Source organism: Fundulus heteroclitus, chromosome 1, assembly GCF_011125445.2.
Source record: "Fundulus heteroclitus isolate FHET01 chromosome 1, MU-UCD_Fhet_4.1, whole genome shotgun sequence".
Classification (NCBI taxonomy): domain Eukaryota; kingdom Metazoa; phylum Chordata; class Actinopteri; order Cyprinodontiformes; family Fundulidae; genus Fundulus; species Fundulus heteroclitus.
Window position 1 is genome coordinate 2,300,725 of NC_046361.1, and position 142,663 is coordinate 2,443,387.

A 142,663-nucleotide genomic window follows, 5' to 3' on the forward strand; every position below is an offset into this window, starting at 1 on the left:
GGCAGCCAAGTTCAGTTTATTATGTCTAGTGGTAAAATAAAGGATTTATTCAAAGGAACCTAACCAAATGCATCAAGTAAGTGATTTTACAGCAATCCTTCCTGCTGGATGATCAAGTGGCGACGGTCAAGATTTGCACCTAGTCATCAATATGTAGCAGTCCTTCACACTGAGCATGCATGTGGTGACAATGGAAAGAAACAGTCCTGTTTAACTGGAAGAAATGTTTAGTCTCAGTGATATTTTTGTTTTATTGAGATGTACCAGCAGAAATAATTACTTCTAGTAGCTCTTGCTTATGCTCTATTCCCCTTTTAATTCAAAAGGGGAGATTTTCTATATGCTTACAAATAGAAAAGTAATAAAATAAAGCAAGTCTCAGTCCTACCTTGTAAAATCGGAGGTTTTATGCACACTTCAAGAAGAAAGCCCAACATAACAACCTTGTTGTTGTCGGACTTGATCTATACCCCCTCCTCCATCCTTCTTTATTTTGGGCTAAAGCTCAGACTAGCTAGGGTTCTAAAGACCTCTGAATCTAACGAATATTACTCTGCTTAGAGTTCCTGTAAGACCTTTTTAGCTAGGTAAGTAGGACATGACCGATCTACTAACCACCTCCCTCCTAGGGCCCACCCATTTTCTCTGGACAAGTTGTCCAACCTAATAGCCTGAGGCCACCTATTTCCTGACCACCGCCCTAGTTAATGGAGGCTCCTACTTTTACACAACAGCACTTGTTCTTGGATCGGTTAGTTTTTAGTGACTCAAAAGTCCCCAAGGGTGTTGTTTATTACTTTCTGGCACAGGTAACCTTTAAAGACCTAAATAATTTTAGAACCATACACCCTGTCTGTTTTACAACCATTAAAGAACTTAATCAATAAACCGAATGTCCACAACATCCAATAGAATTTTATATGCTTCTTTAATTAGTACGCTTTTAGCAGGGAATTAGTAACAGCATTATCAATCAACTACAGAAATCACAAATTATAATTTAACCAACTTCCTAACTCTATCTAAGGTTGCTTACTAAAATGCTCAGCAGAGGCATTTTCAATTTAGAGGAGCAGACTGACCCATGCATCAAAAGCGATGGCTGATGCAGTAAATCATTTCTGTTGTGTGCATAATGTCTTGTTTTATAACCTGATGGATCCTTTAATTAACTTGTCAGAATCCACCGGTTATTCATCTGTATTTAATCTTCCTATTTCTTCACCTTTTCTACTTATAAAATTAATACAAGTTTGTTTATTTTTTTAGGATTATTTTGCAGCTAATTTTCTAACACTGAATTGTTCGTATATCTGAGATATTGTTTAGGAATAAAAATCTGTAAATCTGTAAAAGGTCTTTGATAAATTCCATACCATACCACACAATTGTTTTACCATCACTGCATCACATTACTATAGATGGATAGAGTTGCCTTCTCGTCAGCCTGATTTGTCAGATAAGTCTGTTCATTTTTGCTGCCTCATCAGCAAGCAACACCGTCGTCGCCATTAGCTGGTTTATCGTTCACAAATCCAACCAAGTTAACGCTCTATATCAGTCCCAGGGTTCTTCTTCATTCCTCTTGTATTGTCGAGTAGTGTGAAACAGAAGCTGCCTATAAAAACATAGAAAAACATCCTGCTTTTTAAAACCAACATGCAGTTTTGAGAAAATGTCTCTCCTAAAAGTGATGTTCTGTTTCCGCTTTGTCCCACCTACGTATTTCAGATCAGCAACCAGATTATCAGTTCAAATTGAAGCTGATTAAATAGAAAGCTACTGTATTTTAAATTATGATTTTTGAGCCTTGGTGTGAAAAAGGAATTGCCCCCCCCCCCCTAACCTAAGAACTGTGGTGACGCCCTACATGACAGCAACAGCAGCCACTAAGCGTGTCAGGTATCTGGCAATGAGCCTTTTGTGTTGCTGCAGGAATTCTGGCCCACTCTTGTTTATGAGTGGGCCAGCCGCCTGTTTAAGGTAATAACACAGCAGTTGGATCTACAGTGTCTTCAGACTTTGACAAGAACGCTCCAAAGCCATTCAGAGATGGATTTGCTGGTGCTCTTCTGCATCACCCATTGTCCATAGTGATCTGACTTGGGTTTGGCTAGTGAAATTTCAGTCAGCTTTCCCAAATAGAGTTAATCACAGTCAAGTCATGATTTAACAAGAAGGGGCGACTATATTTTCACATTGGGTCAGTTTGGTTTGGATGACTTTTCTACACTTCATTAATGACATCCTCATTTGAAAACAGCTATTTGACTGTCCTCAAAAAGATGTCTTCAACACGCTGGCAGACAACAGTTTGTTCATGTTTAGTTGCTGCGGTCATAACGGAGCCACCAGGACTGACAAAGGATCCTGGTTAGGTGTCGAAATGTTTTCAGAAAAACCGAGTGAAGATCCGGTTGCTTCTGATTTAAGCCCATTTGTGGTTCTGTCATGAAACAACAGACTGTTCAAAGCGCAACACCACCCAGTCAGTGTCTGTCGGGTAACAGCGCTACAATCTGTGACTCCAGATTCCAGCCACAACTGAAAACTCTTCTTTGTTGGTCCCTCATTATCAGGCCAGACATAAACTAAATGATACGCTTCTTTATTCTGCTTTATCTTAGGGTGCTTTGAGGATATAAAAAAAAAAAAGAGCGAACACAGGAGACTCATGATTCTCGGCTGATTTTTAATATAGTTTTTAATATGTGAACAGCTTTTGTGCTGCGTGTTCTTCCGTCAAAGTCAAGGCATCTATTTCCAAGGCACCGAATTACATTTGTCTTCACAATGTGCGTTTAATCACAATCAAAGAGACAGAAAGTCAAATAGTTTAGGTTAAAAGAATCTAAGCCATCTCAGAGGAAAGCGTGTGAATTACTGTGGTCAGGACGGACAGAAACGCCCTCAGGGTGCTAACGTCTCGCGGCTGCTGCAGCAGAGTCACTTTTATTTCCTTTTCTCCATCGGCCGTTGCGTCCATCTGTTCCTTTACCTCTACCTCCACCTCTCTGTCAGCTGAGCATTGTTGATGCGCCTCTCCGGTGTACAGCAGCTCCCCCAGTATCAGTGTGCTGCTAGAGGTGTCTGCTCGCAACGTATGCGTGTAAAGGAAGACTTTCCATGGGAGGGAGTGTGACGGCGAGAAGGCGATTGTCTGGATGTTGACGAGCTGCATGGCGGCGTGAAGATTCTGTGGGGAGCAGTGGGGTACGGCCGTGCACCTGATGGTTTCTTCTGTCCACAGGCAGTTGTCATCCTCATCAGCTGGCTCTGTTACAACAAAATGAAAAGTCTCTTAAACGGTAGCACCTTCATAGAGAAGTCATCTGAGCAGAATAGCTACAAATCATAATCAAGTTAGAGTAAAAGGCATGGTGCTCAAGAACTGATCTCTAAACTGTTACAGAGTAGTGGTGTGACAAGATCTCTGCCAAGAAACCTCTCGATATATATAAAAAAAATGTTTCTCATCAAATTGAAGTCGGTGTTGTGGAGCGCTATCTAGTTGTTGCGTCAGCTAATTTTCTTATTTATTTTTATTTATGAACTTTATTTTACCAGGAAGTCCCTTGAGATGAAATCTCTTTTTTGAGGCGGGACCTGGCCAAGAGGCACGAGAAACATTTCATATAAAAACATCTACACACAAATAAAGCGCAGTGGAGGGCTCAAAAGGCTGGGTTCAGATACAGAATATCTCCGTAGTCCAGGACCGGGAGGAAGGTGGACTCCACAAGTCTTTTCCTCACTTTGGGGATCAAGCTTGATTTATTTCTGTAGTAAATGCCTATTAAAGCTTTCGGCTTCTTCTGCAGATGTTGTGTGGAAATGTGTGCTCTAAGTAACCCACGTCATATAGAGCCCCACTTCCTGTTGTGCTCTTATTGTGGCGAGCCCTGTCCCTTTAAAATGGCAGCCCCTTGACACCACTTCCTGCTCCATGGCTGCTACAGCCCACGCTGCTCCTCTCTGCTCCTCTCTGCGGCGTCTGATTGTTTGTTTTGAACAAACCGCCTGAATATTAAACCACTGCACATTTAACTCTATCTTTGCCTTTATTATTATCCTAGCCTTTTGCAACTCAATTACAACCCATAACCTGGTGAACATTCTCCAATCATACCTTCTAATCATCTACTCATAGGTCAGGTTTTCTTTTGAGTACTCTTCCATCATGTGCTCATGTCATTATTTGTCCATTGGATGGTGAGCTGCTAGAAACCCACCACCGCTCCATTGTGGTAGGACAATGTCTGTTGTTCCAACCTGGATCACATGGATTGGTTTTCCACTGGACAACATGAACTGAAAACCTGAATAAACTGAACTGTAATTCAAAAAGAAAAAAAAAAAGAACTTTAACAGAACTATGAGAGAAAAACTGCAGTTTTATTCTTTGTTTTGTTTTTTTTGAAGTTTCCTGTTAGGATAAATATTTTTAGTTGTTTCCTGAAACTATATCTGTTATTTCTAGTGTGTATATATATATATATATATATATATATATATATATATATATATATATATATATATATATATATATATATATATATATATATATATGTCATATATGTCTAATTTAAATATATATACTTATATCCATATAAATTATTATTATATTGATTATTATATAGCTCATAAACATATGTGCAAATTATATGTATACCTTGAAAACAATCAATATACGACTCTTAACCATAATTCCTTTGTGTTTGTCTTTTGTTCACACCCCTTGACTCTGTGGCCAAACCTACTTCTGATTTCTTGTTATCCTTTCGCAGTCAGTCCCGTACTAGCTAATTAGTATAGCTCTCAACTCTCACGCATAGGCCATGTGACACACACATTTCACTGACTTCACACGCAACACATGGCATTTCTCATGCATAAAAATAACAAAGCCCATCTGGGCTGCGGATGATCCGTTCACAGCTCTGTCCATCCAGAGCTCAGTCTAGAACCCGCCTTCTACGGAGCTGTTTCAGGTTCTTTAACAGCTTGTGGTCATCAGCAATTCCTGTTGCAGTTCCTGTTAACAGAGCAGCAGGAAGAGCGATCAGAGTAATAAATAATTTTGGTCTTAACTAGTGGAGAAAGTAAGCCGGTACCGTCCACTATTGCATACACAGGAGGGAAGTGGGGAGGGCGGCTGCCAGATAAAGCCTTCATTCAGAACCAGTCTAAAAGCCACTTATTCTGTTTATAAGTTTCATTCTAATTACTTCTGTTTTTTTTCTAACTATATGCGCTGTGTTTAGCCAAATGAAAAAACTAAAAAATAACTAAAAAAACAAATATGACAATGTCTGAAGAAATACCAACCACACCTTTTTAAACAGCAAACAGACTTTGAGCATTATTCTCAGAGTGTATGAATTTATTTACTTACAAAAGGTTTATGACTGAAAAATGCCTTAATATCAGAAGGATATTCAAACAGGCCACCTAACATTTTGTGAGAAAATAAAATCTTCACTAAGAAAATTTGTGGTTGGCTGATTTTTGTTCTTTATTTCTAGCAATGCTTGATGGTGATAATCTTATGTCGTTGGAAAGCATGTTTACTTCCCCTAAATGGTGCCACATTTGTAAGAAAATGCATTTGTGGGTTGAGCAGCAGAATAGATTATGTACGTTCTGCCAAAGAAAGACGTGTCTTCAAAGCCAACAAGCATTTGGTAGAGTTAGTGTGATTGTTTGGGGCAGCATCTCCCTCACTAGAAAAAAACAAGGCTTGTCATAATAATCTCAATGCAGAGAGACGTCCAGATGAGACCCTGCAGCCAGTGGCACTCCCATAATCTTGTCCCATAATTATTTACCCCTCACCCCCTCCCCTCCACACGCACGCAGCGGGCCGAATCCGAGACTACCTGTAGGATCAGGGAGTGGAGTGGATGTAACGGCCTACCGCCTGTCCTGACTACGGTGGATTTGACAAGTAGTTTTTCATGCAAACAACCCACATACTCAACAAATGCAATTTCATTACAAGTGAGGCATCAATAAATCGGCCTCCCTATCGTATAAGATGTATTGCCAAGAAGCATTATGGCAATACAGATCTAAATCAAACAAAGGTTTTCTTGCAGAGTAAAGAAATTTTATATTGCTGCACTGTTGAAAAACACTAATTCACACAACACTACATTACATCCAGCATTATAGCCTGCAGTGCATCATGACAACAGTGATCAGCCTGTTCCGTGTAATTGGCTGTAATTTTATTAAGCCTTGCTCACAATGCTAATGGCATAAGTAGCAGTGTTCCTTTGTGGTTACTGCATGGGCTTGGCTTAACACACAAAAAAGAATATCTTTTTCCTTATCTGTGTTCACATATTTCTCACTATAAATGACTGTTAAACATTTATCAGCACTATGTGCATGGCACTGGACCCATTTTCCCATAGCACCTATGATGTTTGTCAAAGAGAAACATCACGTGTGTAATGATGGTTGACATGTTGTCAAACATGTCTGACAACATGAAATAGGCTAAATGGCATCCATCAGCGTCAGGGTTTCTGTAGGAGTCACCAACTCAAATTGAAAAATTTGACTTTTTAAGAGCATTATGAATGAAATATAAGATCTATATCCCAACAGACAGAAACACACACACGCACGCACGTTTGAATGTACATCACTGTGTGGACCCTCTATTGACTTCCATTTGTTTTCTACAACTTTCTATGCCCTCACTCTGAACCTAACCTTAAACCTAAGGTCACAAGTAAGGCAAGGCAAGGCAAGGCAAGGCAAGGCAAGGCAAGGCAAGGCAAGGCAAATTTATTTATATAGCACATTTCAGTACAAAGACAATGCAAAGTGCTTTACATGATTAAACTATAGGAAAATAAAACAGAATAAAAGCAAGTAGGAATAAAATGTAGAAAAAAACATGGGAGAATAGAAACTAAAAGCAAACATTAAAAACAGTTGGACTACAAAGTTGAACTAATTATGTTTCAGTAAAACAGTTTAACTAGAACAGCCAAAGGCAATTCTAAACAAATGTGTTTTTAATCTTGATTTAAAGGATCTCAGGCTTTCTGCAGTTTTACAGTTTTCTGGATGTTTGTTCCAGATCAGTGGAGCATAGGAACTAAATGCTGCTTCTCCGTGTTTGGTTCTGGTTCTGCAGAGCAGGCTGGAGCCAGACGACCTTAATGGTCTGGAGGGATGATAAACTGATAAAAAGTCTGTGATGTATTTGGGCGCTAAGCTATTCAGGGATTTATAGACTAACAGAAGTATTTTAAAGTCTATTCTCTGAGATACAGGGAGCCAGTGGAAGGACTTTAGAACTGGGGTGATGTTCTCTACTTTCTTAGTCTTAGTGAGGACGCGGGCAGCAGCGTTCTGGATCAGCTGCAGCTGTCTGATCCACTTTTTAGGCAGACCTGTGAAAACACCGTTGCAGTAATCAATTCTACTAAATATAAATGTATGGATTCGTTTTTTCAGATCCTGCTGAGACATCAGTCCTTTAATCCTGGAAATGTTCTTCAGATGATAAAAAGTTGACCTTGTAATTGTCTGCCTTCTCCCATGTATTTGAACAGGCATTGCATAAATTCAGCTTTTTTGATCATAAAAATGTTGAAATCATACTGAAAATAGATTAAAAAAATTTAATAGTTAGTAGGCAAACTGATTTTATTTGATCAGTGTTGGCATGTGACCACACGTCACTGCCGCTTTTGGAGGTTCAGGTCTGAGTCCATCACTACACCCAGATTTCGGGCCTGATCAGTGGTTTGTGGCCTGTAAACATTCAGAAACATAGTTCACACCGGGCTCTTTACCTGGAGAGCCAAATGTTCTAAACAGTCGTATTTTCCCAAAAACACCTTTTTACACTTTAGTGAATCAGAGTTGTCACTCCTCCACCTTTCCTTTGCTGTCTGCTCTTACAAAGAAAATTGTAGTTTGGAGGAGTCGACTCCAACAGAATATGTGCTTCATTAAATTCATGTAACCATGTTTCTGTTAAAAACATAACATCAAGATTATTGTCAGTAATGAATTCATTAATTAAAAGGGATTTTCCTTCCTGACAGAGATCTGATGTTTAATATTCACTACTACTAACCAGTAATACGAAAGCTGACTGGCTGGCTGTGTTTTTAGCTGTAAATACATTTAATAAAGAACAATTCAGTGTTATGGGAGCATTTTATTGACGAGGCAGTGTTATATGTGCGTAAGAAACCTAAGACCTATAAAAATTTTTAAAAGGGATTTATTATGGAAAATTCTCTTTTTGCTGGTTTTTCTACTTCCGTTTGGGTCTCTACTGCTTCTAGAATCAATCCAAGTGCTAAAAATACATCCAGCAGTTTTTATGGCAATAAGTGAATGTTTTGTTGATGTCGGGAAAATGAGTCATTTCAAAGACCTCCTTCCTGCTCATTACGTCACTATTGATCGGCACTGACCTTCACCTAGCAACCCAAGCTGAGCTCCGCCCACTTCATAGAGAACAGGAGCTGTTTCTCCCAATCAGGAAGAACAGAGCTGGAGGTTTCATTTTATTTTGGATGACAATGTCTAGGCTAACATCAGCATGTTTGCTGTATGTTTTGAACTGAATCGTTGATACTTCAGCACTTCATAAATTACATATGGGGAAAATTTGCCAAAATTGTTATTCTACTGCTTCATGAACCTAGCGTTTTTTTTTTTTTAAACATCCTAAAAGTTAATGACTAGTGTTTTAGGAGCACTGTTTACAGCTCACGCCGACAGCTGCTGGAGCACAGTTCGCTGAGCAGGTTATATGACAAACAGGAAGCTGCACCCACTAAGACTTTGTTAATGATGCCATGAGCTTGGATAGCAAGGGAAAATCCAGATTTGATGAACTGAAAATAAATTTACATTATACAATATTACATGTCGGGTAGTCGAATCTCGGATTCAGGAATAGCAGTGTGGTTTTTGTCCTGGCCGTGGAACACTGGATCAGCTCTACACCCTCAGCAGGATTCTGGAGGGGGCATGGGAGTTTGCCCAACCAGTCTACATGTGTTTTGTGGACCTGGAAAAGGCATTCGACCGTGTCCCCCGGGGGGTCCTGTGGGGGGTACTCCGTGAGTAAGGAGTACCAGGCCCTTTAATAAGGGCTGTCAGGTCTCTGTACAACTGGTGTCAGAGTCTGGTCCGCATTGCCAGCAGTAAATTGGACTTGTTTCCAGTGAGAGTTGGACTCCGCCAAGGTTGCCCTTTGTCACTAATTCTGCTCATAACTTTTATGGACAGAATTTCTAGGTGCAGCCATGGTGTTGAGGGGATCCATTTTGGTGGCCTTAGGATATCGTCTCTGCTATTCACGGATGACGTGGTCCTATTGGCTTCATCAGGGCGTGATCTACAGCTCTCACTGGAGCGGTTCGCAGCCGAGTGCGAAGCGGCCGGGATGAAAATCAGTGCCTCCAAATCTGAGGCCATGGTCTTGAGGGTAGAGTGCCTTCTCCGGGTTGGGGAGGATGTACTGCCCCTAGTGGAGGAGTTCAAGTATCTTGGGGTTCAAGAATGAGGAGAAGATGGAGCGGGAGATTGACAGGCAGATTGGTGCAGCGTCTGCTGTGAAGCGGGCGCTGTACCGATCCGTTGTGGTGAAGAGAGAGCTGAGCCAAAAGGCGAAGCTTTCGATTTACCGGTCGATCTACGTTCCTACCCTCATCTATGGTCACGAGCTTTGGGTCGTGACCGAAAGAACGAGATCCCGGATACAAGCGGCCGAAATTAGTTTTCTCCGTAGTGTGTCTGGGCTCTCCCTTAGAGATAGGGTGAGGAGCTCAGTCATCCGGGGAGGACTCAGAGTAGAGCCGCTGCTCCTCCACGTCGAGAGGAGCCAGTTGAGGTGGCTCGGGCATCTGGTTAGGATGCCTCCTGGATGCCTCCCTGGTGTGGTGTTCCAGGCACGACCCACTGGGAGGAGGCCCAGGGGAAGACCCAGGACACGCTGGAGGGACTATGTCTCCCGGCTGGCCTGGGAACGCCGTGGGGTTTACCCGGAGGAGCTGGCCCAAGTGGCTGGGGAGAGGGACGTCTGGGCCTCCCTACTGAAGCTGCTACCCCCGCGACCCGACCCCGGATAAGCGGAAGAGAATGGATGGATGGATGGATGGATGGATGAATGGATGGATGGATGGATGGATGGATGGATGGATGGATGGATGGATGGATGGATGGATGGATGGATGGATGGATGGATGGATGGATCACACCATCCATCCATCCATGGTGTGATGGATGGATGGATGGTGTGTTCCAGATCAGTGGAACACACCATCCAGTGTTATGGGAGCATAACACTGGATGGTGTTATGCTCCCATAACACCATCCAGTGTCGGGTGGTGAGGCACCCGACACTGGATCCTGTGTCGTACTACACTACACTTTCATACTACAAGTTATGAAAGCTTTATACTTTCATAACGTGTAGTATTGTCCATCCATCCATTCATTCATCCATGATGGATGGATGGATGGATGGATGGATGGATGGATGGATGGATGGATGGACAATATTACACTTTATCAAAGTATAAAGCTTTGTAAGCCATTGATAAAGCAATGGGTTTTTTTCTGCTGACAGAGCAAAATGCAGCAGCACAGGTTACTAAGGAAGCAACCATTTAACCACAGACTGCAGACGAGCAACAACCGCCACTGCTTTAGCTTTCAACAGATCTTTCCCCAGACATTAAACTACTTAATGATAGATCTTAAAACTAAGAAGTAGAGCACATCACCCCAGTTCTAAAGTCTTTACACTGACTCCGTGTATCAGAAAGTAGACTTTAAAATACTTCTGTTAGTCTATGAATCACTGAATGGCATAGCACCTAAATACATCACAGACTTGTTATCAGCATATCAACCATCCAGACCACTAAGGTCTTCTGGCTCCAGCCTACTCTGCATACTCAGAACCAAACATAGAGAAGCAGCATTTAGTTCTTATGCTCCACTTATCTGGAACAAACTCCCAGAACACTATAAAAGAGCTGAAACCCTAAGTACCTTTAAATCAAGGTTAAAAACCTATTTGTTTAGAGTTGCCCTTGACTGTTCTATTTAACTATGAACTGAAAGATCATTAGTTCAAGATTGTAGTCCAACTTTTACCTACCTGCTTTTAATATGCCCCTGTAATGTACTTGTGTTTATGTTCTATTCATGTAAAGCACTTTGAATTGTCCTGTTACTGAAATGTGCTATTTTAATCGAGTTGCCTTGCCTTAAAGTGGCATTATCTGCAATGCAGCAGATAATGCAGGACGTTCTACTTACGCTGCCGCCTTCACATTTCCACTGTAGGAACCTTTTCAGGAATTTAGAGGCCTAAAGTACAAACTCTGAGTTTGTAAAGTCCATTGTTTCAGCTCTGATAAAGTTCTAGACATATTAAAAGCCTATTTGCCTAACCAAAACATTGTTTGTTTGTGACTCTTAGTCAGTCTAAAATTACATATAATCTAAAGAGCAACTGGAATCTTCAAGAATCAATAATCTGTATTGTCGCTATGCAGCCATAATTAAATTAAATTTGGGACTGAATGCACACATCACAGAGAAACATATCAAAATACTCATGGATAAATGAAGAATGAGCATTCCTAACAAAACAAAACAAAAAAAAAACTCAGAAATGCAAAAACACAATATGAGAAAGCTAAATTTAAGGATAAGCTGTAAAACAGAAAGACATCAGATGCAAAAACATACTGTGCAGTTATTAAAGATAATGCGGGATATTCAGATAATAATGAGATGTTGTAGTTAAAAAGAAAAGAGATTCACAGATTGATTTAAAAAACTGTGCAATTTGCCTGAAGGTACTGGACAGACACTCCCTGAGGAGCTAAAACTATGCAAATAGTCATCAGCATCTTGTAAAAGTGACATACTCAGTGCAAAAAGAAAAAGAACAGCAGTATATCTACGAAATAATGTAAGAAAATGTGCAATTTGTCCAATGTCCAAAAAAAAAGCAATGCCTGAGAAACTATAGATGTCAGCTGCTGAATAAAATATTCAGATGTATAGCAGAAAAATAACACGACTGTAACAGCATAAATGTTAAAGTGGTAACGGTAGAAAATGTTGCTGTATTTAAATAGAGAAGCTAAAGACTTTAACTCATAAACTGTGCTGATAAAATGTTCCCATCCTATTCTAAAGGTTGCCGTAGAAGGCCCAAATTATCCTGAATAATGTAATCGTGTAGACGCTGCTCACTGTAACGCTTTGTTTTCATTACCTTGTCCTGAATGTAAAGCATGTCGTTGCATCCACAGGCGCTCAAACTCCTCTGGGCTGACCGCCGGAGAAAGAGACAAAGTGACGCAAGGCTCAGCGCCGGGAGACATGAGGCCAGCCGAGCAGTTCAAACGGTCACCGGCACTGTCTGAGCCTGCAGAGGATAGATGGAGGAAAACAGTCAGGCTGCTCAGCACAAGCAGAACAAGAAGCAAGGCTGGAGAGGGCATTAACTCAAGCACAATCCTCTTCTGATGGTAAACTTTATGAAATCTGATCTCAGAGGTCTTGTGTTTGTGCAGCCTGACATCCCGTCACATTAGATTAGCAGAAAGTAAACAGTAAGCACCTGAGCCCAGACCAAGAAATGTAGTCTTGTGATACTGTATGATACATGCTAGCAGCTACACACCGATGGAGAAAAATAACATTCTACAAGTACTAAGCTATAGTTTTGTTCATTCCATTATAGATCATTCAGCTTATTAGACTGGACTCATCCTTAAGCACATTTGGGCAAACTGCAGAGAACAATGTACCTCAGGAGAAATGGCAATTTAATATGAAATAACCTTGATCGTCACCTGCAGATATACTAGTGCTGTTGTGCCTTTTGAGACATAAAACCAGACTGTAGGGTACCACAATAAGCACTAAAAGGTAGAATTCCTTCATGATGAAGATCACATGCAGGCTGTGTTTTTTTCGGTTTTAACAGGATTAGTCCTACGCTTTACAAACAGGACAGAATGTCTGGAACATGTTTAATCCAGTTCCCTACATGGGAACTGTAGGAAAAGCAATCTACTCACTGAAATCAATCCTTTACTTTTGATAAAATGGCTTGTGCATTTATAGCACTTTAACTATTTCGACAACCCCAAAGCGCTTTACACTACAATCAGTCATTCACACATTCACACCCTGACGGTGGTGAGCTAGGCTAGTGGCCACAGCTGCCCTGGGGCAGGCTCACGCAGGCGAGGCTGCTATACATCGCCACCGGGCCCTCTGACCACCGCCAGGAGGCAATGTGGGTGAAGTGTCACAACGACTGAGACGGTTGGAGCGGGGGATCAAACCGGCAACCCACCAATTGCATGACAAACTGCATAGCTCCTGAGCCACTGTGGCCCCCCCCAATGCATTTGTTCCAGTATCAATGAGGCACTAAAGAAAATACCCTGAGCATGAATATTTACTGTGCCATAATCAAAGATTTTAATACGCAAACCAGGATTTTCACAGACCAACTCTCTGTAGATACATAGGCATTTAATCCAAAAATAATGCAGAGAAAACATAATTTTTAAGCTAAAATTGTTTGATTGTTTTAGGTTTAAAATCTGGGAATGCTTCAGAAACATGTGAGGGGTTGTGTTGGCTAAGACACATCCTGTTAACAAAGAAAACTGTTCTGAAACAGGGGATTCAAAACTTTATGGTTTGTTGGACAAGAATTCCCACAAAATCAACAGAAATTAAACCAAAATCCAACTCCAAAATAACAGGTCCAATAATAGGTAACAGTTTTCTTAGATTTACTCAATATTTTAGTACAAAGCAGAGGAATCTGGCCACTAACACCTGATTTTAAAGAAACAACAAATTAGAGAAGCAGCAATCATTTTCACTGTGAGTGAGGTGTTAACAATGAAGTCAGAGGAAGCACAGAAACACAAGAAGCTATATCAAAACATACATGGAGATATGTATTACTAACCAGTAACACGAAAGCTGATTGGTTGGCTGTGTTTTTAGCTGTAAATACATTCAATAAAGAACAATTCAGTGTTATGAGAGCATTTTATTAATGAGGCAGTGTTATATGTGTGTAAGAAACCTAAGACCTATTAAAAAACTTTAAAGGGGATCTATTATGGAAAATTCTCTTTTTGCTGGTTTTTCTACTTCCGTTTGGGTCTCTACTGCTTCTAGAAACAATCCAAGTGCTAAAAATACATCCAGCAGTTTTTATGGCAATAAGTGAATGTTTTGTTGATGTCGGGAAAATGAGTCATTTCAAAGACCTCCTTCCTGCTCATTACGTCACTATTGGTCGGCACTGACCTTCACCTAGCAACCCAAGCTGAGCTCCGCCCACTTCATAGAGAGCAGAAGCTGTCTCTCCCAATCAGGAAGAACAGAGCTAGGGGGTTTCATTTTATTTTTGATGACAATGTCTAAGCTAACATCAGCATGTTTGCTGTATGTTTTGAACTGAATCGTTGATACTTCAGCACTTCATAAATTACATATGGGGAAAATTTGCCAAAATTGTTATTCTACTGCTTCATGAACCTAGCGCTTTCTTTTGAACATCCTAAAAGTTAATGACAAGTATTTTAGGAGCCGTTAATTCAGGCTGATACTTTTAAACAACTAGGTACAAACAGGAAGTCTGAGTACATTACAGCAAAGTTGCTCCACTTCATTCATACGAGTCAGATTCTATCAGTCAGGACGCCGGCTGAATTTGGACATTTTAGCATAGAGTTATGCTGAGGACAACAGGACTGCTGTTTACAGCAAATAATCCTTACTGCACCAAGATAGCTGCCAGAAAAGTAGTAGTGAAAGCCCCACCCCACACACATATTCAGTTTGACATTCCCTGTGGGACAAAGCTAAATAATTAATAACCACTCATAAATATGTCAGAAATATCCTTAATTCTTAAAGCTTTTGGGCCTTTGTGACAGTCCTGTTAGTTCTTGTAATTGTCATTTGCTGACCTCTGTATTGGCAGGTCAACTCTTTACAAAAACCAGCCATTCAATGCGGCAAAACTGTGATTGAAAACACAATATGATTTATAAATACTGAACAAAGTATTACTGTACCGTATAACTACATTAATTCCTATAATAACCACATTTTTCCTCTTGCAGTTATTGATCTGTAAAGTTTTGTCTGAACAAGCCACATGAACTCTGAAACGAAGCCCTTTGGTTAGAAGGGAGATATTTGGCCAAAGCAGACATCTGCAAAAAACCCTGCACCAATGCAGAAGCGTGGCGGTGGGTTTGGCCGTGTTTTAGGGCTACAGGACCAGCCCGACGTATCGTTACTGAGTCAACCATGAACTCCTTTGCATACCAAAGTCGTTGTTTTATTTGGTCAAAGGCGAGGCCATTTGCTTGACAGTTAAAGTTTAGCTTTAACTCCATGGTGCAGCTGACAATGATTCATAAAGGAGAGGAATCTACAACAGAACGGCTGAGAATGAAAAAAATAAACACAAGGTGTAGCGATGGGCCACTCAAAACTCAGCCTTAATTCACTGCAAACCTCAATGAACTAAAGCAATATTTTAGCAGAGTGGGTAAAAAACTTTCCCATTTTACGTTTTTGAACTTTTAGCTTCTGTCTGTTATGAGACAATCGATACATAAAGGGCTTCCAGGTTGTGCTGACAACAACGTTCTTTGACGGCGTTACTGTTTGAAGAAGACTCAAAGCTAGCGATTCATACCATCAGTGCAGTGTTTAAAAATCAAGCCAGATGAAACATGAGATGCGACAAGCTACTAGAAAGGAAGCTACTGTATGTCCTCTGAAATGTTGAGACCTGCCTGTGGTTCTTTCAGGCTGCGACAGAAAAACTGTGCGAGAGTCCATCTATAACAGGAAAGCTGAACTGAGGACAACAGAGGTACTCTGTTTTATGCCATGTTGACTTTGAAAATGTTTGCCGGCCTGCATATAATTTGTCAAAGTCAAAGTGAGGATCTACATTCTCTTTGGAATACAAACAAAGTCGGCCAGCCTGGCTAAGCCAGCTGATCACTATCATAAAAACACCTAGTGCTCTGTCCCACAGCAACATGAGCTGGCCTCTGCCTGAGAGTAAATGTCCAGTCACAGCAGGAAAGCTAAGTAATATTTCCAATGCTGTTCTTATATCAAAGTGCGGCTCAGAGGCCATTTGCGGCAGTGACGTGTGGTCACATGCCAACACTGATCAAATAAAATCAGTTTGCCTACTAACTATTAAATTTTTAATCTATTTTCAGTATGATTTCAACATTTTTATGATCAAAAAAGCTGAATTTATGCAATGCCTGTTCAAATACATGGGAGAAGGCCGAGGAGAGGCAGGGAGGAGCTGTGCCTCCTCTCTGATGGTGGCGTGCTGCACACACCGACTGTAACAGGCAGTCGGTGCATGCTCATTGCTGTTTCTATTTATACCGCCAATATGCATGTTAGAATACACAAATACTACACAGGATGTTCCATGGCCTCTCTGAAATATATATTGCATGTCTGTGACATATTTAACCTTTGTAATTGTCCATAAACGCGCAATTAAAGTTTGCTGAGTAAGGCAGGAAGTACCGTGCTGCACTGATGGGGGCAGCGCTAAGCCCCAGTGACGGAGCCAGGCTTCTTATCCTACATAGAAAGATTTATTACAGACTCAAAGTCCAAATTACATAACAGGGAAAACAAAAAAACGAAAAAAGAATAAAAAGTACAATAAACCCGACTCCTAGCCATTCAGAAGGCAATCATACCAATATCTCCAGAGTACAGATGAGTATTTTACTGCACTATATTTATATTATTAGACTCATGCTGACGCGAGCAGATACAAACAGTTCACTGGAACTGGTCCATCTGGGTTTGTTTAACAAAAGTCTTAATTAGGTCACCTTCAATCTTCAAATAGTTTCCACTTCATCAGAACAGAATCCAAACTTACGGACAAGGATATTTGCCTGAGCATATAACATTCGAACCTCCCGGTAAATGTCCTCATCATCAGACAGACGGTCTGTCAGCACATGGCCAAGATATTTTACTTCAATTGAGACATTCAATAAAGTCCCAGACAGTTTGAAATTTGGAAATACTCTATTTTTGTCCTCCTTAGTGCGACAAATCAAGATGATACTTTTTGATGGGTTGAATTTGACATCAAGTAGTTCACCATATGCTGAACAGACATTAAGCAGCTTCTGAAGACTAGCTGAACTTGGACTAAAAACTACTGGGTCATTAGAATACATTAAATGATTAATAATAGTATCACCAACCATGCAGCCAGTTCTACACAGGTTTAGCTGCTTAGACAGGTCATTCATATAAAAATTAAACAAAATAGGAGATAAAATACTTCCTTGTCTGACTCCATTGCCGACATGAAAGGATGCAGACACACAGTTGTCCCATTTGACCTGCAAAGTTTGATTAGCATACCAATAGGACAGACATATACACATATCAGTGCCATGTTTGGACTTGAACCTAAATTGATTGTCTGTATACATAACTATCCTTGCAAATTTTGGCAAAAGAATTAGTTCAAAGACTTTAGTCAGTGTATTGGTTAGGGCTATAGGTCTGTAGTTATCAGAGCTGCCAATTTTACCAGCTTTGTTTTTAATCACAGGAAGTAGAAGAACATTCATCAAGGTTTTAGGAATAAAACCATGCATAATAAAACCAGTGAAACACAAGGCAAGAAGAGGGACTACCCTTGGACTCGCAAATTTGAGATGTTCAGCTGCAATAAGATCCATTGCTATAGATTTATTTACAGACAGTTCTTTTATTGCTTGTTAGACCTTGTGTGTTTTGATAGTTTCTACAGTACTAACCTTGTCAGCCTGGAAGGGTTCACTCTGTACACAGGTAAATAACTTGCTGTAGTGGTGTTGCCAAAGTCTACAATCATATGCGCCCCAGAAACACCATTGACAGTGCAAGGGAGAGAGGATTTACTATTATTGATAGTTTTAACCTCTTTTCTAAAGGTTTTTGTATCCTTATCTATAAGCTTTTTTGCCAAAGAATCAGCCCTCATGGTTTGCTCATTCTGTCTAATGAAGCGTAGTGCATATTCGTATTTTGCATTAGACAACTTTTTATGTTCAAATATAGGGCCCTGCCTAGGTTTACCTGCTAGAGCCCAAGAAGTAGTAGCTTCGTGGGCTACTCTGTGGAATTTAGACACATATGTGTTCCAGCCTGATCTATTTTTATTCTTTACATTACTTTTATTAAAAGGCAGGCTAGCTCCCATTAGTGCTTTAATTACGTCAGGATATAATCCAGTTATATTGGTTCTATGTCCAATATCAGAGCAGTTACAGTCTGTACAAGTAACTGCCTCTCATGATAAGTTAATGGTAGATAACAATTGATCAGTTTGGGCATAGTAACGGGCTATTTATTCAGTAGATAAATGCCTTATAATATCTTTCCAACAGCTTGTTAGCTTCGCGCATTGCCAAAACACATGAGCATGGTCCACATCTTGAATTCCACACATTCCACAGCATGGATACTGGATAGTGAATATTAGTTTTGGTGTAATAAAAAATCTGAGTATATTTTTCCAACAAAAGGTTTTCCATATTTTAGAGCTAGTTGTGTTATGTTGTGTTTCACATATGTCATACCAAATGCTGTCAGTTATTACCACCCTTAATTCTTTTTCCCATCTTTATTTTATGTATAGCGTTGAAATGTTCCTGTTGGCCATTAGTCCCTGATAGAGGACTCATTGTATTCATTTCCTCTGTTATCTTTGGTCTAATTTCTTTATGATAATAATGTCGAATTTGTAAATATAGAAGATGCAATTTTCTAAATCAAACTCTTTTTGTAGATTCTGAAAATATTTGAGTCCCCCCGCCATATAAATCTGTCTGTTTTCAATGCTTTCATTGACCAGTCTTTAAATTTTGGGTTCATATTTCCTGGTTTAAAGTTTGTGTCATACATCGGCCAACTAATTTATATTTCTTAACTAATTTGAACCAGGTCTTAGTCAATTGATCCAACTGTCTTCTATTTTCACTGTACATCCTTCTGTTGGGAATCATTGCTAGTACATGGCTCCTGCTAGTGTTTAATTTCCTTCCATTTCGTAATAGTCTGTGGTACACCAGTTTAGTAAATGTTTCAGTTGAGCAGCATAGTAATAATATTGAAGATTTGGTAATGCCAAGCCTTCTTTGTTGTTGGGTATTTGAAGTGTTGAGTACCTAATTCTTGGTTTGCTTCCATTGTAAATAAATCTTGAACTTCTTTTGTCTCACTCCTTGTTTGATAGGTAAATATTTAATTGTTTTAGGCCCACCCTCGTAATATGTTTGTTTTAAAAATCTGATTTACTTTTCCATCTCCTCTGATGTTATATCATCAATTTTCTTCTTAACCTCTTTGATCTTTCCCAGTATGTCTGCCTCTCTTTTTCTTTTATGTTGTTTTATGTCAAGTTCTGTCATCTTTTCTTGATATCCCTTAAATTTTAGTTTTTTTCTAAATGAGGCTAATGATATTAACTTCCCCCTTATTACTGCTTTAATAGCGTCCCAGAGTATTGTGGAATCTACTCCAAAACCTGTCTGCCTGGAAGTATGTTCCAAAATGTGTATTGACTTTATGCATTTTTTCATAGATAAGGTTCTTGCTGTAAGAGCCCTCATTTCTGCGCCTTGTTGTGACCCTTACACTTAACAAATTCGGAACATTATGAACTATAACAATATAAGAACGTGTACAAACATTTACCCAGTCAGTCCAGGGATCTTCCCTCGATCCCAGTGTCCTGTTGGTAGGAAAGGGGTAAAGCCTCCTAACGAAGAAGGGCCCCTTAGTAGAGGTACATAACGAATCCAAAATAAGTCTCTCTTCCCTTCTACCAAAGTCCAACATTAATTTACATTTATCTCGCCTCGTCGGTTGTTTTAGGAAGACAAAGTTTAGAGAGAAGTTAAGCTGCAGCTTTATGTATATGTCTATTCAAGTTAAAGAAAGTTAAAACATGTACCCCAATTTAGCCAATTAAACCCTGGCATGTGGGCAGTAATAGAGGTATCCAACCCAGTGCTAACACCTCTGAGGTTGAATATTATTAATCACTCTCCAACAAATATGAACGTTGTGTCCTACCACCCTGTCAATACTGAATGTGCACGGCTTTTTCCCGCTGTTTATCTTGCCTCTTCTCTCCGAAACTCTTGAAGTTTATCTTTTGCCTTCTGGGCTGCTCCACCCTGTGTTGATGTCCCCTGCTTCCGTTCCCATCAAAACGTCAGTTTTTCCTTGCTTTTCTGTTGTTCTTTAAGAACCATCAGACGAGCTTGTTTTGTTTATATGATCCTGTCCACAAGCTCATCTATTTTTGATTGCACTTCGTCTATTGTCTTTCCTTGTTCTTGTAGCTCCTTCGTATTTTCTTCAAACTTGAGTTCAATTTTCTCTCTGAAATCATTGAATTCCTGCTTGAAGTCATTCTTGACCTCATCTTTGAATGTAGCAAGTTACATCTTCACCTCTTGCTTCATTTCTCTTATTTCTTTAGCTATGCAAGCTAGCTCGTCATGCAGTGATATGGTATTAGCTGTTAGCTTTTCTCCTATAGCGTCAGCTGTTAGCTTATCTTCACAAGTGGAATTGTCTTCCATTTCAGTCAGAGTCGTCTCCTGTTTTATTTCAGATTCCTCGTGTTTGTCGTCTTACTTTATTGTCTTCCCCACTTATCCCCTTTTGTATATTAGATTAAATTTCGGTTATTATTATTTGTGGGGTGTAATTTGATGTCATCTGGCGAGAACTCTGGTTTAGGCTGCCATCTCACGTTATGGCAACCTGGAAGTCCTTAGCCATTTTCAAAGTATACTGTGAGTGCAGCAGAGCTACAATGAATGGCTTAAACCGAAGCTAACTGGATATATAGACACTAGAAGTGTGCATGCGCAGCAGTAGGAAACTAGCAAGGCACAAGCACGCACATTGGCGTTACGTGAACATGTTACAATGATTGGCATGTGGGACAATCAATCGATAAGATGATCGCCCAGGAACTCGAAGCGAAAGGAAGATCGTCCACTATACCTTTAAGGGAACCGAAACGTACCCTGTCATGACACAGCAGAAAACCATGAATTCACAACATTGAGCCGTAGCATACAAGCTTCTCTGATTGGGAGCACATCAAAAGCATCACATACACACTTAAAAAATGTTTCAGGACTTTCCAGGGCGTTCCACAAAATCTCCATTTCATCTTATTTACATGAATTTAACGTGTTTTTCGAAATACCAGAATACATTGCAAAATGAGTAACAAAAATGTAAGTGTTATTGCTCACCTGAATGAACCATCTGAAGTTGTCCACAATCCAGATTATCGGGAAGGTCCGTGTTTGGTTTAAGAACAGAGGCTAGGTGTTCTGGGCTCCCCCTGCTGGCTGGCTCTGTCTCCACTGAACAATACTTCAGTGGCTCCAAAGTGTTAAAGCTGCTCACCCACTGGCTAATGGGCTCTGCCGGGCGGCCAATCAAAACACCCATAGAGGGGTCCGATCTCTGGCCCTGGAGAACGTTTCGTGTCTCTTCGATCCCACAATGCAACAGGCGGTAATAGAGAAGAGCCTGTCCTCGCACACACATGTCTCCCTCCTCCTCTGGAAAACAGAACTGTGTTTGTTACCAATCATCTTTGCATCACTCCCTCACTCGTCTACTCAAAGACACGCACCTATACAGTAGTGCAGCAGTCTCCCCAGCATGTCCTGAGTCTCGGCGGGACGACACAGAAACAGTCTCATGGTGGATGTCAGCAGCTCCATTTTCATTTCCAGGGAGGTTTCACTTCTCACTCCATCAATATATACTTCTAATGTGTAGGGGGCGCTGGAAACCCGCTCCCCATACATCCCCAACAGCCACAGCAATGCCTGCTTTCCCTGATGGATGATAAGACAGAAAATGAATGGCTCATGTATTTCCAGAAAGACTGAATTATCTGGACAATAGTGATTTGGTCTGGAACCCCTCCTCCATAGTTTCACGTACTGCCTCCGATTTCTGCTGTTTATGTATCAATACATATAATAAAATAAAATATTGTGCAACCATGTGGTACATTTTACCCAGTGTGCATCCTTAGGTCTTTTTTAAAGCAGTAAAACCCTGTTTTACAGACGTCCGAAATTATTCATACCCTTTTCAGTAAAGATTGGCAAAGTCTTTATTAGTTGTTGCACCAACCAAATGTTGGTGCAATAACCAATAAATGTTATTTATTGGTCATTGCCAACAAATGTTTTTCAAAATTGCGTAGGTAATTTTTGCATGTCTCCACTGGTATTATAATAGAAAAAAACCTTTATTGTTTCTCAGCGGGGTAAAATTCAGGTGAGTAGCAAAATCAGACAAATGGAAGCATGCAGATACACACAAATGTGAGAATATCAAAACTAACATGGCGTCTTCCTTGGAGGCCAAAACGTTCAATTGTAATCACATCTGACCGGAACACCTTCCTTCATACATTTGGGGAGTCGTCTAGGTGCCTTTTGGCAAACTTAGAATGTGCCTTCTTATTTTTAACACTTCGTCCATCCTCCTGGCCCGGTCTGTGAGTACTGGTGGGGGTCCACTCTAGGCAGGTTTGTTGTGGTACCACGTGCTTGCTCTTGATGGTGAGGATTTGATGGCGCTCTGTGGAACATCAAAGATGTGGGTTTTTTTTATAACCCCACCCTGACTTGTCTGGAGCGCTCCTTGGTCTTCATGGTGTGATGCCCCTTGCTTAGTGCTGCTGCAGCCTCTGGGGCCTTTCAGAGAAGCTGTGTTTATGCTGACAGGTCATGTGACACAGGTGGAGTTCATTTCACTAATTATGGGGCTTTTGAAGGTGATTGGCTGCACCTGAATTGTTTAGGGGCTTTATAGTAAAGGGGTAAATACACATAAACACGCAAATTTTCTGAATTTTCTTTCTTATTTCACTTTAACAGCTTAGACTATTTTGTGCAGATCCATCACATAAAGGCTGCAAAAAATATTTTATGTGGTTGTATGTGCTTTTTATTTGTGTTTTTTTTTTACCATGTTTGTTAATTATGCAGGACTGCTGTTGACAGAGCCCTTGTAAAATAAGAACTTCTGTCACCAGATAAGACGGACAATAAAGTGTTTTTTTTTTTCTTTTCTATTCTATTTACAAGCGATGAAAAAATTTGCAACTCATAGCAGGGATTTCATCAGTGCAAGTAAAAGCAGGGACATATTGAGTTTGAGTCTGTTGGGAGGAGTGATAGTTATAAACAACAACTACCAGCAGCAGGGAGGAAGGCTTTGTGATAACCTCCTTTGCGCACCTAGGATGCAGCAGTCTGTCACTGAAGGAGCTCTGCAACAACTTCATGCATGGGTGAGAAACACTGTCCGTTATTCCGGATCAAGACAACCATGTATACACACATACATTCCTAGTAGAAAGAGACCAATTAACTTAATCTCCATGTTTTTGAACTCTAGGAGGAAGTCGGAGTACCCTGAGAAAACCCATGCATCCACAGGGAGAACATGCAAAGTCCATGGAGGAAGATCTGAGGCTGGGACTTGAACCAAGGACCTTCTTGCAGCAAGGCAAGAGGGTTAACAACTGATCCAATGTGCATTCCTGACCCAGCTGTGAATGAGATGATTTTCCTGAAAATGTTGCACTTTGCTTTACTGCTTTAGAAGGCCTTGTGCACTGTTTTAGTCAGTATGCATATGTATGTAATTTCTGAGATTTCATCATGTTACAGAGGTTATCTTTGTCTAATTTTAAAATGTGTTTCATGATCTGAGATATTTAAGTGAGACAAAGCCAAACGAGAAGGACTTGGGGAAGTTGCAGACAGTGTTTTGCAGAACTGAAAGTAATTCTGAAATATACTTTTCCGGTGCAACTGGAGTTTAAACCACTGCTCTCAAGCTGTAATCCTTGAGATTAGGATCCCTAATCCAGTGTCCTGAAACTTGAAAATCAACCGGGTATATTGAGCTCATACTGGATTCAGGTGTGTTGAAACAGAGATGAATCTAAAAGTTGCAGGAACCGCAATGACTAGAGTTTGGGACCCCTGGTTTAGAGGCTGGTCTTTACATCTCACAGATATATCAAGTGAGATATATCTAACTCGCTAACTCCCGTTACAAAACCGATTTTCTAAAAACATTGATGGCATTTAATGGAGCAACAAACTATGATGGCCTATGATTGTTACAAACGGAAATCTGTTTTTTAAACAAGATGATTGGGCCATACTTATATAGTATTCACAAATCAAAACACCCATACATTAGACAGAATTGTTTTCAACATGGCCTTAAGTGGCTTCGAACGGGGAGACTACATGTGGTGGGGAAAGTTGGAATTGGGCTCAGAACCCTACAACTGACTGAAGACTACGGTTCCCACTGAAACACAGCCACTCCTGAAAACCACCCTATCTAACAGGAATTAGTGGAATAAAGGCTTGACTGTTTATTGGCAACAGAGTAATAGATGGAGCGAACACTCTTCCTTTCCAGCCGTAGCAGTCGACAGTGCAATATGAGCGTGGACATAATCACAATTGTTCCGGACTGCTTGGATGCAACATATTGTGGGTTATTATTTGTGTCAAGGAACATGCAATATGCATGCAAGTATCTATTTGGACAGTTGGATGGACTTTCTCTGCCTTTGATGCACAAACTTGATATATAATTTAGAACATAATTCTTTTTTGGTTTGTTTGCTCTGTCTTCTGAAAGCCCCAGTCGATCATGGCAGATAACGGTTCCCACTGGGTCTGGTTCTGGTTCTGCTGGAGGTTTCTTCCAGTTAAAGCTGAGTTTTCCTCTCCACTGTCACTACATGCTCAACCAGAATGATTGACTGCATCAAGACAATTACTTCATGCATTATGCTGGATTTCCTTAAATAAAAAACTTTAGAAATTTGAAAACTGAACTTGACTACAATGTTGGACAGCTACGATCAATTTGAAATCTATATAATTGACTTTAAATCTGTCTGTATGATTGGATTGAATACTTTTTTATCTTTTGTTTGTAAAGTCCCTTGAGATAACATTTGTTGTGAAGTGGCACTTTATTAAAAAAATATTACGCTCAAATAAAAAGTTAATCAAGTAGCTGATAATAAAGCATTTAAACATGAGAATGCAACCTTTTGAATTGTGAATCTCATCTACATAGACTGGGAGATATAATGCAGTCTGGTTTCTGCATTACTCGTCAAACTGGATTAGCCCACACATGCAAAAAAGGATAAACATCTAGCTTGTTTATAACAACTATATGAAAAGTAGGGCAGTTAATACAAGAAAAGCTTGTGATATGCAAAATAGTTGGTCAATGTTGGCCTAACGATATCAGAATCAGACATACCTTAATAATTCCAGAGGGAAATCACTTTTGTTACACGCTCCAGATATTCAGATATACAAGCACACATATGCACACATACATATATATATATATGTACATATATACATACATACATATATATACATATACACATATATATATATACATATATATATATATATACATATATATATATATATATATATATATATATATATATATATATATATATATATATATATATATATATATATACATACACACCAGTGTTGTAGTACTCGAGTCCGAGACTTGAACTCGAGTCCGAGTCATTAGCTAAATTTAGAGACTCGTGACTTGACTTGGACTTGAGCACTGACGACTCGAACTTGGACTCGGACTCCTACATTCAGATAATTTTGACTCGGAAATTGAGAAAAAGACTCGACTTTTTTTATATCATTAGGCTATAATTTTAATATGTCATTAGAATATTATTTGGTGTATGATTTTAATATCTAAATGTCGTACCGCGCACGTGACGTCACCATCTCATGAGCAACGCCCCTTGCCGCTAAGGTTGGGCAAACAGTGTGAGAGCGCACGTAGCAACCAGCCATTACACATGCAACAGATACAACGACATGACCGACTTTACAGCTGTTAAAAAGGATTTCACAAGAGGATGTCCAGGCGCCCATTTTACTGGTAGAACTGTGGAACAACATACCAACGTTCAGCTCAAATGATGGCTTAAGTGACGAGGTCTTAGAAACACTGGAAAACGGGCCGAGTTGATAGGAAGGTAAGTCGTTGTTTTTCTCCTGCTCGGCGTTCATAGCGTCATTTGCAGTTTTTTTCTGTTTGTAGTCACCGTCCAGGAATCGGTATAAATTTTCCGGCCCGCCGAACAATTTAGTCCGGTCCGGTGGCCAAATGCATTATCATTATCCAACGGCTGTATCTCCTCACTGCATCGACCGATCCACACCAGATTTGTTGTGAGTAATGGGGGAGCGCTGCCAAACGCGTTTGTGGGAATCGCCCGGTGGACGGGCGAGGAAAATGCGTAACAGCATCTGCGGCAGTGCGCCGGCCGGAGTGCGCTTGGCTTCGAGGGCCGATCGACACCGCTTGCGGCTTTAACATCCTTCATATGCGGCCTATCAGCGTACCTCGAGTCGCTGTTGCGCGTTCCATAACAACAATGTTTAAAAACCATGGTTAGGAGACGTCTTAGACTTGGAAAAAGCAGTCGTTTTACCGAGTAAAACCAGGGTAACTACAGCGAAAGAGTTATTAGTGCAATGGAATGTTACTGCTTCATGTCATACATCACACGTCAATAGTGACTCGACTCGGACTCGACTCGGATTTTTTTTTAATGACTTGGACTTGACTCGGACTTGAACACTGGTGACTCGAACCTGGACTCGGACTCGAGGCATAGTGACTTGACTACAACACTGATACACACACAACATTCCACACAAAATAATATAAATAATTATAAATTATAAATAATACAAATATTTGGCTTTCCAAAATAATATAAATATATATTATTAACTCATTAAGTCATAAAAATACTGACACGCACACATACACACACATGAACATGGTGAATACACCTCCCTGTGACTCACCGCATTCACTGTGCCGGATTGTCCCCCCCCGGGACAGGAACCTAGGTTAGATGTGTGTGTAAGCGCTGCACACTTGGGGTACTTGACTTGGATGCTTTCTTGCATTGCTCGCATTGGCAGTAAGACATTGAGTAAGAGTAATGCATTCTCTTTCCCCCCTAAACCGTCCTAATTTATTCCTTTCTCCACTCTGCAAGAAAGCGGCGCATGGCAAGTTTCCCGTCTACCCATGTATGTCTTTCTCTTGATGGGCTGTAATGAAACAAAATTTTCCCCACAGGGGACAAAGAGATTCAGTATCATCGTGGGTCTAACCTGACAGTCTTGCAACACTTCTTCACAGCCTTCCAGGGCTGAAGACACTGTATCGCTGCACTGAGGACACACCCAGACCAGGTCGCGTATTGTTTGCACCACCGCTGACGAGAACAGGGTATGGAAGAAACAGATAGGGAAATAAAATAACCTGTTACTATAAGGCACATGGCCATGGGCAGTCTCAAAGAGATAATGGCAAATTCTTTTTACAAATTTTCTTCGGCTCATTTATACCAGAAGTTATTTGATCCTGTTTCAGCCCAAGCAGCCCAGTGAGTATCTCCAGAGATTTGTCACTGTAGCTCCGTCCAATGCGGCCTGACAAAAAAGAGCAAAAAGGAGATGAGGATACACAAGTTTAAATTTAAAACCAAGTAACAAGAGCTACAAAGGCCTTAATACCATCAATCTTTCTCTTAAATGTCTCACACTTGTGCTTGTTAACAAACACAACTAGTCCTAACAAAACATTTTTTTCTAGTATCCATGCTTGTGTAAATTCTCAGTCATCAGGTCAATTGCAACAGCAAACAGACTTAAATCAGATACTCCACTTGCCTCCTATTTAAGCCCGTTTGCAGTTTTCAAGTTTTATTTTTGTGAACTTGTTGGAGCAGTATTTCTAGATCTAAATAAGGAATTATACAAAGTAAACAATCATACTCTTTTTGGAGTCATCAAAAGCACATTTTCAGATGGGTTCACTTAAAAGAAGTACAGGTGTACCTCAAGGGTAAGTTCTTGTCAACGTCTTTAATAAAATTTACATAATGTAGCTAAGAGCAATACTATGTTGGTCTAAACACAGCAGTTGTGTTACTAAAAAAAACATTGCTGCGTCATTTACCATTCAGTTTAGCATTGAATGTCCAAATTCAAAGGCAATATATTAAATAACGGCAACGATTTAAATATACAGATGAATGGTAAAATAAGTAGCGTAATAGTTTCTGTAACGAAAAAGCACACAACAATGAAAGCATCTATTTTTATTTGATTCAGAGACTGTATGCCTCAAATGGTTTTATGCACTGTGATTTTCTCCCTCTGTAAAAACCATCAGATCATGGTGATGTTCATGGTAAATTAGAATTTTATGTATGTTACCTTTTAAAGGGATAGTTAAACTGCGGTTCTGGGCAAAGTAGGCTTACTGTCAACGATTATAAAAAACTTTCCAGATCCAAAGTTTTATCCAGATCTTGATCTTTTGGTCCCTTTTTTAAAAGAGCAATAAGTGAAATTTCATTATTTTAGAAAGAAGGAACAAAAAAATAGTGATGCGAAGAACTAAAGGTATCTTTTTAGATGGGTTATAGTTTGATGTCACACATAGGAATGGGAATCAAAAACCAGTTCCTGTTCAGAACCGGTTCCGTGTTTTCCAATTCCATGAAACCGTTTGGCAGCGCGCTTAACGATTCTCTTTTCGATTCCGTGTGCTCCGGCTCTGAGCAGCACGACGGTAGCAAGTTGCGCAAGTTCAGTCACGTTTTTTACGCAGGTTACGCACACGGCATAGTAAGCAAATACGGCGTGGGGAGGCTTAAAGCAAAACAAAACAGTTTGGCTTCATTTTAAGGAAGAGAAAGATGGCAACAAGGCGCTTTGCAATCCTTGCAAAATTGTATTTACATCCGCGGGAGTAAATAGATCCAACAGGCAGAAACACCTGCGCACACAACATGGCATACAATTTAACAAATGCCGTGTTTTTGATTCTTACCGGACAGAAGCTAAAGTTACGACCAGCATGGAAGGCAACTCTGGTAGTAAGTAGCTAGTTTTACATCACTGGCTGTGCTTAATGTGTTGCCCAGTAAATCATATGCCATCTCTGGAAATAAACCAATTTTCTACCTCTCTTTGGGGTTATTAAGGGAGTGTGCCTTTCTCGTTAATCCAGCCCTTCATGTTTAATTAGAACTACTGGTAGCTGGAATTCTTACATGATTCTAGCTATTGCGATGGATGTAACGAAACATGCTACAAAGTTGCTCCGCAGTTCAGGGACCAAGAGAAAGGTGACGCTCGTTTATTTAAATCAGGGGGAGACGAGTTTATTTCCCAAAATTGTACAGTAATGCTTTTTCATTAAGCGGATGCCTTCTCCGAGATTAATAAGCAACTGTCACAACAAACTTCATTTTCTTGTATTCTAAACAACTTATCTACCATATTTAAGTTTGTTCTTATATTCCTTTTTTTATTTACAGACAGAGCTCAACAGCCCACCAAGTGGAGAAATTTCACTTATAGTGTGGAGGAGTGAAAATGACGACACAAAGGATGTAGGTTTGAACAGCTCTTTACTCGACTCCAACTGAGAGCAACTGTACAGAAAACCATATATATACACCAACGAACAAACATATTTCTCCTCACTACAACTTCTCCACTGAGTGAGAGTGGAGCCCCCTAGTGGTCCGCCACATATGCCCCCCCCGAACACTCAGTAGGGTAAAATAACAACTAATCCAGATTCGTGCGTTTCAATAAACGTCCAAAACGGCTGAACTTGGGCCCTGTAGGATGATCCTGGGACATCCGTGCCTGAGGACGAAGGCGACATGGAGGGGCTGCAGGGGTGTTGAGCTCCGATAAATGAGGATCTCTGGAGGGAAAACAGCGGTCCATTAAAACAGTGGAGGGGGGTCTTCCCCTGCGAGGAGCTTGGGCCGTTACCACCTGATCGTCCGCCAAGACATGAGCGGGTGTGAGCCTGTCAACACAGATAGTTTCCTTACGCCCTCCCAAATCCAAAAGAAAATGTTTAGGCCCTGGTTCAAGGACTCTGAAAGGGCCATCATACAAAGGTCGTAGGGGTGTTCTGTGTGCATCGTGTCGAACGAAAACAAATTTAGAGTTCTCTAAGTTCTCAGGAACAAAGGACTGGGGCAAACAATGGTGAACAGGGGTGGGAACATGAAAGGAGTCTCCCTGAGGGAAAAAACGTTGCCCAAGTGGACTGAACTGTGGCGCAGGGGAATCAGGTAAAAACGCCCCAGGGACACGCAGGGGCTGACCGAAAACCAGTTCAGCTGTGGAAGCACCAAGGTCCTCTTTAACGGCTGAACGCAAACCAAGCATGACCCATGGAAGGCGGTCAACCCAGTTTCCATCAGTTAAAGAAGCACGGAGCGCAGTTTTCAAAGACCTGTGGAACCGCTCACACAACCCATTAGCCTGCGGATTGTACGCAGTGGTGCGGTGGATCTTGACCCCCAGACCCTCTGCCATGACGGACCAAAGCTCTGAAACGAACTGTGGGCCTCTGTCAGAGGTAATGTCAGAGGGGGGGCCAAAACGTGCAACCCAGTTGGACAGGAAAGCCCGGGCCACCGCTGCTGACGTTGTAGATGACAGCGGAACCACTTCCGGCCACCGGGTTGTACGATCGATCATGGTCAGGAGATGTGTGAAACCCTGTGATGGAGGAAGGGGACCCACAAGGTCTACATGCACATGATCAAACCGCTTGTCAGGGATGGGAAACGGTTCCAAAGGTGCTTTAGTGTGCCTCTGGACCTTAGCACGCTGGCACTGAACACAGGCTGCAGCCCATTCTCTAACCGTTTTGCGCAGTCCAGTCCAAACGAATTTAGAACCAACCAGTTTGACGGAGGCCCTAATGCCGGGATGCGAGAGGGAGTGTAACGTGTCAAAAACCCGGCGGCGCCACGAAACAGGAACCAGAGGGCGGGGACAGCCAGTAGAAACATCACAGATCAGAGGAGGACCACCTTCCTGCATCTGTCTTTCCTCCAGCTGGAGGCCCGTGGACCCAGTCTGTAGCGCAAGGATGTCTGCATCACTGCGCTGGTCTGCAGCCATAGCAGAAAAATCGATACCGACATAAACTGGGCAGATCAGCGCACGAGACAGACAGTCAGCCACTAAGTTGGACTTGCCAGCAACATGCTGAATGTCAGTCGTAAATTCGGAAATGGCGGCAAGGTGGCGTTGCTGTCGTGCGGACCAGGGGTCGGATGTTTTGGACATGGCAAAGATGAGGGGCTTGTGGTCCACAAAGGCAGTAAATGAGCGGCCCTCCAGGAAATATCTAAAATGGCGTGTAGCCAGGTAGAGAGCAAGCAACTCTCTATCAAAAACGCTGTATTTCCGTTCATTGTCCCGCAAAGTATGGCTGAAAAAGGCAAGTGGCTGCCAAACACCAGAGACACGCTGCTCCAAAACCGCCCCCACAGCCACGTCAGATGCATCAGTTGTCAGAGCGATCTGAGCTGACTGGGAAGGGTGGGCCAGAAGAGCAGCGTCGGCCAAAGCAGACTTAGCGCCACCAAACGCCTGGAGGCGTTCAGGGACCCAGTCGATGCTGTCGGTGGCTTTTTTCTGTTTGAGCGCACCGTAAAGCGGCTGCAGAAGTTGTGCTGCTTTGGGGATAAAGCGGTTGTAAAAATTAACCATCCCCAAGAACTCCTGCAGGGCTTTAACCGTCTGGGGGCGGGGGAAATCGGCCACCGCCTGAACTTTCTGTGGCAATGGGACCGCACCACTGGCAGAAATGCGGTGGCCCAAAAAATCCATGACCGGCAACCCAAATTGGCATTTTGCAGGGTTGACAATCAGGCCATGTGCTGCCAAACGTTGAAAAACCTGATGTAGGTGGGACATGTGCTGTTCGGCCGAGCTGCTGGCCACAAGGATGTCGTCCAAATATACAAAAACGAAGGACAACCCACGCAGAACGGAATCCATCAACCGCTGAAATGTTTGAGCTGCACCTTTAAGGCCGAATGGCATGCGTAAAAACTCAAACAGGCCAAACGGAGTGATCACCGCGGTTTTAGGGATGTCCTCAGCTCTCACAGGGACCTGGTGATAACCCCGCACCAAATCCACTTTAGAAAAAATGGATGTCCCGGAGAGATGGGCAGAGAAATCCTGGATGTGGGGGATAGGATAACGGTCGTTCTCTGTGACGTTATTTAGACGACGGAAATCCCCACAAGGTCGCCACTGGCCGTCCGACTTGGGCACCATGTGCAACGGTGACGCCCAGGGGCTGTTGGAGCGCCTCACGATCCCTAAACGCTCCATGTTGGCAAACTCCTCCCGCGCAACAGCAAGCTTTGCCGCGTCAAGGCGGCGCGCGCGCGCAAACACTGGAGCGCCAGTTGTGGGGATATAATGCTCTATCCCGTGTTTTGTGTCTGTGTTTGAAAAATTGGGGAGAGTCAGAGAGGGAAAATCTGACAATAAACGCTGGAACGCGTCCCCTGAAGCTAAAAAATTAGTGTGTACTAACGGCCCAGCTCCTCGCGTTATACAAGGCAGTGAAGAAAAAGACACAGCATCAATTAAACGCCGGTTTGCAACGTCCACAAGCAGGCCGTGAGCACAGAGGAAATCAGCCCCTATGATGGGGACAGAGCTCGCTGCTACTACAAAGTTCCACTGGAAGTCACGTCCATTGAAACAGACAGTCACCAACCTTTCTCCGAATGTTCTGATGGGAGAACCGTTAGCGGCGGTCAGCTGGGGACCGCAGCCCTCAGCAAGCCTGTCGGAGCCCGCCGGGGGAACGAGGCTCTTCTGCGAACCTGAATCCACCAGAAAATGTCTCCCCGATCGCGAATCCTCAATAAAGAGCAACCTCTCCTTATCGCCGACGGCCGCGGCTGCTAGCAGGCGTCGGCTTGGTCGTTTCCCGGCGGCTTGAAGCTGCAGGGCGGGAGGCAGCGCCGCGCCCTGACGCCGAAGCGCTGATGGTAGAAACAAAAAGCCGGCTTCTGGCGTTTCCTGGTGGCGATCGCTGCCATCACCGATGGCTGATCGACCGCTGAAGACGGCAAAGGCTCAGAAAAAGCTGCCGTAGTTTCCTTGGCCAGCGACTGGACCGTGAAGGTCCTGGAAGCCAGGAGGATGCGATCAGCTTCCTCAGCCAGCGAGCGGTAATCCTTCTCCCGCAGCAGGGATGAGTTAGCCAGAGCGATCCGCACCGGAGCCGGGAGTTGTCGCAGGAACAGGTGGATGAAAAGAAATCCGCCTTCGTCGTCACCCAGCAAGGACAGCATACTTTCCATGAGCTCCAAAGCTGAGCCATCTCCTAACCCGGAGAGAGAAAGCAGCTTCTCGGCGCGTTCTGCGTCGGACAGGGAGTAACGGCGGAGAAGCAGGTGTTTGAGCGCGCTGTACTTTCCGTCCGCGGGAGGGTTGCGAAGCAGGGTCATCGCGCGCCTGGTGGATGGTGGATCCAGCGCTGAAACCACATAGTGGTACTTTGTGTCGTCCGATGTGATTCCACGAAGAGCAAACTGTGCTTCGACGTGGAAGAACCATGATTGCGGATCATGTAGCCAGAAATCCGGAATCTTAACGGCCACAGCAAAAGAAGCCGGAGGAGCCGGTGGAGGTCCACCAGAGACAGCGATCGGCTGTGAGGAGCTGGGCAGGCCATCAGATGTGGACATGTTGGCTCACAGGGGTCACCAATGTGGAGGAGTGAAAATGACGACACAAAGGATGTAGGTTTGAACAGCTCTTTACTCGACTCCAACTGAGAGCAACTGTACAGAAAACCATATATATACACCAACGAACAAACATATTTCTCCTCACTACAACTTCTCCACTGAGTGAGAGTGGAGCCCCCTAGTGGTCCGCCACAATAGCTCCTTTAAAGCTCAAATATGAAGTTTTATTTTTTATCTGTATTTCATAAGTTGAATATAATTCATGTAAATGAAAATGTCTTTTAACCATCTAAGGATAGTTGAATTAGCTTGGACTATATCCTGTTGCAAACACACTTGTACTGAAGCACACAAAAAGGTACAGATTTTGATAAATATATTTGTAATTTTTACTTAAATCTACAGCTTCATGGGAGAGTTGTATAAACCCTTTACCATAGACAATGATACGAGTATGGTGTGTGTTCTTGCAGCTGAGTGAGAACACGTTCTGCTCATTTTACTGGTAAAGTGAGGACCTTTTTTTGGTCCTAGGGGTTAGGTTTAGTACTAAGGTGTTAATTAGGTTTAGGTTATGGTCAGGGTTAGGTCATAGAAAGCCTTGAAAATGAATTAAAGTCAATGAAAGTCAAGGCACGGTCCTCACATTGTATTGTAAAGGATGTGTGCGTGTGTGTGTGCGTGTGTGTGTGCGTGTGTTTGTTTACCAATGGCTGAGATTGCGGCCTGAGCTGTGTCATCGTTGACATCGGTGCAGTAGCCCTTCAGCTCATCCAGTATCATTACAACATTCTCATCATTCACCAGCTCTACCAGCACCTGCAACACATCAGCTCTCTGTTTAATACGCTGCTCTGCCAAAAATACTCAGTTGCTTAGTGTGAGACATACAGCAGATCAGCCTTGTTCTTTTCCCCAACAAGGGTTTACTGAAAGGAACAAGTTGAACTTATATGGGAAGGAGGCTGCTAAGCTTCAGAAAAAACACGTTAACACCAGCAAATTGTAAAATTTAGATTATAAGAGGATTTTGACTTTACTTCTCTTGATATTCAACTGGTGTCTCATTGAATGACTTCTACTTTACAGGATGTGACTAACTTCATCCAACTAGTCATTTTTGCCAGTCTTTGGGAAAGAGGTAAATGTGTTTTTCAAGCTTGTTATGTGTGAGTTTCTATTTCAATCCCTACTGACCGCCAGAGGCGGTGCTTCAAGCACTGAAAGATCATTCTTGTGCATGCGCAGGTCGAGTACTAATGACAACAAAGTCATCTGTGACCTGCCGGGGACCCACGTGATTCTATATAGTCACATGGCACCTGGCGTTTAATCCCTTTTGTTCTTCTCGCTCGCAGGTGTGGTCGTGTGAAGCTGGTTGCTTCTGTGTGTACCACTGTTATCCTAGCTGCTTGTTGCTAGTAGCCCTGTGACAGGGTTTGGTTGGAGCTGCGGGTAAGTTTTGCCCTCCAGGGGCTGCACAAGCTGTTTTCACCTTTACCAAATTTGCGGTTGCCACTGCGACCACAGGTAAGTTTTGTTCTTTTCTCAGCAGTAGTTTACTGCTCGCGTTGATTTACCACGATAATCTTTTGTGGCCATTTTGACCCACCAGTGGCGTTTCTGCTCTTGTTGAGTTCTTCAATAGTTTTGTTTATCTGACTCACCAGTGGCGCCTCTGCTCGTGCTGAGTTAATCTTTGGTTAATAATTGGACTCACTGGTGGCGTTTCTGCTCGTGCTGAGTTCGAAACCTCTACGGGGGTTTTCCTACAATGGAGTCGCCAGTGGCGTTTCTTGCTCTTGGTGATTTCTTGTTGGTGGCAGACTAATCATGCCTTCAGCAATATGATGCTGGATAATTTGGCCTGCTCGACCTGTCTGGCTCCGCCTCAGCCCTTGGCCCCTGCACTTTCTTAAGATACACTGGGTCAATAGAGCGTACAATGGCTAATGCATGGGCGCCGTCCACGCGAGCTGTCTATGCTAACAAGTGGGCGGTCTTTGCGACCTGGTGCTGTAATAAAGGACAGGACCCGGTGCAGTGTTCAGTCTCTGACATACTGACCTTCCTGCAGGGATTACTGGATCAGGGACGGTCTCCGTCTACCTTAAAAGTGTATGTGGCTGCCATTTCCTGTTGGCATGTCAAGCTGAATGGTTGTTCAGTGGGCCGAGACAAGGACGTTTTACTGTTTTTGAGGGGTGCTTGCCGTTTGCATCCACCCCACCGCCCTGTGGTACCGGCATGGGACCTTTCTCTGGTGCTTGAGGCTCTTCGACCCCTCCCATTTGAGCCCCTGACATCAGCAGATCTCAAATGGCTCTCACTGAAGAAGGCATTCCTTTTGGCTATGGTTTCCGCAAAGCATGTGGGTGAATTGCAGATTCTCTCGATGGCCGAGCCCAGCTGCCGGTAGAATCCTGATGGCTCAGGTGTTACACTGTGGCCTGATGTAGCATTTATTCCTAAGGTGTCACTGGCGTCAGGAAGTACCCAGCCGCTCCATCTTGCTCGGTTGGACACTGGATATCCCTCTGAACCACTGTGCCCTGTTCGTGCCCTTGAGGCATATGTCAATGCCACGGCATCCTTCCGAAAGACAAATTGCCTTTTTGTTTGCTACGCCGGCTCACGGAAAGCACAGCCACTTTCTAAGCAGCGAGTTGCACACTGGGTTTTGGATTTGATCTCCAAAGCTTATGCCTTGCAGGACTGGCCACTGCCGGCAGGAGTGAAGTGTCACTCTACAAGGGGCATGTCGACATTGTTTGCTGCCATGAATGGGGTGCCGTTGGATGTTATATGCCGTGCGGCCTCCTGGAAATCACCTAGTGCCTTTACTCGGTTATACAGGGTGAATGTGGCAGCACCCCATCCCCTTCAAGGAATCCTGGAGCAGCATCTACATCACATTAGGTGGGTGGTGTAGAGGTTGTCCCTTGAATGTTGCCGATTCCTTGTGACCTTGTTGATATAAGTCATCCAGTGCTTGGAGCACCGCCTCTGGAGGTCAGTAGGGATGAAATAGAACGAAAGTTACTGCTGTAACTACGGTTCTATGAATCTCGGATGACCGCCAGAGTGCTTGGTCCCTCGGAATCTCTGCTTCTCGCGAGAAGATTGAGGGATTGAACGCCGGGTGTGTCATGATTTTGTCTTGGATGAACCCGGACACAGCACACACACACACACACACACACACACACACAGAGCTGGTTTCCAGAGTTTATTGAAGCAGCAGGAAGTGGATGATGAAAGCCAGACTAATTTTACCAGACGGAGGTTGCAGGGGTACAGGAACTGGCAGACGAGAACAGACCGGAGCAGACAGGAACAGGACCAGGAGACGAGCAGGAACAGGACAGGCATGATGTACAGAAGACTGAAGACGAACCGGTCATCACGGAGAGACTCAGGTGAGTCTATATAGTGGTGAGAGCAGGTGGAGTGAGTCCAAAATGATTGCAGCCTGCCAGGTGTTCCCAACCAGGGCTGCACTGGGGAAGGAGCCAGAAAATGTTTCAGAATGCAGCTTTCAGGCTGCATCATGACAGGGTGCCATGTGACTATATAGTCATGTGGGTCCCCGGCAGGTCACAGGTGACTTTGTTGTCATTAGTACTCGACCTGCGCATGCGCAAGAATGATCATTCAGTGCTTGAAGCACCACCTCTGGCGGTCATCCGGGATTCATAGAACCGTAGTTACAGCAGTAACTTTCGTTATGCCTGTCATTGAGATGTGAAATTGTACAGAGCTCAGCTGCTCTCGCAGCAGCATTATGTCTTTCTGCTAAACAGTAAGCAATGAGGCAAACTACAGTCAAGGTACTGCGAGGACACATTTAGGAGATAGAACAGGATTGATTTGGAGGATGTTGATGCTGTTGTCTGGACACAAGAGGTTGTCTAACAGACACAAAACCAGGAAGATTGAGCCGACTCCTGGAGGACCAGATTCGTATGTTTTCCTCAGTGGTAATTTTGGTTGTTATCGGAGATGAGGAGAGAAATTCATTTTCTGTGATGTATCTATGTTTAGAGATTTCATTAATATTTCAATGGATCATTTTACCAATAAATACCAATGCAAACAACATAGTTAAATGACGGGCTGCAGCCATTAAGCCAGCGCCATCTTACTCACCTCTTCGCCCTTTTATACTAAATCTCTGTTTTGAGAATAAGATGATGGATTGTTTACGTCAGTAAATATTTTCATAACACGTTTGTCTGCTTAACACAAATTTGTGGGGCATCTCTGAGGTAAAACTGGAGTCCCTGACATCAGTAGACGTGACAGATGCTAATCGGTTTGTGGATATTTACACAATTCTTTAAAGTTTCCACCAAAATTATGACATTTTAGCGTATTTCTTACAAAACAAAGACTCAAGGAAACTCTAATGTTTTTTGGGTTTTTTTGCAGAAAGTATGTAGAAACTACCAGCCCCTACATACATCTCACTGTGCTAGCAGCATAGTTTTGGTCCTCCTGCAGTGTAATTTCCAAATATGGCAAAGGTGAGTGTTCTAACCATTTGGTTCAAAATACGATCAAAAACGTATTTTAATTGTTGACATAGGTTACATATGTGTTAATTTAAATTAATTCTTCATTGGTTGCTCTTCCTAGCTAAAATGTTCGATATCAGAGATAAGTGGGTAAACAAAATAATACTCTTCTCTCAATGGAAGACAGATGAAGCCAAAATCCAGAGAAAAACTCTAAAAGACCTTCAGAAAGTCTGGAGAACTGCCGATCAAAACTACTTCAGGCTGGTTCTTTGGAGGCAAGTATGACGAAATGAGGGGGATGACCAAATCTTCGGCTTTAAAGCCTTACCTGCATCTTCCTTCGCTTGATGAAGGCGGGCTCAGCGTAGCTACAGAAGAAACGTTTGTAGTGCTCTCCCAGCAGGCCGGGGATAGAACGCAGCAGTAGCTACAACACGATAAAACACAACACTTATTTTTAAAATATTCAGGCCAATGCAAACACGAGATTTGTCCGCTGACAATGACACTGGTAAAACAAGCAGTGATGTAGAGTTTAGTTGAGTTTTTAATCAGCAAGTATAAACAGAGCTGGATGATGGGTTAAATCATCAGATTATAGCCTCCATATAAGGTTTTACTGGTTGGATTTGGGATGCAATTTAAATGACAACATTTTATTGAAAGAAGGATAAAAAATATTTGTTCCGGCAGTGTAGAAAACAGGTTTGAAGTAAAATATGGCTAAATGAGATCAACATTTTCCCAGCAGGACTGGAATTCTCTGGACATACCTGGATGTGACAGAGGGCCGCAAACCTCATCTCTCTGGAGCCACTCCCGCACGCAGCCAGCAGAGGTCCTCGCACTCGCTCCAAGGCTGCCTGACTGACAGCGGGGAGGCTGGAGCAGAGGCTCAGGAAGAGACTGAGGGTGGCCGCCATGATGGGGGGGTGGGGGCTGACCAGGGAGGAATCCAGCAGGGAGAGGATGTCAAAGAGCTCATCTTCTGACTGGGGCCGGTATCTCTGAAGGACCCTCAGCACCTCTGACTGGCCCCAAATATCACACTCCTTCAGCCTGAAAACATTTTATATATATGACGTTCATTAACTGCAGCTCCACTCACTAGTAAAGTTCCTTAATCATGGCTGTGTATATACACTGCTCAAAAGAATTACAGGAACATATCAAAAACACGCAAAGCTTTTTAATAACTCCACCATGTGTGGGCTGTTCATCTGTCTTGTTCCATTATATTTAACTCTACCTGTGTAGTGCTGGTTTAAGTGATGGTTTATTTTCCCTCTAATGTTTTATTGTTTTATCTTATTGTCTAATTGTGTACTTTTGTAAAGCACTTTGCGACCCTCAATGTCTGTGAAAGGTGCTATGTAAATAAACCTTTACTTACTTACTTTACACCAGATCACAACTGCTAGATACCATTACTGATATGGAATGGGTAATGTGTCAGGGACACAAGGATGCCGCATCATTTGATGAAAAGGAAAACGGTCATCCCACAGAGGGGTTACTCTGAAGTCACACAGAGAGTGACATTGAAGATCTTAAGCGGCAGGTTGGACCAATTTTCTGAGATGTCATGGCAGCAACTCCAAACGGTCCTTAGTAGTTTGTACGCATGGCTGACAGCGTCGGAGCATGCTCCTTATGAGATGATGAATGGTGTCCTGGGGCATCTCCTCCCACATCACCACCAGGGCATCACTGAGCTCCTGGACAGCCTGAGGTGTGGTTGCCAGTTCTGGTGTTCTCTGGCCAGAGCCGGCCCAGACTACAGGCAGTATGGGCAAATAAGGGCACAGTGAATTCATAGGGGCTCACTGAGGGCGAGTTCGTTTTTTAGCTGTATTTTTACATACTAATAGCCTACAACAAATGCTACCTTGTTTACTATTATTTTGTGATATCACCAAAACCCACTACAAATAAAGCATATCGGTCCAAATGTCCTCCTTCAGCCATGCACAGTCTTCTGCTGGCCAGAAAGAAGAATGCACAGCTCAGTTTGACAAGTTTTAGTTACCTGTCAGCTAGAGCTAGTTTACCCTGGAGGATAGCAGAGTAAACATAGCTAATTAAATAAATAACAGCATCAAGTTACTATCAGCAACTTCCACCTCTGGGGACGTTGGAAACTAATCAGGTGTAGAAATAGCCTGAACTGCACAGTCAACACACCATCCATTGTGTGCCTGAGGAACCAGATATAATGTTACGTTTCTATTGACAAGTAGATGCCCATAACTGGGTGAGCTATCCAAAATCATGTCTTATTTAAGACTAAATGGCAGCGTCAGGGAAGTGGCCTGTCATCATCATCATCATCATCATCATCATCATCATCATCATCATCATCATCATCTTACGAGCACTTTTATTTAAACAAGAACATTACCAATAGAGAATAAAACCAGGGTTTTGTTCCCAGGGTTATAGTGATTTTGCAACATTTTTAGTCTACATTTCTGATAACTATCAGTAATGCGGACATAATACCGGCTAAGGTAAATAATAAAACTGCCAGAACAGCCTGTCAAAACCCGTTTGCCGTGGTAGCATGAAACAACTGGACTCTTTGATTTTAGAGGAAGTGATTACCCAATGCTGACAGACAAGGACAAACACAGCTTACGCTTCATTTATGACAGACAGCTCTAGCAGGGAGTCAGCAGCCAGACCATTAAGGCAGCCATAGGTTTGTTTAGTGAACATAGTTAGTCATGGAAGAATGTGGGTTCTTTTACTATTTGTGTGTTCTTTGTGTACAAAACATCTGCTGATATCTATAGGTCTCATCAATAAATAAATCAGTCAACTCTCTCCAACCATTCCTCCGCCTAAGTGTACATCTGTATTTTAGTTTCCCATTCACCCACAACATAGGTAGTATTAGCTTGTAAAATAGTCAATATTTAGAAGTAACTGATAGTAAATGTGCAGGAATTTATGCAGGAAAATATCGCTCAGCAGACAGCTCCATGGGCTTATAAATATTGAAGCTACGGAATGAGCAGTGCGCCCTGTCCATCACTTCCCTGGTTAGTTTTAAATGAACTGCTTACTAACGTTAAAATATAATGTGAGTAAAAAAATTAAGAAACGCTGGACCCAGGCTGAAGCTGACAACCATGGGGCCAGGGTAGGTCCCATGGTTTCAGATCCAACTTCTGACTCTGAGAAATATATTTTAATGCATAAATATGTTCTGACTCTGAGAAATATATTTTAATGCATAAATATGTTATAACACATCCTACACAATGATGGAGAAGACTGCTGAGTTGACTGTTGCCTTGAAGTCACTGACAACCTCCGCAAGAAGGGTACGCTACAGAAGGTGACTGGTAAAAACGCTGCCTGTTCACAGAGTGCCGCAGCCAAGAATCTTAATGGAAACCAGAGTGGATGACGAATGTGTGGTAGAGAAAAATAAGCAAGCTACAGTGATAACTGAAGCCTTAACATGGATTGTGAAGCAAAGCTTACTCAACACCACGACGTGTGGACTGGAACTGGACTCAGAGCTTCATGAGTCAAAACACAGAGTCGTATCAACGACATGGACCGCAGTCACAATACTCACTGAGTTAAACAACTCCTGAACAGAGACACCATCAGAAGGCCGTTACCTGGGCTAAGGAGATGCTCAGTGGTCATGCAGTGTCCATGCTACGATGTTTTCATGCATTAATGCCAGCAAACGTAGCCGTGGCCAAGTACTGAGTGCATATACTGTACAGAATATTGGCATATTTTCAGCAAGTCCACGAACTAATCCTCATCTTATTGGACTCATAGCATATTCTAATTTATTTTCTTAAACAAAAATTAATTAAGATAGTGGGTCAGGACAGCGCTTTTATTTAACCTTAAAGGAGCATTACGCAAGTTCCAGGATTTCTGCAGACGTCTGCCCCCTGTGGCGACAAGCTGAAATAGCACCAGGGAGAAGAGGAATAGCATCTGACGCTGTGACTGCACAGGAGTTTTGTTTCGAGGCGTAATATCTTCTGAGGTAAGAACGCTATAAATATTGAAGTTAGCCCGTGTTCTCCGGCTAACGTGTCAATGGCGGCGGAGACTCAACAAAGTAGCCGGGACAACGAGAGCGCACAGGACGTTAGACCCACGGCCAGAGGATTCAGCCCAAATCACTCTCTCATGAACTGGAGCCTATAGAGGCAACTGTGGTAAATAGAGGATAACTAATTTATACAATGGTAAAGGCATGTATGGTAATGAAAATTAATAATATTTAACTTCAAAACTTGCACCATGTACCTTTATAAACTTGTAGGCAATTAGCAACCATGGAGGCGGAACTGGATGTTTCACTGCTTTCACAGGGAGGAAGCTGTTTTGCAGTCTGCCAAATCCAGTTTTAATGAATCTATATCTTCCTCCAGTCAGCAGGAGGGAGAATAAATGAGGTTCAGGGTGGGTGGAATGGTTTCAAATCCAGCCGGCTGTCTTTTGAAGCCTGCCACTGTAACATTTCTCTAAGGGGAGGTGGTGTGGAGCTGTTGCTTTCCTCATCCATCCTGTTCTCCCTTCAGCTGCTAATGGAGGGACATGATGAAGATCCAATTTTGCTAATCTGATTTCCTGCTGTTCTCATACAGACAGTACTAGAATGACTTCCCTTTCTGTCCATCATCTGCTTTTCCCTTTATTTGTTTTCTGTTCCTGTTTTGCTTTAAGTTCTCTGTGCTGATACTTTGTTCTACGTGAAGTTTCCCTTTAGCTGAAACGGATCGCTGGCAATAAATTTTTTTTTTTACTTTTTCTAGGGGTGGGGGACTGGTTTTCAAATGAGCAGCTGCAGCAGGCTATTTAAATCTAATGAGGTCTCTTAGAAATACAGACTCAGATTTTTAGAAGTGGCCATGTGGGTATATCATCATTTTAGAAAAACAAAGTCAAAAGTTTCCATTTAATTTATCCAAAATAATGTGTTACACTGAGAAGCCAAAACAACCTCCTTTAGTGGTAGATAATCCATACAGAGCGCCCTGCCGGCCATGTCCTATCTAGGAAAGTGTGCAGGTGCTCCATCCTCTCTCCATGTTCAGGTGATGGGGAGAAAAAAGCTGTGTGAGATGTTCAACGTGTGGGCAACTGCTTTTCTAACCAAACTCTGCTTCAAACTTTTCCAGAACCTTCTCCCTGGGTTCTCTGGTCCAAGCAAGTGGGACTTTTAGTGCAAACTCAGCCGGAATCAGAGATTTTCACTCTTTCCCATCAAAACTGCTCAGCTTTGAATTATGACTGTCTGTCTTATGAAGTCCCAGTAGAATCCAGTGCGGTTTATTTGGACTAACCTGTTGAGGAGGTGATGAGTGATGGGCTTGTTAATCACCACCCCTCCTTCCTCCTTCAGGATTTCCTCCAGAGCTCTGAGACAGTTCACCATCACCACAGGGTCGGGGTCGCGCAGCAGGCTGTACAGCTCATTTACGACCGAGGCATCTGGAAAATATCACAAGCATGAGCTGTTTGGTTTACAGAGGTGGGTAGTAACTAGTTACATTTACTGGTTACATTTAGGTGGGCAACTTTTTGAACAAAATGTTGTTTTAAGTGAAATATACGCTTTATTTTTACTTGAGTGATATTATCAAGAAGTATCTACTAGTTGAGTAAAGTTTCTGGCTGCTTTCTGTCCACCACAAGTAACTTCATTGGATAAAGAACAGACTTGTTTTGAGCAAAAATGCACCAGCGAGACACACTTACAGTCTGTGTTAAAGTCAGACTTCATGTTTGTTGTTTTAACGTTATTTTCTATCTGCTGAGCTTATTGAGCCATTTGGAGGTCAAATAGACACATAGCAAACAGTAGATTTTGTCAATGGAAGTGTTTTTGCTTTGTTCTAACATAAACTATATTTCCAGAAGTATTGGAGGACACCAGCTGATCAATGGATGCAGGTGTTCCAGTCGCTTCCCTTGCTGCAGGCATATACAGTTTGGTGTAGAGAAACATGACTGACCCCCACAGATCCCTGACCTGAACCTTTTAGAACACCTTTGGGATGAACTAGAGCCAAGGCTGCAATTCTGGGTTTCACATCTAGCTATGAACCCTCTGAAAACGTGAGGAAGATGTTTACACAATAGTAAAAGTAGCTTTTGCTGGCAGCAAATATCCATCAACAAATTTGAGCCTATAGATTAAGAATAAGATGTCATCAAAGTTAATGCACATGTAAAAGCAGATGACCAAATACTTTTGGGAATATAGTGTATACACAATAACTACTATAAATATTGGTTTCACAAATTTAAAATTGAACAAAATGATTTTGAAAAGCGTTTTCTGCCTAACTTTATTCTGTATTTATTTTTATTTTAGTCTTTAAAATACCAGAATCTGTATATGATTTTATATATTTATTTTTCATTAAATTTTTTAGAAAGCATTGAGTTCAAACAGAACATATTACCAATCTTCCACAATAAACATTTTAACATTTTCTACACCTCCCCCACCCCCACTAGGGCCTAATCTGACAGCTGACCCTTAAGTTTGGATATTAAGTCTTTCCCCGTTGCAATGGTGACTGAAGACGCATTGTTGATCCTTGATGACAGTTCCAAATATAAAATGTATAGTCAGAGCCAGTGAGTAAATGATGAATTGTTGGGAGGCTTCCACCTCGAGGCTATCATTTTCTTGGCTGCAGTCAGTCTGACCAGCCACATTTTGTGAGTTTTATCCGTAAGAGCTATTTGTGGATCATCACACAGCGAAGTGCATAGATGGCTCCATAGAGAGAAGAACTTCAAGTATTTCAGAGAGACAACATATTACTTTGATCCAGAGATCCTGAACTCCAGGGTATTCTAAAACTACATGAATAAAAGAACCTGGAGTCCCTGGGTAGCAGAATGTACAGACAGGGTCTGGTGCTGCGCCAGTTCTTTGCCTTATAATTGGTGTCAAATACGTTCTGTGACAAAACTTCCTATGTGTACAGTATATTGGTGATTAGGATTTTTAGAGGCCTTTTCAATATTATACCAAACTCTTTCCCAGTCCAATTTTGGATTACCAGCGTTCTTACTTGTCAATTTGCAATAAACATGAGACCATCTTTCTAGGAGCACACTGTAAGCAATTTGAAATTGGATGATCAATCAGCTCTGAACCCCAGGGAACTCCGTATGCATAGAATGCTTATCAATGCCATGCTGGTGAAGATTCTCAGTCATTCTGGTCATGGTCATTCCAAAAAAAGTAAAAAAACAAAACAACTGGACTTTTTGCCAAAGTTTGAAGACGTTTCACTTTCTGGATGGGAAGCGAAACGTCTTCAAACTTCGGGAAAAATGTCCAGTTGTTTTGTTTTTTTACTTTTTTTGGAATTATCAATGCCATATTTTTGGAGTGATTCCTGAAAGTTTAAAATGGTGTCCTTACCACTACTGTCTTGTAAGGTTTTTATATCTTTATTATCCCAAACCCTGTTTTGAAAAGCACCCCCACCCCACCCCACACACACACACACACACACACCTCTGCTGAAATCTTAACCCCATCATGATCAACATGTTAGGGCACATTATTGTGTTGTAATTTAAACTAGTAGTGCATAAATTATTTGATCTTCAATTTTAAAGTAAATGATTAAAAAGAACAGAGATTAATAATCACATGAGATTATATACTAGATGAACACGGGTGCCAAGGCTGCACAGTGGTGCAGGGGGTAGCCCTGTTGCCATGCAGCAAGAAGGTCCTGATTTCAAGTCCTACCCTTACCCTGGGTCTTTCTGCATGGAGTTTGCATGTTCTCCCTGTGCATGCGTGGGTTCTCTCCGGGTACTCCGGCTTCCTCCCACAGTCCAAAAACATGAATGTTAGGTTAATTGGCCTCTCTAAATTCTCCTTAGGTGTGAGCATGTGTGAGAGAATGGTTGTTAGTCCTGTCTGTCTCTGTGTTTCCCCGCAATAAACTGGCGACCTGTCCAGGGTGAACCCCGCCTCTCGCCCATTGACAGCTGGAGATAGGCACCAGCACCCCTCACGAGCCCAGCAGGGATAAGCATGATGGAAAATGGATGGATGAAGACTGGCGCCACCAACAGGCTGATTTACTGAAACCCGTCAATTCTAATAAGTAACCATTTTCCTATTAATAATAGTTCACAAAAGATCTGGTCTAAATCCACCCTTGTTGCTTCTTAAGGACATACAAAAGAAAGTAGCTGCCAGGTGTGGCTGAGCAAATGCATTGATTATCTGATCATCATCAGGGTCATCTCATGCATTAAGCTGAAGTGTTCGAGTTTGCTGAGAGTCTATAGGCAATGAATTTAGAGAAGCAATAGTGTTTTGTTTTTTTTGTTTTTTTAAGAGACAAAGAGAAGAAATGTAAAGTCCACCTATTTCAGAGCCAGGTTGGAGACTGTGTAGTTTGGCCCAGCCAAGAACAGCCACCCGTCGGACACACGCCGCTCTGTCTCTCAGTCCTGCTGTCAGAGGTTGCTCCACGTACTCCACCAAGCTGGGCAACCTGCCACACACACACACACACACACACACACACACACACACACACACACACACACACACACACACACACACACACACACACACACACACACACACACACACACACACACACACAGCGGTCAGAAATCTGCCAGGGAATGCTGCAAGCCTCGCACTCAGCTCCGTTCATCTCTCTCAGCTTGCCTGAGGTTGGTCATGCTTCTCAGCGCCAGGCTGCGGACCATGGGGTTCGGATCCAGGCAGTCTTTCCTCAGAGTGTTGACGACCAGCAGGGACAGCTCCGGGTTTAGGTGGGCGTAGCAACACAGGAAGACGTACACCAGTTTCTTCTGGACCACATCTACTGTGGCGCAGGCCTTCACCATCTCACTGAACAGCTCGGAGACATCCACACCCTGAGACATAGCCCTGAGGTGGAGGAGGGGGTGAAGAGATGAATTAAAAATCAGACGATCATCATCACATATTGGCAAGTTACTGTAAAGTGGAAGGAAAATGATAGATCGTCTTCAATTATGTCTACAAATAAAAATCTGAAGTGTCGTTTGCCTGAAGACAATGTGAAGACACTGTGAAATATGATTGTGGCAGCGTCAGGCTGTGGGGAACCTTTTCCTCAGCCAGGAAAGGAAAACGGTCAGAGCTGATGAGAAGATGGGCAGAGCTACATATAGGGCAATCTCTGGAAAGATGGAGCCATAGCAGTCCAGAAAAGATCCAGAGCTGAATCCAACTAAGACATTGTGACAGGGTTTGAAAATCCACGGACTGAGCTTGAGCAAAAAGACAAAAATGTTGGTCTCCAGATAGGTTCAAGGCTAAGGACGACTCTTCAGTGTAGAGGCAGTTAGTGAGGAAAGACAACCAAAGTTAGCTGTTTGCCACATCTGTGGGGTGTTTAAAACGAAAGTCAGGGGAAGTCCAGACATGTATGACGCTAATCAAAAGGAAACTAGTCTATGAAATATTAATTCAGGCTGCCAGAGAGAGAGAGACCAGGATCGTCAACAGATAACCAGAAAGGTGGGTGGAGTACATGCAAGTCTCTGTTTTACTGCTCTGAACTTTCCCCCTTTATGATAGAGAACATGCTGGATTTTGTAATGCAACCAACTTTAGAAAATCTGAGAGTTAAGGTAAAGATCTGTATTGTCTGTGTATTATTGCACAGGGAGACTGCTGGCTTTAAGATACTCTAGAACGTGACACTCATTCTATAGTACATGTCATGGTTCTTAATGTTATCCTGCACTGGAAGTGCTTGACTTGAGCCAATGACTGGTGCAGGCAGCCTCAAACACAAATACTTTCAGATCATCAGTCAGCAACTCTGTTATTCTTGCTTTGTATCACAAGTTTAGGCAAATATATAATTCCACTTTATCATCTTTCAGAAAGACATTAATAATATAGAACAGTTGCTCGTGTTTCATTATTAATAGGAAGATGTTTTGGAAGTCTAAAATGGTCTAAACCGGTTTAGATTCTGCTTCCATGTTTCTCTGGTCCTGTGCTGCATGGAGCCCATTCTGATCTGAGGGGGCCCTGAGGCCGGGTCAGCGGACCCGTCTATGACCTGGAGAGGTTCGGCCCTGCAGGCACAGCGGGTGAGTGGGACTCAGAGATCCACCTGATGACTTTGAGCACGACGTTCCGGTACCGCAGGGGGTCGGACTGGATGTTGGGGTTGGACAGAGCCCTCCTGAGCTCCCTCACCGCCTCCTTACCGCCGAGATACGGCATGATGAGAACTACAGAAACAGCAGATATGAACTATTTACCATCCTAACATTAGAGCTTACACAGGGAAAACAAACACATTATGGGTTAAATACAACATCAGTACCAAATAGATCTTCAAGATGCTAATTTTCTCCGGAAGGAGCTGCAGGGATGACAGCTTTGTTTACATCGCCACGCTTCCGTGTTTCCTTTTCTTCTGCAGCTCCCTGGCGTCTTTCCACTCTGCTCTCTGCTGTCCTGGAGTAGAATTACAACACCGCCGTGTTGGAAACAGAGGAAAGACGGTAATAATGAATGTGTACAGCATATTGTTAGTCATAGTTAGCCGATTTTGCTTCAGAGTAAGATTTATTCATGTTAGTTTAATAAAAACTGACCCTTGATTTTCACACATCAAATGAAAACGGCTTGCTTTGGGCTAATTTATTCAATGAGCACCACTTTTGCATTATATTTCGGGTAAATGAACACATGGATTTGTATTTAAATACTCAATAGATTTGTTCGTTGATCATCATTCCATGGTGCTGCTGCCAGAAATTTCCCTGAGGCCTTTTTAATTCATGCTTCTGAAATTGTGGCTCCACCTGGCGGTTTATCCATAAATAACACCAAAGGCTAGACACTTTTGTACCCAGTGCCCGATTTTTTTTTACAGATTAACAAAAATATTATCTTTTTAAATATTCAACTTGATAAATCTGAGGTTTTACGTACTGAGACACATAACTGAACCTCATTCTTCAACCAAAAGGCTCAAAATGTAATTGCCTTGTGTCCCCACCTAACATATAGCTACTCCCTACAACACCGATGGGCATGGCTACTGGAAAAAATGGGCCTTTTTGTTTCAGCTAATCTATTCAATTTATATATCTGGCTTCCAGTAAATGTATAGCTAAATTACAAGGCTGTAATTTAGCAAGATCCATCACTTTTCCAGAACCAGCAGTTTTCAGCCCATTTCTGGCCCATTTTCAAACTGTAAATGTAAAAATGCATTTCCTTTTTTTTTTTCCAAGGCCAGGGTTAAAACAACACACTTTAATGCACAAAAAAAGGCCAAATGGATCAAAAACATTGATGGATAAAACAATATGTAGACATGTGGCAAAAAAAATTCTAAAAATACAAACATGTTTTATAAAATACGCATACTTTATTTCATTTTTTTCATGTTTATCCAGACCTGGAATTTCCTTAATGCCTTCCATAATGAAATTGGGTCTTTGAATTTTGCCAGCGTTTACACGTGTCTGTTTTTTTCTATTCCACACAAAGACAAACGGAGTTTTGATGGTTTTATTGAATGTAAAATGCAGAAAAATCTACACACAAACAGCTTCAAAGCTCCAGCAGTTTCAGTCCCACCTCTAATCCTACTGCAAACATCCGCCCTGCTTGGCCCTGAGATTCGGGTTTAATAAGCAGCGCTTCATAAAACAGGAAAAGAGGGAGGGACTCGGTGTTGGATGGCCGGAGAGCCGTCAGATGCAGACATCCTGGACTCTGCCCCGCTGTTCTAAGGAAGCTGCTCAAGCCTTCCAGTGAGCCCAGTGGGCAGAACCAGGTGCCAGGATTGATGATCCATTTCTTTTCCACATCGCTTGTTCAACATCTCAATTTAATACATCCCGACAATTAAATAAAACAGGTTAAGAAATGATGGAAAGATGAGGTGTTAAGCTCTAAAGGAATGGGGTTAGAAAGTACCCTTACATTGAAAGTAAAAGTTGCCTTATTTCAACAGCTGACACTCATTTTGGTTCAGGACCCTTCACCAGATTCACTCACACACACACACACACACACACACACACACACACGCTCCAGAGTATCAGAGGCAGCAGCTTTGTCTAGGACAAATTGCTGCTGGGGTCCGGGTTGGCGACACTGTTATCCTGATTGGCTCCCTGGCTTCCTCGTGGTGGCACCTCGATGATGCGAGGTTTATCGATTATGCGCGCCTGGCGGTCGCCCTTTTCTACGATCCCAATGATCCAGGCTCCGTTTGAGGCCCCCTGCGCCGCGTTCAGGCTCTTCATCTCGGAGCAGAACTTGGCGGCCTGCTCTCTGGGTAAGCACACCAGCAGCCCACCTGTTGGGGAGGACAGCAGGGAGGATTAGTCTGGACGCACTCTTTGCTGATCAACATGGTTTTACCCAGGCATCCAGGCTGTCCTAATCCTAAAGTTATCTCACTCAAGATTTCTAAAGGGTTTCCCAAGTTTCTCTTTTCTATTAACTTTAGTTTGGTCCATTTAGCAACACATGCAGTTTATTTACAATGTTTAGGACGTTTTGAATGACTATCTCAGCAACAGAAAGCATGTTTGACAAAAAAATATTCTTATCTGTGATAATATCCAATAAAAGCAGTAGCATCCTGTTTATGGTGCGCAGGAGGCCTGCACAGGCTGCCCCTTGTTCCTACCGGAGGTCTCTGCCGATCGGCCCTGCAGCAGGTTGAACAGGTTTCCACAAGCTTTACTGATGGCGCTCATCTTGGCTATGATTGGTAGGTTGTGGATAACGAAGGCCACCTCGTTTTTCTGCTGCGCTGCCAGGTTGTTGGCGTGCCCCAGCAAGCCGAAGCCCGTCACGTCCGTGGCGGCGTGGGCCTGGTACTTGTGCATCAGGCTGGCCGCTGCGGCACAAACGGAAGCGACGCTTAATCACGGCAGACATTACGACAATCAAAGCTTCCAGAAGACGTCAATTTAAGGGTCAACGTGGCTCTGAAAGCCACTAAGTGAGTGTTTATGCAGAGCCAGGAGGAAAGGGGACCATCGATGACTGCAGAGCATCAGGGAGTGGTGAAGGAGTCGTACCTGTTCGGTTGAGCGTTGCCATGGAGAACATGGCTTCATAGTACGCCTCTTTGACTTCCTCCTTGGTGATAACAAGCTTGATCCTGTTCCACTTTTCAGGCTGATGAGGAGGAGAAAAACAGGCAACATCAGGACAATAGACCGTCTAATCTACAGAGCCTTTTTAAAGCACCATCTAATCCCTAGGTGGGTTCTGATGTTAGGAACCATTTCTTAGAACTAGGGAACCTTTCATCAGCATCAGCATCATCTGGCTGCAGAAACCAGGGACAGAGCAGAGCTCCATGGCAGAAACTGCAGCTGCTAGGAAGGCAGTGGTGTGAAAGCCCAGGAACGGGTAACATTAACAGCCTGGAGCCGGGTGAGTCCGCTCGTCTGAAGTGACTTTCTTCCTGGGTTTAGATTAACTGCTGTGAATACGTTTAAGGTGTTTTATATCTGGAGACCATTGCTGTGTAATCCCCACCGCGGCCTCCCTTTGCCCTCTCTGCTCCAGCAGACGCAGGTTCCTGCACAGCTTCTCGTCAGGGAAAATCTGTTGAAATGGTACCGTTTCACATTTCCGCTGACATGTTCAGGACGCATCAACTAGACTGAATCAACCGTGGCAGAGAACTCAGTTATTCCTCTGTAAGTGGAAACCCTCCTTTATGTTCCCACTCTGGTTCCATTTCACTCTGCTATCCAACCGCTAAGCCAGTTCTAGAGATTGCAATTCATTTATTCATTTGTTTTTGTTTTTTAGCCTGCGTCCCAAAGAAGAGCAGCAGTTAGGAAAACACGCATTGATGGGCTTAATTATCTTTATGCCTCCTAAACCTGAGACTTCAGGGTAAACCAACCGACCAAAGCTTAAGGGCCAGAGGCTACACCGCTTTTAATCCCAATATCCCTTTAAAATATAAAGAAAACAATCATCAGTTAATGGAAATCATATTTTTCATCAACTGATTAATATAGTGAACATGAATTATGCTGGTTTGACAGAACAAACATGCATTACGCTGTGGTCAGAGCTGCTTTTATCAATGCTTGTTCCGTGTCTAAATAAGTTCTAACACTCCAGATCCTGTCTGATCCTGACCACATTTCAATGCATTTTTATACATATGGTATAAAGAGAATTTTACTTTTAAATTCCCTACATTTTATTGTTTAAAAAAATAAATTAAATAATTGGGTCTGTATAACAACATCAGCCAGCTGCTCCAGGTGCTCAACAATCCAGGCCTAGAAAAGGCATTTTGCAACTGAAGCAAATAAGAATGACAATATGAACATCAGCATAATAACGTTGAACATTGAGTGGCGGACCTGATCGAGCCATTGGTGGGCGTTTACGGCCACTCGGGTCCCCAGAGGTTTGGTGAGAACCAGCACGTCGCCTGGTACGGCGCCATCGGGCCTGGGACAAAAACAGAAACATCAACGGTGAGCAGATCTCCTGCGTGCGTTACGCCTCATCCTCAGTTCATTTCACTTTGGACCAAAAGGAAACGGTTGATCTATCATCAGCGTTTCAGACTCAAAGGGACTCAGAACAGCACTGGATAACAGTAAGTGAAACAAAAACAGGGTATTTGCTCCTCCAACAACACTGGTGCTGAGTTTTAGGAGCTCTAACAAGCAGCAGCAGCTTGGAGCCCGATAACTGGAGAAAGAGCTGCTGATGGAGATAATAAGAGCAGAAGGTCTAATAAGATATCAGGCATCTCCTCTATCATCGTCATCATCATCATCATCATCATCTCAGGATGTCATTTCTACTACACTAGCAGACAGGCATCAAAGGGCTGCTGATGCTACAGTTTCCAGAGATAACAGCTGGATGTGTGCAGTAAGGACGCCGCGGGCTGAACCAGAGATCTGCAGCGCTTCATTTGGTCACGTGAGACAATCATTTGGGATTTCTTTATGCTTCACATGTAAGGAACGGACATGAGTGCAGAGATGAAGTTTGTTGAAAACGTCAGTAGCTAAAAGCGCAGCGTGTGTGTGAGTTTAAAGCGAGCTGATTGGTCGATCCTTTAGAGCAGGAGGTTGCCCTGCATCCAGTCGTGCAGGTTTAGGTTTTTAAATCCATAAAGTGAACCGGTCGCCATCTGAGCCACCACTTTAACCCAATGGGGTCAAACTTTTTTTAGATTTAAGATACTTCCCTTTTTTAAACTGTAAATCCAATCGTTTTGAACAGTTTTATTTGTGTTGTGTTTTATTCAAATGTTGCAGTTAAGTAGCCTTTTTCATTCACATCTTAATCACTTTATTCCAACAATCCACCTTCCAAACCAGGGATGAATAAAGATCTCTAGTAAAGTCAGAGGTCTTCAAAAAGATGTCGTCTTTGCCAAGTTTTAAACTGATTTAAGCCTGAGCTCAAGATATACAGGAAGGTAAGAAAAAAAGCAAAAGCCCAGAATTTAAAGGGGTAGTTCTGTAAAAACTTACTGTGTTAAAGGTTATGAGACTACAGATGCTGGAGCTGCAGGAAGCAGTTACCGGGGAAACGACAGATAACGGACGGACACTGAGGACTCAGAGGCTGACGTGTTTAGATTGGACAAGATGGACTGATTAATGAAAATGGGTCAGCCTGGTCACGTCCAGAACATGGCGAGACGTTCTCCACCAATGTCATACTCTGGAGTCTATATAATGCTGATGGAATGATCTTTTGAAGCTCTCGCTTCCTGATCTCACCCGTTCCTCCATCGTGATGGAGAAGAGACTGCAGCCCTGAAGCTGTCCCATTCCTCTGGCTTGTTTAGATTAAATGTGTTAAAGTAAAGTTTCAGCATCAAGAGTCTTTTCTTACTTAAGAAGTCATCAACAAAAAAAGACCGCTTCTCCACCGACAAGACCTCATTTATATAGAAGCCCAAAATGAACGGTGATTAGATTTAAGCTTTTAAACCCTGGCTAATCGTTCCCTTTATCCTTTCTGACTTTAGCCGACTCATCCACACCAACGAACAACCAGCTGTAGACAACAGCGCCACCATCTGATGAGAATGGGAACAACCATTCCTCTAGCGCAGGAATGAGTGGAAAATGTCACTTTTTAATTTCACTCTAACCAAGACACTACTGGATTAACTTCAGTCTCATCCTGTGCATTGTCCAGCCTTGTCCATTATGTGACAAAGTTACCAGAGAATCAGTCGAGTCAATGCTAAAACATAAATAAAAATTAAAAATGACATTTTTCATGTTAGAATTCCAGACTTCTCCAGATCCGTGGAAAGTTTTCAGAGTGAAACTAAAACGTCTACGTGAACCTGCTGCTCCACATGCTTGGCTGCTGCGTCTAGATCATTTCTGACTCACATGATGAACTCATTAGGCTGGCAGACGACAGACGCTACGCCTCCCACAATGATCCAGGGGTTGATCACCGTCTGACCACCCGTCACCGACGTCCCCCCCTCCTCTGCAGCGTCCCTAAAACCCTTCATCATCAGCGGCGTCACCTTCTCACGGTCCTGCAGGCAGAAAAACAAAAACCTTAAAACAAAAACAAAACAAACATCCTACATCCTACATCCAGGCACTAAATGTCTTTATTCAAAAAGGTTTGCATTTAACCACAAAGGGAATAAAAAAAAAAAAGAACCAAAGCAGCAACAGTGATCTATGCAAATATAGCCAAAGCTAAACTCCACAATGTAAAGCAGAATAACGTTCATTATTTAAAAAGAAAAAAAGGAAACTACAGTACCAATGACAACCAAGGTCCTTATTGATCATCTATACTTTTAATAATAGCTTTATTGGTAATATTGCTCATTAATTCCTGAGCAAAAATCAATAAAATAGTCTTTAAAAACAAATGGGGTAGTGTGCTATAGTTTTAAAATGACATACAAGCCAAATCTAATGTAATCTAATCTAATTTAATCTAATCAATGCCAATGAGGAGAAACTAAAGGATGCTTGGCCTGTTAGAACAGTGGCGTTACTGCGGCTCACGGCTGAGCTCAGGTTACGCTACCTTATCGTTCATCTTCTGGCTGAGGCTCAGCAGCATCAGCATGTTGTCACACTCCGTGATGCCCATGGCGTAGAGATCGCTCAGAACGTTCGCACAAGCTATCCTTCCCTGGGACACAGGAGGGAAGGAGATCAAGCATCTGCATCGCTATCACTGGCTGTGGTTCTCTCTCCAACCAGGACAGCGGGGCTTACTGCTGTTTAGGCTTCAACTTCAAAAACATTCAGTAATATTTCATATGCACGTCATGTCCGATAGATTAGAACAGTATTGACCAGTCCTGTTCTTTAGAAGTTCCTTTCGTCCCACGTTTTAGTAATGCTAGCCACGAGAATCCCAATTAATAGGATGATAAACCCAGTTTATCACGTCCTCCCCGTAATGACGTGAGCCTGGCTTTTAAAAGGGGAAGCCATGTTGACCAGCTACCTCTCTGCAGGAATGACGTGACGCTGCCTCTGGTCCAGCACCTCCACTTGGAAACGATACTTTAAGTGCTGCTCCTGTATCTCACTATATATTCATTCTGACAGGGAAATCAGAGAATGGCAGCTCAAAGTTTTAAACCAAAAAAAAGGAGACTGGACCCCTGCTGATTGGTGCATTTGCACTTCCCAAGCTAAGCAGTAAACAATGAATATACATTTTGTTTAAACCTTGATCTGTTAGTGTAAAGGCCGACCGTGCCCAACGATGGCAGAGTGTCTAATTTAACGCAAACTGCCTCCAAGCCCTACTTTCAACGCTCTTAGATCCCTCTGTTCATTTCCATCACCCTGGGGGTGGGGAGCAACATGTGACAGTCCTTACGGAGCTGCTGCAGCCCTGTGTGCGTTCTCTCCGTCTATCTGAAACTGAAAACACACACAGCGTTGGAGCGAAAGTGAGCTGGCCGAGCGGTAACACTGCAGTGTGGCCAGACGCCTGATCCTCCTCTGTACTACAGGACTGTTCCATGGGAATAACCGCATATTACACGGTTATTAACGGAGCAGAAAGACAAACTCTAGAGCAAATGCTCCTCAGATGAAGCTAAGAAATTGCCGCTCGTACATATTAACCGTGATGGCAGTCCTTCCAGAGGAGAGGCGGTCCAGGTTAGACTTCCAGCGGTACATTAACCCCTTACTGATAGCCAAGCTCGCTCAGTTAGTCATGAACACTTTGTCGCATTAATCATTGAAAAGGTGGAATCACTGAGGGCAGCAGTCAGATGGCGTCAGATGAGCGACGGTACAGAACAGGCCAACGCTTCTGGGAGCGTTTAGAAAATTGTATTCTCTAAATTGAGAAGAAAACTCCAGCAGAACTATCAGGACTGGGGGAGTGCAGCTACTCCAGCAAGGCCGCCAGGCAAAGGGGGGATCAACCTTGTGACTTCATGTTTCTTCAGTCTGTGGTCGTTTATCGGTGGAAACACAAAAACTTACCATCATATATGGATCTTCTACCAGAGGGTAGAAGAAATCCGTGGTCTGGACCAGTGATAGACCTCCATGCCTCAATGGAATCACACAGCTGTCCATCCCTATACCTGGAGAGAACACAAAGACAGGTTTTCTCCATTTGAGCGAAAGATCCGCCCTAAAAACCACATTAGTTTAACCAGGCAAGGCAAGGCAAGTTTATTTATATAGCACAATCCAGTACAGAGACAATGCAAACTGCTTTACATGATTAAAATATAGGAATAAAAGCAAGTAGGGCCACTACTCTGTCTGTCTGGAGCAGCACCACTCACTGGTAACTAGGGCTGGGCAATTTATCAAGACTTTAAAAGTACCGGCATTTAAAAAAAGAGATTTACACTTTTCTGTATTCCAGTAGGTTATTTTTTTTAGCCGTTTCTCATCTTTATCTACAGCTGTTTAAAAAAAGCGTGCCTGTGAGACATTTGGGATAAAGCCTTGATGCCTTTTAATAAATACTTTATGGAGGTATTATTTTCGGTCCGTATCGCCCAGTCCTTCCGGACTTTCAGGCTTGCCGCTGTGACTCCTGCCAGTGATGGACTTCGGACTCGAAGCTATTTCAGCTGAATCATACACCCTAAGGCACAGGTGTCAAACTCAAGGCCCGCGGGCCGAATCCGGCCCGTCACGGTAAATTATCCGGCCCTCAAGAGCCAAAAAAAAAGACATGATCATGTCATAAAATATATCCTTTTAAAGTGGATAAAGTGGCTAAAACTGTGCCTCCTGTAAGTGTAACTCACCCCAATATCAACTTTTCTTGCAGATATACTGTATAAACTGGGCCTAAGGGTGCTATATTTATGTTACTGTGCATTTTTATACTTCTATGTGAACTGGAATGAAATTATGAAATGAAAAGTATCGTCTGTACACGTGCAACCGGTTCTTTTCATGACTTCATGACGCCAAAGTGGCCCCATATAGAAATGAGTTTGACATCCCTGCCCTAAGGAGTCATTTAGCAGCTCCGGAAACTAACTAGCGTTCTCATGCATTCCCCCTGATGTGCAGAAAGGTCTTTTCTCTGCCTGCCACCGGCCCTAGCCTCTGTCATAGGAGCGCCTGTTAAAGCTAACAGGCTTAGCAGCAGTTCTAGCTAACTTGGGTTAGCCGCCGGGTTTCTGCAGCTCGGAGCGCAGCGCGGAGCTCTTACCGAGCCGGGGACCGGACACCTGTTGGCCGAACTCGGAACCCTGGTCTCCAGCCTTCCCTGGCCCGTCTTCTCGGTCCGTTTCCAGTCCCGCGAGGAGTTTGAGCAGAACCTCCTGCGGGACCTTGCATCCTCATCCCTTCAGCTCCGAGAAAGCTGTGAGACGGAACCCGCGCTCCAAGCCGTGCTCCTCGGGTTTGAAAGGCTTGTATCCAGGGGGAAAACTCCCCCCGGAGCCCGCAGCCTCCGCCGAGGGGGGTGGGGTAGGTGAGCCCGACATGCCTGCGCGCAGACCGCTCTGAAAGCACGTTGCGAGTCGCAAAGCTCGGCCCGACAGGCAGAGACGCAACATGGGGCGAGCGTCTGGTGGCCGCTGCGTGAATGGGAGACACGAGTTACCAAAATAAAGTCCCTTTGACTTCCTGACAAACCTTATGAAAACTTGAATGTGTTCAACTTAATTCATCAGTCAAGACTAATTAATGGCACACACGTGTATTCAAAACGTCTAAATATCGTAACCTGCACGTGTTGCGCGCATTATCTCAGAATGGAGTTGGGAATAAACAAGGCGTAGGAAGTTTATTTTGAAAGTCCAGAAATGACTTTCCGGCTCCAGGTTGAGTTCACGTTCAGGAAGCGCGTTGCAGAACAGGGCGGTTGAGCTGGACCACCAGTGAACGAAGTCCAAAGGAACCAGACAACTTTTCTTTGGACCTTTTCCCGTTCACCTTAACAGTTGGCTGTGATTACCAGACGTAGTTTTTTTAACTGCCCAAATATCCTGCGGGAAATGCTTCAAATAGAAGAGCTCGACACCCCTTTCTAGCCACCCTTAATGGTCTCTTCCCAGTAGCTCGTTAAACCGTCACTACAAAATAAAAAGACAATTGAATAAATGATTTATTTTGGGAATCCTTGCAACAAATCACATTTGATTACAAAGAATATTCTCACAATACGATAAATGAACTTTAATTTGCTTACATTCATATTGATAAAGAGCAGGCGTGAAAGGTAAAGATAAGACAGGATAAGAGCAGGAGGCATGATGGGTTAAGGGTCAGGTTTAGCATCAGAGATAAAGCAGCAGAACAATCAAAACACAGGCACAGAACATAGAGAATGGCTACTTTTCTTTCCAACAAGAGCAAATCCATCTCTACCACCTAATACATGTTTTGGGTCAATGCAGAAAGCTACTTTTACATCCAAAACACTGGAATTCTCTTTATCCTTTAAAGCTCGCCGTGTAAATTTTACACGCGTCTTCTCCTTTTAAAAGAAAATAAATCGTCACATTTTCTAGTATTAGGTCCAATGAATACTGATATGTCGGATGATGATGTCAAAGTATACACATGTACTTCACAGCATGTAGTTTCCCATTTGTTTGCACAAGAGACAGAAGGTGAAAAGGGGAAGTTGAATCATGTAAACCGTTGTGGAGTCTTGGAGGGAATGCACGGGGAGGGGTGGTGAGAAACAAAAGACCAGGAGTTGGCAGAAAATATGTGGATGGACAGCAGAATGTGAAGTCAGGAAGCAGGAGAGAAAATACTACAGACATCTTCTCATTTGCATTGACATACCTTCTCCTTATTTTAATATATTAGGATCCAAACCAGGTTTAGGTTTGAGTATTTTCTTTGTATGATAGAAAGTAAATAAGGTGCAACAACCAAACATGTTTTTTTTTTTTTCCAGGCTGTGCCCCGAGCTGGACGCAGACACACTGAAAGTACAGTGGATCCAGAAAGTATTCACACCCATTCATTTTCCCCCGCACATTTTCTTACATTGCCAGAATGTATTCTGTGATTATACTTAAATGTAAACTTTAAAATAATAGTGACAAATATTTGCAGACATGGCTTAATATTTTGTGGAAGCGCCTTTGGCAGCGACCCTAGCCTCAGGTCTTCTGGGGTAGGTCTATATGATCTTTGCATACTGGCTTTGGGGTCATTTTAACATTCTTCTCTGCAGGTCCACGCTCAGTCAGGTAGGGTCAGGAAAGGTCACCGAATCAAAGATGTTCAGTTGGATTTAAGCACAGGCTCTGGCTGGGCCACTCTGGGATATCCCCAATTTCTCTTATAGTAAACCCCTTTATTATTTTGTCTGTCTGCTTCAGGTCATTTTTGTTGTGAAATATGAATCATGAAATATGAATGGCTGTCATCTTACTCTCCATGCTGACTGGTCAGTCGGTTCCTGCTGCAGAAAAACATTCCCCAAGCATGATGCCAAGATATTTCATGGTGTCAGCAATGAGTAATGCCTGTTCTTCTCCTGATAAGATACTGTAAGTTCAGGCTTTTTTTGGTGTCATCTAACCAGAGAACTTTATTTCTCCTGGTCTGATAATCTTAGCCGTGATTCTGCAAAATTCAAGTCAGCTACTATGTTTCTGCGGTCACTCCACCATAAAGACCTGATCGGTGGAAACCATTAGCAATGGTTGACTTTATGGATCGTTCCCATACCTTTTCAAGTTAATACTTGAGATCTATCTTCATAACCAATGGGACCAAGGGCCCTCTGTTTGGTTGGGCAGCCAGATCTAAAGAGGATCACAATTTCTTCAATTTCCAAATAATGGACACCACCATCTTCATAGCTCATCTCTTTCTATCCTTCCTCATATTTTTGTTTTGACACAATCCAGTCTCAATGGTCTACAGATGATTCCTTTTACCTCACTGCTTGGGTGAGATCTTCTACAGACCATGTCATGTTCAGTCAACTGAATTTACTGCTAGTGGACTTCAATCAGATGAAGAAGAAACCTAAGGATGATCAGAAGAAATCAGGTGCTCAACTTTGACTGTCATTAAAAAGGGTGTGAATATTTATGCCATTAGAATGTTTTTTTATACATTTTTTTTTTCATTTTTTGTAACTTTACAAAAATGTTGGAAAACATCTTCCGTTTTTGATTTTGGGCTATTTTGCCTAAACTTAAAACCAAAACGGTACTCAGGTGGGTTTTGGAAAAAGTGAATGTACCAAATTTTGAAAAAGTGATGGGGAGTGAATACTTTCTGGATGACCAGTAAATATACTACATGTGTGTGTGTGTGTATGTTGACTTGACGGTGTGTTAAACTATGCTTGCACAAAGCATCACTGTATACAGTCCATGACATGTATCTGCAATGTGTCCATATCTGGAGCCAAGTAGTTGCACTTAGGACAACATAAATCAGGAAGTTCTGCAGCTCCTGCTGCACCTGGGTCGTTGACAGGCGCCAAAACATGGTTCCGGTTTGGTGGCACGGTATTGAAAGCGGCTCCAGGAAACACTCCGACTGCAGGAGAGAGGGAGAACAACGTAACTCAACAAAAATGGGACAAGTATTCTCTGACATTTGGATTAACTTAAAAGCTCCCATACAAGCAATGTCAAAACAGAAATATTTTTCCAAGCTTATATTATCCAGACCTGGAAAATATTAAAATTCAATTCTAGGCATTCCAAACTGCTCAGTATCCCTACTAAATTACAACCTACTAGGATTTACAAAGACAAGACAGTGGGCGGAACACCTGAATACAGGCAGGCACTATAGAACATAAAATACTGAAAACATTAGGCTCTTATATATTGACAAAGTACTTGTCAATTTTAGTTTGCCTCTAACCAAACTGTATAGCTCAATTTTTACTCTCAGTACAAGCTAATATGCAATGTTACTCAATAATTTAGTAATAAGCGGGGTCTGAGCTGCAATCAATACTGAATCAGAGACTAATAGAAATACAACTAACAACTACTCTGACATGCAAAGAAGACTTTCTTTAATGCAGAGAGACAATGTCCTCCGTTGGGAGGTTTTCTTTCTAAGGTAAAATACTGGCTGACAGATCTGGTCTCTGATATCAAGAAAAAAGTCAGGAAAGCCAATCCCTGATGTCTTTAGAAAGGGTTGCTTTGCTATTTCTTATGATGCAACAAATAACATTAGTTTAATTTGTTACATTAATGATTATCATTGCTACCATTTCAACCCAAAAAGTTGTGGTGGGGGGGGGGGGGGGGGGGGTGGCACTCTACAAAGTTCTAACAGAAAAGCATCACATTGTAATTACCCATTAAAATAAATCTCAGTGTTTCAAAGCGCTGGATTCTCACTGATTGTACGTTTTTATTCTGTGTTTTTTTTAAAGACGTAGGACTGGGAGTTTGTGTTGGATGTACTGTACCTTGCTGAGGGGGAATGAGAGTGGACCGTGAGGGAAAGTCGTCCATGTATTTCAGCTTCATTTGCTCCAAACGGGCACTGAAACAGGAGAATGATGAAGACTTTGAATTTCAGCCCTTTGTAATGAATAAACATCAGCAAATATCTGGATTATATGGAGTAAAACAACTTGATTTTTATATACAGTCCCCTCCACAACAAATTAAACAACAGTTAGTTGTAGTTTAGTTTTACTGCACACTCAAAACAGAGGGTTTTGACAGTAATAATGAATTCAATTTATTTCTTTACTTTGGAGTAGAACTTTGGCACAAATTAGCAGATAAATACAGATATGGACCCATTTGCTGCCCCCCCCCCCCCCAAATATGTGTAAAACGTTTCAATGCATTCACCTTTTATTGTAGTAGCATCATCTCACATAGGAAAAAAAAAAACAATTACTATACATTTATCTATTGGGGGGTGGTTGAGGAAGAAAACACCTGTGGCACAGTTGTAGGTAGCACCAACAACCCATTTTAAATTAACTGAAGCATTCTTAACTTAGACTTTATTTTTTAAGCCTATCTAAGTTTCTTGGAAGTATCCATGACAGTCATTTCCTTTAGACACTGGACCCTAGGCTGAATGAGGACCCATATTAATATTGTCACCACACAGAGATAAGAATCACAAGAAAGGTAAAAACTAAAAGTCTCCAAAGTTAACGGTGACAAAAAATGTATTTTGGGCTGTGGCGGTAGTGCAGGGGTAGAGAAACCAACCCACGTTGTGGACCTTTGTTTTCCCTCTCTAATTCAACCCCATTTGTGATAAAAAAAAAGGCCACTAATTATAAAAATAAAATACAAAAATCTATAAAAAGGAAAACTTTCAGGCATCATCAAGTCTTCATTTTAATCATTTCATGGTTTATACCTGGGAGGACAGAAAAAAGCTTTTTCTGTCTGGAAACCTGGTAAGTGGCCATGGCGGCAGATGTCCAACTGGTGCCAGTTGATGATTAATAATTGCAGCATAATTTGTGTGAGTGATATTCATGCCTCTAAGGACCAATGAGCGCTCAGTAGTTTATCTCTGCACCACCCTACAGCCTTTATGACTGAAGGAAACAGACAGGTTTAAAGATGACCTAATGTCCAAATTTCACTTTTTGCACCTCCCAATTACGTCACAATCAGCACAGCCACCATTGCCTCACGTAGAAACCAAGCGGAGCTCCTCCCACTTCATTTTTAGACCATTAGCACACCAGCTGGTTTTCCCAGTGTACGCCCTGCACAGCGGCTGCTGGAAAGGACAAATGACAACAGCATGCGTCACAGTGCACAGGCTCCCACTACCAATCGGGAGGTTTTTGAAACGGCTCGTTTTCCAGACAAAAATGTATTTGTTGCCAAAAAAACAGCTGGATGGCTTTTATTTTAGCTCTCAGACTGTTTCTAGAAGCAGTAGAGACCCCAAATGGAAGTACAAAAATATGCTTTGTCATATTACATCTCCTTTAGGATAGATATTCTGTGGAGGTAATGGCATCCCGTTAGACTGTCCTATGAGCAATGATGCAAATATGTAGAGCTTTTGTGGCACCAATGGCCTTTCTTCACAATAATCAGACAGCAAACAGGCAGAAAGAAGAGAGGAAGACATCCAGAAAAGGGCCCATGGTCAGGAATGGAACCCTGTCTGGCTACGTCGAGGAGTAATAGCCTCCATATGTGGGCAAAGCTCTTCAGATGCTGCATATGTTTAATAAGTCTGTTGTGGAGAGTATAACCTCCTCTGCCATCGTGTTGCGATAGCAGCAGAGCTTAAATACACATAACGAAAGTTGGCTCTGTTCTGGAGGAATGCTCTGGAGTCTCTGTAAAAGAGGGCTATCCATCATGTTCTTCGATTTTCTCCAGAGTGTCTTCAGTCAGCATCTTGTGCAACCCACAGCAGGAGATTGTTCCTACCAACATCCATCCCCATCTACAACCTTTTGTTCTTTTTGTGGTACTAGCTCCCTTTGAGCTCCGTCGAGGACAGATGCCCACAAACAGGGGCCACACGCAGCAACCCTGCACCCCTACAGCAACACTAAGTAAACTAATGCACTATTTGTGAACTGAACTTGAATTAAATGGAACGTCATGTTTAATTCCTAAACAGACAGATATCCAAGTTTCACCGAGTAAAACCTTAATAATTACTCTTTTCATTTAAACTGAGATTTTAAGCCAGCAAGGCAGAAATGATTTGATCTTGGATTGCCTTTATTGTCAAAACTAGGTTGTCTGCATTTCCTTAATCTCCTAATACTGTGCAGATCCAGATTGAGATGATTTTCCTTGTGAAGTTTTAGTCTCAGGAGGTACCAAGAGCCGTGCTGTTGGGCAACACCCGCAGTTAAGATAAAGCAGCTGAATTAGCGTTTGATAAGCAGCTAAGCTCAACGACGGGACTCCAACTGTGATTTTTGCTCCCTTGAATCAGACTATTTGAGAAGTCCAGACGGTGGTGACCAGATCCACACCACAGATCAGGATGGTGATGGAGTAATCATTCTTACCGTGATGTGGCATCCTGCTTCAGCCTGTCATTCTCAGCCAGAGCCTGAGTGAGCTGTTCCTGCAGCTCCTCCTTCTTCTGGTTCAGCTTCTCTCTTGCTTCTCGCTCTGCAAGGAAATCTGCCTTGTAGATCTCCGCCTAAGCCGACACAAAAGGCAAAGGAGGAATGAAAAATGATTCGTTTACACTTTGCAAGAAATCTGTCCACGTTTGTAAGGCAGTTCTGTTCAGAGGCAGACTATAGTTTAAATAGTTTACAGCATTTTCATTAATGTAACAAAAATAGACCTTATCCCCCTAACTGCTGCATTGTGAACTAACCCTTTAATTCTGACCTGTATATGCAGAGACTCTGCTTTTGTACCATTTCACATGATAAATGGACTGATATTATATAACGGTTATCTAGTCATACTGAGCACTCTACACTATAGCCACCTTCACCCAATCACACACATTCATACACTGATATGCAGATTGGTAGGAGACTGAGTGCCTTGCCCAGGGGCACATCAACATGTGATAGGCAGAAGCTAGAATAGAAACAACCAAGACGACCACTCTGCAGCTGCAGCTGATCCAGAACGCTGCTGCCCGCGTCCTCACTAAGACTAACAGCAGAGCACATCATCCCGGCTCTGAAGTCCTGACACTGGCTCCTTGTGTCTCAGAGAATAGACTTTAAAATCCTCCTGTTGCTCAAGATAGTTCTTCCTTCACACTTTTGCCAAAACTGGTTCACAGTCCACTCACCTTTCCACTTCACAGTTTCAGCTCCTTCCCTCCCTCCATAAACTGCCACTAGCACAAAGACAGCAGCTTCATCATCACATCATCTACGTCCCACCTGTACATTAACTCCACTGTCTCCCTGCTACCTTCAGTATAAATCAATCCTATGATCATACAAGGCCAACCACAACCTTGTCCTTTCAGAAATTTCTGACTTTCACATCTATCCAAGTGAATGCAAGTTCAAGGTATTTACTATGTTATTTGTCTTTTTATTATTTTATTTTGGATCTTAAGGTACTCGTGAATAAGATGTTATATTACAATAAAAGGTGAACACAGACAAGCCACACTACTGAAATACTGAAGACAACAGGGAAGTCATTTAAAACTAATTTTGCCTTCGACTTGTTCAAATTTATTTTTTTTCCAGCTACTTACTAGTTTGACAGTTTTTTATTTGTATGATAAAATTATAAACTCTATCAAACCTTTCTGTCGAGGTTTATATTCATTTTCATTCAACGTGTGACAGTTACTGCATCTGCAATATTGACCTTTCTGGAGGTCAGATGCTGAGTCAACACTCAGGTCAATGAGAAGCTGAGACATGGGGCGGGACAGGTCATGCTCGGCTATAGACGCATTTATGTGAACTTTCTGCTTACACACACGGTTTGCCATGGATACAGGTGCCTGGGTTGTTTTAGCTGCTGCACCAGGTAAAGAGGAGGTCAGCTACAGGAAACAGGCAGCATTTGGTGGCATCTTATGCACAAAAAGGTTTTTTGCATCACGACCGACAATCTTCCCATTCTTATCCATTTCTCTCAGCCAAGCCTATCTTTATTTATTATTAATCAGTCAATGGTTGATATATCCGACCCTTCTTCAAGAAAAACCGCCTTCATGCTACATTAGCCTGAGCTGGTTCGTTACTCTTCTTCAGGTTTTAAATTAAAACGTAACAGTGAATCACAAGCAGATCCCTGATTGGTCGCCTGCGTTTATCAGCCAAGTTACTGGAAGCGAGGGAATAAACGCTGACAGGTGACATGGCCACAGGTGGAAATGAGTCATTAATTAACTACAAGAGCAGCGATTGAAACGCTTACCGAGGAAGTTGTTCTCAGATGTTTGAGCTGCTGAACTTTCTGACTAACTGGTTTGCATATTTCCAAAGAAAACCTTTGACCACCACTACTTTTATTCCACCACAGGATCTGTGGCCAGTTTGGGAGATTCTTCCAAAAGCTGAAATAATGGAACATCGACAGACCTCAGACTGGCAGATGTCAGCTTTGCAAAGACCCGCCCTAGTCTCTTTCTGATTGGCTAATGCCCCGGCTCTGCCATGTTTAATACCTTGAATAAAAAATCTAAACGGAACCATAACTAAATCAAGTGGATCTATTTTTTCCTCTCATTTCCAGTTGACAGAAAACTTTAATCCATGTTCCATACAGACACATTGATTGTCCTCATTCTGTAATGACTGACGACGGCATGTAGCCGAAACACATCTTCTTGCCTTTATTAAACTTTTGAAAAAACTATGGAGTGCTGATTATCTCGTTTCAATCTGAACCATTACTTTAAAGTCAGTGGAGTGGCAGTGGTTGGAAATATGATCCCTGCGATGCCCTTTCTCATGACATCATGACGTTTCCTTTACCTGTGCAGTGAGGACAGGGACGGTCTCCAGCGAGCCTTTCTGCTGCTCTACCTCCTCCTTCAGTTTATCAATCAGGTCCTGCTTTATGGCCAGCGCCCGCTCTGCCTCCTCCAGTTTACTGCAGAGATCTCCTCCCTGCAGCGACGCACGGAGCCCAACGTTAGCATCACAGCAGAACAGACGAAGGCACACGTGTGTCGTGGTGCATTTTTACCTCATTCTTCAGTTTGGAATCATAGTCTCTAAACAGACATGTGTATGCATGTTGTAGCTGGGACAGTTTTTTCCTGAGAAATACAAAAACAGTTTTTTTTTTTTAAATACATCTCATCTTTTTAGATCCTAATTTCTAAATATTTGGACAAACGACATCAAGTGAACTTGGTGTGCTGGACCCACTTCTCCTCCGTGACCACGTGCCTCTCCGTCTTCAGGGCGTTCTCCAGGCTCTGGACCTGCAGCAGCAGTTTGTCCATGGCCACGTGATGCTGCTTCCTCTGCTGCTCCAGCTCTCGCTCGGCCACCTGCAGGGCCTTCACCTTACTGACCAGCCTGCACGCACACACAACATGCTCCTCGTCAGGACGGGGCAGACTTCACAGACGTGGCTATGCTGATCGGAGGTGAAGGCTCACTTCTCCTCCAGCATTTTGCGCTCGTCGTCGCTTTTCTGCAACAGGGTCTGTCTCTCGTTCAGCTCGCCCAGCAGTGATGTTGCCTGAGCTTTCAGAGCCTCAGAGTCCTTGGCCAGCTGATGGAACACAAAGGGTTAACATTAAATATCAGACAAAAGCCGTTCAGCAACCATGTATATGGATCTAATCTGGTACGCTTACCAGCGATAGTCAGGAAAAGAACAGGTTAGTCAAGAAGGGGCACCAGAAGGAGTGAGTGGAGGAGTCATAAGGGAAGCAGTAGTGTTCATAAGCAGTTACTGCTGCCTGACAGTGGGGTTAACACTGAGTGGCAGTCAGCAGACACAGAAGATGCTTCCTGGACAACCCCCCGCAGCATTTGGCAGAGTTTCAATGTGGTCATGTTGTGGGTTTACATGAAACTACGTTTCATTGTGCCAAGCAAGTGAGGGTCACATGGTGCAGAACGACCGTGTGACCCTTCCACCCCCCCACCCACCTTTGGTTCCCGTAAATGCACAAGAAAATAGGCCCACAACGTAACAATGCTAAACGTGTCACTGTTTAGTTTTTCAGAAATAACGTCATTCTGACATGAGCAAAAGATAACCTGAACCTGAGGTTCTAAAACCACATGTGACTCTGGGCCTTTCAGAGTGGCTCTTAGTAACTTTGACCAAAATGCACTAAACCTGAGCACGAGTCTTTGAATATAAAAGGTAATTATAACACGGCTAGCTCTTTAATCCCAGATCAAAGGTTTCTTGCAGCATCTGCAAAGACCTGCCACAGACGATGGAACGTCAAATTTTTGGCAACCGGGTCTCAAACTATGTCCCCTCTTACTTTTACATAAATGTGGAGTGTTTCATTAAAGAAAAAAAAATCTATTTATAAAGCATTTGATGTTTTGTTTAGATCTTAAACCTTATAATAGAAGTAGAATTTGGTTCAATTCTATTTATAAATGCTGCTGAAAGATCATTACGTTTTGATGCCTGTTACATTTGTTTTATTAGGACCAAAAACAAAGTGGCTCTGTACACGGTTAGAGTTATTTATCTCTAGTGTATGGACAGCTGCCAAGTCATTCAGCAGGAGAACAACTTATTACTCTGTTATTTTGCCTTTGTGCCAGCAGTGTGCATTTGCTGTAAGTTTTGTCTGCCTGGAACAGCAACGAAATCTGTTGTGCTCTGCATGAAAGAATAGTCAGTAGAGGCAAGGCAGGAGTTTACCACCGTAGCTGTATGTGTTAAACCAGACGCAGGTTTGAAAACAAAAAGCAGGACAGGAAAAACTCCTGTCTATAGCTGTCAAGAAAAAGAAACACTACAAATACAGCAGCATCCACGTCATTGTTGCGTAAGTATTGAGTGGTCTCAATACTAACGTGGACCTTAACTAATCCTTCTGAAATGTAGTGTGTAGTTTTATCACACTTAACAGCTACAGAGTATTATAAAGCACACCGACTTTAAGTATCACACTGGGACTCATCGTTGGCAAATGCCTATTGGTAAATAGTCCAATCTGCCTCAGGCATCAGGACATCATACCAGTGGATATTTTTAGACTGCTACCTGCTGTAGATGGAGTGTTTAGGTTATAAAACCCTAAAGCAGACCTGGGCACATTCCTTGTCCTTTTGTTTGAGCAGAGCCTCTGTTCTGTCACGCTGAGCTGAGCTCTTCTGCAGGTAATCCAGCTTCTCCTCCAGCTCCCGATACCTACAGCACAAACAAATCAGTCACTCTCAAACATGTGATCAAAGGCTAGATTTATGAGAAATTACAATATACAGTATAAACAACGACTGCAGCACTTTTAATTCTAGAGCAGGGGTCACCAACGGACCCGCGGACACCAAGTAGCCTCCGAGGACCAAAAGTGGCGCCTACGAGCCTTTGCAAGTGAGGTGCGTCTAAAACTTCATTTCATTCTGTTCCTCTTCCTGTTTATTCACACTTGCTTTTCTATAAATTTAAAAACAATATTTATAGCAACGCATGAAAAATATGTTTATTTTACATAAAGTTAAGGTGAACTCTGACTCTTCTAGTCCAGAGGTCAGAGCCCTGCGTATGACACGCCAATGAGGAAGCTCTCAGTTTCTAAAAGGTTGGTGATTCCTGTTCTAGAGCAATGAAACCACATGGTTCATTTGTTGTTAAATGACTAAGACCGCCTTTGGGTAAAGTTGACAATTAGTTATGCAATTATCACCTCTTTTTCTGAAATCAAGCCAATGCACTTTGCTAACACACTGCAAAAACAGAACTAAAAATAAGTCAAATTTTCTTGAAATGAGTGTTTGTCCTTGAAATGAGAAGGTAAATAAGATGACCTGCCAATGGAATGAGTATTTTGACCCCTAAAATTAGATAATTAGATATTCTACCCTCTTAATAAGATGGAGATGAGTTGTTCCTATTTTAAGTGCAGAAATCTCATTCCATTGGCAAATCATTTTATTTACCTGCTCAATTCAAGGACAAACACTCATTTCAAGAAGATCTGACTTATTTTTAGTTCCGTTTTTGAAGTGCTGCCACATTTGCTTTTATAAGATAATAATCACAAATAAAATCTTTAGTTGAAAAATAATTGAGAAGGAAATGATCATGTCTTTTGACAATGGTAAAAATCCTTTCTGTTGTGTTGGAATGGCATAAAAAAAATGAAGTGGATGAAACAAAAATGTGTAACATGTGTGATTTACTTGCAAACCCCACAGGAAACAGAATGAGTTCAGATTCTGGCTACAGGCAGGCAGTGAGGGACACGAGCACAGAGGGAAATAAAGATAGCCACACAGAGCTGTAGGCTCACCTGCCCTGTGTGGCCTGAAGCTGCTCTGTGAGTTTAGCCAGACTAGAGCTGGGAAAAGAATCAAAAGAGGCCAAGGAGGATAAGGAAGAGGAAGAGGTAGAGGAAGAGGCTTTGTTAAGCAGCGGAAAGGACAGAATTTTAATCAGGCATGCCACAGTCCTGAAGCCTTGGGGTATGATTAACCGCAGTTATTACAGGGCACTGCTCTGATTCATTTAACAGAACTAAGTTGAGGTCTAAGGTAAAGTTAGTTTAGTCAGGTTAGTTTCGCAGAATTCCCCGCAGCATGTATTTGTGGGGAACTGAGTCATACCAGTCTGAGGTGTGCTGTGCCTCGGAGCGAAGTTGAACTGCTTCCTCGTTGCCGCTTACCTGCTAAACATCAGGACATTCTATCAGGCCACAAACAAGGAGAAAATGACTGCTGGGACTGTGCAGGACAAACAAGCTCTGGTTAAAAAAAATAAAATAAATGAAAATAAAACTTTTTTTATAGCAGGGAATGCGAAACCAGCTGTACCAGCTTCTTCATCTCTGTTAAAAGGAAAGTGTTTCACCATAGGGACTGTGCCGTGCTGGTTTTTCCCCACGTGTTCCACTTTAAAAATTCACAGGTTTGTGGTGACCCACCTGAAAATGATGCTACTTTGTGTTGTTCTATATGAAAAAAAATCATATAATCCGTTTTAAAAAGATCTCTTCATAGGCAAGTTAATACTAAATTCCACTCCAATAAAAGGTGAAGCAGCACACGGTGAATGACACCATGTTTGTTCTGAGCCTCAGCTGTACAGTAAAAACACTGGTGTGTGGAAATAGCCACAACGGTGCATTTTCACCTCTGGTATGAATCTGAACCTTTTATCTGAAATGTAGAAGTGCGACCTTGTGTCTGCATGGCTAGTCTGTGCAGGGTGGGAAGTCTGCATGGCATGCTACCTGTGTTTGGAACAGTTTACTCCGCAGGTGGTCGATGCAACGATGCTGTCGATCTATAACTTCTTTTCCCTCGTCCCTTTCTTTCTTCAGCTCTTCGTTTTTCTTTCTCAGCTCTCTCATGTCTTCCTCTGTTTTTTCTTTGTGTTTCTTCAGCAGATGTAGGAACTCGTTTGCCCCCTCTGCAGGCTGTGGAGACAAAGCGATGGAACAGTGAGAGAAGCAGGGGTCAAGCGGGTGACACATGCGAAGGTGATGAGCAGCTCTAGCTTTTTAAACTTTCTGGTTATTTGGTTTGATAACCAGAAAGTTTCATCTTTAAAGGACACTGAATAAACCACCTATAGGTGCAGTTCCATTGGCCCGCCCATTTTCGCATGCCATACTCGTTTTTTCTCTGCACGGATTATTTTCGCCCGCCTTAGCGATTCGACCAGCCTAGAAAGGCCTGGAACAGGGACACGCCTCCTGGGCGTCGCTTAAGCCCCCGTCCCCATCCTCCTCCCCCAGTTGACACTTTAAACAAATCAGCCAGAAATGGTAAATGATCAAAAAAGCCTGCATTATTGTGAATGAAACATAAATAAAAGAAAAAACATAAATAAAAGAAAAAATATAAATAATGTCTGTATATGCAAGGTTGTCTTGGATATTTTTAAAGGTGCATAGCCTTGTTATTTGACTTTTTTTTTATGTATACATCAGTAGCGCACTCAGGTTGCATACAAAGTTTTTATGAAAGATTATCACTTCCTGTTGCCGTATTAGTTCTTTTTATGCTTTATTTTTTTTTCAATTTGCTAATAATTAAAGCCTTTCATGTTTATTTACAAATTTAACAGAAGTATGTACTGCGCATGCACAGCAGGGGTTAAAACAAGGAAGCAGCTAGCATCTCCCAGCAAAACAATTTAGAAAGGTCCAAGATCCAGTGAAAAAAAACCCACCAAATATATGATTCCAAGAGGGAAAACACTGGAATGTCGCTGGGAATACAGTATGACTGTTGGTGTTCACTGAAGCGGATGGTGAACCTGCCGAGGCTCAGGTGTGACACACAGTTGACTGACGTGACTACATTTTCTGAAATGAGGCTCTTAAAGTTGTTGTTAGAGCGTTTTATTTAATTAAAGGTTGGTCCTCGATGACGGCGAGCTGCCGCTTTACTGCAAGGCATTGCAGAAGGTCAGGCTCAGTCCGGCATTATTTAATTTTGATTTCTTAAAATAAGCAAACCGGCATAGCCATACTAGGACTAGATGGCGCCACGTCTGTTTATATCTGCTAATTGTACCCGTTGCTGGGGCTGTGTTTATCCAAAAAAAAAAAAACCCATCAAAACATTATCAGGATGAAGGCTTGGTGTATATAACCTTATTTTAACATGATTTAACTGTTTTTGGTCTTTTTTTAAGCATATAATGTAACTATATACCTTTAAGGAATAATCCACCGGGTTCCTCGCTGCGACTAGCGGTGAAGGCGTGAGAGCACTGACCGAGCTCGAGGTGACTGGAGCGGCCAGAGCTGCCAAAGGTAGCCGCTGCCTCGCCAGGAGGGTTTCAGACAGACACAGCTAATATTTAAAGATCGTTTGCCTCAGCCATGACGGGAGGGAGGAGAACACAAGATTTTTTAAACGCAGTCATACATTTTTTTATGGCTTTGATTGCGTGCTTTCTACCAGGCATCGGGCTGCTCTGTCAGCGGAGGGAGGGTGAGGCTTGACCATGTTTGTGCTCTTTTCAGCGGCCACCTCTGCTTGGCCTTACTCCTCAGCAGGGCCCTGAAAAAACTGCTCCAAAAACATTCAACAGTGGGCGGAGCCGTGTGGTGCGGGGCCGTTACGAGCCAGTGGAACTGGGGCTTATATGAAATGTGGGAGAACAAGTATGGCAACGCTAAAAATCTATTTAAAAGAAAATACTTCTTAGGTCCTCTTAGATATATCTAAGAAAGCCAAATAAATACCGTACATGCCAGGATTAACACACAGCCTCTAATTCACGAAAGGGTTTGAAGTTTTTTTCCTGGAACATTAATGGAGTCCAGACTGTTCTAATCAACATGTCTAATAAGAAATAGGAGGAAAGAGGACCTAGCACCTACTTTAACTTCCTTCCCCCGGCTTCCTAGGGGGCTTTACGACCACTTCCACTTAATGCAAAACAAAGACTCTTTAATGAGGGCATTTCATAGAAAGGTGCAACAGTCAGAAACACAAAGTAAACCGTGCAGCACATGTTAGCAAACATGTTTCTAACTACGGTCAAACCAGTCCGCAGTGCTTTATAATCACCTCTAACAGCTTTCTTAGGTGTTAAAACACATTTATGTTTTTATACGCTTCTCTGCAGCCATCATCCTCTTCAGCTTCCAAAAAAAAAAAAAAGGGCCAGTGGTGATTAAAAGGAGCCAGCCAAAGTGATTCGGGCATCTTATCAGGATGCCTACTGGGGGCCTTACGTTGGACGTTTCCAGGGCCCTGGTTTCTTTCCAATAGGAAGAGACTGGGGGATAGACCCAAAACTGGTGCTATACGTCTTGGGTCTCCCTCCCAGCCCTGCTAGCGCGAGGAGGGAGGGAATGTTGGATGGATGGATTATTTAAGACCAAGAAGTAGAGGCAACACTGGAAAGAGAGACTGAGCTTTAGGTTGTATTCAAAGGCTTCTATTGCTCTTCATGGCCCCTCTGCTTCTTTTGTGTCTGACCCAACAGTTTCATGTAATCAAGCAGAGCGCTTCATGTTTTTAATATTATGACTTCCATGGTGACAAACTTAGGAACAAACTGCCTTGTTTGCAGACCGAATAGCCTATGTTTGTTCTCCCATTATGATGCTGTAAAACCTTGATCTCTTGTTGACCTCTGGTTCTGATTTTGCTACGATCTGTATCCGCTGCTTTGTGAAATCTGCTTAAATGAATGTTATTCCAACTGATGTCTAGGCTATCATCCAATGGTTTTTCCTAAAAAGGATATACGATTTTTAAGAAGTATGGATTATAATTAAATGAGGTGAGGCGTGACAACCTACATGATAAATAATGTAGAAGAAACATAATTGACAAGCCATCAAATACTTTACCAAGCTGCGAAGTGGCGTGGTTTGCGTTTGCTGCTCTGTTTCTTCAACTCTTTTTCCCTCCCACTGGTCTAAAGTCTGCAGGGAAAAAAAACATAAACCAACACATTATATTCACAACACTGTATTTAGTTAAAATACCGTATTTACTTCCTTTAGACCTGGGATTTTACATTATCTTTGTCTGAAATTCAAGATGGACTTCTGATTGTGGCATGGCATATTAAAGGAGAACTCAGATCATTTAACATGCAATGATAGAAAATGAAATGAAAATAGGCAAATATGCCTATTTTGTTTCTCAGCGGAGTGGCTAGAGCTAACCAAAAGGTTAGCTTTGCAAAACTCATATTCTGCAAACGAAAAGATTAGCTTTGCTACCGTTAAACCAACAATAAATAAGGAAGTTTGAGGAAGCTAATGCTGGTTGCTAGTTTAAATTACTTTTAAACTAACTTCTACATGGCAGTGGAAGCTTATGAGAAGAATAGTCTATCCCTCCATGCCCAGACAAAACGGTGAGTTGGAAAGCCGCTCCAGTGTTGCGAGTTATTGCGAGAGACCCGAGCCCTGGACCTGCGGCTGAAGAAGCTCTGTCTCCCCTGGCCGTGAGCCGAGTCCTGGGAACCACTAAGCGCTTCTGATCTGGAGATTTTTGAGATCTAATGGGGATGTGTGGCTGTAAAAGCTCTTCCAGATAAAGAGGTCAGACCATTTAGAAATTTAAAAACTAAAAGCAAAATCAAAAAAATATATATTTTAAAAGAAACAGGCGGCCAGTGGAGGGAATGTTAAATTGGGGTGATGTTCTCATGCCGTCTTGTTCCCGTTAGCATGAGGGCAGCTGAGTTTTGAGTCAGCTGACGACGGCTTAGAAGAGACTGGTCAATCCCACAATAGAGGGAGTTGCAGTAGTTCAGACCAGAAGTGATAAAAGCATGAATAACTCTTTCAGCGTAACTGAAATGCACCGGCCGTCTGGTCAGTACAAAACGTCCTGAGGCTGACGGCCCGAGCATGTACCCAACAAAATCCGGTATGAAACATCTGACCTGGTGAGTGGAAGAAATGACCAGCAGCCGTTCTGCTGACGGTGCTGTGCAGAGTACAGTGTTAGTGATGGCAGTGAGCAGGACTGACTGAGAATTAGTACAGCATGACCTAACAGCTCACAACTTCTTAATAAATGTTTAGAGACCGGGCTGAAGCACTGAGAATTCAGATTACAAATGCGATAGCTGGTTCATGTGATTACTAAACTGCATGCTGGGTCCTCGGTAGGGCTGGGTGATATGGCTTAAAAATTAAATGTCTGATGTTCATATACCAAATCCGATTGATCGATTTGCTTCTCTCCTTCTCATTTGACAAAAAGACATTAAAGAAATCAATTTAAAACCTCCCTTTTATGTCAAGCATTACATCTAAATTCAAAGTGCAACTAAATACAAGCTGGGAAACATGTTGGTAAAACAAGATGGCCGCCCTGTCATAAACAATGAAAATATAACTAAATGTGTGCTGCTAGTGTATTACACAAAGAGCTAAGAACAGGATTCACTTGAGTAACTTCAAACTAACTGAAAAAAAAAAGGAAATCAATAAATTGTCTCGTAAAAAAAAAGTTTCCTCCTTATAATATTTTGTACAAGATATTTTCTTAAACATGTATTCAGCATTGCTGCTATTCTCTTCAAGGAAGCCCAATGAGTGCACTGGCAAAATAAAATACCAATTTTCCAAACATTAAATTTAATAAATTGTGACTTTGAATTCATCGATCAAATAGATTTATCAGCCAGTCCTTCTCGGACTTTAAGGTCATCTCCTTGGCTGGATTGTTAGCGAGGCTCAACGCGGGACTTGTCCTTTAGACCCTCTGCCAGCCTGGGCTATAAAGGTCAGTATTAGGACCCTATATTCTGTTATTAGTGAACACTTCACTGACTACTGCGGTCTTCCATGCTTGTTTTAAATCAGCAGTGGTAGCTCCGCTCTTGAAGAAGCCTGGATTGGATGTTGAATCAGCTGCAAACCACAAGCCTATCTCATAACTATGGTTTTTGTCTAAGGTCTTTGAAAAAGTAGTTTCTAAGTAGCTTACTGACCACCAGTCAACAAACAAACTGTTCCAGCCATTTAAGTGAGCTTTTAGATCAAAGCACTCCACAGAAACAGCTCCTGTTAAAGTGGTAAATGATCTGTTGGTAGGAGCACAGACTGTACTTTGCCTTTATCACTGCTAAGTGCTGCGTTTGACACTGTGGACCACTGCATTATGTTGGATAGACTTGAACACTTAATTGGAGTTAAGGGAAATGTCCTCTCATGGCTGAGGTCCTATCTGTCTGTTTTCCAAATGATCTCTATGAGATCTGTGCCATGAGGCTTTGAAGGGCTCTGTGATTGGTCCTTTGCTATTTTCTCCTCATCTGCTGCTTCTTCATCTTCCTTTACATTCCCTAAAGTAAACTTTCATTGTTGTACTGACGATTTGCAGCTTTATGTGCTGTTACCGTTGGAAACTGCTGATTCGTCAAAAATCAAAACATACCTATCTGCAATTAGAGGCTGGTTATCTGATTATTTCCTGTTTCGTAATGCTGATAAGACAGATATGATGGTTATTGCACCACAAAAATTTCACTAATTGGCCCAAAATTTCACCTTGAAAACTGACGACCCTGTCATAAAATGTACTTGGGTAAAGAACCTGGGTGTGTGGTTTGACCCGGTGCTCTCCTTTGAGTCTCACAGCCAATGTTCCCCCTAATTGTTCATGTTACTGAGCATTCACTGGACCTCTGTGAGCAACATCACACGTGCACACTGAGGCCACACCAGTATCACGTCTGTCCAAAACCTGAGACCATAACAAGTTACATGGCTTACTATAAGCAAACAGCAGGCGTAGCGCTCAAAGGCCAACCGAGTTGGTAGAAAAACGGCAATTACCATCTCAGATAGGCAGATCCCAAAAACAGCCACACCAACAGCTGACATGCAGCAGTAACAAAGACACACACCTCAACCTGCCCAACTATAAAGACGTCTGCCCCACCCGTCAATCAGTGGTGGGCTCCGATCAACACCTGGCTCCCACAGAGTGGACAGTGGAACACCATCTCAGCAGAATTTCAAAATAGTTCAAAATAACTTGGTTTATTATTATTATTATTTTTACAGTTCAGCTTGGATTGTATTTTGTGCGTTGCATAGATCTGCTCAGCTCGCTGAATCCTGGTGCTGTGCACGACTGCGCTGTGCAGCTTCGAGGGAACAGTGCTCACAAGGACTGCCTTTTATCAACTTAGGAACGTTCCTAAAATCAAAATCAATCAAGTTTTATCTAATGAAAATACTGAGGTTCTTACTCAAACTTGTGTCTTTGTGCATTGATTACTGCAACGCTCCTCTGCCTGGGTTGCCAAGGAGAAGTTTTAGAGGCCTGCAGGTGGTTAAAAAATGTAACCAAAACTGGAAAATATGAGCATTTTACTTCACTAATGACATCTCTTCACTGGTTGCCTTTTTAGGTTAGAGCTGATCTTAAGGTCTCGCTGCTCACTTACAAAGGCCCTAAGTGACCTGGTGCCTTCCTGTCTCTGACCTTCTGCGCCTGTTATGTTCCACCCAGTGATCTCTGATCTCAGGGCACTGGCCTTCTAAAACTTCCTAAAGCTAGAAGAAAAACTTTTGGGGAGCGTGCTTTTACCTTTGCTGCACCATGATTGCAGAACGATCTCCCTGCAGACATTCTGCACACATGTTCTGTAGAAGTTTTTAAAGCTAAGCTAAAGACCCACATGTTCATGCTTGTGCATCTGTGTCCCTCTTAGTAATAGCCACAGCCAGATAAAAAGGCAAAACAAGGCAAGGATGATTATTTCTCTGGAATTTTGCAAATTGTGGCGCAGCAGACCGTCTCTGCGATGGTTTAGTCTGGCTGAAGAACACAGGCAGAGGGCTGTAAAGGGCCTCGTACCTCATCCTAAAACATCAAACGACAGATAATAAGCTGACAACATGCAGCCACTCAGGGAAAAAAATTAAAATAAATAAAGGGCCAACACAACCAATACAGCAACAACTTAGAAAGGTGCGGCTGAGGAAGGTGACAATTAGCCCGCGTGCCTAAATCCTGCATATTTAAAGAATGTATCCACTGATGTGCATCTTCTCTTTTCAACAAGAACACAATAAACAGACGAGTTGAGAGGAAACCTCCTCCTAATTTTAGGGTGTTATTGATTGACTGCCACAGCAACAACCCCAGCCTCTATGAATTATGGGTAAATAGAAGCAGAGAAATGACCTTGGGTTCGTCCAGGGGTCCGTTCCTGGCAGCAAGTCCGGCCGACACTTCCGCCTGGCTGGAGCCGTAGCTGTGGCTAGAAGACGAGCCCGGTCCGTTCACCATGCTCTGTAAAGAGTGGTTCTCCTGTGCCAGCCTCTCCACCAGCGCCCGGGCCTCCTGGAAACGACAGCTGAGGAATTCCCGTTCCTCCCTGGTCCTCCGCTGCCATCCCTCCATCTCTTCACAGCGCTGGCGCAGGGCTTGGTTGCTCCTCTGCAGAGCCTCTGGAGGACGCAGGAATACCAGCATTCAATCAGCAGCACTCCTACAAAGCCATCTTTAGCTCTCTGGTAATATTAATAATCAGCATGTTTGTGGATGCTGTAATAAGATCAGGACAGTTGTGGTTCACTTCACAGGAAATTACCGCTTTAGCTACATCCTCCATTCAACAACTACTCCTACACCCTATTTATGACAAACTTTTCCTGTCTGCAATGTTCCTGCTGTTCTAGACCAGGGCTCTGCAACCTGTGGCTCTTTGGACCTTCCACAGTGGCCCCTAATAACTTTGGCTACAAATTATATTTTTATTATGGTATTTAAATGTAATAAAGATAATAAATTCAGGTTTTAGCAGTTTTTTTTCATCGAATAATTGCTTTTAATTTTCACAACAGAATGATGCTAAAAGTGCCATTAATATTTTACTTTAGATCAATATTTTTTCATTATGTTAGAAACTATGATATTTTTTACATCATTATCCACAGATATCAACATCCTGTCCATTCACTTTTTTTAAACCTCAAAATAGACGTTAAAGGGCGTTTCTTTAACGATGGCAACATATTTCCTACCGTAGATCTTTATCACAAACTATAACTGGTCTTTTTTCAAAAGGCCAGGCAACATTTGTGGCTCTGAACGAGTTTAATTCAAGTGGACTTTTGGCAAAATGTCAAAAGATTGCAGGCCCCTGCTCTAGGCAGATATTTTATGGGAGTCCAGTTTAATATGGAACCTGCAAAAACCTCAGATTAATTTTTCCAAACAAAAAAATACTAAAAGGTCAACAGATTCCATCCTCTAAATACTTTTAGCCATATACAGCAAATCCAAGCGTATTTAAATTGCTGTTAGATTTTACTAATTTAAAACAATGAACACTAGGTGAAACCAGCGTGGAAATACACTTTCTGTAATACTGGATGCTATATTGGCATTAACTGTTTTTTAGATCTAGACATTTGATGACTAAGAACATGAACGTTATCTGAACGGGTGAAATAGCACGCCTAAATGCTAAACTGTCACCATGATCCCACAGTTGGCCCTCTGACACTAATGTGGCTTTTTTTTTTGTTACTAAAGTCTCCACACGTTCTCTAGGCAGACCAGGTGACACCAGGTATGTTTAGTGCAATCCTCTTCCTCGGCTGTCCCTCTGTAACACATCCTGTTGAAAACTGCAGCAGAGAAACAGCCGAACAAAACGCATTTTGAAGCGTTGCAGCAGAAAATAGAGAAACACATGGGGGCGAGAGAAGAACGAAGCCGAGACGACAAAACCTAGACACAAACTGCCTTCATATCATTTTGTGTTTCTGTAAATAAATACCTCGGAGCTGCTGGTTGTCGCCTACCAATCTGGTCACCACTGCATGGTTAGCCAGCTCTGGTGGGACCCTCAGGGTCCCTCCGCTGTCCTCTCCAGACATGTCCCACTGCATGGGGCCATCAGGCTGCGGCTGCACCATCTCTATAGAAGCAGAGTGGAGAGAAACGCTGAGAAACAGACACAGCTAACAGGCAACTATGTGTGCGGTGAAATAATAGATAAAAGTGTAAATGTCTCGAGTCACTCGTCCTTCTTTAGATGCTGCTTAAAAGTGGTGCTGTTCAATAGTTTATTCGGGGTTTTTTTTAAGGTATTTTAGAGATTTTCTTTAGGCTTCGGTTGCTTTTCCACTCACTTTCAGTCCAGTCTCCGTATATGAACCATTTATAGCAAAGCGTACGTAATACAGCAACTATTAATAGTGCGCTCCTTGAACTTCTTCACAGCTGGACAACTACAGACCACAGGACTAAACGTGACAGACCAGCACAACATGGAATCAGAATCATCTTTATTTGGCCACACAATCAAGGAACCTAACCTAGATTACATCGCTCACCGAGTACAGACATTACATACACTGTCTATAAACAGTTTTCCTTCTTTTTATTGTAAGGAAAAGTAGAGCTCAATTGTAATGGGGGAAAAAAAGGAGTTTTCAAATGTTTTAACAAAAATCTGAAACGTGTTGGATAGATATTCAGCCCCCTTTACTCTGATACCCACGAAAAGAACATGGAAGAGCTGCAGACCTGCCGAGACACGACCGTCCACCTGGACTGACAGCCAAGGCAGGGAGGGCGTCCATCAGAAATGCCCACAGGAAGGCTAACGAAACTCTGGAGGCACTGCAGAGACGCACAGCACCAGCTGCTGGATCGGACATTACAACAACGTACGCCCCAAATTTGGAAGAGTGGCAAAAAGAAAGTCACCGTTGGAAGAAAAGTGTGGGACACTGCAGCACGCGGAGGGTCCTCTGATCAGATGAGACGTTTATGGCCAGCATGGAAAACGTGAAGTGAGGCTTTTTGCACATCACCCTGAACACCAGGAAAACATCCTGAAAGCTCTCCGTCTAGTCTGACCTAATTTGAGCTCTTTTCCACTAAATGAGCACTAAAAAAAAGGACAAAGCTAGCAGAGACATACCAAGAACCACATGCAGCTATTGCATGCCACACCTTTCAGATTTCGATCAGTGAGAAATCTGAAAGCCGTTTGGTTTCCAGCTGACAGGGTGTGCTACTTTGTTTTGCTCCATCACATAAACCCCTCAGCAGACACATGGGCGCCTGCCTTTCTAACGTGGTTTTAATGAATGAACTGTCCGCTCTGAACAGTCTTACATGACTGGATTCATACAGTGAATTCAGCATTTCAGCAGGAATAAAATACAAAGCATCCCGTACAGTCTATTAGAAAACCATCTGCTTTCTCACACTCTGACAAATAAACATTCATTATTCAGAGCCTTGTGAGGCTGAGCACGTTTTCTGCATCTGTAGAGGGCCGAGTCCGACTTTCGCTTTCAGTTTAAATCCTGCCAGAAACTCTCTTTTTTTAACGAGAGGAGGCCATCCTGCCGGCTTTCCGTCAGCTTTTTGCTTTTTTTTGGCAAAACGCCAGACCTCCTTCGGAGCAGTTCGACCTGCTTCCAGGTGATCAGGAGCAGAAAAACAACAAAAAAACAACAACAACATGACCTCCTCATTCCCAGCGCCGCTGCTGGGCTGACAGGAGCTCTAAGGCAACTAAATGACATGTTAACAACTATCAACATAAGAGGAAAAAAAAAATATCCAGACTGAAACACAAGCCAGCCTCCTTCGTATTTCCTGGTGACACAAACAAAACGCTCGACAGTTATATTAAAGCTAAACGTCAACGTCAAACGCAAAAGGCTTTTATAGCGTAACAAGGCGCGTTTACAGCCACCAAACACATCTTACCTGTCCTTCTTTATTTAGTTTGGATGTCCAGAATAAAAGTAGCCGAGCTGTCACCAACAAACTCCCTCCTTCAAACTGCTTATTTAGACAGCTGGCTAACACCAGGCAGCTAAACCCTAGCTAATTAGCTTGGTAAGCTACTGTAGCTTTACAGGACTAAATTAAAGAGCTTTTTTAACTACTATACACTGTCGGTCGGTCTAAATCAACGACCTTAGTGTCTCCGGGGAGGCATTTTGTCCTGTTTTGTAACTTATCTCGCGTGCGTTGAAGGCTGCCTGGATAAATCTGCCGATTCGGAGTGTTGTTAGCTGTAGGACGTAGTTGGTTTTACGCCCTGAGCTTTGCCTGTCAGGTTGAAATGTCTCTGAGAGTTCTAACCGCGTGGGGGGAGGCGGGGCACATATTTCCTCACCCTGAACAGGTCGCCAGTCCATCACAGCGACGCACATGTCAAGCAAGCCTAACAACAATTTCATCGATTGACTAGTCATGTTTTTAGACTGTGAAGCCAGGATTCGAACCCAGGACCTTCATGCTGCAAGTCACCGAGCAGCATAAACTCAGATAAATTATGAAGGATAATTTGGATCCAGACACTGAGGTCACACACTATCACGATGCATCCTGAGACCTTCCAGCAGAGGCGCAAGGAACGGCAATGGCCGTGTCCAAAATGTTATAGAAAGTGGTTTGCAGGACCTGAAAGCCTGGATATTCTGTCCACTGACATTAGGTTGGAAAAAATGATAGATTAAAACAACCTAAAACTTCCAACTTTGAGTGATCATAACAAGGAGGTTAAAAAAAAATCATATGCCACTGAATGAACTGTATGTTTGTGGTGTGACAGAAAAATCTGTATTGATATGGATTCGTCTCACCACTTGATTTGTTCCACTTTAGCAGTTTGGATTTAGTTCTTGTGCTGCAGAACTTGGATCTGGAAATTATATTAAATCTTCTAGTGAACATTAATAATAATAATAATAAATAAATAATAATACTGCAGAGTTTGAAGACAGACGTTGCACTGATGGTGCAAATAACAGAGGAGTGGATACGAGCCGTGTGACCTACGGCTCCCACATAGCCTTCAGTCACAGACTCAAAGCAGACTCCACACGGACAGGTCAGGTAGGTGCCCGGCTCAGCAACCGCGTACTGATGTCACTCTATAAACTGCTTGGCAGGAAGAAGTCTTCTGCTGGAGATAATTGTGATATGTTACACCTATCAGAAATTGGGAGATCAAGAGCAAATAAAAATGCTCTCAATGCAGCCATGACTATCTTCTCGATGTGAAGCAGCCATACTGGATTTTGAGGTCAGGGTTGAACCTCTAACTTTCCATGTTGGATTTTCTATTTCCATTTGTCCTGTCGAGGCATTCCAGGCATTCCGGCAAGAAAAACACAGAAAACGTCTTCCTACGTGTTCTGTAGCAGCTTTGCTGTGAGAAAAAGTACTGATGGAGATGGTATTCAAAGTGTTTGATTGCATTATTAAAACAGGGACCTGTGTTTGTGTGACGCTTGTATAGCGGATCACACCAAGTGGGAATTTGGACCTCAGAGGGCATTTTGATTAAACTTAGAACTGAACATCAAACGTAATCTTGAATAAATGTACCTCATCATATTTTTTTAGCAATACAGCTGTTTACCCCCCATATGGAAACTGTTTAAATCGCTGGGAGTTTCCTACCTTTGACATATTTAAACCTCTTCTGTTAAAACTTAGAAGCATTCAACTCAGATTGCTTTGTTTTCTGCAAAATGTTTGAATTTATTTTTTAACATTTATGACACTTTAAGTCTCGATCATGGTTGGAGTGTCTTGATTTAAATTGCGCTTGTACTCATTTCTTTGCAGCTACCTGTCTTGGGCAGGGCACATTTGCTCATTTATCTTATTAGATAATCACAAAATCTGTATATTTTTCAGTGGGAAAACAGCCTGAATTTGGTACTGTATAAATTCAGGTGGTTTTAATTTATTTAGATAATTTAGCGGGGGCCAATCATCTTTGTTAGGGTAAACATTGTGCCTGTCAGTCTGAACCCAGGGCTTCAGTGCAGGCCGGGACTGCAGGAAATCCCCTTCCTGGTTCCGCTGCTGATGTACGCTGAAGTGAAGGAGGTGACATGGTGCTCTCCGTCCCAGCCGCTGCTGTTACTCTCCTGGTAGTCTGGATTTACCCCAGCTACGCGCTGTATTTCCATATCGGAGAGACAGAGAAAAAGTGCTTCATTGAGGAAATTCCCGACGAGACCATGGTCATCGGTAAGCTAGCAGCTGGTTAGCTCGAGGCTAACTAGCAGGCGGCGCTAACAGCTGGATTATGGACTAAAGATGCAGCAAATGTCCGGGCCTGCCTGGGCTCATTACGGTGCCTCTAATGAAACAATCGGCCCAATTCTCACTGATATAGTTCAGCAGTTAAATGCACCAGATCCATTCAATGCACATTCCAGTTAAGTAGATGTTCGGCATCTGAATTAAAAAAGGTCCTCAAAGAGGAGAAGAAGATGCACTTGTAGAGATGTTGCAGAGGTGGTGCTGGGTGAAGGGGGACCTGAGGGAGCCTGGTGGTATCAGGATAAATCTGATCCTCCAGAGCTGCTGCTGCAGCTGCTGTCACTTCAATGAGCCGCAGAATCACTGGAGATCCTTTAGATTGTGTTGCAGCGGGGCGATATGGAGACGTTATGAGCAGTCAGTGTTCTCACTCTGACAAAAAAAGACACTAGCTGACCACAGTCTCCAGCCTTTTGGTAGTAAAAAAATGAGTAAGTACAACCTCTAAAAGGCCGGTGTAACCTGAAAGGGAAAAACTTTCTAACGATGCCTGTGTCATCTCGGTAGCATGAGTAATAAATAGGGTTTAAATCAATATTTCAAACTACAGTTCCCATAGAAATGTAAAAAGTCCCATTGACATCATACTTCCAGAATAAGTGTGCAGCCATGAACGCCCACACTGGGCTTGTGATTACCTCCAGTTGTGTGCAACATTGCACAAGGCTGCTTTATACAGTATGTAGTTGGTTATTATTCATCTCCCACGCAGATTTAGATTTAAGGTAGTCTCTTAATTTCACCAACACGTCAGTCAGAGCCCCTACTTGAAGATCATAATGTGTTGAAGGCGTTTAAGATGAGGGTGATGGCAAGGAGGCCTTCCAACCTGAAAGACCTGGAGCTCATCAGCAACAGAAATTAACCAGGGTATCAATGGAAACTAGGGCTGAACGATTTTGGAAAATAATCCAATTGCAATTTTTTTTTCTTAATATTGCGATTTAATGCAATTTTTTCCCAGTTTAATTTATCATGTCTTTTTAAACATATACAAACAACAAATCAATTTGTTTCCTCGCCGTGCAGATTTGTTGCTAAAAGACCCGCAGCATCTAAACTTGGTGCAGAAATGATTGCGTTCTGCCTACAATATATTTCAACCAAAATTGCAATTTTGACTTTTCTCTGCATTAACCACAAGCAACAAAAATGGCGTCTAAATAAAGATGTTTGTAAACAAGGACTATTTAAAAACAAGAACTTTTAATATTTCTATTGATCAGAATATTATTCAAGAGAACAGCTTCTAATTGATCAATCCTTGTTGAACATAAAGTGCAACCAACAAACAAGTCTATGTATTAAACTGATTGACCTGTACTTAATGCTATGTATGATTATATAAACTCTAAAACAAGTAATAAAATTAGAATATCTCACTGCTGAAACTGTCTTCCCTTCCATGTTGAGGCAAACCCACTTTAAACATTTTACAGACACCTAAAGGACGCGTCTGAGTCACTAGACTACATAGCCAAAAATTGCTGACCTCTGCCATTTGGAAATTGCATTTTTTTTTAAAAATCGCGATTATTTTGAAAATGCGATTAATTGTTCAGCCCTAGTGGAAACAACTCTAAAAAAGGGTTTGACTTCTGTAATGCCGTGGAGATTTTCCAAAAAATTTATAATATAAATGTAAATCTTTTTTGACATGATTATTTTTTTTAATAAAATGTAAATTAAACCAGGTTTAAAAAAAAAAGAAAGGCAACGCTTCTTTTAAGACATTGCATCAACTTTTGAGAGGTATCGGTCTCTGGGTGGAAAGAAAATAACGTCAGGTCTAAATCTGCCAAGGGTAGAAATCCTTCTGGGCTTAGCTGTGTTTTAAGATGATCCAAGGATGGAAGGCAACTTTAATCCTCACTGAGGAAACTAAGCTCCTTATCACAGTGAAGAAGCTAAGCGTTACCTGCTGCTGGTAAGATACTGACAACTCACACCTTGTGAAAACCAACCTGTACCATTTAGTTTCTTTAGGATGGTCAATAAGCACCAGAGCATTTTCTTGTTGAAAAGCCAGTTGAAGGCTTGAAAATAAATTGGGAATCCGTAATTTCTCTAAGTTTATTATTTTAAAGGGAAAAGACGGGAGATGCATAGACTGGAAAGAATCCAGTAAGAATCCAATAAGTCAGCACGTTAAGTTAAAGATCATAATAAATGTAGATAAAAACCTTCCCCCAATCACTGTACAATACAATGTGAAGGTTTGGTCACACTTGCCTAAAGCTAAAGTTGTCTCAGTTATTATCACACAGAAAATAAAAAAACACTGGAGATAATAAAATCCTGCTGCTGTCCTTTGAGTGACCTTAGCACTAGCATGTTTTGCGTGTGTGGCAGGAAAGTACCGGACTCAGCTGTGGGACAAACAGACCGGCTCCTTCCTCCCATCCACTCCGGGCCTTGGGATGCATGTGGAGATCAAGGATCCAGACACAAAGGTAAACCCAGAGAGCAGGTGCTCTTCAGAAAAACAACCTGGTACCCAACATGGGCGGTGCGGTCTAAAGGTCTGTCTCTTGGTCGCTTCCAGATCATCCTCTCTCGTCAGTACGGCTCCGACGGACGCTTCACGTTCACCTCTCACACTCCTGGAGAGCATCAAATCTGTTTGCACTCAAACTCAACAAAGATGGCTCTGTTTGCCGGAGGAAAGCTGGTAGGAACACTAAGTCAGACGAGCCGCTCATCTCACCTGTGGTTTCACACACAGGCTTTCTCTTGATTGTTTAATCAAAGAAACGGCTTGCTGTAGGGGTGGACAATTCAATATCAATATTTATCGCAATTAACTTTTTTCAATAACTGATGTGACATTTCCGATATTTCAGTATACATTAGTCTTATGATTACAGAATTTGTCACCGATTGACGTTTTGGATTTTATGTTGTTTTATTTTATTAAAGCAAATATTTCTAATGTTATATTGGAAGAGTTTTATAAACAAGGCAAAATAATTGTCACACATTTGTACAGGTATCTGTTGCGGGCATTCTTGGCAGACTTTCTGAGGTTTTTATTTTGATCGATATAATTATATTGTTTAGACTGAAATGAAATAATGGATGTAATTTTTGGCCATGTTGTCCAGCCCTAGCTTGCAGATGGATCTGTGTGCAAATAGACATTAGAATGAGAGAGACAGTGTAAATAATTCTCAATCGGATCAAGAACCGGTGGAACCAGCAGCATGTTCGTAAACATGTAACAGACCATGAACTGGGCTGGTGGTTTACCTGAGTTTCAGCAGGGGGCGCTAGCCTTCACAGCTTTGGAAAGAAGCTGTTCTTTTTTTTAAGTCTTAGTTTTTTGATTGAATGTTCTTGATTCATTTACCTGATGGTAGTGGGACAAACAGTGCATTGCCCAGGAGGCTGGGCTCTATGGCAATAGATCTGGCCCCTTTCTGGACTCCTGTAGACCAAACTGTGTCTGGATCTTGCAGACGGCATCCCACAATCCCTTGTGCTGATCTCACCACACCTTCTAAATCCTTCCTTTCCCAGTGGCATGCAGCTCACAGGATGCTTTTGATTGTAGCTCTATAAAGTTCATGTGTAGCTGAGTAGAAAGTCCAGTCCGTTTCAGGTTTTGGAGGAAGAAGAGCTTTCTTCACCAGGTGGGGGGTGTTCTCAGACCAGGAGAGGTCAGATGAGATGTGAAGGCCCAGGTCCACACGCTCCACCACCTCCCCCTGCATGTAGAGGAGCGTGTTCAGTCCTCCTGGACCTCCTGTAGTCCACTAAGACCTCCTTGGTCCTGCTGGTGTTCAGGATGAAGTTGTTCGTGGAGCAGGCGGACCTCACTGCAGTGGGTCGCTTCGTTGTAATTGGAAGCACAAAGAGGCGGTTTGATCACAGCCTCTAATGCCTGCTGCAGTTCATGCGGAATCAAGTCCGGTTTTGGCGGTCGGCAGGATCCGTAAAACCTCCTGTACTGGATTAATGCTCGGAGTGGTGATAATAGGAACAAAAACACAAGGACGAATATAATAAGCCGAGACCCTCGGGTGTCTGCAGGGTCCCACAATGCCATCTGGACTTTGACTTGGCCATTCGTACATGCAAACATGCTTTGATAAACCATTCCATCACAGCTCTGGGTTTACGTTTTTGGGCAGGTGACCACCTGGATGGTCAGCTTCCACCTCAGTTTAATTCTCCTGCAGCCTCCAACAGGTTTTCCTTTAAGATTGTCCTGGATTTAGTGCCATCCATCTTCTCATCAACTCTGACCGGCTTCCCTGTCTTTGCTGTAGAGGACATCCCCACAGCATAATACTGGCACCACCAGTGTTACATTTCTAGCATGATGTTTTATATGTACGCCAAAAAGTTCCAATTTGCTCCCGTCTGACCTGAGCAGCTCCCTCCGCATATTTGGAAAAGCATTTTGGAAACTAGTCATGATGTTTCTTCCACTTTTAAAGTTATGCTCTACTGTATTCATCACATAAAGTTCAAATAAAAATAGGGCTGGACAATATAGAGAAAAAAAAGCATATTAATAATTATCAACAAATTCAAAACATATATTTTAAGTGCAGCCCTGGCCATTTTATGCTGTTGCTTAGTAACCTATTTTTAGATACAGAACACACAAACACTGAATTCAAACCTTTTAATTCAAAAAACTTTTACCTAAACTGCAGGTTTTAAAAAAAAGAAGAGGTGAATTGTGAACTCTTTGAAGGGGCGGAGCTTGGTGATGGAGTATTCCTGGATCTGCGTTGTGATTGGTTGGGAGGATGTAATGACTGTAGTATTAACCTACATGGCTACAATGCAAAAGGAAGGAGACTGTTATTCTGTTGAACTTTTTATTGACTCTTTTTTTCTATCATCTATATACGTCTATCGATCGATATATATTGTTATTGAATTATCGTCCAGCCCTAAATAAAATCCTTTTTAAGTTTGTGGAAGTCCAACAATTATGAAAATGTTTTCAATGTACCATATTTAGGTTACCTTCCACCTTATTTTGCTCATTTAAAAGACTACAGAATCCTTTACCATGAATTGCTTTTTCTCAGCCTTCTCACATAAATCAGTCACCCCTCCACAATGTTGCAGAGAGTCCATCTGGAGATCCAGGTCGGAGAACACACCAACAACTACCCTGAAATCGCAGCAAAGGACAAACTGACGGAGCTGCAGCTGCGAGTGCGCCAGCTGCTGGACCAGGTGGAGCAGATCCAGAAGGAGCAGAACTACCAGCGGGTCAGTAAGGAAGCCATCAGAGGCGTTGTTTGCAGCGGCTGCTCAGGCCTTCGGCTCACTGCGCTGCTTTTTGTTTGGCAGTACCGGGAGGAGAGGTTCCGCATGACGAGCGAGAGCACCAACCAGCGCGTCCTCTGGTGGTCCATTGCTCAGACGTTCATCCTCATCGTCACTGGAATCTGGCAGATGAGGCACCTGAAAAGTTTCTTTGAGGCCAAGAAACTGGTTTAACATCTTCTGGGAGACGAGATAAACACGGTGGACTAAACAGACGACTGATGCATCTAGGAGCTGATCCGGTTATCAGCCAGGAGTGGTACCGCTTAACCCACACAGCAGCCCTGGGAAACCTTTAGTTTTTACTTGTAAATGTTTAGAAACACCATTTCAGCTACATTTCCACTTGTTAGATTTTTGGGCCACACTAGATGTTTATTATGTGGTTTTTACACTAAAGAATTTCTGTCAAAGAAAGGAAAAAGTTCAAACTGTTACAAGAAATAACTTAATATTCAACTTTATTTTTCCCCCCTTTTTTAAACCTGTATTCAGCTGCATTCCTCCCGATTTCAAATGTATCCAAATATAATCTCGGTACACAGGCTGCTGTTGTCATGGTTGGTTTGACATGACTACCAGTGGTCCTCAGTTCCTGTCCTCCAGGGCCCCTTTCCTGCAGCTTTGATTGGTTACTCTGCTTCAGCACATCTGAGTCACATAATCTGCTCATCAGCAGGACTCTGGAGAACCTGACTGCAGACTGAGGAGGTAAGGGATTCAGGTGAGATGGACCAGGTACATGTGTTAAAGCTGCGGGACACTGGACCTCCAGGACCGCCGGAATTGAGGACCACTGGACTAGACGTCTTTTCCCTGTTAATGTATGAAGCAGCAAATATTCCTTTGAATTAAGACATTAAAGCTTCCCTTGTTTGATTTGTAAAGAATTGTATCTCAACATGAAACCTTTGTAAAGCCTCCTTAAGATAACCGGTCCACTATAAACACAGACCCAGTCAGTGCGCTGCTCTCTGATCATTTGGTGGCTGAGCTGCGGAGCCGTGTGAGCTTTGGGAGCACGGGGCACGGATTGTGGAGCCAAAGGAGCACCGTCTGCAGCCGACAGTATTCACCTGAGCCGCGTGTGAGTCCTTCCCCTTAGATCTGGCCCAGCTTTGTGTTGTCGTCCTCATGCAGGCTATCCAAATGCATTCGCTGACTTGTACACCGTCCTCAGCATGTTCTCTGCTCCACCATCTGTTCATCATCCTGTCACAGACTCAATGGTCCCGGAGGATCGTCCGTCCCTGATATGTGTGCATACCCAGACTGTTCTGGAGCTGTGTGTGCATGTCAAATCGCTATTACACACTTTCTTTGCAATCCTGTCTTATATGTATGGTTGCTAGTGGTTAGCGGTGTGTATTTTAAAAAAAAATCATAATAAATGAACACCAAGCAATAGCCCCTAACGACCCTGGAGAGTGACGGGTGGGACATTGATTTACATCTGACTTGTCCTTTAGAACAGCACCGCTCCAGGACTGACGGAGTCCTGGATTTGTGCCGAATGTTTTTGAAAAAACTAATTAGTGAAGGTCCGCTTGCCTCCGATTTAATCCTGTTTGCTGTTACTTAGATTTACGACGATTAGAGCCTCTAAATCTAGCGGGGTAAGTGTGAATCTGTAATGCAGGGGACCTGGGTTTGAGTCTCAGTTGCATCAAGAAGGACATCTGGCATAAAAACTCTGCCGAGTCTGTGTGCAGGTGACTTACTGTGAGCGAGGGAGCAGCTAGATGGACTCACTCGTTCAGAGCAGGCCCTCTCCTTTTAGCTTTAAAAAAAGTCAACATTAAAACAGGTTAGTTGTAAAAAGCGTCTGTTTCTACGGCTGGCAGGTTGACCCACTGCAGCTATCAACACCCGTCATATGTATGGTGACGTTCTGGAAGCTCCTCAGTTCTCACAACCCTTGGACGTGTCCAGAAGTCTTCTCTGTGGCTCTAGGTTTTTCCTGCTTTCTTGGAGCTGCTGCGCTGCTTTATAGCAGCTGTTACTGTTTAAAGGTTGGAGAAAGTTTCAAAGTAACACGTGAAAACCGGGATGCAGGTTTTCCCAGCAGGTCTTTGGGTTGAAACGAGATGAGCAGAACCACGTCGCTCTACCTGTTAGGGTGTCATAATGAAATGGCTGATCGTGTACTGAACTGGGAAGAGCTACAAAGACCTCAGTCTTTTTCCCCTCTTTTTGTATCTAATATTTTCTAACTACTTTATCCTGGCAGGCAAGCCTTAAGATAGTGTTTTAGGTTAGGTTTTTATAACACTTTCTACTTAAAGTAAATCCTTTAGCCAACGTATTTCCCCACTTAACACTTGAGTTGATGTTAGTTTAGGTGTTTATTGTATCGCAGCTGTCCTGCAGTCTGGGTCTAGCAGCACTACTCTCTAATAAAATGTAAACCTGGGCAACCAGTCAGTGTTATTTTTTCTGTTCAAAGAAATGTGCAACAAGCTGACAAGTACCAGAGTATTTTGAGCTTGAACTTTACCTCGTTTACTCAATATTTTTTTTATTTTCCACAGACTGAACTTTCGGCCCACCCGTCCACGGTTCTTTGATGTATTTGCGTTATTCCAGTGGTCTATAAAGTAGGGTCCACATTTTCTTTTCAGGGAATTTACAAGTTTCTACCAAGTCTTTAGTCAAACCTGCAGCTAATGGAAGTATAGTAGGGAAAAAATCCAAACCCTTATTTATTTTTGTTGGTACTTTATGGTTACAGCTGCATTAAAGTCTCTTAAATCCTTTTGTGGTTCATATATGTGAAATTAGGAGTCGTCCTCCGTCTTTGTGCAGGTTGTTTAGGATTTAGTCTAAGATAGGTCTTTGTACCGTTAGGAATCCTGAATAAGAGGATAATAAACACAAGCTTACAGACTGGGTGGCATCAGATTTGTTAACGTTGGGCAGTGTTTCAAATATTGTGTTGTAAGTCTTAAGAAGGAAGACGCAATCAGTTTTAGAGGTAGCATGTTCAGAGTAAGTTGTTTTTCAAGATGTTTATTTTGAATTTAAATTTGACACTGATCTGGATTTCGTCCTGAAATGCTTAATAAAGAAATTTTGTCCAGAAAAAACGCCTGTCTCTTTAAGTGTCATACGCCACTATTCCCCAAAAAGGAATAAATACACAGCAATTTACCCACATTTTCAACAGTAAAATTTATTGCTTGGCTTTGGCCTCTCCTCAAAAACCAAACCAAACAATGCTAAAATGCCTTATGACAGTAAAGACACGTCTAACCACCAGTTAATCTGATTTTGTTTTTTTCCACTGACACTTTATAACGAAACAGAAAAACACTGCGTTTCTCAGAGGAAACCACTGCGACGTCACAGCTGGCAGTTTTAAAAACCTCCTCACATTTGCATAGATTCCCTTTCATCTCCAACGACACACCACTGCACAGACACAAACACACACACACACACACCGAACGGAAACAAAACCTTCCCTTGGAATGATCAATATCAAGAATATAATCTGACACGTTTGGCACATCATACGAAACCATATCAAATGCACAATAATTGTTATAAAGGGATAAACTATTTATTAAATCAAATCCTCGTTTTAACAACAATGGCTCATTGTACTGCGTGGAATTTTTGACCTCATATTGTTCAGTTGGAAAGATAGAAAACGGTGAACCAGCTAAACAATTTCTTGTTGAAACCCATGAGAAGTTGTTTTCATGGACGTTGCCACGGTTACAATAAATTGTACCAGAGTAATGAAAACTAAAAGGCTCCATGTGTGAAACTTTTACCACCACCACTTAGATCATTTTCCTGACAAAAAAACAAACAAAAGAACTAGTCTGACGAGGAGTGAGGCTATGTGGACTAACTGTGAGCAGTCAATATCCTACCAGTAGTAGCCAGAACTTGATTTCTGTTCAGAGAATCTTGGAGAAATTCACACTAGGGTGTCAAGTTAACAGCCATGAAGAGCCAAAACAATTCAACGTTTATTTTCTTAAAAAAAAAAATAGATTTTGAATAGTAGAACACCTCCATTTTATGACTCACAAGCATATCTTGGCAGTGAATTGCCTTTTAAGGGTCTAATCTGTAAAATAGCAACTATTGGACAATGGAAATGTGATCTTAATCAAGAAAATACCACTTACCCCATTCTGCTATCAATCTCTAGAGAATATCCATATGAACCAGATTATACAGTGGATGGTCTGTTTTTTAGAAAGTCAGACCAGCTCCTGGTGGATATGTAATAGATCCATATGGATGCTAGTGCTACATACCTGTATCAATAGCAACAGATTAAGCAAAAGAGATGAGGAAATCTGGGAATTTGAGCATGTTGTTCTTGATTTTACTAAACGGATATATTTGTCTGCCGTCTTCTGCAGGTAAGATATTGACTGCTAACACCTACATCGGAAAGGCCCAGTTTCTAAAACAAAATAAATTCAAAAAATCCTTACTCCAAAGTTACTATTTTTCATCGGTTTCAATCAAGTGGTGGTCACAAAAAGTCTTCCATACATTGGAGGTCAGAGCACTCCAGGTTAAAAACACCTGTCGGACACCATTGGTAGACATGGAAAAGACATCCTAACTGCTGTAGTTCTAAACTGAATGTCGATTTAATGATTAGAAAAAGCTAAAAGGGCAACCAAAGTTTATTAATTTGTGAATATTCTTTAAAATTATGTAAGAACTCTCCAGTGCTATGTTAGTTTTTCATATGTAGAGTTTCCCCCCCCCTTAAGTCCTGGAGGCGTTTCAATAATCTCCTTTTAGTGTTCAGATACGGTGAGATGGTGCATCTTCTTGGCGGCATCTTCCGACACCGTCTTGGATGTTTTCTCAGGACTGGGAGCTGGGCTGGGGAGGGGACTGGGATTAGGAGTGTTTAACGCACTGTTGGGGTACTCCCTGTTGCCGAAAATGATGCTGCCCACTCGCACGTTGGTGGCGCCCACTTCAATCTGTAATCCGCAGGACAGCGTGCATATCAGACCAAAGAAAAAGAAATCATCCTTAATTCACTTGCTACTGACACATTTTCTATTAAGAAAGTCACACTGTAAATCCCAAACACTGGGGAAAAAAAGGGTAAAATGCATAAAAATGGGATCGGCTGGAAGGTAAGGAATTTACTGCAACTCTTGAACTAGATACATCTAAAAAATAAAAAAAAAGATATATGGCTACAGGTAACGAAAACCCAAAATTTAGTGTCTCAGAAAATGAGAATACTGTGAAAAGGTTCATTATTGTAAATTCATGGTGTCACACTCTGATCAGCTAATCAACTCAAAGCACCTCTGAAGGTTTCCTGAGCCTTTAAACAGCCTCTGACTCTGGGTCAGTAGGCGATAAAATCATGGAGAGGACTGCTGACTGGACAGATGTCCAGAAGAAGGTCATCAACATCCTTCACAAGGAGGAGAGACATAAAGGTCATTGCTGAAGAAGATGGTTGTTCACAGAGTTCTGGATCCAAGATTATTAACAGAAAATCGAGTGGAAGGAAGAAGTGTGGTAAGAAAAGTTGCACTAGCAAGAGGGAGAACCGCAGCCTTGAGAGGATTGTCAAGAAGAATCCATTCAAGAATGTGGAGCAGCTTCTCAAGGAGTGGACTGAGGCTGGAGTCTGCATCAAGAGCCGCCAGGCAAGTTTATTTATAAAGCCGAAGTCTTGTTTTCAGATTAAAGTAAATTCTGCATGTCACCTAGAAATCAAGATTCCAGAGTCTGAAGGAAGAGAGAAGCACAGAATCCACGCTGCGTAAAGTCCAGAGGGAAGTTTCCACAGCCGGTGATGGTTTGGTGGGGCTGTGTCATCAGCTGGTTCTGGTCCACTGGGTTATCTGAAGTCCACAGTCAGTGCAGACATCTAGCAGGACATTCTAGAGCGCTTCATGCTTCTCTCTGCAGACCAGCTTTATGCAGTATTTCTGAGATACTGAAATTTGGGTTTTCTCTAACCATAATTAATAATCGTCAAAAGTACAAGAAAGAAAAGCTTTAAGTATTTTAATTTATGTGTAATGAATCTCTATAAAATAACTTTCTCAAATAATTTTTATACAATATTCTAATTTTTTTAGGACATACCTGTAATGGTTAGGGTTGTCACTGTACTAATATTTCAAACTCGATAGTAAGAAAAATACCTGATACTTGATACCATTTTTGAAAATTCTATATAAAAAGGCACTAGGTTTGTTCCGTTTAAGTGCAAAAACGAATTATTTACAAATGGCAAACTTTACTTTAGTTTTCTTGATTAGTGCAAAATCAGTAAGTAGGGGAACATATCTATATAGGATTGAAACTGACAGGAAAATTCAAGCATAAATTTTTATATGCCCCAATAAATGTATCACTACAAGGTTGTTCTTTGTGATTTAAAAATGCTTAAATAAATATGTTGGAAATAGAGAATACTTACATTTTAAGTGTATTGGTTTATTTATTGCACAATTTACATATTTAAGTCTGTTGGTTTTGGTCCACCATACATGCAGCCCGCTAGTAGAAAATAAATCATTTGGATGCCATTTCTCTGTTTGGTAAAAATAGTACAGCAGATAAGACTAAGTATAAGTGTCGATATCTTTTATGGAAGTTACCCGCCTTTGATTTAGTCATACAATTATCTTATAATTGCTTATCTTTAATGTGCCATGATGTGCTTTAATTTTCTTGTGAATATGCTGATACGAACACATTTTACTACTGAGGGACAGAAAGAATCATTCTATCCAAAATACAAACATGGATCTGGCGCCTACCAAATCTATACTTTCACAGTGAAACTAAGCATCTGGTTCTTCAGCAGCACCACCTGTACAATTTCTGTTTTCTGCTCATTTTGCATAATATTTTCTTTAGTTACTACCGTAACCATAGCAGCAGGTTGATTGTTACGGGTTCCTCCTTCTTTCTGCTCTAATTGTCAGTTTCAGTCTGGCTCCACCATAACCTGTGTAATCGGCCACATTGGCCTCTAACGCCTTTACAGCTAAACGGAGGGAGGTGCACTGGTTTGCTTCGTTACCTGACTGTTTATCAGCTGATTGATATTTTCCTGCGTTGATTTGTACTGCAGCAGAGCTTTGCGTGGTGCAGCAGCTCAGCTCAAAGTACTCACTCAGACCAACAGAACCCGGTCACCGGGCTGTCCCACAAGCTAACAGCTAGCGTTAGCGTATGTTGTCCAGGTTTACTACTTCACTGTTGCACAGACAGGAGCTTTACTGACCTTTTTACGTTGCTCTCAAACATCCATTTTGTACTGTTAGCTTAGCATGTAGCACTGTTAAGCATGGTTTCTTTCCTGATTACCTGCTTTATAAGAAAGTTCCTCCGTACAACACTTTTGTGTTGTCTTGTTACTAAAGGTCTCGTGTTTTCCTGGCTGTACTCGACATGTTAGGCTGAGACATACCAAACCGTCCGCTCTGACAGATCCGTACAGATTCAACTCAACCATCACTGTTTCACTTTATCTGTTTTCTGTTCTTCTGAGCTCCTATCGTGGGTAAGTAGACTGATTATTAAAATGTTTTATTGATGATATATTGAACTGCGTATTTACAGATTAACCTATATGGGGACCAACCTGGCCAGAAATTGGATAGTCTACCTTGCAGTTCAGAGATTTTATTTTGCATTTTCTCCAAAGCAGACGGTTAGTCGCTGTGTCCTTGGGCAAGGCACTTCACCCCCATTGCTGTGTAACTGTTACTTAGACAGACCAGAGGTTTGCTTTGGTCAGAGCTACGCAGACAGTAGCGTAGAACGCAAGCGGTCTGCCTGGCCCCATTTATTTTAACCAGAGGTAATTGCCGCGACTTCATACGATCCCGATTTTCCGTCGGAGTGGACGCCAATTCAGATTTGGTGCGTCTCGGCCTTAGGAGAGTTTAAAACTTCCAGCAGCAGATCGTTGCCGAAACGAGCGGCTGCAGGGAGCCTGTGTTGTTGCAGCGCTGCGGTTGGAAGAAGTGCGACAGACGGGGGAAATGTGAATGGGTTGGTCAGTTTATATCCATTCTGATGCAAATCCGTAACTTTAAATAACTCATTTTTTTAGTATTGATTACATTGAGGTATCAATTATTCTGACAACCCTAGTGCCCGTTCTCCTGACCTTTTTATTGTAACTTTTTCTAGAACCCGGTACTCATGATTATAATGGTAAGAAGGACTGAGAACTTACCGCATGCTCAAAATCAGTGGACATGCCCATGCTGAGCTCCACATCCTCCATGGGCAGCTTCAGAGAGTCACAGACCTCCTGCCGCCGACTCAACAGCATCTACCACACAATTCACAGCCCAGTCTTTAAAGGCAAGGCAAGTCTATTTACATAGCACTGTTCAGTAACAAGACACATTCAAATGGTTTATTGCACATTAACATGTAGTCACAACTAGTTTTTGGTTGTTTCACATCAATAACAACACAGCATGAAATGTTTCAGGGCAACAGTACTTTCAATACAAGCAATTGAAAGTAGATTTCACTGTGGCAATTGAAAAATATTTGATTAATCTCAATGTAACTAATACTATAGGGATTTATTAAAATACCTGTAAGTACATTTTACAGTGCCATGAAAAGTAATACAGATTTTCCTTTTTCTTTTTCACAATTAAATCTTTCAGATCATCCAATAAATAAATAAAACAACCTGAGTAAATAAAAAATGCAGTTTTTAAATGATATTTATTTATTAGGGGGAAAAGGTTATCCAAACCAAACTGGATCTTTGTGATATTATGATTGTTCCCCTTGATATGTCATCATATACTTGGGATTAGCCACATTTTCATTGTTTCATCAGTTACACCCAAGCCTGAGTATTGCCTGGCCTGCAGAAACAACAAATCACTGGAACAGAACCCATCTGACTACATGAAGCAGGCCTAAAGACATGAAAACACAACACATGATGGCACGTCATGCCCTAAGCATTGACATCTCTGCCTTTCCTAGACATTAGGCCTGCAGTAAACCCCAGATGGAGACAACAGGGAACAGTGGAGAACCTTTTCAGGAGTTGCAGGCCTTCCAAACCTACTCCAGGAGGTGATCAACAACTCATCCAGGAGGTCCAAAACAAACTAAGAGCATCTGAGGCCCTGCAGGCGTCTTGCCTCATCTAAGGTCAGTGTGCATGATTCAACAATAAGTCAGAGACTGGGTAAAATGGCCTCCATGGGAGAGCTTTAAGGCTTTTAGCTACAACGCACCCGGACATCGATCCAAACCTCACCAGCAAGTCCTCCTCTGAATGGCTTCAAGAACAACAACTGTGTCTCCACATGGAGATGTCAAAAAGCTGCAACACGTGAACTAAAACACGTGTAGTTTCATTAGTTAAAGAACTGCCTCTGGCCTCTGCTGGTGACCTCTGCATTGGAAGCATTTTACTGAAGAGGCAGTCTGATGGCAGCCAGCTGAGTGGGAGGCGTCACACAGCCCGGCTGGAAGCTGCACCCACCCATACGTTCTACGTTCTGTCCTGCCACAGTGAACATCAGCGTTTAATGCTTTCTAAACAGCTGTGGATGAAATTGTTAGGGAAGTCCCAGACAACTAACTTCATGATATACGGAGCTTTTAAGGGAATTCCTGCATCAACATTTCCCTGCAAGGGCCTCACAGAGGAAATGGTACATGGCAAATCTATTTTGTGTCATTGGTTCATTTTAAAAAAAAAATTCTGGCCACAAACTGAAAGGCGTTGGTCTGTGAATCAGGCCGGTTCCTCAGTACTTCCAGTGGTGCTGGAGTCTGAGTATTTTTTGTCAATTGCTTTGCTTTTGTAATCATTTAGACCAGGAATTGGTCTGCTGACCATCAGGGTGAGTACTGGAGGTACTTGAAGGTTGAAAGTAATCTGTGTGAAGGGAAGAACCTGGGAGGACACACCCAACACACGCAGAGGGGACTTTAATTTCTCTCTGGCCTGGGAACACTTTGGGATCCCCCAGAATGCTCTGGGGAGTGTTGCTGGAGAGGGGGGTGTCCCGTTTCCCTCCTCAACTTGTTACCCCCACCGCCAGATTTCAGATGATTGACAGATTAGCTGATGGACAGACTCTAAAAACACCAGCTGAGGAGCTGAAGAAATGTAGTAAAATGTCTCAGAGGATTTCTAAAATCAGCTGCTAAGAAAACAGTCAGTATAAACCAGATTAGTGTAATCCTGACGCCTGCTGACCTCCGTAACTTGTGTTAATGAGTACCAAAGCTTATTGTTTCTTAGAAGTGAACGGATCTTCTTTGGGGGTCTGTACCTGAAAGTCAGGGTTGGGGCCCAGTGTGAGGTCGTAGCCATACCGACCGATGGTCATGAGTCCTGAGAAATGCAGGCCGGAGCACTGAGACACGATGTGCTGCACCGTGTTGACCGTCTCCTCCGGCGGCAGGCCGTGTTTGTCTGAAAGCAACATGTAGCACCCGTGGTCACAAGCGCCATCGGGCAGCACGTCTCTTTTGATCGGCGACACTCACTCTGCTCTCCACTGGTGTTGACCTGCACCATGACCTTTAACCTCTGGCTGCTCGCTCCCCGGAGGCGCTGCCACGAGCTGTTGACCCGGTCGGCCAGTTTTGCCGAGTCGATCGTCTCCACGAGGAAGAGGTTGGGAACACCTGGAGGCGGAGAGAGGACCCTTGAAGGATTTCACACCCATTGCTAACGCAGGAAAGGCCGGCGGAGCTGACGTCACCCACCCAACAGCTTGTTGACGTTGTTCTTCTGCAGGTGGCCGATGAAATGCCACTTGATTTCCGGACACGACTCCAAAATCTAGACGGGGAGAGAGAAGGAACTCTGTAAAAACGAACGAGGTCACGCTACGCCCTCCGTCCTCTGAGACGTGCCGACCTACCACAGGATCCGACGCTTTGTCCACGAGCTCATTGACCTGGACGGAGAGATGAAGAGAGGTCAGCATTGCCGTCAGCTCCTCGATGGCTGCCCGGCGTTCTGTACTCACGTAATTTTCTCCAAAGTTGCGTTGTCCTTGTCTGTAGGCCTCCACGATCATCTCTGGGGGTTTGGTCTTGCTGACAGCTACGAGGCGGGGCGGCACGGCCGGGAGCGTCTGAGGGAGCACACAAACCAGTCATCTGAGTCAGCAGGTAGACCGACGCGGTTAGAGAGATGAAGCAGCTGTTCTCTTCCTGGCCTCAGAGGTTTGTTAGAGAACATTAGAGACCAGGGAACCCAGCAGATGAGTGAGGTAGAACGTTGTGGCGTCATTTAAAGCAAGGTTTCAACATCAAATCATTGTCTGCAAACAGAAAGCGTATGGCACAACCGCACGGCTTCCAAGATGTGACCGTGATTCTGGAGGAGCAGCAGAGAGCGGCAGTTCAGGTGGGACCGTTAGTCGTGGACTCTACAAACGTGGTGCTTAACGGGAGAGTGCCAAGAGGAAGGGAAGTGCTGAAAGAAATCCATATAAAGTTGTTTGCAGTTAGACAGAACCCACGTAGGAGATACGCTGGTTAGATGCACCGAACATACCATGCCCACTGTGGAACATGGTAGTGGCAGCATCATGCTGGGGAGATGCTTTCCTCCAGCGGGGAGTGGGAGCTATATACAGAACGACCTTGGAAGAACGCCTGTTAGAGGCCAGGAAAACGGGTGAGACTGGGGCGGAGGATCGACACACAGCAGGGGCTACAAAGGAATGGTTTCATTAAAACACACTCGTGTGTTAGAATGGTCTAGTCAAAGTCTAGACCTAGACCCTATTGGGAATCTGAGGCAAGACTTAAAAGAAATGTATGTTTATAGACTATCTGCATCCAAGAAAACAGGGCAAATAATTCAGCCAGAAGGTACAAGGTGGAAAACTCACAGATAGAACCCAAAAAATTGCAATGCATGGAGATTCCACAAAGACTGAACGTGGGCCAAAGAGAAATGCACACCACACTTTTCAGATTTAAATTTGCAAAAGAGTTTAAAAACATGCAACATTTTCCTTTTAGTCCATCTTTATGTGTGACGTTGTGCTAGTCTATCAGATAAGATGCTCTAAAGGCGGGTTGGGACAAAGCAAAGCGTGAAGGCAGAGCAGCGTCTTAAATGATACAGCAGAGCAGGGACGCTGTGGCACATCACCGCCAGCATGGCTTGGCTTATATTTAGCACCTAGACGCTGGGACATGTGGGGGACAGTGGGAAGCTGTGGGCCAGCCATTAAATGAAACCTTCCAAAGGTTCTTCCAGACCATGTTATCAGAGCTGATATGTGGTTATCTACCTGACTAGCTGTTGTTTTTAATCAAGAAGCAACTAAACTGTCTGACACACTGTATGTCGACACAACACTGGTTCACCCCTCGCCTTTTTCTGCCTTGACGATTGGAGAAAAAGTCTTCAACAGCTTAATTGGGCCCAATGAAAAGCACTGATGGAGGTCAAATAAAAAGATTAGAACAGGGTCTGGCTGATCTGAGGCATGCTGCCAAAAACATCAGGGAAGGATCAAGGTGTCACTTTTGAACGGCCATCATTCCCAGAGCTGGCCGCCTGCCGCTACCGTGCCCTGGTCGCGTTAACGCAGGAAACGACGCGACCGAAGCGGCCATGCAGCGCTGTCACTTTAAATCCTGCATCGTGTTATGAAAGTGCTGCCAGAGGCTCGAGTGCCTTCCATCCAAAGGTTGAGATGTTTGGCAGCCTTGCATAAATAACCTCACGTCTCTCCAGCGCCTCGCTTCTTTCCCGGTCGCCGACGCCGGAGCATCAGAGACGGCGCTGCCGGCCTGCGGTTACCTTGGGCCGCCGCGCCGCCGCCTGCTTCACCCGCTCCAGCACCGACTGCACCGCCTTCCCAACCTCCTCCGACATTGCTACTTTCCACATAGCGTCAAACGGCTACGAAACACTACGCGGAGGAGACGCGACGTCGGTGACGTCAATCCGCTTTCAAAATAAAAGTCCAGCTGGAGGACGGAGGAGCCGGGTGGCGCCCTCTCGCGGTCAACGCGCAGAGTTTCAGGCCTGGGAAAGGCGCGCCATCTTTGAAGTTCATTATGAGGCCTGTCCACACATAGACATAATATATATGTCTATGTGTCCACATGCAAAAGATGCAAACTGTAGGTCTGGCCAAACGTTTTGAGACTAATATATAAACTCCTTTCTGAAAGTTTGCTGCTTCAGTGTTATCATCCTTTCACATTTCTAAGACTTTTGTTTGGCTTTTGTTAGACTTTATTAACGTTTGTTTTATTGAGAAATACTTTGTGATGAAGCAGCATTTCTCCCTTAGAGATTTCTCCTCTTTTTGCTTTTTGTAATGTTTTCAGATCTTCGGCCTTATTTCAATACCTGACTAGGATAACCTGAACACAAAGCCTTTTATAAATCATAATTTAATTCACTAAGAGAAACACTGCTATCCAAACCAACCTGGTCCTGTGTTAAAAACGAACTGCCCCCTTAACCAACAGTCTGTGCTGCCCTTGGCAGCAACGACTGCGATCGGGCCCGTAATCGCGTGGACAAACTTTGACCCACTCTTATTCGCAGAGTGTTTTTAAATTCAGCCACATTCCGACATGAACATGTCGGTCATGCTGCTGCGTCTAAGTCCAAACTAAGGTCACTCAAAGTCTTTGAGACGCGGACTTGCTGGTGTCCTTCACATCACTGTTCTTTAGTGACCCGCTGTAACTGAACCGCACCTGAGCTTAAAGCCACAAACTGATGGTCAGATATTCTTTTAAGGGTTTTCTGCTACAGAGCAGATTTCATGGTTTAGTTACAGCAAGTCGTCCAGCTCCTGAGGAAGCAGAGCACCGCACCCAGATTATTGTACTACAGCCATGTTTGACTATAATGTTCCTTTTCTATAAGGCTGTGTTAGTTTCCCACTTACCTATCTATATACACACAACTTCCAAAAACTTCATGTTTCATGTCACCTGTTCAGAGGATATTTTACCAAAAGTCTTGGGGATTAAAAATGTGAGAAGGCCTTTTTTTCTCAGCCGTGGTTCTGGCCTTACATTTCTCCCATGGAGGCCATTTTTGCCCTGTCTCCTTCTTATCACTGAGCTCAACTGAGGCAAGGAGGTCTGTGGTGCTTTTTATGTTCTGGGTTCTCGTGTGACTTCCTGGGTGTGTGGTCAATGCTTTCTGGGAGTGATATTGTTTTCAACAGTCGTGGATAACGTTTCTCACTGTGCTTCAGTGGACTCTCAGAGCCAGACGAATGGCTTGTCGATCCCTCCCAGACACATACAAGCTTTGGCTCGACGCATGAAGTGTTGCATTTTCAGATCTTTTAGCTCGCTTCATGTAGTTCGCTTTTAATTCCATGATTTCTTGTCGTTTCTACAGGTTTGGCAAAAAAAAAAAAAAAAAAATCATGCTGTGGTCTAGCTAATGACATTAAATGCAGTAATTTTAAAAAATGTGCTAGATGACTGATTTACGTTGGAATAATTTTACACATGGCTAGGTTGGTATATGATCTGAATTTATTTAACGCCTTTCCAGTCACTCCAGCCACTCAAAAGCCGCATCACCCAGTCGCACTTACAGATGTACACATTCATACACTGATATTCAGACTGGGAATTGATTGAGTGTTAAATCGCATTTTGAAAGAAGCTGCTCTTTATCGCTGTGTATGAACCGGCCAAAGCATTCTCTCCTGTTGCAGCTGCAGCTAGTTTACGTCTGAGCAGATTGTTTTTGTCTTGCTGGGAGCTGGGGAATTTTCAGAAGACGCTAGAAGGGGCCTCGGTTGGAGGTTCAGTTTTTGGTGTAAACATTCTTATCCCAATAGTTACAGCAGTGCTCATTACAGCCAACCTGAAGTTTCTGAGGACCTTCCCATGAGAAAGTGGTGTGACCTCTCTCATAGATAACACTGGTATTCAAGGGAGTTCTTTCCTTTTGGTCTAGTTAGAGCAGCTGGTACAGATGGGTGGAAGCTGAGAGCTTTTTAACATTAAATTCTCTTCGCTCCTTGCAAGGATCGATAAAAGTGCATATTGAGTGAAAATCAGTGATTTCCTTCTTGTTAACTAAGATCTTTTTTTATATAAGTGCCTTGCCTAGGGGTGAACCAACAAGAAGAGGCTGGATTTGAATTCATAACTTTTACATAGTAAGACTACTATTCTACTCCAATTTTATGATCCAAAAAGTTATTGTCAGAAAAACTAAATCATAAGAGTGTAATGAGCTAATGTGTACAGTATTTGACATCAAGTCTAAGGTGTTCACCCAGACACCAACTGCCAAATAACCTCTTCTTGCTTTATCAGTGCTTACTTGACAAGTTTTATTTTCTTGTTCACCCACTTTCTGGGGATTCAGATGTCGGGAGTTTCCTGGCCATGAACCAACATTTAAATGTCTAGTTCCTCAAAACAGTTTTCACTTTTGACTAGGCTCTTATTCATGCTGGAAGACGCTCATCAGCGGATTGCTCCAGGGAAAATTGTTCATTCATGGCAGCTTTTTCAGGAATATATTCTAGACAACTGCTCTATTTTCTATCCTTTTTGACATGGGTCAAGTATCCAAAGGTCAGCACCTAGGTCTGTGTAGAAAACAGTCCCACCCACCTTCTGTAATTCCCAACCAAGCTCTGCTCTGGTGGTGACCCCATCCTTTAGGTCAATCTTCCCAAAGGTTTTGGGAATGAGACACTATTAGGATTTTCTAATGAGCTCTGAAGCTTTCCTACCAGCAACCGAACCTCTTTCAATGACAATATATTTACCGGTAAAACCCTTCTGATTACAGTTGAGCATTGTTTAAAAACTATTTTAAACACTACTCCCTCTTTAAAGTGACCGTTCTGTTCTTCTAATTCAATTACAGTGAAAGAGTGATCTAAGCTTGTCTGTGTCTGCTGACTTTTCCCTTAGATCACTGAAATTACACTAGCAGCTCATTCTGTGGTAGGGCTGAGACACTGTCCACATGTATTAACCATTGAAAAATGCATTCATCTAATAAATATTCATTAATAGAATTAAAATAGTCAAGACAGGAACGTTTTTCTTCTTCCAAAAAAATAAAAAAAATATGTCAGTATGCAAACTTTTGGTCTATCACTGTGCAACCTCAAATCAACAAGAACCTCTCAGCCATGATTTAAACACTTGAAAAAAACAATGAACTGCATCTGATGATGACGCAGCAATAATGTAAAGGGAATTTTTGGCCCCCTTTTGTTTACATTGCCTGATTTGTCTAAGTTTATGTTATTTCTTGAGAGCCCCCCCCCCCCCAAGGTTCTACCACACTATTGTATCGTGATTTCCCAGACAGAGGGTCATTTGTGCTGTGGCCATAACTCTGCAGCTTAAAGTTCTGAAAGCACCAGCTCTTTCTCCAATATTTACGCAACACTTGTATGGACAGCGGGGTTTTCCCGTTCAGCTACACAAACCTGGTAAATACATCTGGTCTGTAGGATTTGTGATTTTAAAAAAACTTTTCAAATGCAAAAAGTCCCAAAAATCAGGAAATAATCCACACAACTAATACGGTAAAACTATTTCATGGTTATTGGATATTTTACCACAAAGTACAGTTACTCAAACAAATAGAAAGAAACGTTTGATTTATTTCCATTAAATCACAAAAACGCATTCATGCAAAACATCCAAATGAACAGAAACTAACCAAAGTACAACTATGGTGGCTGTCTAACAAAGAAAGAACAGAATGGAAAACTGTAGCTCCTCCTTTCCACCATCCTCCTCTCTTCTCATACTCTCTCCAGGGCCTCCAACATGATGATGCTGTTTCCTCTGATAACCTGCAACAAAGAAAAACACGTCCCAATTACCAGGACAGACCAACTCTAAAACAAACATCAAATACTGTTTTCTATTTAAACTAATTACAGTTTATCACAGCTTAAACACTAAAAAGGCCAACAACATGGCACATGTATGTAATATTTGACATGATTTTCAACTTCCACATAACTAGAGTCAACTTAGCATGTAGAGCAGTGGTGAGCAATGTCGCTCTGGTTTAATTTGTGATTCACTAAAACAGGCTGGCAGTTTTCATTTTATTTGCTCTGATCCGTCTCTAAACACATCAAACATTTTGATACAGGACCACTGGTGTTGCCTAGCAACATTAACTACAGATCAGTGCAACTCTAGTTGCCTGGTTAGGCAACAGCTGTTTGTTAAATCAAGACGATTTTCCATTGTATCTGAAAGCCCCAGGCGGGTTTCTCTACAAAGTTAGCCATGTGCTTTAGTTTCACAGGTTAAAGGTCTTGGTCTGAGGCAGGACTCTCCCCAGGATTGCTGACAGGGCAGGTTGTGTGCAGCAGGGCATTCTGACACCAGGCGCAGTAAAAAGGAGAGTGTACAGATTTAAGGTTTATACCGTTATTTGTCCCAAAAATAGTTATAAGATGTTTTTAAATGAGAAAGAACTCAAAACTTTGTCTGTGCAGTCAGTTCAGCAAGATAATGAGCATATTTGAATCCGTTTTCAACATGTTTGTAGCAGAGGAGCTCCATTTACAGGCCGGTTTGGAAAAATGACTTGGAACGGCCCCTTAAGTCGGTATTACACGTTGGAAAGGCGGTGCGTCAGAATGATCACTGAGGTACTGACCACCATGCCGATGGTGTTCTGTTGACCTCCAGGTCCCATCTCCAGGCTGTCGTCCACCACCAGGTTCATGAATGGGTCGAACCCTCGTAGGATGCCCTGCACGTGTCTGCCTCCATTCAGCTTCACTAGAAACACACACCAAATCTGTCAGAAGCTTTTTACACAACATGAACACCACAACGAACAGGGCAGAAACAAAACAAAGAGCGTAGCTGGTTACACCAGCACAAATTCATTTAGTGGACAAACGTTCAATTATTTAGTCTACATGTCCTCCAGGCTTTCTGATCTCTTGGAGAGGCCATCAAGGTCTTAATTAGAATAAATCATTTCACAAGGTGAGTCCTTTGGGCTGCACCCTAATTCAGGGGTCCCCACAGCAAGTCGTTTCAACCGGCCCACAGACTTGGCAGATTGTTGGGCTTATGGTGGACGCCCGGCTATTTGATTATCCATACTGATCCAGACCTGGAAAACAACTAATTCATGATCCTTTTTTTTTTTTTTTACCCTGCATAGGACCCCTTAAGTAAAGATACTTAAATACATTTTTGTATTTCTAAACCTGTTATTCAGCTGGTGACTCTACAATGAAACATGGGAATTTTTACGAGTGTGTGTGATTTTTGTTATTCGTTATTAGATCAGGCTTAGATCTAATAAAAACAGTAATTAGAACGACCTGACTCAATATAGATTGCTGCAAATAGAACTACAGCTTTCACGATAAACCTAGTTGATCAACTTACAATAAAGCTGTTGAAACCAGTACCTACAGTAGAGGTGCTTTACATTACCGCTACTGTTAGAACAGCTCAAGTGACATTTATCATTTACTTTACATTCATTGACCTCAAAATGCCACAACAGACACAGCAGATACTAAAACATAACTTCGGAAAAATGAGGATTGTGTAGGTTCAGGAAGTCATCAACTGTGTAATCGTATGTCTCCCCGCTGACTTTTTGGTTTATCATTGAGTGAAGTAACCAGAGATGGGCAGACTAACGTGAAACCCTACTTAAGACAAGCGATGCTTCAAAATTATATTACTTAAGCAGGAGGAAAAAGTAGCTGGAGTAAAACTAGTAGTAACTAGTCACCAGCCCGCTCTGCCACCGGCATGCTACAAGCGAACACTTTAAACTCCTCAGTTTAATCAATGTGTGTAAATCAGATTTAAAACAGACTCACGGGAAAGCTTCTTGTCCATAAACCTGAAAAAAAAAAAACACATTTCAGTTACCGAAGATCACAATCAAGACAGTGCATCCAACATTGCTAATGCTAGCCTTGTGCCATTGAAAACAATGCACCTGAGCTAACACGCTCCTTCACTTTCAAACAAGAACAAAACAGAAGGAATAGCCTTCACACGTCGTGTTAAACACGAGGAAACTTACTTCTTCAGCTCTGGTGGGTGGGCTTTGCTCATTTTGTCTTTAGTTTCTGAAAGCCTGCGTGCTATCTGATCGTTTGACAAAGCCGCGGAAGGAAAGCGTGCGATCAACCAGCGACCGGAAGTTTGAGGCTATTACAGGCCCACAGCGCCCCCACGAGGCCAGGAGGAGCGAGGAGGTAAAATCCTTGGAAGTGGTGTAAAAACGTTAAAACGTGCTCTGTGAGGAATATGACGCCTATTCATAACAAAATGATATAAATTGTAGAAAAGGTTAAAAACAGCTCAATCAGAAATCAACACTCATCTTAATTAATCTTTCAGTATAAAAATTACAACCAAATCTGGTTTGTGTGATATCAAATAAATTCAGTTATGTTCAATTCATTTCTACAAATTCTTATGGAGCCAATTCACAGGAAATGTAATCTCAAGGCATTTTGCAAGACATTCCGGTCCAGTTAGACCAAATAATTCAAATCAACGTATTTCAAATACAAATGTTTGCAGTCCAATTCAATATAACTATAGTTAAAATTGAGAGGAGAATGAAGAACCTGAAGGATGGACATCTTTGAAGGTCAAAAAAAAAAAAAAAAGGGGGGTGGGTAGGTGGGTGGGTCATCTACACAGTGATTAAAATATTGGAAGGAATCTCAAGAACATAGTGTACACAGCTTTATTGTGCAGCACAATGATAGCGTTGTTGGCTTGCCACAATAAGACAAGGCAACTGGTGTTGTCCCAGTGTGGAGTCTGTCTGCATGGAGTTGGCATGTTCTCTCTTATAATAATAATTGAACTTTATTGATCTCACAATGGAGAAATTCACTTCTGCATCTTAACCCATCCCCTTGGGGAGCAGTGGGCTGCCACTGTGTGGTGCCTGGGGAGCAATTGGGGGTTAAGGGTCTTGCTCAGGGACCCAGAATGGCAGCTTGTGGGAGTTGAACTCAGAACCTCTGGGACCAAAGCTCTGTGCTCTAACCACTAGGCCACCACTACCCACTACTGCACCACTACCCACTTATGCATGCGTGGTTGGGTTCTCTCCAGGTACTCCACTTCCTACCAGGCCAAAATCGTGACCTAGGTCAAATGTAAGGTCTTTCTAACTTGCGCTGAAGTATGACTGTGTATATGTATGGTTCTTTTGTCTCAATGTTGCCCTGTAGTGGACTGGCAAGCTGTCCAGGGTGTACCCCGCCTCTCCTGCTGGAGATAGGCATCATATAATGCAATGCAAACATGTGTGATCTATCCAGCTACTGGAAATAAAATAAAAATGTATTTTTTTGCCATGTCAAGATTTAATTGGGAATAAATGCTTCTGGATGACATTTTGGCAATAAACCACCTTAGACTTAGACAACTTTGTCATTTTGTATGTACAGAGTGCATAGAATAAAATTTGGTTGCATACAGCTTTTGACAGTGTGCCTTTTTACTTTCTAACCCTTTCTCTATTCTGCATTGAGCATCAAGTATCACCAAATATAATATAGCGCATGGAGAGGCAGGTTGAGTAGTACTTTAATAATTAGTTAACACTTACTGCAGGAATTGGAAGGTGTTTTGCAATGGGCACCTTGCATAGTGATAGTACAATGACTAATTCGCAGCATGTTGTACAGCCTAACTGTACACCAGACTTTTAGCTTGATTCACTTTCTTTAAGGAGCTAATGTCGCCGTACCCTGTTTCCCAAGGCCTTTGGGAAAGAAATAGGCCCAAAAATGATCACAGATCCTCCACCACATCCAACAATGGGGATGAAGAGCTGTTGCTGAGTCTCACCTGACCAGAGTGCAGAGGTCCAGTTTAAATCCAAACAGGGTTTAGCAAACTCCCCATGCTTACATGTGATGCTGCAACAGAAAAGGGATTGTTTGTTTGTTTGTTTCCTGGTATCACTCCCAAACTGCTTCGCACATAGACAACGTCTAATGGCCCTTATGAAGACCCTAAGATGGCACTCTCTCTGAGTTTTAGTAATTTTTTTTAACTTCTTACCATCCCGCTCACAAGTAGTAGTGAAAGAATCGGGTCTCGGTCACGTATTAAACCACAGGGAGATAACAGCTCAAGGATTACTAACAAGTTCCTAGAAACTCTGGACTTAAAATGTATACATTCCAAAGACATTTATTTTAGTGATTACGTGTACCAATAATTATTGCCTGAATGAATAAAAGTAGTCACGGTAACGGCTGGAGTTTCCTAATAGCCCAGCAGCCATCAGTTCTGGGGGAGAAACTGAGCCTTTTATTTCTTTTCTAGGTTTATTACTGTAAATTCCCTTTGTTTAATACAGTAGATTTGGTATCCACAGATTATCTAAGATTAAACCCAGATTATTTAAATAGAGTTATTAATTGCTGAATAAAGCATGATTAGATGTTATGTTGAGCAAAACTTCAGAGAAAAAGGGGCTGGTCTTAACTACAGCTCAGTCTGACATTATGCCATGGCACAGAGAGATTGATTTAAGGTACCGGTGCATATTAACTGGCCAAGTGTTTTTGAATAAGTCTGTCCAACTACATGAGGCCAGCCATGTTAGAGCAGAACGAGCTCACCATCAAATCTTAGAGACATTCTCACCAGGAGGGAAAAAAAAAAAAACAAACAAACAAAAAATCTCTGCTGTAAAGTTTTTATTCTGTCATCTATAAAGAAGTAGGAACCAAAGTATATAAAAAAAACAAAAAAAAAAAAAAAACACACCAAAATGTTTAAAACTTAATCATGTTGAACATTTTCACAGTAGCACCCTGAAAACGGTAGCTGGACACCTCAAAAGAAAAGAGAAAATGCCAGTGGGTTCATCAAAGCGCACTTATCGAGTGACACAGACACCGAGGAGCTGCTCTTAATCCACGGTTGCATAGGTGAGACTTCAGCCAGCTGGACAAATGAAATGAACTAAAGACGCAACACATATTCCCGTGAACGTTGGGGACATTGTGGGAGCGAGGGCAACAATAATGCAACTTTATAATGGCAAAAAAAAAAAAAAAAGGAATCTGAAAACAAGCCACATGCTCTCAAGCAGCTGCAGACCTCATCTGCTAATGAATGGGCCGTGAAAAAGGGAACTAAACCAAAGCCAGTGATTTTATCACCAGCTCCACTAAACCTAAACCTCCACTAAAAGCTGGATCGTAATCAGGAGCATTTCTTCAGGCAGTCGCTGTTTTGCTTTGAACCCCTCAACACACAGCGGCAGCCTGGAGACGCTTCTAGTGAAACGCTGTTACACAATCTAAACATTAGATAGAAGTTTTGTCCAAATTAAAGTGGTATATACTGGGTTCCACCCACTGAACAAAGTTGGCACAGAACCTGCATCAAACATTTAAAGGTTACACATTTTGGGCATCAGCTGCTGACAGAATTCAAACCCACTCCACATCTTCGCTGAACATAAACGCCGTGATCAGATAGTTCTGGTCAGATGGGCCGAGGCCATTTAAAGAGACGCAGGAAGCATTACGTCTCCCTGAAGGTGTGCCCACTGGCCGCCATCTTTCTCCTTTCCACCCGAACCAAGTAGTGTGCTGAGAGGCGAAGGGCGTCGGGCCCAGACACCTTCAGACCTAAAACTATGCACCATCAGCATAATTCTGACCCTGTGGTACGCCTCACTGACCCGCCATTCATACATGGCCAGTTAGAGTAATTATTGGCCACCTGCAGGGAGAACCATACATTATACACTGCAGAACACGTTACCCTTCTTAACTAAAGTACTTGAAAAATGTGTTGGAACATCTCACATGTGATTTAGCCAGACTGAATCACAAATAGTTTGTCTCCTCAAAACAGAAGGACCCTGTTGGTTGAGCCTGTTCTACGCAGGAGGCAGCACGCCCCGATGAATGTGTTCAGATTCAGCAAAGGCAAACAATATATTTGACTGAAGAAGAAAAAGCCACGAGCAGATGGGTAATATTCATGGTAGTGTGAACAGAAGCATTAAGAACAGAAGCACTACTCTTAGGTTTCCAACACAGTTGTTCAGAAAACACAGATCTGGTTTTGATTGCCGTTTCCAATGTGTTCCTGATCCGCTTAGTGAACATGGTCCCGTTTTCAGAGGCTCTGATGGACCTCAGTGGTCTACTGAGAGAAAAACAAAGAACAGAAAAACACGCCACATGGTTACAGGAGTTCCTTCAGACCTGGATGATATGTTGGTAGGTTAACATTCAGTCATCAGCTCCATGATTACATTTCAGCAGGCTCTCATACACCAAACTGACACATGATCGACACCCTGACCGGCACAGAACCCAACTCAGCTGAGCTAACGGTGCAAAATGGAAACAAAGCAGCATAAAGAAGCCAGGAGGCGGACCCTCAGGTCAGCTTGGTGTATGAGGGCCCCGCCCATCGCATGCAGAAAGGCAGTCGCTGAGGGCGTGGCACTAAAGGTCAGGCTGTGCTGGCCTGCAGCGGCGGGCCCTCTGACATGCGGTCCTCCTCCACCCTGATGCGGAGGTGCTCCTGACAGTGTTCTAGGAAAGAGTCCAGTGCTGAGAAGCCCTGCTGACAGGGAACACAGTGGTACAGCCTCTGCCTCTTGGAGCCGGGCCCTTTGCACGCGTCCATCTCGCTGCTGCACACGCTGCAGTGGCGCCTCCTCACAGAGGACTGGTGGAGCTCCATGTGCTCCTTCAGCTGCTGCTGCACGGAGAAGACCTGTGCACAGGAGGGGCAGGGGAAGTCGCTCTCCTCCTCCGCCTGCTGCTCTCTGTCAGGGCGAATCAAAGCGCTGTCCGTCTTCTTAGGCCGTCCAGGACCAGGTTTGCGAGTTTTAATCCCCGGCCGCCGTATTTTAGCCACGTTGGGATTGACTTTGACGGGTTGGGAGTCTTTGATGGTGCTGCTTGCGGAGACGTCTTTGTCTTCGGCGGGGGCGCGCCCTTCCTCTGCGTGGCGTTTGCAATGCGCCCTGAGTGACAGGTGATGGAAGAAAACTTTGCTGCATATCTGACACGAATAGGTGCACACTTTTCTGAGCTTCTTGATGGCGGGCCTGGGCTCCCGCCTGGCGCTGTTTTCTCTCCTGTGCTTCTCTTTCCTGTGCATGTACAGTTTAGACGTGCACCTGAAGACCATGTCACAGGAGCGACAGCTTAGAAACTTCTTTTTGGATTTCAGGCTTTGACTGGGCCCTCCGTTAACCTCCACAGTCCTCTCCCCCTCTGCGTCACGCTGCGCTTTGGCGTTTAGCTCCTCCTGGAGGTGGTTGTCCTGAAAGTGCTGCAGCAGCGCCGCTTCGGTGCAGAAGATCCTGGAGCAGATGTGGCACATGCTGATGGTACCGCCGCTGGGACCCGGGGTGTCGGAAAAGTCCGAGTGGGCGGAGTCGCCCTCGGAAACGGGCGGAGACTCGTCGGGGAGGCTGCGGGCGTCGGCGACGTTGGACGGAGAGCCGCTGCAGCTGGCCTGCTGGTGGTGCAGCAGCGCCTGCTTCTGGCTGAAGCTCCTCCCGCACGGGGCGCACGCGTACGGACTGCTGTCCAAAAGGTGCGGCGGCCGCTGAAGCGACTTCTCCGGCGCCCTGCCCGCATTTGAGAGCGGCGTCGTGCAGGGGGCGCCGCGCCGCGTCGACCCATGGCCGCCGTCACGCTGGTGCGAGTCCAGATCACACTGGTGCAGCTGCAAGGACGACCTCAGGGAGAACTGCTGCCCACATAGGGGACAGCGGTGAGGTTTAGGCAGCGCGTTCTTTAGCTCCTGGTGTGGCAGCAGGTCTTTGGCGTAGGGGAAGCCTTTCTTACATTCCTGACAGCCGTACAGAGGCAGGTGGGGGTGGTGGCTCTGGGGCTGCTTGGTGTCGGTGCGCGCGATGAAGCTGGCGAGCCTGGACAGAGTGTCCGTTCTGAAGGCCTCCTGTGACTTGGAAGTGCTCCAGCCAACTCCATCCATCTCCTGCTTTAAGAGAGACAGCAGAAATCTGGGTCAGGACGGTCGTTAAGGAAGCTGCCGTAAGATTTAACACTTGGATCATTTAGGATTATCTAAATCATTTCTATATGTCACGTTGCTGCTGTGAAACTTGAAATTCCCCACTGAGGGACACACAAGATTTAGATTTCCTGCCATCCTCTCTGCCAGAATAACACACTTTATTATCATTATCTGATTTAAAGTCAGAATGTGTTATGAAGCGCCACAGAGAGTGGATGCAACCATCTGCTTTTAACAGACTTTTCTCATGTGTGCTGGAATGGAACAAAACAATGTAAAACATTAACTATGCTCACATTTTATTTACATTCATATATAGGAACACGTCTAACAGCACAACATCGACTGATATCAACATGCATATGCAGCAGCTTGAACCAAACGTATGTATTCACTGGACTAAAAGGTCAGAAAGCAGTCTATGCATCAGTGTCCGTATTCACAAAGAATCCTGCCTGAGACTAAAAGTAGCTCTTAGAGTTTCACCTCAGCGAGACAAAAGGTTTTCACCAAGCATCTTAGCCTTAAGAAGGCTCCTAAAGAGAGAAAAAGAGAGAAAAATGTTGGGAGAAGTGAGGAGGACTTTTAGCGCAGCTAAGAGAGTCTGAAGCAGGAAGATGGTGGAAACAGAGAGAGCTGATTGGCTGATCCACCTACAATTATTAATGTGTAGATAAGATAAACTATCATCTCCCTAGAGGGAAATTATGGACAGGTTAGAGCTGTGGCTCTAGTAACTTTTTTTAAGGATAAATAACAGGAAAATATTAAATAATCATGAATAAAAAGCAAAGAAATGCTCTAGTGGCTAGTTTTTTTTAAATTACACTAAGCCTGTAGGCTTACTGTAGAACCGCGGCTCGGAGTTGAACCCGGGTCAAACATGTTGAGGACTAAGGCCTCTGTACATGGGTTGTGTTACCTGCTGCACCACCAGCGCGCCCCAGGATGTTTATATTTAAAGAAAATGCTCTCAAACATTTTAGAATGGAAAAAATTCCAGATAAATATGTATACATAAAAACAAACTCTTGACAAGATAAAGTGAATTATACACATAAACTAAGGGTTAAAGCAAAAATAATCAATCTGACCAATCATCCCCCACCCCCAGTCAGCCCATATATTCCCGCGGACATCATGCCACGTCAGTTACCTCACTTGCTTATTGTGCAAATTTTAACCAAATCTGGTAGTTTTACAATATGCAGTGACCATTCCTGTCTCCGTCCCACCTTTCAGCTACAGAGCCTTGGCCTCATCCTGGACAGCCTCCTATCCTCTCCTTCACTTTCCACATCCAGAACATCACCTAGTTAACTTTCATCTCTGCAGCATCAAGTTCTTCCTTCGCACTTTTGCTAAACTGGTCCACAGTCCACTTCACAGTTTCAGCTCCCTTCCCTCCCTCCATAAACTGCCACTAGCACAACGACAACAGCTTCATCATCACATCATCTACGCCCCACCTGTACATTAACTCCACTGACTCCCTGCTACCTTCAGTATAAATCAATCTTAAGAACATACAAGGCCAACCACAGCCTTTCAGAAATGTCTATCTATCCAAGTGAATGCAGGTTAAAATATTTGCTATGTTATTTGTATTTTTATTATAGTATTTAGCACCATGTTTAAAAACTGGGGCTTTGTGGTTCCGCACACGGTCAGCCATGGATACAGGTAACTGGATTCTGTGGCTGTTCCACATAGGGGGAGCAGGTCTCAAAGGACCAAATGTGGGACAATAGGATGCTTAGTGAGGGACAATGCGGGACACATAACCAACACTATGATGACGTCATGCATTTTAATTTAACACAGACCGCACATTACAATCATCAGTCTCTGCCTTGCCTGTTAGTGCTCAACAATTAATTATCACAACTCACAAGTTTACAGTCACAAGCCCCCCACGATCCGGTGTTTCGTTGAGCCACGTTTCCCCATCAGATACTGTGGGACATTGTTTCAGTTTGCAGGACAACAGTGAAAAATGCAGGACAGTGCTGCACTGTCTGCTCCTCCTAGTTTCACAGGTAAAGGAGGAGTGCTGCAGAAAAGGCAGTATTTATTATGCACATAAACACGCCTGACAGGTTACGTTTTTTTTGCATCATGACTGATAATCTTCCAATTCTCGTCCGTTTCTCTCGGCCAAGCCTATCTTCACTTATTCTTAACCACAGTCAATGATCGATATATCCGATGACATGGCCACAGGTGGAAATACTATTGATTACAAGAGGGACCAAAGGCGAGAGACACGCTTACAGAGGAAGTTGTTCTCAGATGTTCAATCCGCTGAACTTTGACTTCCTGGTTCACATAAACCCAAAGAAAACCTTTGACCACCACTACTTCCATTCACGCTGTCTGTAGCCAGTTTGAGATGCTCTTCCAAAAGTTAAAATGACGGAACATCGACAAACCTCAGACTGACAGATGTCCGCTTTACAAAGACCCGCCCTACTCTCTTTCTGACTGGCTAATGTCCCGGCTCTGCCAGTTTTCATTGGTTAAGAGCAGTGTCAGTTTAAAATGTTGAATAAAACGTCTAAACAGATGAAAATTAATAATTTTTTTGCTCTCAACTTCTAATTGATGAAAATCTGTCGCAGCGACAGAGAACTTTAACTCATGGTATAGAGGGAAGATATAAAAGAGTTGAAAAACTAGTTGCTGTATTGTACTTGATGTCCGTAGCCTAAATGGTCACCTAGAAGCTAGCTTGTGTGATGCCATCTCCTCTCTGGCTTCTGATCGCTGCACGGAGCACTTCTCACTTTCCAGGCTGGTGCAGAAAAGCTGCGAGACGCGCAGCTATGAGCTACGAAGTCCGCCTCTTCGAATTATGATCCCAGGTCCGATTTGCCTTTCAACACTCCTCTATTCTCCTCCCAGAGCTGTGGGGACAGATGCACTGCTGTCCAGTGTGGATTTCTCCACCTTTTTCTCTTTTTTACGCCGGCCTTTTGCCAAAAATACCACCACTTTATACCAGCGGGCAATCAGAGTAAGAACGCAAGGATACAACGCATAACAGGCCAAACGAAATCATGGGGAGGATGCACATAAGTTGCATTCAAACATTTTGACGCTGTGTGACAATTTAGCCAAGTTTGATCATGTCACACACGTCTGAATCCAGTCTAATCAGTTCATTTCTCTCCATTGATCACATTTGTGTCGTTTCTGACAGTTTCTTGTATCAACCAATCACAGCTGTTAGAAGACAGCGTCACACCTAGCAACGGGGTCGACCACACCTCCTCATTGACATAAACATCTCTGTTGTCTCCTTTTACTCAGTGGCTCTGAGTAATCTGAATCAGTGTGAAGGTAAAACTACTGGGCAGGAATCTTCAGGCTAACATAGAAGCTCTCTGACAATCTTTGTGAATACGGGCCCGGACCATCACCTAGAAAGTATTCATAGAAGGTTTGCTTTTTGACATGCATGCATGCGTTTTATGAATGCGCTCAGTCGCATGCACGAGTGCCCGACAGGACAAAGGGGGGTGCTGTGTGTTAATCTCCATTTCCACTGTGGCTGTGGCTCATATGGCTACGGCCAGTGTCCTGCTGGAAGGGGAAACTTCCAGCCGGTCTTAAGTCTTTTGGGGCTGGTGAAGCGCACAACTGACACTGGCACTTTCGGCGGGTTCTCTCACCTGAGCCGTGGATCTCGGCAGCTTCTCCAGAATTACCACGGGTCTCTTCAACACTTCCCCGAATAACGCCCGCCGCGGCTGTATTGTCTTTTTAGCTGGACGGCGGTGGCATGGCAGGTTTGCAGTTGTGCCATATTGCTTCCACTTATTGACGATGGACTGAACCGTGTTCTTTGGCATGTCCAAAGCACTGGCTATTGATTTACAGGCTAAGCCTGCTTTGAACTTCTCCACAACTTTATCTCTGACATGTCTGCTGTGTTGCTTGATCTTCATGATGCCGTTGTCCACAGATGCTCCCTAACACACCTCTGACGCTTTCATAGAACAGACCAAACGCAGCTTATTCCTAGTTATTAATTGGGTGTCTTCAGAACCCAATACATTGCATTGGATTTACAGGTTTCAGAACCAAAGGGTTGGATAGGCGACATTTCTCCTAATTTAGTCTTCAGGATGAGTTCTTTCAAATAGTATTAGTATGCTCTTGGTCGATCTAGCCCAGTTTCCTTATTCTTCTAAAGAAAAAAAAAAGTTTGGTGTTAATAAAAGGCAAGTAAAATAACCACAACCTGACTAACTACCACTGGGTTTCATCTTGTTATGGACTCTATTCCCCACTGAGGCCAATCAGAAATATCTTGTTCTTAGAGCAGATGGCCAGGCTGGTCCTTCTCTCAGGACAGGGCTGCAGGTTGAGCCTCTCAACAACAACAAGTTCAGATTCCGATACCTTCCCTGCGGATATCTGTGTTTAAGTGTGCACTTCCTTTTTTCCCTGTTACCAAAAACCCGCCGCTTTTAAAACACACTAATGTCAATCTGCGTAGCAGGAAAATATCATAATAAAGCACGACGCAACACATTTGCAGAGTCACGTCCACGATGAAAGCTGGATCTAACTGCTTCTGTTAAGAACTAAACTTAGCTGCAGTGGTCGACATTTGACAGTAGAAGAGGTCTCATTTCCGCCTAGCTTGCTTCTTTACTTCGCTTAGTTTCCCAAAAAGCTGCCAACGTTAAATGTGCTCCGGTTAATTCAAACCTAAACGATCAGACAGCTGCTGAGTGAAAGCCAGCAGCTCCATGTGAGTAAACACAGGCTAGCTCCCTGTGTGCTAGCGTTAGCTCGGCGCTAAGCTGCGCTACCATGGTTCCGCGTTTTAACGGCTCACCTGCACTCTCTCACCCACCCTGAGGGACTTCTGCACCAACGGTCAGCTACAACCACAGCGTGGGCTCGGTACAGGTACTTTCTGACCGCGTGGACCAGAACCGGGGCACTAGCATGACTGCAATGGCCGTGAGAGCAAAGTTTGTAGAGATAACGGAAGTGCGCCAGACCACTAGGGGGAGTTGAGCGCTTCTTCTTCTTCTGGTGGTTTACAATCGGTGTGCATTACCGCCATCTGCCGGACTGATGTGTGCGCCACTAAATATAAAATGTTCATTCTACTTACAAAAGAAATACTTTTAGCTAATTCTGTATATTTTAACCCCTTTACTGTTGCTTTAAGTATATTATGTGACTCAGGCTTACTTAATATATTAATCATAGTTACTAGTATTTGTATTGCCCTTCTCATTTTCTGCATTCTGCTGAAACATGCTGATTACTTTCCCCACAATACGCACAGGCCCCTGACGGGTGTTTTTTATGAAGGTAGATTTTATGAAGGTAGGTTTGTGTCTTTGTTTTTTTCCATTGAAGTGAAGGTGTTTTTAATAGAAAATATTTTTTTGATTGAAGCAACCATTTCTTTATTGAATAATAAAGACACAAATCTACACACTGCATACTTCATATGTTTTCCTATCATTTTTAACCCACTCTTAGACTTTTTAACTCACTCTTTGACATTATTTCTAATAATTACTTTAATTTATCTTTTACTTTTTGTTAACAACCTCTTTACCATATTGTCCCATCTTAAAATCCACTTCAATTAGTATTGGATAGTGATCACTTCTTATGGTTGATTCTTTTAGAACTTTCCAATTACTAAACCTTGCAAGGCTTTCAGATCTCAAAGTTAGGTCTAAAGCAGATTCAGATCAATCTCTGATAATAACGCTGCTACCACTTCTATCATTAAGACAAACCAAGTTCTTTACATCCATTATTTCTTCCACCGCATCTCCATTGGCATCATTACTACAACCCCACAGAGTGCTGTAAGCATTAAAATCTCCACAAGAAATGACTTTCCTTCAATATTTTCAATAAGAACCTCCATTTCATCTAAAGTTTTTTACAGAGTATAAAATTTAATACTTTCATATTTAAATTTTTTGTCCAAATTTCTACAGCTATCCACTCTAACCTTTTCTCTTTACTAAAATCTACATTGTATGCCTTGTTTTATGTAGATTTTAGCAATGCAATGAAGGAAGGATAAAAGGCCAGACTGGAAATCTCAGGAACCCTATTTTTATTTTATCAGGAAGAACATCACCCTGAAACCCCAAAAGCGCCAAGGCTTTCAATCCTTTTACCATCCACTGTTTTCAGTAGACCTTTTAGTCTTTGAAGTTCTTTTCCATGAATAGTTTTTGCTAAGTTTTTCTAGATCCTCTTCTTTCAGAATACCAGCGGCAACTCCATGAGATACTTTATTTTCTATTAGCAATTACCTTCCACAAGCAACTTTTTTATAAAATATTAGCAATCTATATAACTTCATTTTCTGTTCTTCACTTTGAAACAACATATTTCCATCACACAGAACATTCATAAGCTCTAACGCACCTAGCTTCTTTTTCAGATCTCTGGATACCACCTGCCACAGGGCTTAAATTCCTCTTAAATTCATCTGCTCATCTTGTACCCTGAATTTAGGCATTACATTAATTTCCACTTTTTTTTTAATTTTTCTTGCTATTCTGTTTTCTTGCTCTGAACTGTACTCTTCTATGCGTCTCTTGCTATTTTGATTACAAACCTCCCTATCGTTGTCATCCTTCATCTCATTTCCTTTTCCTCTTTGTGACAGCTATCCCAACTGTCACACAGAGACAGGAAGGGTAATGGTTTTCTGTTCTTCCTTAATATTACTCTACATATTGATTAGTGAGTAGTTTAGACTCTTATCTTTAAAATTGGTTTCATTAGTCTGACTCTTTAGTTAACTATTTGCCGTGCACACATTTAGCTAACTTTATTTTTCAGTTCTTTTGGATTTTTTGTTAAATACAACAAATTAAATTAATCTTTTGAGTTACCAGTTTCCTCTGGACCTGCTGATGGACCTCATACAGATGAGCTCCAGCTGATGTCCTTATATGGCTGTCAAACTTCCTCAGCGGGTCGTTCCATTTGTTTGCCAGGGGAAGGGGAAATTTGGCCTTTAGATTATTTTACCATTTCTTTAATGTTTCTTCTCTTTGTAACTTAGTTCAATGCTAAGATTTATTCAATTTAAATATTTAGTAATGTGTTGACCAGTATTTGTTTAAGTTATTGTGTGTTTAATTACCTCTGTGTGTGAATTAGCAGTGGTCTGATCAGCCACTATTTAAGTTCCCCTTATGTCTTGTTTGTTAGGTCGGTTTTGTGCTTGAGTTCTTTGTGTTACTACCTGAGTTGTAGTTTATGTTGACCTCAGTTTTTGGCCCCCAATTTATCATTTTTGAATACTTTTTGTATTTTTGTAATAATAAATTAAGAATATATTTTGAAAATGTTCAACGTCTCTTTGGCTGGTCTATGTAAAACCTTCATATTCTTCCTCTACCTACTGGAGCCCAGTCATCAAAGTTCATATCTTCATCGCCATCTACCTGCATTGTCACACTTCAGCTTTTGCCAGCGACCAAGATTATTAATGGTTTTCTTAGTAAGCTGAAGGCTGCATACTCAGGGCACCCTAACTAACAGCTGTTCAAACAAAAAAACTCATAAAATGCGTCGATAGTTGACCACCAAGTCAAATAGGACCAGACCCTTAGTAAACATTAACGGGATGACTAAAGGAAACTTGGACAGAAGGATAAGGGGTAGGTTTTCTCTTATTTTCAACTTTTCCTCATATTGGCAAAGGTATGTAGAGTTGCCAAAAATTGTAATCAAGTAAGACAAAGCTGGGAAACTTCCCATCCAGCACCTGTACTTTTAGCAATGGTGCCCCCCAGGGGTGTGTGCTCTCCCCACTGTTGTTCTCTCTCTACATGAACGTCTGCACCTCAGGAGACCCATCCGTCAAAGTCCTGAAGCTTGCTGATGGCACAATGGTCATCGGTCACACCAGGGACGGTGATGAGTCAGCCTACAGACTGGAGGTTAATCAGCTGGCTCACTGGTGTAGCCAGAACAGCTTGGAGTTTAACATGTAACAATCTGGCACTAGTGACTAGTCTGAGAGCTGGTTTTATAGTCAGTGGTGCTGGTGGATCTGGTGAAGACTAATGCGAATGGGGCGGAGCTGTGCAAGTGTTTCAGATGAGAATCAGACCAGCACTAGTGCCGAGATCATGACACTCTTAGTGCTGCTTTTAATATTAACGAATGACTGTACATGTTGCATTTCAACAGTATAACAAGATGTGTTGTTACTAATCTGGGGTAAACTGGTGCACCAGAAATATGATTACAGACTTCCTGGTAAGTAGGATGATGTCAACTTCCCATCTATATTTTGCAAAAAAGTGAAGACTATAGAATAGGGAGCAGGAAATTATTTTCTCCCCCTCCAGAATCCTGCTGAGGATTCTGGAGGGGGCTTGGGAGTTTGCCTAACCAGTCTACATGTGCTTTGTGGATCTGGAGAAGGCATTCAACCGTGTCCCCCTGAGGGATCCTGTGAGGGGTACTCCGGGAGTATGGAGTACCGGGCCCTTTAATAAGGGCTGTCAGGTCTCTGTAGACCGGTGTCAGAGTCTGGTTCGCATTGCCGGCAGTAAGTCGGACTTGTTTCCGGTGAGAGTTGGACTCCGCCTAGGTTACCCTTTGTCACCGATTCTGTTCATAACTTTTATGGACAGAATTTCTAGGCGCAGCCAAGGTGTTGAGAGGATACGTTTTGGTGGCCTTAGAATTGTGTCTCTGCTATTCGTGGATGACGTGGTCCTATTGGCTTCATCAGGGCGTGATCTACAGCTCTCACTGGAGCGGTTCGCAGCCGAGTGCGAAGCGGCCGGGATGAAAATCAGTGCCTCCAAATCCGAGGCCATGGTCTTGAACCGGAAAAGGGAAGAGTGCCTTCTCCGGGTTGGGGAGGATGTGCTGCCCCTAGTGGAGGAGTTCAAGTATCTTGGGGTCTTGTTCACGAATGAGGGGAAGATGGAGCGGGAGATCGACAGGCAGATTGGTGCAGCGTCTGCTGTGAAGCGGGCGCTGTACCGATCTGTTGTGGTGAAGAGAGAGCTGAGCCAAAAGGCGAAGCTCTCGATTTACCGGTCGATCTACGTTCCTACCCTCATCTATGGTCACGAGCTTTGGGTCATGACAGAAAGAACGAGATCCCGGATACAAGCGGCTGAAATGAGTTTTCTCCGTAGTGTGTCTGGGCTCTCCCTTAGAGATAGGGTGAGGAGCTCAGTCATCCGGGGAGGACTCAGAGTAGAGCTGCTGCTCCTCCACGTCGAGAGGAGCCAGTTAAGGTGGCTCGGGCATCTGGTCAGGATGCCTCCGGGACGCCTCCCTGGTGAGGTGTTCCGGGCACGTCCCACCGGGAGGAGGCCCAGGGGAAGACCCAGGACACGCTGGAGGGACTATGTCTCCCGGCTGGCCTGGGAACGCCTTTGGATTCCTCCTGAGGAGCTGGCCCAAGTGGCTGGGGAGAGGGACGTCTGGCCCTCCCTACTGAAGCTGCTACCCCCGCGACCTGACCCCGGATAAGCGGAAGAAGACGGACGGACGGACGAAATTATTTTCTTTCAGTTTGCACTGAAAGAATAAGTCAATCATTTAGTACTCACATTTGCATGCACAAAACTTTGAACACTTAAGGCTGAAGTAATAGCCTTTGCATCGCCATTAGCGTTTGGTCTTGCTGCCCCATTTTGTCAACTCCTGACAACTCAGGGCAAATGGTGGAGGGAAAGGACTTGCCAGACTCAGTTGGCAGGGCTTTCAGTTTGCATTTTGCACCAAGCGCAGAAGATTAGGTCAATATTCCATAATAGTATTTCACTCAATAGTACAAGGACCAGATTTGTGATAATTTTGTAAGCCAGCTCAGAAAGGACTTGTTCTGCCTTTTTTACTAGATAAGAAGTTTTTGTAAATCACCCAAGAACTTCCTCTGATGGTTATTTTGTGACATTGTTTTGGTTACTCTGGAAAAAAGAAAATGGAGGAAGCAGACAGATCCAAGATGGCGGAACCTAATGCAGAGTGTTCATAGATAAAGCTGATATCAACCTTGATAAGTTAATGTTTTGGACGAGATTTGTCCTTAAGTACTGGGTAATGACCAAAAGTAATAATTGTCTCTTTGTTTGTGTAACAGTGATGTGATAATTGGTACATTTAGGCCATTTATGATTTTTTTTGTTTGTTTTAGCTTGCAGTAAGCATAAAGCAAGCTAGTTTGCAATGTTGGCCAGCTAAAACAATGCTTTGTACTGTATACTTCAGATTTAAGATGGTCAAAGAGAAAGCAATGGGCATTGATGCTATTTTATTGAAGCCATTGTTCAATAAAGTAGCAAAAACAAAGAAAAGTCTGTTTATTGTAACATCGTCGTCTAGCTGTCTAGCTGGTGAAAACTAGAAAACTCAGGGCAAGGACAGCTTATACCCCGTTTAGCCTACCCCTTTTTAACCGTGCCGAGACCAGTCCGAGTTCGGTAACCGAGATAACTATCGAGTGTAAATGGAACGCAAACTGAACTGAACCGAGCCAGACACAACCGGACCGCGCTAAATGCATCCCAGTTCCATGTGTGGGCTCGGCCTGGTTTTTCTCTGGCATGGTTCTCTTAATAACAAAGAGTGCATGAGCAGACCGCGTCATCTCCATGTGGTCAGCTGACATTTCAGACATTCCTAAAAATGCTAGCTTCCCTACCGTGACACACAATGTCCAGTGATGATTCTGCTAAGCAGTGTGATGAACCTCAGCGTCTGTCGTTGTTTCTTGCGTCTGTAAATCCTGATTAGACGTTTGTTTGTCTTATCCATTTCCTAAAAGCCGACTCTGTCAAGTAAATTCACCAAAAGTAGCCGTCTTCGCCTGACTCTCCGCAAACAACAACGTATCACAATTATAACCGAGCATAACTTCCTGAATGTCACGGACGCCGCCATTTTGATTTGCTTGGTCCCGCCTTCAATCCCAGAGAGCAGTAGTACCGCAGATCGTCACTAGGAGGTGAGGAAACCAAGGAACCGAGATAGAGTGATGTGTAAACGGTCGTCAGAACCAAGCTCGGCTTGGTTAACTGATCCAAGCTGGGTCCGAGCTCGGCATGGATCGGTTTAATAAGGGTAGTGTAAATGGGGCTATAGTAAAAGGACATCAGCGCAGCGGGCTACAACCACAAGGAGATATTCAGCAGCAACCATGAGCCTACGGTCAAGAAAGCAGTATAACTTGAATCTTCCTCAGGAAGAAGCATCAGACCCAAGAGAAGCAGAAAAAGTGGGTAACACAGGCAAAGCAGATGACATGGAGAACAAGGATAACGCAAGTATCACAGACACACATTCTAAGTACATCCAAACATTCGTCCACAAGTTCTGCAGCACTAAAAGCATGAGCAAAAACGGAGGCTGCACTTGCACAGCTGGCATATTCGGAAAAAGAAGCAGCCTTAATTAAGCAGAAAACTGAACTCGAGGCTAATTTGCATATTTTGAGTTCTCAGAAGGCTGTTCCAGTTGCAGAAGCAGAAGTTGCAGTTCATGAAGAGGAGGAGGGTCTCTCAAAAATGTAACTGGACTATCCATTAGTGGGACCACCTGCCAGCTCAAAACTGCGTACAGCAGCGCATGTACCAATAACACTCAGATATTTGTTTTGAAGTATTCACATTGCAAGTAGATCCACTCGCCTGTCATAAGGCTGCACAAAAACAAACCGGAAAATACCGGAAAATTACAGATATTTTTGTTCAGAAAGAGCGGTGCATGGACTTAATTTATAAGTAGAGGTAAGACAGCAATAGGGCGGAGGATCTGCGTTGCATTGTGGGACGTGGCGGCCATGTTGATGGCTACGCAAATGTTAACATAACTCTGACATAACGTTGTTGAACGAAGAGACGTAGAAGTAGAGTTGAGAAAGAATAGATAGAAAAAAGATGGTAAAATCCCAAAACGGATCTGGAATTTACCGGGACACATTAAATAGAGAAGCCAGGGACCGGTATGTTGACAAAATCAGCATTATTAATAATTTGGATCCACATGAAGTTCCAAACAATGAGTGGAGCACCAACGACGACTTGTTGCCACTGTTTTGCATATCAGATGTCTTCGGCTACCTTGTTTGTGGTGTGAGCGCCTATACTTCAGAACAGTTCCAAAGCTACAAGTCCTTGGAGTCTCATGTGCAGTTCACGAATGGATGGGTTCAGGAGCTGCAGAACATAAAGCCAGCAAACAGTGGGAACACAGTAATTTGTACAAAGGTAAGCTGTGCTCAGACGGGCTCTGGTACATGCTAGTTTAGTAGCTCCTAACCGTTAGTGCTAACAACCACTCACGCATGTAATGTACTTTTAACCAGCTGCTATGTGTTTCAAAGGTGTAGTTAGTAACGTTAACTGCCAACCCTCCCTAAACCCTCTGGGTTTCTCACGTATTTGAGCCTATATCAACCGCCTCTGGGCGCGCATTCATGCATGTATGTGGTGTCGCGGTTGAAGGAAAGAAACAATGTAGGCTATAAAATAAAACCGTGCATCTTTAACTTACCAGAATGAAAATGCAGGGAACACACTCTCATTGACATTGGGATACTGTGGAAAGTTATGTTCGGTCGTCTTAAAGCCGTGATCCAAGCGAGCCGACGACTCTTCGTTATCTCTGACACTTGTTCTCTGTGGTTGCGCCTCCAGGCAGGAAAGCGGTGGAAAGTTAACCCATTTTCTATGTTTTTCCCATGGCGATCATGTGTTGCGCTGTTACAGCCCACAATACAGCAACGGTTTACCATGGTTAAAATCAAGTTAAGGTGAAATTAATCAAATTAAAACACGGTTGAAAGGGAGTACAGTACGCGGTAGTCATAGGCAGTAGTCTGAGTAGCGTTAAAGGAGGCAATCAACGTGGCGGCCACGCAAAGTAATTACGTCATGATGCCCATACCCTATAATTATTCATGTTTTGTTTTCGTAATGAAATGTGCGTAATGTATGTTATATTTTTAGAATGTCTTACAAATGCAGAAATCCATCTCATAAACTGTTACCAATCAAATGACAAATAATTTAGTTTTATTTTTTTCATCAAAGAATTAATATTTTTCCATGTCTCTTGGTGAAATGATTTGGCTCAATCAGTCTCCTTCAGCACTTTGCAATGAGTCTACTCTGTAGAGTGTACAGTATATATTTGTAAATCTGACTCTGATGACGTCAGTGCCTCACCAGCTATGAACCCTACCGCACATCACTGGTCTTAGCCATCGTTAACAGTTTATACAACCCACTAGGTTTTGTTTTGCCCATCACAATGCAGGGAAAAAACTATCCAAAGAGCAAAATTATTGGGATGAACCTCTTCCTGCAGAAAGAGAAGACACATGTGAGAAATGGAGAAATTAATTGAAGGATCTTGAGCAGCTACTAATACCAAGGTGCTATCTCCAGTTCTCCCAGGCCATTGCTGTAAAGGAAGAACTGTGCATATTTTTGGATGCCTCCACCATGGCCATAGGAGCAGTAGCATATCTAAGAGCTCTCGACAGTGAAGGGGGCATATGCAGACTCAAAAGATGGTAGAGTTATCTATTGACAGGCATTCACCCATGCCATCATTCACTCGTGTAGGACTGGACGTCTTTGGCCCTTGGACAGTCACCACACGTCCACAAGAGCTGTGCTCATTGAGCTCATTGAATCAATGTCAACATCAAGCTTCATCAATGCACAAAGAAGATTCTTATGCATCCGTGGACCTGCTCAAACTCTCCGCTCTGATAGAGGAACTAATTTTATCGGAGCATGTAATAAACTGCAAATTGATCATAAGGAAGCAAAACTGAACTCTTTCCTGCTGGAGAAAGGATTCACATGGCGGTTCAACTCCCCACACTCCTCACATCATGGGTGGATCATGGGTGCGAGTCATCGGAGTTGCGAGGCACATTCTGGACTGTATTCTTTTGAAAGTCGGACATATCCACCTCAGCCATGAAGTATTAAGTACATTTATGGTAGAGTAATGGTAATACTGAACACAAGATCACTTATACCAGTCTCAACAGATCCAGACAAACCAAACCTCTTCACTCCAGCAATGCTCCTGTCCCAAAAAGAGCAATGCGTTATCTGCACCAACAAAACGTTTTGCAGCTCCAGACCTCTACTCAAAGCAATGGAAGCAAGTACAATGTCTGGGAGACTTTTTGGAAACAGTTGAAAAGTGAATACTCATCAACTTTACAGAAACGAAGCGAATGGACTGATAAGCCGAACATTAAAGTTGGTGACATTGTGTTATTGAAGGATGCTCTCACACACAGAAACAATTGGTCCATGGGAAAAGTTGTGAGGACATCTGAGAGTAAGGACAATAAGGTTCCAAAAACAGAATAAAAACTGTAAACGTTTTTGAGACCCTTGCTGATATGGTTTTGCTACTATCGGATGAAGATTAAGAGTGCTATAGCCGTAAACCGTTCAAAATGTTTATGGAAATGTTAGTTATGCCACAATCGTATTGTTCCAGGCTGAGAGTGTTCTGCTTTTTTTCTCTCGTTAAGTTACACTAGAGAAGAAGTTTATGTAAATTGCCCTAGAACTTCCTCTGGTGGCTGTTTTGTGACTTTTTTTTTGGTTTTGGAAATGTGCAGTTCTGCATTAACATTTATCTGGAAAGATTGCCATCTGTAGCTATTGATTTGAAAAACTGAATGGAATGGAAGAATTTTTGATCTGTATGTGTTTGTGTGCACTTATGTAGGCACTCTAGAGAACAGTCTATATGTCTGATAGTTGCTATAGAGTTTATGTGACTCAATGCAATCTGCTGGGTTTCTTTAGATAGACACTTTTTTGACCATTCAGAGACTGGATGTTGTTGTGACCTAGGGTGAAGGAGTGCAGCAGAGACACAGCTTTTTTTTAATCGAAATGTAGGATAAACAAATTACAGGTGCTATAAGTAATACTGATACCTTGTGGCTCAAAATGGTACAACAGCTTGAATATCACAACAAGCTAATATGCCCTTTTTAAACGTTGTGTTGCTGTTGTGTTATGTTTACTTACACAGTACATGTTGTATTCTTATTACATAATTATCCTTCTCTTATAGCTCCAGGGGTGGTCTCGGCCAGGCACCTCTGCCCTGCTCTGGTGCCCTCTCTGCTCGGCCTCCTGCTCTGCTCTCTTGTCTGAGCTCCAGAGCGCCTCCTCGCCTTACCTCTGTTGGACGGGTGATCCGTCCCGAAGCGGGATAACAATTTCGGGTCCTGGACAGACAGAAGTGCTGCAGGAAGCAGTGGACTTTAGTCAGCATTTTTGAAACCATGCTGTGCTGATGTGGCTCGAGTGTGTTTTTACAGTTATAACAAACTTTATTTCCATAAGGGTTTGATAGACCGACGAGACATTAATGTTTGTGTTGTCCGGTCCGCTCATTATGATCAAAATATGGCTTAAAAGTTAACGCTGAATGTCTGCTAGCATTAGCAGCATATTTGCTTCTCTAATAAGTCGCTATACCTTAGTTAAACGTAACTAATATGGAGTCTGTTTTCGTTTCACTCCGCCATAATTCGATAGTGCTGCGAGCGTTAGTACAGCATTAATAGGGAAGATTAATGTCGATTTAATGGAGTTTCGTGTGATGTTAGGATTAACTAATCAGGGTAGTGTAGACAAGGCCAGGACATGCACCGATATGTCATTTCCGATTGATCGTCTGCTACGGCGCCGTCTAACTTCCTAAGTTACCAAGTCGAGTCTTAATTATTTCCTGGAGAAATAATTGTATTAGTAAAATCAAGTGTCCTAAAGGGTATTGATTTTTACTTAGAAAATCATTCTTTAAAACATTATTTCCTCCAATAATGTTTTGTCTAATTCAGAGTTGCATTGTAAATGGGTTGAATGGGTTCTAAACTAGTTCAGCTAATTTGATCTCATTCCACATTCCTTAAAATGAACTTTGGTTCTCTTAGACCTGCAGTGAACCAAGATTCACTGAATCATTCTGATGATGGTTTTCAAGTATTTGATGTTGTCCTTTTGTGTGTACATAGTTTCTTTTTAATCTTAATTTTTATTAATAGTTAAATTTCACTAGCCTAGTAGAGCTGATTTGTTGGTTGAAATCTAGGGTTAATTCAGATAAACAACGTTCTATAGTGGTGTTCTCAGGATATTCATTTATTTCACCAGTGCTTGAATCTTTCCTTTTAACTATTGTCCTGATATAAGCTGTTTGGGCTGATATTCACTGAACAGGACCTAACAGAGTTTATTTAAGAAATATTAAATGACTTAAAAAACATGCGTAATGGCACAACACAGTATTCATGCTTTTACTTCCTCTCATCTAGATTACTGTAACACACTCGTCACATGCATCAACAAAAATAGCTGTATTTCCTTGAATTGGAACAGAGGAGATCAGATCACTCCTACTTTAATGTCTTTGTACGAGTTATCTGTTATAAAATCCAACTTTAACTTTCCGTGCACTGCATGGTCAAGCTAAAGCAAACCTCAAAGGTTTTGATGAGAATATCTGACAAAAACAGACAAACCTGCTTAGTACACAAAAACAGAAGCTGGAATCATGATAGCAATTAGTTTAATATAAACAAAAGGAATGAATATACAGCAGGAACTGTAATAATTTATTCATTTAAGGCTAAAGCCTGATCTGACAACTGAAGCGCTTTCAAACATTATGCAATGGCCCAAAAGATATTTGGCTTTATGCTGAATACACATCAAAGCTTCAGAAGCATTTGAGCACCCCTAGTTAACATTTAGTTCTTCACATCACATTTTTGAAAACAAATGACCATTAAATAAGCCAACGCGGATCGAACAATACCATCATGGTAGTGACACAATCAATGGACTCACCTGAATGAAGGAATAAATGTGGTTTAAGGCTACAGGTCAACTGTAACGCTCACAAAACATTCAGTAGTTGATGAAGACAATTAACCTCAATATTAAACACAATAACTGTACCATAAATAGTGTAAGATACGGTCAGATCGTCTCAAAAGTAAAATAGGGTTTGATGTTACAGAATGTTGGATTTGATGTCACAGCATGTCACAGAAGCTGGGTTCACGTATTTTACAAAGACAGCTGTTGAAACTCGTCTAGTGACAACTGAGGTCAAAGTTCGGCATCTAAATTCGGTCAAAGTCTTTTCTTCAGACTGGTTCCAGTTCACATGTGAGGATGAAAGGAAATCGTCAGATAAGACATGAGAAAATATCAAGCATACTGTTTGCTGTGCTGCTACCACAAGGTAGATGATTAAGAACATAAAGGTTTAAAGGGCAAAAATTGTATGAAACAGAAAATCAGATCAGGAATACAACAAATACAGGCATACGTTCTAGAACTTCACAGGAGTGCATTACAAACGCTCAAATCAAAGGCATCATCATGGATGTTAAGCTGCCCTGAGCTGCGTTCAGTAGCAGGTTAAGACTAAACGTCCTTTAGTACCGACATGAATGAACAAACACTGTAATTCTGTTTGACATACTCTCTACAAATGATTCTGATCCGTTTGGATAAAAGTTCATCCTACCAGAACATAATGAAGAACCAGTAGTTGTAGAAAACACTCAGTTATTTTACTACATAGCAAAAATGAAGCACAAGACAGATTGATTTTAACGGCTGGACATTAAGAGTTTCATAACATACCTTGAAAAGATCAATTGAAATTGCAGTAATTAACAGCACACGAGTGAGAAAATCAAATAGAGGAAACTATTCTGGAATCACTGACTTGCATTTCTGAAACAAATACATACACAAGTGTCATTATCAAAAATATGTTTGAGGAGAAAATTGCATGCAGACCGTAACATGTTGCACCATCAAAAAGGTAAATCAATGGATGGTGAGGCTATTTGTTTGTTGGTCCCCCTGTTGGTCCCCCTGACTGCGCTGTAAGGACTCCAAGCTGAAGGAAAAGGGATTTACTCCTGGAAAAGCTGAACTACAATCATCATCAACATCTCAACAGAAGGAAACGGGGTTCACAGTCATGGTCTGTGTGTGACTGGATCAAGAAGGCAATAAGGGATGGATCATAAATCTACACTGGCCATCGATACAATGCTGTCCACTGAAAGATATGAAGATGGCTGGCAGGAGAACAGACGCCTTCCCCATCAGAGGCGATATAGGGCTGCATGTCAGGTAAGAGAGAAAGGGCCGATATCAGTGGCTTCCTCTACCGGAAATATAATGGTGAATACTTTTCTAATGATTAATCCAACATGTTTTTCGGTAACATGCTGTTACCAAGCAAAAGAGCCTTTGAACATTAAAAAACAGGAGATCCACTAAATTACTTGGCCAGCCAGCATGCTGATTCTCAAACCAACTAGCAATTCAAGGTAAAATAAAAACACAGGGTGTGCACAACTAGCAACTCTGCTCTGTCAGCTACTATAAAACGTTAAACAGAGACAGGAATACTGTTTTCCCATAAAGTCCAAGCCTCAAAGAATACCAGCAGTTAGAAAGGCCAGAAACCTAAGTTTCTGCTTTATGATTCCAGGATTTCCTATATTTGAACTGAAGAGAAGATGTGCCATTAATTACGGCAATTTTACTGGTTGTACAAAGCAAAAATGTTCAGCTTTTATGTCACCTCTCTGACTTCATTTTCTTGCTACAAATTAAAACTGACTGAGCACCTTGCAACACAAGTGTTTCCGTATGTGTTTGCAGGAGTTATAATTCTGTTGCATTACCAGGAGTTGACATATTTAGTTATTTTTTAACTAAAATTGTGTAAAAATATCAGAATTTAGGATTAATTTAGAACCACTAAATCAGGGTTTAATGCTGAAATTTAACTCATCCTAACTACAAGGTCTGTTTATTTACCTCAAATACAATGCCATACATGGCAGAGTAAGGCTGAACCCTTTAGGCAAAGTGATTTACAGTCTGATTTTGCCTAAAAAACAAAACCCATAAAATGAAACACAGAACCTTCTTTTGAATGTAAAAACAGGAAGCTTATTCGGTTCAAATAGGGTACTTAAAAAGGCTGATTGTTCACAGCAGATTTGGTAGTCCTAAACAAATTAGAGGGGAAGTAGGGGGGGGGGGGTCATTGTGCTTCCTGTTAGTAACAGCTCATCAGTGTCTGACTTAATAAGCTCAAAATGAGAAAAACAGTAGTTGCCTGGTTCACATCGAGTTTCTTTTTATAAAACAAATAGAAAATAGAATCTGCAGATGCCACTAAAAGGAGGATTTCACAAACATTCATCATCCTTTAAAATTCCAGCGTGCTCTTCTGAGAGGAAGAAAAACTAAATACATGTGGTTGATATACTGTAACAGTCCACTGATACAGTGCAGTAGGTTTACTGCATATGGTCCAAAAGATTTTTACCAGAGCTTTATGGCTCCACCCTAAAACTCAAGAGTCATGCTGATCTTCTCCAAACTTGCTCTTCACAGCATGAAGTGAAGTGGTTAGTTTATCCCTCCATCAGTCTCCTCAGTGTTACCACAGAGCAAAATACTGCTCAGGTCCTTCCAGTCACCGGCGCGTTGGAGTCTGTGCGGCCTATCTTTTATAGTGGCTGGGGGCGTCTGCAAACATGTACTTGAGTCTATAAGCTTCAGCCAGGAGGAGACCCACTTCTTCGTTTCCCCAGTGGATCGTTGGGAGGTTCTGTAGGAGCATCAGGAGGCTCTGAAGAAAAGAGGCAAATCATGTCTTTATACCGACAACACACTGAGTTTAACTGAGGTGTGAGGCGTAAAACTCACGTCACTGAGAAACGCAATTCAATGTTTTGTGTAATTTGGTCTTAGAATAACATCTTGTTATTGAAATTGTTAGCACACGGTTTTATATAAAAAAAAAAAAAACGTCCCTATAATATGATTAGGGGCGAAGAAACCCAGGCTGGTCCTAAAGAAAGCTGCTCCTGAAACATTTGCAAGCAGGTGGAGCCGAGCAGTGCGCGGTTCAAAAAGCCATGTGAAATTTCTGCCACTAAAGTTTTATTCAGCTGAACTGGCGGCTAAAACAGCTCTTTGAGCTGAAAAGGTCACAGAATCTTTGTGAGGATGGTACTGAGGTCCCCTGTCAAAACTTGACGACGGAGCATGCAGTGAAAGATTTTTTCCCCATCATTGCTGCAGCTCCATCCCTGCAACATGCAACCAGGTTTTCATAAGTTAGGTTATTGGAAATAAAATAAGAAATCCACAGCTGTAAATATATCATGAGCCGTTGACGTTGGTGCTAAATTTCCAGACATGAGAATGTCTTGTTTCAAGACATCATCATCAATGTACTGCACATAAACAATGAGCACAGACTCGTCTGACACCGTTGTTGTTTCATCCATCTGAATGGCAAAGGGAGAATTCCTAATCTTTTTATGCAGCCGGTCTTGCCAATGTTCAGCCATTTTATCTATTCTGACATGATCCTGTGCAGCCGGCTGCATACCAACACAACTATGCTGTAAAGTTATTTTAGTGACCTGAATTTTTTAACAGAGTTATTCATTATTCAAATGAACTTGTTTTAGACGATTATTTAATTTATGAATACAAACAATACATTTATATTTTCACCACTTTGCTACCTCTAAGCAGACAAGGTTCTGCGCCCCCCTTGTGCTCTCTAGCGCCCCCAGGTTGGGAATCTGGTTTAGATTACTGTCTAGATTTTCTCTAAAACAACAACACCAGATAAACTGGGACACAATCCTGACAATAATGATGATAATATTGAACATGTAGATTGAACTTCCAATATCATATTCTAAAGATATTTTTAACAGCTAACGGTATCCTCTCTGTTCATTAAAACCACAGTGTGACACTCGCTACATTGGAGACTCGTTAGTTGTTCCTGACAAGATGTTTTTTTTTATATAATTTCATCCTTATCATGGAGGATGAAATGATAAAAGAACATCTTGGACAGGAGTCTTTTCAGAAATAAAAATCATCTTTCTTGGCATCATCCTTAAATAAATCAGAGAATTTCATCAGTACCTGAAAGTCAGCCATGCAGAGGATTTCTTTGCGCCACTCCATGAGAAATGCAGCACACACATACAAGTGGAAGTGGGAGAAACCTTCAGCTTCAGCCTGTGGAAAGCCCAAAAACAACAGCTTGTTACAACACAGCTTCACCCAGCAGGTGGAACGGTTCTCTGTTTAATGGTAAGATCCGATATTTGGAGTCAGAGGCTAGGGGCTCGGCATTTGGAGTCAGACAGGGAGGTATTCATGCAGACCAAACACAATCTTTGCTGTAATACGGAATCAGGAGGAATTATGGCCTTTAGGTGGAGAACAACAGCCTACTGATTTATGTCACACTGCCTCAAATATTAGTTTAGGAAAAATGAACACATTTCTGAAATGCAATGTTTGAGTTCTGAACTCTGAATACCACGAGCTTTGGTTCCAGGAATACCAGGCCAAAGGAATCGACTCCATATGTCATAGCATGGTAACTGAGCATAAATACCAGCGTTTAACAGATTAATACAAGATTTAAAATGATAAAAAAAAGATGCCCATGTTTTTATTTGAAGCAGCTTGTCAGTCCTAAGACAAGTTTTTTCAATGATAGTGATGGAAGCAGCTCCTTTAGTTTCCCATCATGACTGTTGGTAAGCTTGCAACAGGAAATATTTCTATATATGAATGAACGGGTCTTTTTTGTAGGTACAGGTAATTTGTAGTGGCCTTCTTATGGTTTTCCCCCAGAAAACTATCTGGGTGATGTGTTAGAGCAGAGGGTTGCGCGGCGTGATGCAGCACTGCTACTGCTAGCTTAGCATGTAGCACCGTTCAGCATTTCCTTTTTCCTGTCTGTCTGCCTGCCTGGGGACGTTTGTCTGATCAACAATTCTGTGTTTATCTTTTCTATACAGAGGGTCACATGTTTTCTTCTGGCTGTTCTCCACATGTTAGCAGACTTAAAACCTTCCAGCAGCAGCTTATTTCTTGGGTCAGGTGTGCCTGTGCGGCTGCAGAGAGGAGACAGGAGTGTCTCTGTGTGCTGCTGTGGGAAGAGGTGGGACCGTTTGGGCAGAGTTGAATGGGTCAGTTTATATATTCACACCTGTTTTTTGAATAATTCATTTTTTAAGTAATGATTACATCAAAACATAAGATTATTTTACCAACCCTACTATATACCATCTTTGGTATCACTGTTACTGGTGTATAAAAAGCATATTTCATACAAATAAACAACACTTAGCCTGGTGGGGGACATGTAAAATACAGAGGGGGAAACCCTGCTTCTTTCAGCCAGCTGACCAGCAGTGGGCAGCTATCTGTAGGGGAGGGAAACAATCCTCAAAACATTTCTAGTTTTAAGGATTGTTTCTTTGTTAATAGAAAATAGAGAGTGCCAGATGTGAAGGAGGGCTACATTTTGATTTTCCACATCAGAACCAAAACAGTGTGAAAAAAAAAAACCTTAACATTGAGTCCAACGGGTTTTACTAATCCCTCCGTTGTGTATATTCATAATACAGGTAAACCTGCAGAGAAACCTGAGAACAACTCACACACCCTCCACTCTACTGCAAGGCTGGCTTGACACAAGTCCCAGAGCGTTGTGACCGCGCTGGCTGTGTGCGCCTACAGTGACCACACTACAAATCTGTGTGTGTGTGTGTGTGTGTGTGTGTGTGTGTGTGGTGGTACATGGACGTACAGCAAGAAATCAACTGGCCAGATAAAGAGCAGAAGAGAACAACAGTGATGCTTTTTGTTTAAGAACAATAGTGTGAGGAGATTTATTTTTTCGTTTACCTCCCAGGAGCCTCAAGCATCCAAACACTGAGAAATGTTTGGATGCAGGTGAGAAATCACTTCACTGTTTCTTTTTAGTCCTTTTCTCCTTTTTTCCTTCCAAGTAGACTCATTATCTTCTGAAAGGTTGTAATCAAAACCGTATCACCGAGTGCAGAGCTGTTGTTCAACTCAGCCAAGACCTTTGTTGTCCTTACTCTTTGTCAAAAAAGAAAGGAAAGACGCTAAAATCTGTTTCTATCTTATTTTTATATGGGGTCAAGAGCAAGAAGAGGTTTGTCAGCTGATAACAGCTGCCCAATTTGCCAGATCATTTTCCGGTGGATTTCAGGATTTCTTTCCAGAAGCACGTCCAAGGCTTGGACAAACATTTCAACTTTATACAACAATAACTGAGATATCTTCAGTTGGTTAAATGAAAAGTGGCAGATCTAACCCTATATATAAATCTCTGTATGCTCTAGATCAGGGGTGTCAAACTCATTTTGGTTTAGGGGCCGCATACAGCTTAATCTGATGTCAAGAGGGCCACACGAGTAAACTCATTTCAAGATTAAATAGAACTAATAAAAGTGGACTTGTTGTTGATTTTTATATTAAATTCATTTCACTTTTACACAATATATTATGAATAACCTCAGCGTTTTTAAGAAAGTATGTGCAATTTCAACAATACTTTTACTCAGTTGTGCATTATGCATAAGAACTGATCACAGTGATTGTACAATGTTGAAAAACATTTATTAACATTCTTTGGAACTAAAAAACACTGTCCTGCATGACAAAATGCATCAAACAGATACAAATTAAGAAATCATTTAAAATCAATTTTCCACATCTGAAGCTCAGTGCTACCATATGCTGATTAAAACACAGCGCCCCTCGTGGACAATATAGGAACTGCAGATTTTCAATTAAACATAGTACATGTTTTTTTCAATAATTGTTTTATCATTCTCTTCCTTTTATCTCCTCTTTCTTTTACCTTTTGTTTTTCCTCTTGTTCTTCCTTTCCTTTCCTACTTTCCCATTGTAGTGTCCATATCATTTGAGATATTCCCCGCATGAATCATAATAAAACTATTCACATTCATAAATCAAGTGGAGCACTATGGCAAAACCAGTATTGCTCCACTTGTGAAAGTCAAATCTGATGAACTCTTTTTGGCATTAAGACAACAATTCTTATTGCCACATTGCCAGACAGGACACTGTCTGGCAATGTGGCATTTTTTTTTTTAATAATGATTTTAGCCACAGGGCCGGACTAAATTGTTCGGCGGGCCGGATACGGCCCGCAGGCCGTATGTTTGACACCCCTGCTCTAGATGAACCTTTTCCTCTCCTAATGCTGGGACTGACTGGCCTGCCTGTTATTGGTGTGACCGTGTAAAGGAAGAGGTAACACAGAAAGGCCGGTGGGTCTCCGGAAACATTGGAGTAAGCTTATATCCTTCATCACTATTAATTTAAAGTGTGAGCTATCAGGGCTGAAGTTAACAAACCAGGACAATGAGAGAGGCAGAATATCTTTGGACTACGGGAACTCATCTCCGTTTATCCAGCGCTCTCAGCAACCACCGCTCGACACCGCTGTGACCACGACACTCCGGAAGCACTGCACGTTTCAAAATAAAAGCCCATGAACATAACTCCTCCACTTAGACTAGCACTAGTTTCATGTAGTGGATCGGCACAGTGGAGAATACGGTGAGGAAGAGCTGTCACCAAATCTGGCTGCAAAGAAAACCACCGTCCAACAATCAGAATATCCAGATATTTATAGGAGTAAACACAACCTGGTAGGTGTCCCAAAGACGAATGGTACAGCGAAGTGGCAACTCCCTCATCAGCAGGTTGTTCATCCATCGGAAAGCAAACTGCAGGTACTCCACCTCATACTTCTTGAAATGATTGTGAATGTCCGCTGAAAACAAAAAAATCCCAGATGTAATTTTTATTTAATTTCTCATGTTTTCTGCTGGAATGACCTGTGCACTCCTCCGGTTCCTTCATCTCTCACCATCTATTCGGCTGACCAGCTCCTCTAACGCTTTCACCTTGTTCTGGATTCCAGGCTGGGCGAAGGTGTAGTTGTCCTGAAAGGATAGCCACTTCATTTCACAGGAACACAAACAGCTGAACTGATCACTGAGGTCCAATCGTGCTGCCCTACTACCTGAATGCCATCCAGCAGTTTGCTCATGCACCAGAAGCTGTCAGCCTCGATGTTTCTTTGGGTCTCCAGAGGCAGAGCTGCCACATCAAAGTTCTCCACATCCTCCGCTAGAATGAAAAAGATGTTTTTAAACCTTCATTATTAAACGTAGTTGGTAAAAGTAATGTTTGTGGCCTTGCAGTCATATCGTTAAGGAATGGGCTGAATAGCAGAGATATCTGATCTTTTTACAATCAGTGAACATCCCACATTAACAGCTGTAAAATAGCGCTGACAACATCAGGTTGCACAACAAACGCGTACTTTCTTTCCTCTCCTAAAATGGCACAATGCTTAGGGGGTCACATACAAAATAGGGGGTATGTGACATGATCTTCTGAAAGGAAAAACAAAAATATCCTTAACACAACTGTCGCAGCCTTCTAAGCTCCAAAACCCAAAGCCTTTCTTGGAAAAGGCTGTGGGTAGCAACAGGTAGTTTGTTTCTTGAACATGCTTTCCTAACATTTCACAATATAAAACTAAACAAACGCTTACTGGGTGAAGAGTAATAGATGCCTCAATTGCTTTTCAATGCAGGCCCCAACGACAGATTTTGGTTCCAAACTAACTTAAGTACCATATTTTTTTGGACTATTTTTCATAGTTTGGCCGATCCTGCAACTTGTAGTCACGTGCGACTTGTATATCGATATTAAATGGTAATTCATACTGACCAACATGAACAAATAAGTAAACATTACCGTCTATAGCCGCAGGAGGGCGCTCTAGGCTTTTGAAAACTATATGCTGTTCCTGTACCACTTAAAAATGAATTAAAACATTAAAAATATATACCCGCATTATATTCTTACAAAAAAAAAAGATCATGATAAGATAATATACACCAAGCATCCATCCTGATAGTGTATTGACAGTCCTTTATGAGTTGAAATATAGCCCCACAACGGGGACGATGAGACATGGCGCCACCTACCAGCAGTACCACAGAACTATCAGAAGGCGACAAATAAATCAATGATGATAACGGATCTGTAACGCCGACGTGCGGGGAAGGGCATTCGGCTCAGCTTTTCTACTACATTGGGACAGCAGCAGGACAGGGCAAATACCTCTTAACTTCTTTATTCCATCATGATACACTGAAATTGGGGACATTTACGAGGACAGCTTTTGCCAGAACAGGTCATCCAAAATGGGGACTGTCCCTGGAAATCGGGGACATCTGGTCACTATAACCAACGTTCATACTGTATTGATTCCCTCTTGGGGGTAAATCTTTTTTACCCCCACTGGATCTTGGACCATTCTCTTCGCTGAGAGATGCTAATAGCCATTAGCCGCTTCCTTCTTTCATTCCCTATTGCACATGCACTGTGTTGTACTTCTGTTATTAAGAACTGACACGGAGGGCTTTGTTTACTAACTAATTGAGCAAAAATAAAGCGTAAAACACCAAAATAATAACTAATGCGGCAGCAGAACGTCATAATCTTTCAGAAAAACTCTGTATGCAACCACAGTGAGTTACTGATGTATAAATAAAAAAGTCAAATTGTGTGGTAACCACCTTTAACTTATAGACAACAAAGGCTGAACAAGTTTGTATGTTGTTTTGCTGCTTCAGCATGGATTTGTGCAGCAGAGCGTTGCGTGGTGCAGCTCAAATGACTCCGACTGCAACAGAACCATTTTATTGGTATGACTGTCTGTGAAGCTAATAACAGCTAGCGCTAGCTCACAGGTCTGTTGTCCGGGAGGTTTACAACGTCGCTGATGCACATGAGCTTTTACGTTGCTCTCAAACACCCGTGTCGTACTGTTAACTTAGCACGTAGCACTGTTATGCTCACGGTCTAATTTCAGTGTAATTTCTAATTTCAGTGTAATTTAACAGAGTATTTCGGCGTAACAGTCGTTAGAACCTTCCCGGTTGGACTACCAGGTATGATCCATGTTATTCAGCCGGTCGTGGATGCAGTTGTGTAGTTGAATAAGTTGCCTTACCAGATCAAATGTTAATTTTTAGTCTTGGATTGTGTGAATTACATTTCTAAATAAATGCACCTTATGTTTTTGTCCTCTTTATGATGCATTTTTTGACTGATGCGATTTATATTCCGGAACGACTTATAGTCCGAAAAATGCAATGTACTCTGTCTAGAGAAAAAACTAAATTGATAGAACTTATGATTTACAAAATTTTAACATAAATTGCCACAACACAGTTCTTTAAAAGAATAAGCAAAAAGTTCTGCAAAAATCAGACATCAGGAATCCAGATACAGAAACCTATTAGCAGATTTAAAGGCCAAACGGGGCAAATCAAAGCTCAAACTAATCCCTAATTTGGCCCAATCAACAACAGCTTTATGCATGAGTGAACTTACTGACAAACTCAGACA

General features: G+C 42.5%; 9 protein-coding genes and 1 long non-coding RNA gene across 20 annotated transcripts in view; 2 read left to right on the top strand and 8 right to left on the bottom strand.

Moving 5' to 3' along the window:
- Window positions 1–2,672: 2,672 nt before the first annotated feature.
- On the bottom strand, window positions 2,673–48,857 carry ap4b1 (adaptor related protein complex 4 subunit beta 1). Its single transcript, XM_036144778.1, has 14 exons — window positions 48,727–48,857; window positions 48,511–48,631; window positions 47,064–47,288; window positions 46,751–46,881; window positions 43,684–43,831; window positions 39,130–39,415; window positions 38,685–38,783; window positions 34,544–34,655; window positions 27,634–27,717; window positions 27,397–27,500; window positions 21,783–21,990; window positions 21,394–21,708; window positions 12,285–12,437; window positions 2,673–3,276 (listed from the first exon to the last, which is right to left on the bottom strand). The coding sequence occupies exons 2-14, from the start codon at window positions 48,621–48,623 to the stop codon at window positions 2,852–2,854; spliced, it is 2,403 nt and encodes an 800-aa protein (XP_036000671.1). The 5' UTR covers window positions 48,624–48,631; window positions 48,727–48,857; the 3' UTR covers window positions 2,673–2,851.
- On the bottom strand, window positions 29,995–34,035 carry LOC118565162. Its single transcript, XM_036144881.1, has 2 exons — window positions 32,855–34,035; window positions 29,995–30,013 (listed from the first exon to the last, which is right to left on the bottom strand). Exon 1 carries the CDS (start codon window positions 33,831–33,833, stop codon window positions 33,045–33,047), a length of 789 nt encoding a protein of 262 aa, XP_036000774.1. The 5' UTR covers window positions 33,834–34,035; the 3' UTR covers window positions 29,995–30,013; window positions 32,855–33,044.
- On the top strand, window positions 37,137–38,672 carry LOC118565174. Its single transcript, XR_004932235.1, has 3 exons — window positions 37,137–37,255; window positions 38,268–38,362; window positions 38,537–38,672. It is a non-coding gene; the product is annotated as an uncharacterized LOC118565174 (long non-coding RNA).
- A 1,054-nt stretch (window positions 48,858–49,911) lies between the features above and the next one.
- Window positions 49,912–58,470, bottom strand: sephs3 (selenophosphate synthetase 3). The gene is made up of 8 exons (XM_012877553.3): window positions 58,074–58,470; window positions 56,876–56,979; window positions 55,446–55,553; window positions 54,782–54,936; window positions 52,769–52,859; window positions 51,455–51,554; window positions 51,058–51,270; window positions 49,912–50,721 (listed from the first exon to the last, which is right to left on the bottom strand). The coding sequence occupies exons 1-8, from the start codon at window positions 58,420–58,422 to the stop codon at window positions 50,480–50,482; spliced, it is 1,362 nt and encodes a 453-aa protein (XP_012733007.2). The 5' UTR covers window positions 58,423–58,470; the 3' UTR covers window positions 49,912–50,479.
- Window positions 58,471–58,955: 485 nt separating this feature from the next.
- ikbkg (inhibitor of nuclear factor kappa B kinase regulatory subunit gamma) lies at window positions 58,956–82,944 on the bottom strand. Of its 4 annotated transcripts, none has more exons than XM_021324076.2 (15): window positions 82,602–82,944; window positions 80,650–80,790; window positions 79,047–79,312; window positions 74,735–74,809; window positions 71,648–71,833; window positions 71,022–71,080; window positions 70,709–70,756; window positions 69,504–69,606; window positions 67,877–67,992; window positions 67,641–67,793; window positions 67,456–67,528; window positions 67,242–67,376; window positions 64,836–64,972; window positions 62,280–62,356; window positions 58,956–61,384 (listed from the first exon to the last, which is right to left on the bottom strand). In XM_021324076.2, exons 2-15 carry the CDS (start codon window positions 80,786–80,788, stop codon window positions 61,200–61,202), a joined length of 1,752 nt encoding a protein of 583 aa, XP_021179751.2. In that variant the 5' UTR covers window positions 80,789–80,790; window positions 82,602–82,944; the 3' UTR covers window positions 58,956–61,199. The 4 variants fall into 4 exon arrangements, with proteins under 4 accessions (XP_021179751.2, XP_021179750.2, XP_012733003.2 ...); XM_021324075.2 differs by having other exon boundaries at window positions 71,022–71,083; XM_012877549.3 differs by lacking the exon at window positions 70,709–70,756.
- Window positions 82,945–84,686: 1,742 nt separating this feature from the next.
- Window positions 84,687–91,927, top strand: tmed4 (transmembrane p24 trafficking protein 4). Its single transcript, XM_021324054.2, has 5 exons — window positions 84,687–84,887; window positions 87,315–87,415; window positions 87,508–87,633; window positions 90,051–90,197; window positions 90,279–91,927. The coding sequence occupies exons 1-5, from the start codon at window positions 84,749–84,751 to the stop codon at window positions 90,426–90,428; spliced, it is 663 nt and encodes a 220-aa protein (XP_021179729.2). The 5' UTR covers window positions 84,687–84,748; the 3' UTR covers window positions 90,429–91,927.
- Window positions 91,928–93,406: 1,479 nt separating this feature from the next.
- plpbp (pyridoxal phosphate binding protein) lies at window positions 93,407–103,188 on the bottom strand. The gene is made up of 8 exons (XM_012877554.3): window positions 103,048–103,188; window positions 101,252–101,359; window positions 101,144–101,179; window positions 100,986–101,061; window positions 100,764–100,904; window positions 100,547–100,689; window positions 98,461–98,559; window positions 93,407–95,218 (listed from the first exon to the last, which is right to left on the bottom strand). The coding sequence occupies exons 1-8, from the start codon at window positions 103,135–103,137 to the stop codon at window positions 95,027–95,029; spliced, it is 885 nt and encodes a 294-aa protein (XP_012733008.1). The 5' UTR covers window positions 103,138–103,188; the 3' UTR covers window positions 93,407–95,026.
- A 3,659-nt stretch (window positions 103,189–106,847) lies between these two features.
- snrpg (small nuclear ribonucleoprotein polypeptide G) lies at window positions 106,848–109,435 on the bottom strand. Its single transcript, XM_012877556.3, has 4 exons — window positions 109,291–109,435; window positions 109,082–109,104; window positions 107,887–108,011; window positions 106,848–107,062 (listed from the first exon to the last, which is right to left on the bottom strand). The coding sequence occupies exons 1-4, from the start codon at window positions 109,320–109,322 to the stop codon at window positions 107,012–107,014; spliced, it is 231 nt and encodes a 76-aa protein (XP_012733010.1). The 5' UTR covers window positions 109,323–109,435; the 3' UTR covers window positions 106,848–107,011.
- Window positions 109,436–111,926: 2,491 nt separating this feature from the next.
- On the bottom strand, window positions 111,927–120,306 carry si:ch211-148l7.4 (uncharacterized protein LOC563603 homolog). 7 transcript variants are annotated; one of them, XM_036145448.1, is made up of 3 exons: window positions 120,133–120,306; window positions 118,940–119,457; window positions 111,927–115,229 (listed from the first exon to the last, which is right to left on the bottom strand). In XM_036145448.1, the coding sequence occupies exons 2-3, from the start codon at window positions 119,213–119,215 to the stop codon at window positions 113,724–113,726; spliced, it is 1,782 nt and encodes a 593-aa protein (XP_036001341.1). In that variant the 5' UTR covers window positions 119,216–119,457; window positions 120,133–120,306; the 3' UTR covers window positions 111,927–113,723. The 7 variants fall into 7 exon arrangements, with proteins under 7 accessions (XP_036001341.1, XP_036001309.1, XP_036001246.1 ...); XM_036145416.1 differs by having other exon boundaries at window positions 120,115–120,306; XM_036145353.1 differs by having other exon boundaries at window positions 118,940–120,306.
- Window positions 120,307–131,852: 11,546 nt separating this feature from the next.
- tbc1d22b (TBC1 domain family, member 22B) overlaps window positions 131,853–142,663 on the bottom strand; it is a 23,897-nt gene continuing 13,086 nt past the window's right edge. For both annotated transcript variants that reach the window (XM_012877550.3, XM_012877551.3), the window contains 6 exons: window positions 142,649–142,663; window positions 140,259–140,365; window positions 140,103–140,178; window positions 139,879–140,006; window positions 136,298–136,393; window positions 131,853–134,975 (listed from right to left, as the gene is read on the bottom strand). The exon at window positions 142,649–142,663 is cut by the window's right edge and continues 100 nt beyond it. In XM_012877550.3, coding sequence (XP_012733004.2) covers window positions 134,847–134,975; window positions 136,298–136,393; window positions 139,879–140,006; window positions 140,103–140,178; window positions 140,259–140,365; window positions 142,649–142,663 — 551 coding nt within the window. In that variant the 3' untranslated portion in view covers window positions 131,853–134,846. The remainder of the gene's footprint in view (window positions 134,976–136,297; window positions 136,394–139,878; window positions 140,007–140,102; window positions 140,179–140,258; window positions 140,366–142,648) is intronic.

Coding starts and splice junctions, on each gene's coding strand:
- LOC118565162 (XM_036144881.1), bottom strand. CDS start 33,833: ATGTCCACATCTGATGGCCTGCCCAGCTCCTCACAGCCGATCGCTGTC.
- ap4b1 (XM_036144778.1), bottom strand. CDS start 48,623: ATGCCGTATCTCGGCGGTAAGGAGGCGGTGAGGGAGCTCAGGAGGGCT. Junction 39,416..43,683: donor ACTCATCACCTCCTCAACAG/GTTAGTCCAAAT, acceptor AAATGTTTTCAG/GCTGAAGGAGTGTGATATTT. Junction 21,709..21,782: donor ACTGCTGCACTACTGTATAG/GTGCGTGTCTTT, acceptor TCTGTTTTCCAG/AGGAGGAGGGAGACATGTGT.
- ikbkg (XM_021324075.2), bottom strand. CDS start 80,788: ATGGTGCAGCCGCAGCCTGATGGCCCCATGCAGTGGGACATGTCTGGA. Junction 71,834..74,734: donor CCACGCCACTTCGCAGCTTG/GTAAAGTATTTG, acceptor TTGTCTCCACAG/CCTGCAGAGGGGGCAAACGA. Junction 67,993..69,503: donor AGGACAAGGAATGTGCCCAG/GTCTGCTTTAGG, acceptor GTGTTCCATCAG/CTGGCCAAGGACTCTGAGGC.
- tmed4 (XM_021324054.2), top strand. CDS start 84,749: ATGGTGCTCTCCGTCCCAGCCGCTGCTGTTACTCTCCTGGTAGTCTGG. Junction 87,634..90,050: donor TGTTTGCCGGAGGAAAGCTG/GTAGGAACACTA, acceptor ACAATGTTGCAG/AGAGTCCATCTGGAGATCCA. Junction 90,198..90,278: donor AGGAGCAGAACTACCAGCGG/GTCAGTAAGGAA, acceptor TTTGTTTGGCAG/TACCGGGAGGAGAGGTTCCG.
- plpbp (XM_012877554.3), bottom strand. CDS start 103,137: ATGTGGAAAGTAGCAATGTCGGAGGAGGTTGGGAAGGCGGTGCAGTCG. Junction 101,180..101,251: donor GCAACTTTGGAGAAAATTAC/GTGAGTACAGAA, acceptor CTCTCCGTCCAG/GTCAATGAGCTCGTGGACAA. Junction 100,905..100,985: donor CAACGTCAACAAGCTGTTGG/GTGGGTGACGTC, acceptor CTCCGCCTCCAG/GTGTTCCCAACCTCTTCCTC.
- snrpg (XM_012877556.3), bottom strand. CDS start 109,322: ATGAGCAAAGCCCACCCACCAGAGCTGAAGAA. Junction 108,012..109,081: donor TATGGACAAGAAGCTTTCCC/GTGAGTCTGTTT, acceptor GTGTGTTTCTAG/TGAAGCTGAATGGAGGCAGA. Junction 107,063..107,886: donor AGAACACCATCGGCATGGTG/GTCAGTACCTCA, acceptor TCTTTGTTGCAG/GTTATCAGAGGAAACAGCAT.
- si:ch211-148l7.4 (XM_036145448.1), bottom strand. CDS start 119,215: ATGAAGATCAAGCAACACAGCAGACATGTCAGAGATAAAGTTGTGGAG. Junction 115,230..118,939: donor TGCCGAGATCCACGGCTCAG/GTGAGAGAACCC, acceptor TCTCTCTTAAAG/CAGGAGATGGATGGAGTTGG.